The 144179-nt window shown below is 45.7% G+C and overlaps 1 protein-coding gene across 2 annotated transcripts; it reads left to right on the top strand.

The window, feature by feature from the left end:
- Positions 1 to 28012: 28012 nt before the first annotated feature.
- LY86 (lymphocyte antigen 86) lies at positions 28013 to 93812 on the top strand. Of its 2 annotated transcripts, XM_080654798.1 has the most exons (5): positions 28013 to 28182; positions 64601 to 64687; positions 65906 to 66034; positions 88740 to 88792; positions 92659 to 93812. In XM_080654798.1, the coding sequence occupies exons 1-5, from the start codon at positions 28056 to 28058 to the stop codon at positions 92740 to 92742; spliced, it is 480 nt and encodes a 159-aa protein (XP_080510924.1). In that variant the 5' UTR covers positions 28013 to 28055; the 3' UTR covers positions 92743 to 93812. The 2 variants fall into 2 exon arrangements, with proteins under 2 accessions (XP_080510924.1, XP_080510925.1); XM_080654799.1 differs by lacking the exon at positions 64601 to 64687 and having other exon boundaries at positions 28039 to 28182; positions 92659 to 93087.
- The last annotated feature ends 50367 nt before the right edge of the window (positions 93813 to 144179 follow it).

Raw genomic sequence — 144179 nt, 5'->3', positions numbered from 1 at the left:
TTTAACTAAAAGCAGTTATGGTGGGCAATTACGTCCTAGGCCGGTATCTTCACTGACAAGGTCAACCTTTACCTTAACTGAATCTATGTGTCTTTTTGCATCTATAATAACATACCCTTGAAGTGTCTGGGTAACTTGTAACTTCCCTTTTTCTGGAGCCCCTGGGGCACAACCAAATGTGCTGAATGCCAGGACAGATACCACAAATTTCTTCATTATCATGTTAAGTACGTGTTTACTTTTTATCCAATCCCAGGGGTTTCCCCACTTTGCTTTCTCCCGCCTCCCTAGTCTATCACCAATGGATTTCATGTAACCCACCTACATCCCTTCCTTTGATTGCAATGTATAAATATAGATGTAACCTGCATTCTCCAGAGCATTATCTCAATTAGTTGAGGTTCTGCTTCCCAGCATATATCGACAGTTTGGCTCAAATAAATTCACAAAAACTCTTTACAGGTTTCAATGTGTTGTTTTTTGTTGTGTGTGTTTTTGTTTTTTTAATGTTAACACTGCTATTATACTATTTCATCATTTGCAAATAGGGGAACTGAGACTCAGGGAGGTCCATTAATAGCTTCTAAGAGGTAGAGCTGGACTTTGAAGCCAGGTCTTCCTGCCCCTAGAATGAAAGCGTCTTCCAATACACTTTCCCATGAATGGGTCTAGACCTCTGTCTTTGAATTCAGGAGGACACATGTCCTAGAAATAGAGCTAAATTGGCCTTGCTTCTCACTCTCAATATTTTCTCCCTTGTTGAGACTTGGTAGCAGTGAAGCATCTGGGCTAAACCCAGGGAAGGTGCTTGACCAAAGACCCCACACATGAGAAAACTTTAAAAAAGCAGAGATGAGGCAACGTACCTGACCAGTATTGCCCAGCGTTCTCTCCTCTCACCCTGCCCATCACAGCCTCATCTCTTTAGAGGCACATATTGGGCCCCGTCTGAACATGGCATGTGATTATCCTCACTGCCCCCCTGCCAGTCTTGCCCACCCTTAGTGAGGCTTCCTCACCTTTGGCACAAGCAAACGTGATTGAAATTGGAAGAAAGCTAGATGGGGTGGTGTTGCCATGATGATATGGCTACATTGGTGTAAATACAGCCTGGTGGGGAAGAAAAAGATTATTTGTTTTATTCCTCATAGTTAAACACTGAAAAAGGCTGAGATGCAATGTGACAAATTCTCCTCCATCTTCATCTCCACTAAACCTAAACTGAGACATTTATTAGAACTGAATTTTAATTTTTTTTTAAAAATCTCGTCCTTTCTAGAGGAAAAACATTGTGTGTAGATGGTGCATTCTGTAATAATGGCTAAAATTAATCTGTTGAAGGTCTGTGCAATTTGAAATGCAATAGACAGGAACTCCGGCTGCTCCTAGGCTTTGCAGCCTTTGGCTTCAGAACAAAGACTTCAGGTTGGAAGGTGATGATACAGCATAAAACCCAAGAGCCACCTTTTGTCAGATCCACTGTAAAAACTTTATCTGCAATGTCTTGTGGATATCAACTTTTAGGGAAATGTTATGTTTTAAAAATCAACTCTCCCAAGTTTAGCTATAAATCCTATGGTAATTAAAGATGAAAAAAAACAACAACATTTCTTTTTCATTGATCTCATTTGTCTAATAAATGCCTTAGGGACTGACAGCTCAATCAATGCTTCCAATCTCCTGAAATTAAATTATCTTTCTTTCATGAGCTAGATAAAAATGATTAAACTAGGTGGAATAATTTGGCTATCTTAGTGTTATTAACTGGATGGCATTATCATCAATGTTTGTTCCCTCCTGTGTTATTTATTTTAAGATCAACCTGGGATTGCTGTAAAAAATTAATTTTATTTCAGTAAAGATTATGTTTATAGAGGTTGCTCCCATTTACCCTTTGAATAATAGTGTAAATGTGAGGCCAGTGGCCTTCCTCAACTGAAAAGTAGATTTGGTCTTCTTCAAATCAGAGCATTCATAATACATTTAAAGCATTCTTACATAAGATAAGCACAAAAATTATAATTACAGAAGAAACATAGAAAATGTCTTGGTGGTTTAATAAGAATCATTTTTGTTGGCATTTTTTCACTTGTTGTTTATTATATAAACACTAGAGGCCCGGTGCACAAAATTCGTGCACAGGTATGGTCCCTAGGCCTGGCTGGCTATTGAATCATGAGTGTATGGCATGGAAGGGCAGGTCCCAGCTGACCTTTGGGCCCTGGGCAGTACCTGGGCCCCTGCACCCCCACTTGTCCCCCTCTGCCTGAGTCACAGTGCCTAAGTCCCTACACTGAGATGTGGTAAGTGTGGCTAGACACCGTGGGCCAGGGTGCAGCATGGGCCTCAGGGTTGCCCAGCTGCACTGAATGGAAGCCAGGCAGGCAGCACCCTCTCTCCCAGCCAGCCTTGGCAGACCAGCTCCTGCGCGAACCCATGGTGAGCCCAACCAGCCCCTGCGGTCTCAGAAGCCCATTGGGGCCAGCAGCACCTCCACTGCCATCCACTGCCAGTGCCTCATCGCCCATACCCACCATGTTCTGTGCCACCCCCTGGTGGTCAGTGCATGTCATAGCAAGTGGTCAAACTCCTGGTCAAGGGGACAATATGCATATTAGTCTTTTATTATATACTAGAGGCCCGGTGCATGAAATCCGTGCACGGGGGGGGGGGGGGGGAGGGGCGTGTCTCTCAGCCCAGCCTGCATCCTCTCCAATCTGGGATCCCTCTCACAATCCAAGACTGCTGGTTCCCAACTGCTCAACTGCCTGCTTCCTGATTGCCCCTAATGGCTTCTGCCTGCCAGCCTGATAACCCCCTAACCACTCCCCTGCCAGCCTGATTGCCCCCAACTGCCCTCTCCTGCAGGCCTGGTCCCCCCCCCCCCAACTGCTCTCTTCTGCAGGCCTGGGTCCCCCCCAACATCCCTTCCCTGCAGGCCCGGTCGCCTCCAACTTCCCTCCTCTGCCGGCTTCATCACCCGTAACTACCCTCCCCTGCAGGCTTGATTGCCCCCAACTGCCCTACCTTGCAGGCCTGGTCCCTCCCAACTGCCCTCTTCTGTTTGCCTGATCACTCACAACTGCCCTCCCCTGCTGGCCATCTTGTGGTGGCCATCTTGTGTCCACATGGGGGCAGCCATCTTTGACCACATGGGGGCAGCCATCTTGTGTGTTGGAGTGATGGTCAATTTGCATATTACTCTTTTATTAGATAGGAGGATATCTTGCATTAATTTCAGAGAGGAAAGAAGAGGGAGAGAGAGAAACATCAATGATGAGAGAGAATCATGGATTGGCTGCCTACTGCATGCCCCCACACTGGGGATCAAAACCACAACTTGGGCATGTGCCCTGAAAGGGAGTCAAACCTTGACCTCCTGAGTCATAGGATTAAGTTCAACCATTTATCCATGCCCGCTGGGCTCTTGTTCTTATTCTAAAGGGGAGAGAATTAACACTCCAGAGGTCCACTTGCCCAAAACAGCCAAGTTTTGCAGTGACAGAGTCAGAGGGAGGGAGGGGAACTGCACTCATGAGACACTGTCTCTGGCTCTTTAAGCAGCACTTCTTTGAGGCCCTCCAATTTCTCGCATGACACCCCACCCTCCCTACCTCCTATCAGAACTGAAGAGGGTGGGGGATGGGAAGGGCCATCTGTGGTTCACCTGGGTGGGGCGTGGGAGAGGGAGGGAGGGGCAGAGCTGGGAGCACCACAGACCCCGGGTGGGAGTTAGAGGCAGTGATCTGCATGCTGATCGCCCAGTGCCAGTGTCTCAGGAGCGTTTCTCTCTCCGGAAGCACCGCAAGCATTGCCTTTGGCCACGGGACTTGCGGCTGGTCTCCGCTATTCTGTTCTGTGGTGCGGGATCCTCTCTGTTCTGGAAACTGGAGTCGGGGATCGGAGTCAGACCACCTGGGCAAGCCCTTTGCATTGGACCCTGAGACCTTTTGTGTCACCCGTGACCCGTTCTGGGCACAGCTGATCTGTGTGTCCACAAGGGGGCTTCATTTTCCTAGTTTTCAACGTTTGCTTTCCATAATACTGTACATTCTGTTTTGTTGGTTTTTGTACAAAACTAAAACGATTTGCTTGTTTCCAATAAGTACTTGTCATCACTGAAGAAAGCTAGGGGGCGGGGCGTGGAGGGATTAGGGCAGCCAGCCGGGAATGACCCGCCTCCTGGACCTCAGGGTGGGAGGCTGGTCCTGAACATTCCACGTCCCTTGTGTGGAGCTCAAACTAAGGTCTGGGGTTTACAGTCAAACCCTCAAAACAGACGGCCCCCTGCCAGCAGCTGCCGGAGACCCTGCCTTCCCAGGGGCTGAGCAGAGCATGAGGCCTCCTCCCCCCTACCCCCACATCATTCCTCACACTCTGGCTCCCCTCCAGCACACCCCAAAGCCGCCACCTCAGCTGCCAGTTTCCACTGTCTCGCATCGCCCTCGGGGAGGGTGCTGTCACCTCCTGCTGTCTCCCTGCTTCCTCTTCCCCCTCCTCTGCTCCTGACACAGAAGCCAGCGGGTCCTCACCTACAGCCCCGGTGCCTCCCCTGCACTCAGGGGACGCCAGGTTCTCACGGGCCCTCGATCCCTGCAGGATGTGCCCCCTGACCCAGCCTTGACCCCCTTCCATTCGGCCTCTTGCTCGTCCTGCTGCCCCTCCATAGGCTGTCCCCTCTGCCCCTCCATAGGCTGTCCCCTCTGCCCGATGCCCTTCTCTAGGCATCCGCCTGGCTCTCCTCCATCAGTCCAGTTTCCCCCAGGGAGCCTCCCTTTCCCCCTCCCTCGCGGAGCCCCTATGTGGCTTCATTCCCATGTTTTCCTCGTGCCCGTGCCCCCTGACAGCTGCACCTCATGTCTGTCCGAGGCTGTTTCCTCCCCGAACCCCTGTCCTCTCCTGGCGGAACGCATGATCTGTAGGACAGGGTGGCTGGCTCCCCGCTGCTCTGCAAGAACCCGGGGATCTGCTAGGGCACAGAGGCTAGGAAATGGAGACAACGACAGGATTTGGACCACAGGAGCCACCATATCCGCCTGTCATCTCTCAGCCTCTCTCCGCCCCTCTGGAGAAGGCGGGGCCAGAGGCTTCCAGCAGCACCTTGCTTTGGAATAGGCCAAGGTTTGCAGCGCTAGCTCTTTGGACACCGGAAGTGCTGCAGTCTCTCCCTCTCTCAAGCCGCTGTCGCCCGGGAGGTTATAGGGCTGCCCTGAAAGTTCTCTGCATGCCTCTCATCCTCGGCAAACATGGCACTGGACTCGGTGATGGAATTATGACTCTGCTTCTCCTCTGTGGGACATGGAGGCCAGGACATTTCTCTGTGTTATCTTAGGCTCCTGTGTCTTGGTTGAGTTGGCTGTTCTTCTTGCTTTGCTCCCCTGCCCCCTTACCCCTGTCAACTTTGGGCCTTGAAAATAACTTGGTTCTCAGGTTTAGCTCAGGTGGTGTTTGGGAGGGTCTCAGACTGCCTATGTTTGATAGCAGTTCCGGAGACAGAGCAGGTCACGATGGCTTCCTGATTCCTAAATCCCTCCTCCCAGGTCCTTTTTCTAACGGGAGTTAGGTTGCCCAGATGTGACACTCATTCGGTTTAGGATTCACCCATAAGGACATGACATTATTTGCATGGAACGGCTTTTGCGTGGAGGATACCTGCGAGGAGGGGAATCAGCAGTGAAAGGAACCAATGGCGGATTTGGAACCCCCAGACAGGGAACCTTGCTCACTCCCCACCTCTCCCCACTGCACTCCCTGCATGTCTCCCTCAGTGGCTGGCCTGGGCGTGCAGGAGGCTTGGCTTCCTTCTCGCAAGCCTCCCGCCCGCTCCACTGGCTCCGGTGGATGCTGCCATCTTTGTGGCTATGGGCGCCGCCATTTTTGTCGCAGAGTGATGGTTAATTTGCATATTGCACTTTCATTAGACAGGATTTGTTAAACTATCATTACATACTAGATTCAATGCCAGGCTCTGTGGATAGAAAGATGAATAGCACAGACACCTGGAGTTCGTGCACTTTATAGATGGAGAAGTAGACACAAATAAATAATGCTGATATACATAATGTGTGCAAATGCTATAGATGAGATAGATAACTGGACCCTAAGTGTGCAGGAACTGGGGATAGGGGGGGATCTAAATGACATATATTCTAAAGCAGTGCTCTCCAATATGATAGCCACTGGCATCATGTAGCTATTGAGTACTAAAAATTTTCAGGTTTATTTCATTTTAATTAATTTGAGTAGCCAAATGTAGCCAGTGGCTACCATAGTGGATAGCAGCATTCTAAAACAATAGTTCTCAAGCATTTAGTCTTCATCAGAACCACCTAAAGACCTTCTGTGTTCTGATTCAATAGATCTGAGGTAGGGCCCAAGAATCTGCATCTTTACAAGCCTGGGTGACTCTCATGCTGCTAGGCCATGGATCTCACTCTGAGAGGCACTGTTCTCTAAAGGAATCCTGTCCTTGGAAGTCACCATAGGGCTAACAGCCGTCCTTTGCCATGTAGACTTACTATGGAGTGAATGCAGTTGGCTCCAGAGCCCGCACTTCTATGGCCCCTTTGGAGACTCAGGAGGGTCTTCAGCAATGTGTTCACACAGGTCATAATTTATAAAATTGGTAAAACCCGAGATGGGTTAAGACCACCATCTGACAAACTCTCCATCACACTCCCTCTCCCATTGGCTGATGTGGAGAGGCTAATGGCATTTTGAGAATGGTGCTAAGGGGAGATTGATTGGCTTCCATTTAGCTGCCTAGTGGGTATATTTTTGTGGTTTCCAGTCACATGAATGTATAGAACTACTGCAGCTGGTTTTGGTGTAAGAATTGCATCAAGACTGCTCCTATCAACCACTCTGCTGACCTGCTGGCACTGAGGTGAAGGTTCATTGCTTTACAGACTCTCCATACCACCAAACAGAAGTATGTGGATTGTAGGGGAGAAACAAGGTTTGAAATGGAATCTGTGGGATGTTTTCAATCATTAAACATTTATAATTGTAAGTGGAAGATTCAGTTCCTTGTAGACACCTAGTCAAAATGGAAACTTGTTCTTATAGAAATGTGCTTGATTCAGCTAATACAATATAAACAAACCATTTTCTTTTTTTTTTGTTGTTGTTTTTTAAAAAGAGATAGATATTTTGAGAAAGCTGTTTTCCCTAATACTGTTTCACTTGCAATTTGGCAAGAGATTTTGGAATGTATATTTTAAAAAGTGAAAAATTACAGAGTTCTAACTTAGATATTTATTTTGATCATCATTAAATTTATTGAATCCAGCTAAAAATAAATGGAATCTAAAACAAAAGTCATAGAGATGAGAAGTGTAATTAGTAGAAATTATTCTGATATTGAGAAGTAAGTAGTGGAAAGTTTTGCCTTTATGTTAAACCTAAAGTAGTAGCTCTCTACAAGGAAGTAATACACGTTGAATGAAAGTAAAGAATAGGCTCTTTGGGTTGTTTGATATTCCAATTAATGAAGAGAAGTAAGTCCTATAGCAAAATAGGAAAACATTGAACTCTTATTGATTTGTCACAAACCACTAGTAACAATAAAAACCTAAAACTCATAAGAAGCCATGAAATGAAGGCCTGGTGACAAGATGGTTTATAAGTGTTTCTAACTCAAACACTTTTTTAGAAATTAATATACCAAAAAAGTTGAAAAGTCCTCAGTGCAAGTTATTGTAAGGAAAAAACTCAGTTGATATTTTCCCAAATTTGACAATAATCTTAAAATTTTACCAGAAACAAATTGGGAAACTAGTCATTTTTTGTAAACTATCAATAATTAAAAAAAAAAAACACTTCAATCAATGATGCTAGAAGAGGCTCCTCGCTTCACTGTCCCACTGTCTGGCTTCTGAAGACTCACAACCTGTGGACCCACTACCGCACTACTCACAAATCTGCCAGCTCTCGTATATACAATCTGGTTCTACCAGCACCACCTCTATGAAGACAGTGATTCAACAGCTCCGGCTGGAGGCTGGGCTCAACTGTGTGAAGATTTCCCAAGCAGCTGCAGATTTGAAACAATTCTGTCTGCAGAATGCTCAATATGACCCTCTGCTGATGTGAGTACCTTCAAGTACCAATCCCTTTGGACCCCAGAAAGTCTGTTCTTTTTTGTAGTGAAATAAATCTTTGGAGGTATTCTAAACCACTTTTCATGAACCAGTGAATATTCAAAGAGAGCTATATTTGAAGCCTGTACAAAAAGCTTGCCCTATAACATGTGCCATACTACAGAAACTTCTGCTTTTGTCATTCCTTAACATCTTTCTCTCTAAATTTCATGAATTTCTATTTCACAAAGATGATTATTTTATACTAGAGACCCAGTGCACGAAATTCGTGCACAAGGGGGTGGAGGTGGGGGGTTCCTCAACCTGGCCTGTACCCTCTTCGCAATCCAGGACCCCTCGGGGGATCAGGCCTAAACTGGCAGACAGACATCCCTCTCGCAGTCCGGGACCCCTTGCTCCTTACCACCCACCTGCTCGCTGCTCCTTAGCGCTTTCATGGAGGCAGGAGAGGCTCCCACCACTGCCACTGCACTCGCCAGCCATGAGCCCAGCTTCTGGCTGAGCAATGCTCCCCCTGTGGGAGCGCACTGACTACCAGGGAGCAGCTCCTGTGTTAAGAGTCTGCCCCTGGTGGTCAGTGTGCATCATAGTGGCTGGTCATTCTGGTCGTTCTGCTGTAACAGTCGCTTAGGCTTTTATCATCTAGATACACTGGCAGCAGCATACAAATAAAATACTAGGTATAAACAACAACAAAAAATAATGCTAGAGGAAAGATGAATTTATCTTCCTAAAATTGTCATCTGAAGAGTGAATTTAAAAACAACAATAAACAAAACACTAGGTGAAAGAGTAGTTAGAGAGGATAACCAGAGAATTAATTAATTAAAATGTTATTTTTATAGATTTTGTGATGCTTGTGGTGTCAACATTTTTAACTTAATGGTTTAAAATTGAATGATATATAATTTATCTTACTAGAGGCCCAGTGCATGAAAATTCATGCTCTGGAGGGGGGTCCCTCAGCCTGGCCTGCCCCCTCTCACAGTCCGGGAACCCTCAGGGGCAGGAGACGACCCCACGATCAGGGGAAGTCGATGCCCCATCACACCTCTGCTGCTGCCACTGCCGGCAGCGCAAGCGTCGGCCAGCCCTGGTTACCTGAGGCTTGGGCGGCCCTGGGCAGCTGGGCAGCCACCATCCAAGGCTTGCCTGTGCCTCAGGCTGGCCCTGGGAAGCTGGGCAGCTGCCATCCGAGGCTTGCCTGTGCCTTGGGCTGGCCCTGGGCAGCCGACATCTGAGGCTTGCCTGCACCTCAAGCTGGCCCTGGGCAGCTGGGTAGCTGCCATCTGAGTCTTGCCTGTACCTCAGGCCGGCCCTGGGTGGCTGGGCGGCCGCCATCCGAGGCTTACCTGTGCCTTGGGCTGGCCTTGGGCGGCTGGGGGTCTGAGGGGACTGGGGACTCCAGAGGCAGGCATGCGGAGCAGCCAGACCTGCCTGGGGGCGGGCCAGGTCATGCCACGCACCTGCCACCACAGCAGGGCTGAGAGGACTGGGTGCTGCCATCTTGGGGCTGTGGGCACTGCCATATTTGAAGGCGGGGCACTCAATTAGCATATTCCCTCCTTATTGGCTGTGGGTGCTGCCATCTTTGAGGGTGGGGCAGTCAATTAGCATATTCCCCCCTTATTGGCTGTGGGCACCACCATCTTTGTGACAGTGTGAGGGTCAATTAGCATATTCCTTCTTTATTAGATAGGATCATTTGAAATATTAATTTGTGTTTGCAAATTTTTTTTTTTTTTTGAGAGGGCCCACAAATCATGGAAGTATTAGGCTCTACAAAACCTGATTTTGCCCCTGGCCTTCTCTTAGTACTTATGAAGTGAATTGAAATAAAGTTTCTATAAGCAAATGGACTTAGGAAATGCTTTCTCCACTATGGCACCCACAGTGCCTAGTTCATAGTAGGTGCTTAATAAAAAGTTGTTAAAGAGTAAATGAAGAGTAAAGCCCAGGAGTGAATAATGGTGAGCAATTATGAGACAGAGCTACATGTGTAGGGTGAGGGGCTAGGAGACAGGTCAGGAGGAACCTTCTTTTTACACACCCTATTTTGCTTCTCCTCAGTTACTCAGATTTATTGGTCATGTGAAGCACACTCTGCTAGATTCTAGAGGTCTAAAGGTTTACATGACAGCCCCTCAAGGGGCTCTAAGTCCAGATGAAGGTACAAACTTATATAAAACTAAAGGCCTGGTGCACGAAATTCATGCACGGGGGGGTGGTGTCCCTCAGCCCAGCCTGCACCCTCTCCAATCTGGGACCCCTTGAGGGATGTTTGACTGCCCGTTTAGGCCTGATCCCAGTAGGATCGGACCTAAACGGGCAGTCGGACATCCCTCTCACAATCCAGGACTGCTGGCTCCCAACTGCTTGCCTGCCTGCCTTCCTGATTGCCCCTAACCACTTCTGCCTGCCAGCCTGATCACCCCCTAACCACTCCCCTGCCAGCCTGATTGATGCCTAACTGCTCCCCTGCCAGCCTGTTTGCCCCTAACTGCCCTTCCCTGCAGGCCTGGTCACTCCTAACTGCCCTTTCCTGCAGGCCTGGTCACTCCTAACTGCCCTCCCATGCAAGCCTGGTCCCCCCCAACTGCTCTCCCCTGCAGGCCTGGGTCCCTCCCAACTGCCCTTTCCTGCAGGCCCAGTCACCCACAACTTCCCTCCTCTGCCAGCCTGGTCACCCCTAACTGCGCTCCCCTGCAGGCCTGGTCACCCCTAACTGCCCTCCCCTGCAGGCCTGGTCACCCCCAACTGCCCTCCCTTTCAGGCCTGGTCCCTCCCAACTGCCTTCCCCTGCTGGCCATTTTGTGGTGGCCATCTTGTGTCCACATGGGGGCAGCCATCTTTGATCACATGGGGGCAGCCATCCTGTGTGTTGGAGTGATGGTCAATTTACATATTACTCTTTTATTAGAAAGGATAGAGGCTTGGTCCACAGGTGGTGGCCAGCTGGTGTGCCCTGAAGGGTGTCCTGAATCAGGGTGGGGGTTCCCTTAGGGCGTGGGGTGGCCTGGGCGAGGGGCCTGTGGTGGTTTGCAGGCTGGCCACGCCCCCAGAGACCCAAGCAGAGGCCCTGGTATCTGGGATTTATTTATCTTCTATAATTGAAAATTTGTAGCCTTGAGTGGAGGCCAGGGCCAGCTAGGGCAGGGCGGGGATCTTGGCTTCCTCCATCGCCGGGAACAACCCAAGCCTCCTGCTCTCTCCATGGCTGCAGCCATCTTGGTTGGGTTAATTTGCATACTTGCTCCTGATTGGCTGGTGGGCGTGGCTGGTGGGCATATCGGAGGTACAGTCCATTTGCATGTTTCTCTTTTATTAGTGTAGATAGTGCCACTGGGATGGTGAGGTAGCCTGGGGACATCAGAGGAGAGAGACCACCCTGGGCCAATGTAATTGGGACAAGTTCATGGAAAAGTAGCTCTGAAACAGAAGAAAGGAGAAGTGGGAGAAGAGTGGGATGGGCAAGGGATGGAGGTGGGAACTCACATGGCTTACTTGAAATGGGTCAAAAGGCAAACCAGTTGGTGTAAATAGAAAAGTCCTGAAGGGAAAGCTTGGAGCTTCTTTGGGAAAATCAACTATAAAGGCCAAGAATACCAAACCAAGGGGCTTGGCACCATCCTAAGAATAGAGAAGAACATGCAGAGGGTTGAGTATGGGAGATGAGTGTCCAGTGGGGTGCAGAACACCTTGTCCCCACAACACAGAGGAAGGCTTGGAAGAAGAGACTCCAGGCTGGGAGACCAGACCAGAGGCTACTCCACCAGCTTAGGAGCAAAGGAACATAGGTCAGGGCTGAGGATGTGGGATCAATAGCAAAGGAGGATGGCACTGAGGCACAATATAAAAGAGAGGGACTTGGAGTTTTGCTTTGTTCTATTTTAACATTCATTGAATGCCTAGTGTGCAACAGATGCTTTTTCATGAGCTACTTCATTTAATCCTCACACTGAAACTGGAACCAAGGATTGTCTGCCTGTTGCCAAAAAAAAAAAAAAAAAAAAAAAAAAAAAAAGCCAAACTTGTGAAATGGGTACTAGTGAAAAGGGAAAGAAGTTTATTCAAGTGCTGGTCACCTGAAAGATGGGGGACTGTAGGGAGTGGCTATAGGGTTAAGGCTCAGACTGACCTGTTGGCAAAGCCACAAACAAGTACCAGCTTAGAGGAAACAGCCCTCTTAGCATAATTAAGCTTGACCTTATGACCTCCCTAGATCCTTCCTGGGTAGCTAATGGGCTGTGGGAGGTGCAGCAAGTGCTGCCAAAACAAGTGAAACTCACAAGAACATTGTAACTATGGTGACCACTACCTTGTTTACCTCTGGCTATAAATAAAGGCTCAGCTTGCCATCTGGATCTCTCTCTGTGGCCTTATCCAGGCACAGGAGATCCACCTAGACCAGTGGTCAGCAAACTGTGGCTTGCAAGCCACATGCAGCTTGTGAGCCGCAGTTTGCCACTCTGTTGTCTAATGAGTTTGCCAACCACTGGGATAGGGGCTTAATCACAAGGAACAACAGCCTATAATTATTGGAATCGAGAGTCTAGGTCAGTGGTCGGCAAATTCATTAGTCAACAGAGCGGCAAACCACAGCTCGCGAACCACATGTGGCTCGCGAGCCGCAGTTTGCCGACCACTGACCTAGACCCAGCTTATTCTCTTTGTCTGTCTTTTCTTCAATCCTTCACCACCCCCTCTCAGGCTCACCAAACTCTTGGCTGTGCTGGAATGGCATATGTGGTGCCCAACAGAGGGCCTGAGTTTGGGGGAACTGCAGTTGTCAGGTGAAAGGACGCTCCAGTGAAGCATGTGCAGAAAGCAAAAAGGAAGGTAAGGAGTGAAGTTTAGTAATAACTAGGTATAAAACATGGGAAATTCAGGACCACAGGAAAAGAATTTATACATACCTATGCTTAAGGCTATGCTCCAAGCACATGGCTGTTATGTGAGGTATCAACAGCTTTTTGATTTATTGGATTTTGTAAGTAAAACCTGGCCATGGTTTCCTGAGGAAGGAAAGGTAAATGTAGAGGCATGGGAGAAGGTAGGAAAACAACTTAGATATCGTTATATAGCTGAAGGTCCAGGGATAATTCCTCCTCTACTTTCAGTCTTTGGTCCCTAATTCAGGACTGCCTAGAGCCAATTCCTGAAAGGGAATGGATGAATGTGGCAGGGGAACTAAGACGGATAGTGGAAGGTTACCAGAGGCTTAATATTGTTGCAAATAATGTTGTCTCTCACCTGGAGACTACTTATTATGGAAGTATTTTATTCGTGTTTGTGCTGACATTGGACCAGCTTACGTTCAGGGAATGGTATTACCTGCCACATTAAAGGAGATGTTACTTGCTGGTCAGCAGAAAAGGAAAGGGGGCTGCTTTAACTGTGGTAAACTAGGGCATTTTGCTAAAGACTGCAATGCTAGAAATGAAAGTCAAGGGGCTACAGGGAGTGGAAACAAGCAGCCTTGGACTATGTCCAAGATGCTGGAGAGGAAACCATTGGGCAAATGAACGCCACTCCAAGACTGATGTTGATGATAATTCAATACCCCCTAGGCAGGGAAACTTCAAGCAGGGCCAGCCCCGGTCCCATCAGACAGTAGGGTCCTTATCCTTGACCCCACCGCAGCCTTTAGAGCTGGCTCAGTAAAACTTTATCATGCCACCCCAGGAAGCGCAGGATTGGCAAGCTCTCCCCGGGGTGATAGATCAGGACTCAGGCAATAGCTGAAAGAGCCAATTCTACTCTTAAAAAGCAACTATAAAGACACAAAAAGGGGGAGAAGGATGTTATGTGTTACATTTTTTGAATTACAATGCAAAGAGTTGTACAGTGGCCAAAAGGCATTGGGCCTCGTATACAATAGCCTCTGCTGGGTTAGCCCAGTGGAAGGATGCACAAACCAGATAAGAGTTTTACCAGATTCAGTAATGATGTGGGGAAGAGGTTGTGTTTTGTATCTTTCCAGAAAGAGCAGAGCAGCCAATTTGGGTGCCAGCGCATTACATGTGTCACCACAATGGACCCAGAGAAGCTCCTTGTCCCATCGTTCAAAAGACTGAGAGTTGCCTGCAGCAATATGGCAGAGGAAGATGATGAAGGCTCCACAAGGGATCGAGGTGCCAACATGGGTCAGCTGAAGAACTTAACGACTGAGGCCCAGCAGATGGGAGAAAAGCAAGAAGTGGAAGCTACTCCCTCAACCATGTTTCTGGCCATACTAGCATTGGTTAGCTGCCAGTCTTCTGTAAAGTCTTGCGCAGCAAGTCAGAGGACTCTGAGTAAATCAGCAAAAGAAACTTCAATTTAGTAGAAAAATGTTACTGTAGTTTGATTTCTCTCTTATTGCTGGGTTGCATTGGCATTGTTTTGTTAATAGCATGTCTGGGTTTTGCATTGGCACTGTTTTGTTATTGTTTTAATAGCCAGAGTTTTGTCCTTGATGTTCAAGTTTTAAAATGTTAACACATCTGTAGTTTGGGTTTTGCATTGGCATTGTCTTAATAGTGAGAGCTTTGTCCTTGATGCTTAAGTTTTACTTTCATTATAGTAGCTTAAAAATAAAAGAAGGGTGAGATGTAGGGAGTGGCTATAGGGTTAAGCCTCAGACTGACCTGTTGGCAAAGCCACAAACAAGTACCAGCTTAGAGGAAACAGCCCTCTTAGCATAATTAAGCTTGACCTTATGAGGCTCCCTAGATCCTTCCTGGGTAGCTAATGGGCTATGGGAGGTGCAGCAAGTGCTGCCAAAACAAGTGAAACTCACAAGAACATTGTAACTATGGTGACCACTACCTTGTTTATCTCTGGCTATAAAATGAAGGCTCAGCTTGCCATCTGGATCTCTCTCTGTGGCCTTACCCAGGCACAGGAGACCCACCTAGACCTAGCTTATTCTCTTTGTCTGTCTTTTCTTCAATCCTTCACCACCCCCACCCCCAGGCTCACTGAACCCTTGGCTGTGCTGGCACAGCACAGGGGACTCTTGTTCCAAAGTCCATCTTAGCATCTTAATGCAGGAAGTGGTTTTTTAGGGAGATAGTGGAAAAAAGAGAACTAAGTAATTCTGTCAATGTCCAGTTTCACATTCCAGTCTTGAGTGGTTTCACTGTTCTCTTTTGTGTGTGTCAGTGTCTGGTGTTTTCTTTCTCTGTGGGTTTCATTGCTGATATCCGGGCACAAGATGTTGAAGGCCTGGTCAGTCATGAGCTTCTGCTACACCTCTATGGTCGAGGCCAGCAAAAAGAGGAACTGGAACTGCTGCTGCCTGCAACATGCTTACATATGAAACTATTAATATTTTAAACTATACGTTTTTTTAATATATTTTATTGATTTTTTACAGAGAGGAAGGGAGAGGAATAGAGAGTTAGAAACATCAGTGAGAGAGAAACATCAATCAGCTGTCTCCTGCACACCCCCTACTGGGGATGTGCCCACAACCAAGGTATATGCCCTTGACTGGAATCAAACCTGGGACCCTTCAGTCCACAGGCTGAGGCATTATCCACTGAGCCAAACCAGTCAGTGCTAGACTATAAGTTTTATTAGTATATTCTTATTTTTAACTCTTGATTAGTTAGTTAATTACATGTGAGGTTTTTTATACCCTACTAGAGGCCCAGTGCATGAAATTTGTGCACTCAGAGTGGGGAGTCACTCAGCCCAGACTGCACCCTCTTGCAGTCCAGGAGCCTTCAGGAGATGTCCAACTCATGGCTTAGGACCGCTCCCTATGGGATCAGTCGGACATCCTTAGCACTGCCACGGAGGCGGGAGAGGCTCCCACCACCGCTGCTGCACTAGCCAGCCATGAGCCTGACTTCTGGCTGAGTGGCTCTCCCCTTGTAGGAGCACACTGACCACAAGGGGACAGCTCCTGCATTGAGCATCTGCCCCTGGTGGTCAGTGCGTGTCATAGAGACCGGTCGTTCTACTGTTTGGTCAATTTGCATATTAGCCTTTTATTATATAGGACTAGAGGCCTGGTGCACAAAATTCATGCATGGGGGTGTGTGTCCCTCAGCCCAGCCTGCACCCTTTCCAATCTGGGACCCCTCAAGGGATGTCCGACTGCCCATTTTGGCCCAATCCTGCCAGGCAGTCAGACATCCCTCTCACAATCCAGGACTGCTGGCTCCCAACTGCTCGCCTGCCTGCCTTCCTGATTGCCCCTACCTGCTTCTGCCTGCCAGCCTCATTACCCCCTAACCACTCCCCTGCCAGCCTGATTGATGCCTAACTGCTCCCCTGCCAGCCTGTTTGTCCCTAACTGCCCTCCCCTGCAAGCCTGGGTCCCCCCCAACTGCTCTTCCCTGCAGGCCTGGTTGCTCCCAACTTCCTTCCTCTGCCAGCCTGGTCACCCCTAATTGCCCTCCCCTGCAGGCTTGATCACCCCCAACTGCCCTCCCTTGCAGGCCTGGTCCCTCCCAACTGCCCTCCCCTGCTGGCCATCTTGTGGTGGCCATCTTGTGTCCACATGGGGGCAGCAATCTTGTGTGTTGGAGTGACAGGCAATTCTCATATTACTCTTTTAGTAGATAGAATAGAGGCCTGGTGCTTGGGTGGGGGCTAGCTGGTTTGCCCTGAAGGGTGTCCCGGATCAGGGTGGGGGTTCCCTTGGGGCGTGGGGCGGCCTGGTCGAGGGGCCTGTGGTGGTTTGCAGGCTGGCCATGCCCCCCGGCGACCCAAGCGGAGGCCCTGGTATCTGGGATTTATTTATCTTCTATAATTGAAACTTTGTAGCCTTGAGCGGAGCCAAGCCCCCTGCTCACTCCATAGCTGCAGCTACTTTTGTTGGGATTTATTTATCTTCTATAATTGAAACTTTGTAGTCTTGAGCAGAGGCCAAGGCAAGCCAGGGCTGCCGAAGCTTGGCTTCCGCCATCACCGGGGGAAACTCAAGCCTCCTGCTCTCTCCAGCTCCATGGCTGCTGCCATTTTTGTTGGGATTTATTTATCTTCTATAATTGAAACTTTGTAGCCTTGAGTGGAGGCCTGGGCCTGCCAGGCTGTGTGGAAAGCTTAGCTTCCTCCATTGTCGGGGAAACCCAAGCCCCTGCTCGCTCTGTGGCCACAGCCATCTTGGTTGGGGTTAATTTGCATACTTGCTCCTGATTGGCTGGTGAGCGTGGCTTGTGGGTGCAGCAGAGTGATGGTTAATTTGCATATTATTCTTTTATTTGATAGGATAAGGTCATATTATGGGCAAGGACTCTAATTCAATTTTTTTTAGGTAGTTAAAGGTAGGGGCAGAATTTTCACTTGAGCCTGAAGCTAAAATTGCCCTTAGCTCAAAAATCTGCATACCACTGAGACACACCTTGGTGAGGCTTATTCTGAACCCCCACACTGTTCTATTATGTGTATAAGTATTGGGAACCATCTTATCTCTTTAGTGAAAGGAACCTTTTGTTATGTTACAATGACTAACTTTATCTCATGAGTTGTGTTTTGGCTTCAAGCCTATATCCAGTATTCATGCAGCAACTTCAGCTCTTCTATTCAATATTTACCTGGCATATTTTTTATTTTATTTTCTCTAAATTTTTCTAGATTTTTATGTATTAGATAGGAATAGCCCATGGACACAAACAATAGTCTGGCGAAGGCCTAGAAGGGATGGGTGCAGGGTGGAGGAGATTAATGGGGGCAAAAAAACTAAAACAAAGGGACATCTGTAATACTTTCAACAATAAAGATACATTTTAAATAAAGGAAAATATCTTAGTTAAAAAAAAGTTTTATGTGAAATAATATAAGTAATTGCTCTACACTGTACTTTATATTCTCAACTCCTCTCAAAGAGATATTAACTGAGCCTATGTTCACGTAATATTAATTGAGCCTATGTTCATTGACTGCAGGACTGACTTCCACCACGCCGACCCAGCACTGACTGCCACAGGGGCTGCGATCAGACCCTGCTTTTCTCTCCTGGCCTCTGTCTGGGTCTGATCGCAGCCCAGGCAGTCAGTGCTAGGTCACTGAGGCGCCCGCAGCATGGCAGTCAGTGCTGGGTCTCCAGGACTGACTTCCACCACACTGACCCAGCACTGACTGCCACAGGGGATGCAATCAGACCCTGCTTTTCTCTCCGGGCCTGATCACAGACCCCTTGGCAGTCAGTGCTGGGTTGCTAAGGCGCCCACAGCACTGACTGCAGGACTGACTTCCAGTGTTTGGTCAAGCCTTCGGTCATTTTGGATGTTATGGACCCTGGCTCTTTATATATATAGACACCCTGTTACAAAACTGCCTGGGAAAATGGAGGCCATCATCCCCATGACACATGTAAGGAATGTGGGACTCAGTGAAGTAAACATTTGCCAAGCAGGCAGGATTCTGGGGGTTCCCCATGAACACATTTTTTCAGCTCATGCTCTTTCAACTCATGGCACAGCCCTGGGAGGGGAGACAGTGGAGCAGTGTGCAGCATGGAAACTGAGAAAGGCCTGCCAGAGAGCCATGGGGGGAAGGAGAGGAGTGGCTGATTTTAACTGGGGTCTTTTGCAGGAATTGATTTCTATTTGAACAGCTGGAGGACAGCTTCTTTCTCCTTGATTTCCCTGCCTGACAAGTATTTTGAGCCCTGAGACCAAGATAGAATCACCCTGCAGCTGTCCCTGACATTTTTAAATCTGTTCCCAGTTTGAATTAAGTGGTGTCTTCATTCTTGGATATGAAAGCTATTGCCAAAAAGGTTGTAGAAAGCAGTTTATTTCAGCTTTTTCTCCATATTGCAACTGACCTTCTAAATAAAAAATGTGCAATATAAATAGGCCTTCCTGTCTCCAGTGAAGGAAAGTCTAGGACAGTGGTCGGCAAACTCATTAGTCAACAGAGCAGCAAACCATGGCTCACGAGCCGCATGTGGCTCATGAGCCGCAGTTTGCCGACCACTGGTCTAGGAGATAAAATCCAGGGCCAGCCAAAGTTCCATGGCCACATAACATATCTAACTCCAGAAGAGGGGTTCGCTCTGCCTTTCTGCCCCTAGAGCTAGGCCACGGTCACACTTGAGGTTAAGCTAATACAGTGTGATCATAATACTGCTTCCACATGCGTGTTCTTTGTTTCCTCCAACTATCTGAAGCTCAGTCCTTGGAGGAAATACAATCACGGGGGTATGCTCAGGGGAGAGTATTTCTCCTGTTCAATAGGGAAAGAAATACTTATGTATTTCCACAATTTACAGTTTAACAAAGACATGTTCATTTATTTAACTATTTCTTGACAAGTCAGTTTTAACATCATATATTAAGACAATTCACTACAGCTGCAAAACATCCCCCCTCTTACAAAAACAAAAATTGCTGATTAATCACTTTAAATTTTCCTCTTCTATGGAAAGTGTGAACATTAAAGAAATACACAAATGGTACTCCTACAACAGGAAACTGATTTTAAAGACGCTGTAGGCATTCTTTAAGGTTTGAGGAAATGAAATAAGAACTTATATGCATATATGCATAATCCATGGACACAGACAATAAGGTGGTGAAGGCCTGGGGTGGGGCAGGAACTGTGTGGAGGGGGACAATGGGGACATTTGTAATACTCTCAACAATAAAGATCAATTAAAAAAAGAAAGTAACAATCTCTACTTGCACCATCTAGCTGGATACTTTTTAAATCTTCTTTTTAAGTTGCACAAGTGCTATGTGGTCACTGTAAAAGCGACAAATGTCAAAAATATAATTCAAAATATCCCTTCCTTTATTGTCTCTCACAGATTATTATACTGATGTGAAAATTACATATAAATAATCTGCATAAAATTTATAGTGCATACTCCAGGGATAACGTAAAATTAGACAGTGATGCACTGGATCACTCATGACTCTGCCACTATAAAATGGCCCTGGTGTCATCACGTCAGCTCAAAAAGCCTTTTTTGAGGTGATGAGCAGTGGTTCTGAAGTGCCTGCCCACAGACATGAGGAGGTACATGAATCATTTTTACCAGGCCCCAACAAAATAAACAAAATAAGAATAATATTCATTTCAATGTGATGCTGCCAACTGTCTTGATTGTAAAGAACTTTGTTTTAATATAAGAATGTGTCTTTCTTTCATTTTTGACTCCATGGTGAGTAATCTCTAATCTTGGAGTTCAAAAGCATGAACAAAGGGAAGACCAGTTTTTTGAGAAAGAAGTGAACTCTGGGCCATGGCTTTTTAACACAATTGAATTCCAGGTGAGCAAGGCCACGGCCATGGAAAGCACGGTTTGCCTGGAAAGCACAAAGTGGGGTTTTTCCTGCTTTATTCATCAATAACCTTGTGACTGCAGCTGACATATCCAAGCTTTAAAGGAAAAGTGAAGAACTCTGCTTCTGAATGCTAAGCGGCTTGCAGTGAAATCACCTGAGCCTTTGTTTCGGCAGTGTCCGGGGCATAGGAAAGGTGCTTCGTTAGACTCCTTTGGGGCCACTCCCATGGCCTCGCTCCCAAACTGTCACTTCATAGTTCTAATGGGAATATATTTCTCCCATAAGACTATATTTATGTGCCACATAAGCTCATCCATTTAGTCACCTTTCCATGGGGTGGAGGGCCTGGCTTTGGCTAAAGAGCAAAGCATGCAAACTAGATTCCTGAGAAACTCTCCAGCCTCTCCCAGGATCTGGTTTCCTTTAAATATCTATTTATTTCCTTTAATATAAATAAATATGATTAAAAATAGTAATAAAATCATGTACAATTTATTGATTATTATTGATTTTTGCAAAGGTAAAAAAACTTACAGTCAGAGACATTATGTGACATTCCAATACCACACAATAGAGGCAAGATTTTTGCCCAAGCCAGCTGACTACAAAACCCATTCCATGTGCACTGTCCCTATTTGCCCCAGCACCCAACTTGCCGTTGCGGCAGTTCTCTGACAGAGATGCCTACTCCTTAAAGCTACAAAGGCCAGTCCCATCAGTTTCCAAATGGTGGGAATAATTTGCTTTGACCTCACAAGAGAGGAGGATAAGCAAACTTAAAGGCACAGTAGTAAAGAGGCTGTTTTTTCTGGGGTCAGGAACCTTGGATTCTGGAGTCTGTCTGACTTTCAACTTGGCTTTACCAAATGTGTGATCTTGGACTAGTTACTAACTGTGCCTCAGTTTCCTCATTTTGATAATGAGGATCATCACAGAACAAGACCAGTAACCTTTCACTGGAATATTTAGTACAGATCTATTTAAAACTCAGAATTTCTTGATTTTAAAAAGGTAATAGGGTTTATATTTTATAACACCCCAAGTGGGGTCTGGTGCAGGGTCCATTGCTCACTAATCAATCACATTAATACTTTTGCAGTGAAACAAATTAATATTCAGTTAATATAATAAAACTAGAGGCCTGGTGCACAAAATTCGTGCACAGGGAAGGGGGTGTGTGTCCCTCAGCCCAGCCTGCACCCTCTCCAATCTAGGACCCCTCGAGGAATGTCCAACTGCACGTTTAGGCCTGATCCCACTGGGCAGTCAGATGTCCCTCTCACAATCCAGGACTGCTGGCTCCCAACTGCTCACCTGCCTGCCTTCCTGATTGCCCCTAACCGCTTCTGCCTGCCAGCCTGACCACCCCCTATTCACTCCCCTGCCAGCCTGATTGATGCCTAACTGCTCCCCTGCCAGCCTGGTCACCACTAATTGCCCTCCCTTGCCAAATTGGTCACCCCCAACTGCCCACCCCTGCAGTTCTGGTACCCCCCAACTGCCCTCCCCTGCAGGCCTGGTTGCCCCCAACTGCCCTCCCCTGCAGGCCTGGATCCCCCCCAACTGCCCTCCCCTGCTGGCCTGATTGCCCACAACTACCCTCCCCTGCCAGCCATCTTGTGGTGGCCATCTTGTGTCCACATGGGGGTGGCCATCTTTGACCACATGGGGGCAGCCATCTTGTGTGTTGGAGTGATGGCCAATTTGCATATTACCTCTTTATTATATAGGATAAGTCTCTAAATAATGACTATTAAACTGATGAGACTATATAGTTTAGATCAGATTTTTCCACCAAAAGAATGTTTAAAAACTCCTTTTCCAAGACTTTGGGATTTCAAAGTTGTAGTAGCGAAATGATGGTACTGCACCTATATGCAAGGCTGTTTTGAGGATTAAATGAGTGAGGGAATACATATTGAGAGCTTAGAAGAGTGCCTGGCACACAACAGTGGTCCAGCACATTTGGCTATTCTTGTTTATTCCAGGGAAGAAATAAACACGGGCTATTTCAAATATTATTATTTATATGTCAAAATTACCGCTGAGTAAGCTTACTACTTCAGGGAGAAGTCTAGATGGATCCCATAGACAATACCAGCAGAGAGAAGTCAAGAAAATGTTCTGAGGTCTGATGCAAACAATTGGCAAGCTATTTCATTCCAACTACCACCTGCCAGTCCAGCAAAATATGCTCTCCAACAACATGGCTCAAATATGACTCATGTAAGCCCCATAATGAACAGCTGGAAATCTGGGACCAACCAGAGTGGGAGGTACATACTGAAGCCAGAGCCAAGGCACAAGCTATAACTGCAAATTAGGACCCCTCCTCATAGCACGTAAAAGAACTCTCCTCATTCTTACCCACACTCTTGGTTTCCTCCCTAATGCTTTTCCTTCAGCTTATCAAAATCACTTCAATATTAACAGAATGAAGTCTTGAGAACATCTGAATCTGGAGAGAGTTTTAGCACCAAGTTGCTATTTTGTCCCAGGCTGCAGAGAAATTTTAGACAGTGTACATGAGTCCTTTCAGACTAGACCTACCCTCTCTGAATCTCAGAGCAGTTTCTTGTGCCTTAATCATTGGGAAATTTGTGGCCTTTTCCATTATTGGGAAATAGATCAGACTAATCTATAAAGCCCACTTCTTTCTTGGCCCAGTATACCTGTTCCCCAAACAAACAAACAAACAAAAAAATCATTTCTTTTTTTTTTTTAATATATTTTATTGCTTTTTTACAGAGAAGAAGGAAGAGGGATAGAGAGTTAGAAACATCGATGAGAGAGAAACATCGATCAGCTGCCTCCTGCACACCCCCTACTGGGGATGTGCCCGCAACCAAGGTACATGCCCTTGACCAGAATCGAACCTGGGACCTTTCAGTCCGCAGGCAGACACTCTATCCACTGAGCCAAACCAGTTAGGGCCAAAAAAATCATTTCTGTTTGTAGTTTGTCATAGAATTTATGGCCCTGTACTTTGCATATTATGTCCCCAGGATAAATAAACAGGAATGTTAATAAATGGAGCAATAATAAGGAAGTTGGAAGAGGCAGTAGCTCAGAAAGACATGCTAGAGTTTGTCTATTAGAACAGTTACTAGAAACTCTGATGAACTACCAGTCTGGGGCAAATTAAAAGCGAGGGGAAGTTAGTGTATACAGACATACAACAGGAAGCTGAAAGTACCAGTATTTTAGAAACCTCTGTTCAATTTTTTATGGGAAAACCAAGCAATATTTCAAGAAGTGAAGTCTCTTTTCTTTTACTAAATACGTTTACTCAACAAATGTGTTGATTGTCTTCTCCCACTAGAAAGTTAGCTCTGGGAATAGGCTCCTTGCTTTGCTGGACTCCTGGTGCCTGGAATTGTACCTGGAATGTTGGAATGCTTAATAAATATCTGCCAAATAAATGAGTGAATTAATCTGAAGCAGGAAAGAGGTGAAATTTTTCTTCTTTTTTGTAGAAAGCAGACTGTTTCTACACTTTTCTCTTTTCTTTGCCTTGCTCTCTGCAGCAAAGTCTAGTCCATCCAGCTTCCTCATGTAGAGCAGCTTCCCCCTTACCCTTTTATGTAGTTGGACTCTTGCCCTCAGAATCTCACTTTTTATTCATAAAGTCTCTTCTTAAACATGAGTTTTCCTCTTAAGAAGATTTTTAGTGACAACCATCCTGATAATAACGTTTTTACCTTTCAAGAAAATATAGACACCATACCCAAGCAAAACTCGATGAAAGGAGAGCAACTTGAGACATAGAGGAAGAGGATTATTAAAAGAAGTAGAAGTCTGAACGAGACCAGAACAGCCCAGCTTCTGTAAGGTCCTGGAAGTCAGGCTCAGAGACTGAAAGTATATTCGGTTGTCATTTACATGTATAAGATCATTTTCAAAAATAAATATCATGAACTCATTCTAATTTTATTCTATGGTTAGGGAGCAGGACATTATCAATAAACTCTTTTGAACTCTACGACACTTCTAGTTGAAGCACTCCTCAAGCCGGTATGGATTGATGGAACTAGTGAGCCATACTGATGATTTCTGTCAAATCCTGCTTTTCAGGATGCCAAACTCCTTCCAGAAAGTTGCTCACTCATTACTCTTGGGTGTGTTATGTGTTTTACAAAATGTTGTGCATCATATAGCAAAAGAACATCCTATCTAATAAAAGAGAAACGTGCAAATTGACCATACCTCTGCTACACCCACAAGCCACACCCACAAGCCAATCAGGAGCGAGTATGCAAATTAACCCAACCAAGATGGCAGTTAATTTGCATATCCAGGCACAGAGCGAAGACTGAAGACAGTGTAGAAGGAAGCCAAGCGCTGTGGAGAAGCAAGCAAGCGGGGCGGGGGAGAAGGGAGGGAAGCAGGCGGGGCGGGGGAGAAGGGAGGGAAGCAGACCACCACAGGAAGCCCTATTGCAGGAATCTTCCTGCAACGGGCCTCTAGTCCTATCTAACAAAAGAGTAATATGCAAATTGACCATCACACCAACACACAAGATGGCTGCCCCCATGTGGTCAAAGATGACTGCCCTCATGTGGACACAAGATGGCTGCCACAAGATGGCCTGCAGGGGAGGGCAGTTGTGGGAAGTTAGGGGTGACCAGGCCAGCAGAAGAGGGCAGTTGGGGGAGATCAGGGCAGCAAGGGAGGGCAGTTGGGGGGGATCCAGGCCTACAGGGGAGGGCAGTTGGGGGGGACCCAGGCCTGCAGGGGAGAGCAGTTGGGGGGACCAGGCCTGCAGGGGAGGGCAGTTGGGGGAGACCAAGTCAGCAGGGGAGGGCAGTTGGGGGGGACCATGACTGCAGGGGAGGGTAGTTGGGGGGGGCAAGGCCTGCAGGGGAGGAGAGTTGTGGGCAACCAGGCCTGCAGGGGAGGGCAGTTGGGGGGAGCAGGCTTGCAGGGGAGAGCAGTTCGGGGGGACCAGGCTTGCAGTGGAGGGCAGTTGGGGGGGGGGAACCAGGCCTGCAGTGGAGGACAGTTGGGGGAGACCCAGGCCTGCAGGGGAAGGCTGTTTGGTGGGGGGACCAGGCCTGCAGGGGAGGGCAGTTGGTGGGGAGCAGGCCGGCAGGGGAGAGCAGTTGTAGGCAATCAGACAAGCTGGGAGGGCAGTTAGGGGTGACCAGGCTGGCAGAGGAGGGCAGTTGGGGGGGACCAGGACTGCAGGGGAGAGCAGTTGGGGGTACCAGGCCTGCAGGGGAGGGCAGTTGTGGGTGATCAGGCCAGCAGGGAGGACAGTTAGGGGTGACCGGGCCAGCAGAGGAGGGCAGTTGGGGGAGACCAGGCCAGCAGAGGAGGGTTGTTGCGGGGGACAAGGCCTGCAGGGGAGGACAGTTCGGGGGGACCCAGACCTGCAGGGGAGGGCAGTTGGGAGCCAGCAGTCCTGGATTGTGAGAGGGATGTCCAACCGCCCGTTTAGGCCTGATCCCACTGGGCGGTTGGACATCCCTCAAGGGGTCCCAGATTGGAGAGGGTGCAGGCTGGGCTGAGGGACACCACCCCTGCCCCCGTGTACAAATTTCATGCACCAGGCCTCTAGTGTTGTTAACAAGAGGATTTTTAAAATTGTACACTCTTCAAGAGAACAAATTCCATAATCTAGGGCAAAATTCTCGAACTGTGGCCCTAGCCCAGCAGCATCAGCAGCATCTAGGAACTTGTTAGAAATGCAGGTTATTGGGCCCCACCCCAGACCTCTAAGTGGGGCCCACACTCTGTGTGTTAATAAGCCATCCAGCTGATGCTGATTCCCACTCGCCCCACCCCCTGGTCTGAGAACCACATCTGTAGCATCACCACGCCTCCAGAGCCTCTCAATGGATGGTCCCTTTTGAACATTGCTGTATGCCAATGCTATCTCTGAATCATGATTCTTTTCATTGCCAGGTCCTTTGATTCACAAAATATCTGTGGTCCGGTCCTCAGATGCCCTGATCTCCTTACTAGTAGCTGCTCACAGCTCTCTGCCAGCCTGCGTGCTCCCTGCTCTGCACCCCTAGGCCAGTCTGCTGGTGTATTGGTCGTGCCGTGCTCTGCAGGGTGGAAGGGCTTCACCTTGATTGCTCTCCTCACTCACTGCCTTTAGAGACCTCAAAGGTCCCCAGGGAAAGCTGCCATGGCCTTGTCCTGGAACTACCAGAGCTTAAACACTCCCCTGGGCCCACAACTCTAAACATTGAGCTTCTGGCTCTCACCTGAGCTCTTGTTCACAGCACAGCTGACCTCTGTTCACACAGACAACGCGGTGCTAATTTGCCTCCTCTTAGAGCAACTCACCCTCCTCTTCTTCGGGCCTCAACTTTCACCCTGAGTTTTTATGCGTCAGAGAGCTTATTACAACACAGAGTGCTGGCTGGGCCCCACCCAGAGGTTCTGATTCAGTTGGTCTTGCATGTAGCCCAAGAATTTTCATTTGTAATAAGCTCATGGTTTAAGTTGACGCTATTGCCCAGGAACCATACTTTGAGAACCACTTTTGAAAGCAAATACTACTGTACTTATTTGCAGATGATACCTTAAAAAAAAAAATCAATCCAGACCTGCCCCAAATGACTAGTCTCTGATGTCTCCCCCAAAAATGTAAAGGATTCATCAACTAGGTCAATTTATTTGTCTTTATTGGCAAACATTGCACTTCAAAAAAAAAGTTTTGAGGTGACTTTAATTCTTATTTAGCCGTCGGCAGAAATTGTCAGTTTCACCTACTGTGCTTAGTGAAATGCTTTTTCTCCCAGGGGAAATAGTGTTCTCTGTTGCTCCTAAAATCTTCTGGCATTGGCTGTTGGCTCTGACTCCAGTTCTCTCCAGTGAAGGTACAGTTGGGTGGGGGTGGGAATCAGTGTTCAGAAACCTTGCTGTCTGGAATCAGGGCAACAGTGCTGGGATAGGGAGACAGAATCTTGGCTTTGAAAAGAAAGTGAGACATGACTTTAACAATCCCGCCAATGACCAAAATAGTTAGACTCCCACTCTTAAAAGGGAGGCCCTCACTTCCCCATCTTCCCCTACCCCATCCACCAAGCTGAACCAGAAGTAGCCCACAGCTCACTTCTCAGGGCGACTCCCTCCCCATCGTGTTCAGAGACCACATTTGCAGCTCCCAGAAAAAGGCTCCGTGCTAGCAGCTGCACAAATCGCTGCTGACATCCTCATCCAGAGAGTGGAGCTGAAACCAGAGAGAAAAATGCCAGTAGGGCAAAAGCCTCATTCCAGATCCCCAATGTCCGATGCTGCCTGCCAGTGCCAGCCAGGTCCAGGGTCCACAGCCCGCATGGGATGCCTGCAGGGACCTAGGGGCCTGCTGATGGAAAGCACAAGGTGGCCTGTGGCTTACCTTTCCTGAGTTCACAGCTCCACCTGGGGTGGGGACTCTTAGGAGGGATGTTTTGCGGAGACCTGAGGCATAAGGCCACACATCACTTCCTAGTTTCTCTCGGTGAAAGCAGAAAGTCAACATCCAACCTACCCCCCACCCAGACTAGCTTCACTCTGATTCAAGTGCCAGAGGTCCTGGGGGAACAGTATTCAAATGCCTCTGCTAACGGCCTGTGCTTCTCACAGTGGTTCCCCAGGAGCATAAAATATGAGAAGTGAAACTGAACATGTCACCCTTTTAATGAGGGGAGAGGAAGAACCACCCCGAAGGCCCTTCTTATTGGGCCTGTTATTTTTCTGTTGGTCACACACAGGCCTTGCCTGCACCATGAAGGGTTTCACTGCTGCCTTCCTCATCTGGACCCTGATTTCTCCCAGTGGTGGTGGCACCCCAACCTGGCCCACACACACAGCCTGCAAGGACTCGAGCTTGGAAGTGCTCTACCAGAGTTGTGGTAAGGTCTTTAACTATCCATTTGTGGCTCAGTGGTTGAGTATCCACCCATGAACCAAGAGGTCACAGTCTGCTTCCTGGTCAGGGCCCATGCCTGGGTTGTGGGCTCAGTCCTCAGTGTGGGGCATGTAGGAGGCACCAGTGTGGGGCATGCAGGAGGCAACATAGAGATATTTCTATTTCTCTATCTCTCTCCCTTTCTCTCTAAAATTAATAAAACTATATTTAAGATAAATAAATAAATATCCATTTGTGTTTTAGGCAAAATTAAGGCCCACAAAAGTGGGCTGCTGTAGCACTTAGTTGGGGTGGGTAAAGAGTGAGAGAATTAGTGGCCGAACACTTTCTCCACTTGCAGCAGGTCTGCAAGGGCCGTTTGGAGTCCTTAGGAGAAGGAAGGGTGGGGGTAGGAAAGAGCCTGAATAGAGTGACAAAGAGAACAAGAAAAAGACACCGAGAATCTAAGTATAGAATCCACTAATCCCACAGAGCCTGAAAAGGAACCCAATGACCAATGAGTGTACAAGTCATGAAACCTCGCCTCTTCAAAATTAGAAAAAGATGCTTCCAATCCCCCGCCCCTCCCTCAAATTGTACCCTTGGATAGTTTGTTTAGTTTGCAAGTTGAGTGAAAAGATCACTTAGGCTAAAAAGGAGAGTTCTGTCCTTCTCGTAACACTTCCAGAGCTCCTGCTGCAGTAGCATCACTCATTAATTAGGCAAAAACTTACCTTGCAGTATTAATGCCTGGGTTTTCTTTAGTGCTGCACATGGTAGAAGTGAATGAACCCTGGTGGTTACCCCAACAGGGCAAACAGATAAACCAACAGAGATTGCAATTAATGAACAGAATGCAGGAAATGGCAATAATCAGTGTCTGAGTCAACCCTTTGGGGTTTACATTAGTCTATTAGGGCTGTCATAACAGAACACCCTGGATGTGGTGGCTGAAACAAAAAAAATTGTTTGGTTCCTCCTGCGGCCTCTCTCCTGGGCTTGTAGAGGCTATCTTCTCCCTGTGTCTTCGCCTGGCCTTTCCTTTATGCCCACACAGTCCTAGTGTCTCTCCCTTCTTATAAGGACACCAGTCCTATTGGATTAGGGTCCACTCATATAAGCTCATTTAAGCTTAACCACCTCTTTAAAGGTCCTGTCTCCAAATGCAATCTTATTCTAAAGTACTGATAGCTAGGCTTCAAGGTATGAATTGGGGGAGGGACACAATTCAGTCCATTCAGGGGGCCTGAGTGGGGAGAAATGAGCCTGGCCTCAGGATCATATCTTGAATGAAGATTAGAGGGATGGGCTCATGAAAGGGCATGACATATGAAATATGACACTTTGGAGAGAGACTGTGGGCAAACTGTTGTTTGGATTGAAGGAGGGGGAAGGAGATCTTGCTAAGCATCTAAGTTGGCTGTACTATACGCTGGGGAGTAGCGGAGATGTTATGAGCAGATAGCCTATCCCTGTAGCTGCCACCCAAGGAGATAACTGTCTAGACCTCTCTGAGGCAGCGCCGACTTAACTTTATTCCTTTAAAAGAAGGAACATGGAACATTAAAGTGTAAAAATTTTTTTTAATGTAAGAGAGAATGAAATGCTGATGCTGGTGTATTGATCTCATTACTCTTGCTCTTCCCGTGGGAATGGGATGCTTTCTGCTGGCATCTATTCATTTTAGGTGCAGGATGACAAGAAAGACTTGAAATGAATGGACTGCTCAGGACTCATTTTCCCAATTCATCCTCCCATAAAAGTTGCCATGGCTGGTCCAGCTCCCTGACCAGCCTTCAGCTTACAGCTAAGCTTGGTACAGCCTTTCAAGTTGTTGCCAGGAGAGGCAAGAGGGGCAGATGAATCAGGGAAAGAACAGGAGCATAGCATTTGCCCACCTGGGGATAATGCCTCCCTCTGCTCCAGGGATCAGTGAATGTGGACACAAGCCCTGATCTGGGCACTCAGAAAAAAAGAAATGGAGGAGATGCTATTCTTGTACAAGAATAGTGGGGGTCAAACAATTAAATAACAGAGTAAGTGTTCTGTATTAAGGGTTGGAATAGATGCACGTGTCGCGCACCAGAGGACATGGTAGTTGGAGAGGTGATGTTGGGGAATCTCTGGGGCAGGGTCACCAAGCTTGAATTCAACCTTAAAGAAAGATACAAATAGTAACTGTAGCATCTCATGTTCATGAAAGATTTATATGTGCCAGGCATCAGGCCAAGTGCTTCCTATGTGTTATTTTACAGAAGTGCTAACTGAGGGTTAGAGATGTCAGGTAATTGTCCAAGGTCATGCAAACAACAATATCAGAATTATATCCCTGGTGGCATGGAGAAAGTGTTGAGTAAATATTTATGCAATTAATCAGTTGATCTGAGGCCTTTCTGACTCCATAGCCTTTGCTCTTAATGTCCTGCTGTCTATTGTTCTGTCTGACACCAAATGGAATAGAGGTAGGGAAGGAGGGAATGGCATGTGTGAAGGACAGACATGTGACCAGGCACAGAGTTCAGAACTCTGAGGAAGGGCTGGAACAAGAGGGGATGAGAGATGAGGTGGGCAATGGGGTCAGAACCTGAGTATGATGGTTAATTTTATGCGTCAACTTGTTGGGCAAGGAAATGCCCAGATAGGTGGCTAAACATTATTTCTAGGGGTGTCTGTGATGGTGTTTCCAGAAGATATTAGCATTAAAATAAGTGGACTGAGTAAAGCAGGTCACCCTCATCAGTGAGGATGGGTATCTTCCAACCTGTTGAGGGCCTGGGTAGAACAAAAAGGCAGAAGAAGGGAGAACTCACTCCACCTGACTGCTGAGCTGGGCTGTACCTCCTGCTTGCAGCTCCCCTGGTTCACAGGCCTTCACACTACACCACCAGCTCTCTTGGGTCTCCAGCTCCCAGCCAGCAGATCATGGGACTTCTCAGCCTCCATAGTCATGGGAGCCGGTACCTCATAATAAATCTCCTTCTGGAATACATATGTATTATATATAATATACCTCATATATAACATGTATACATTACAGATGTAATTCCATCGGTAATGTTTCTCTGGAGAACCCTGACAAATACACCAGGAGATCCAGACAAAGTTGGGCTGCATCCCTCTGGCAATGAGGAGAATGCATTTTGGAAAGATCCCTCAGGTAATAGGTAGGAGCATGGGAATTAGATTGAAAGTTGTTTAGGGCTAGATGCAGAGTTTGTAGCCTAAAGAATCAATAATTTAGGAAAGAAACTATAGGAGTTTGAACCAGCATCATTTTAAGAGCTTTAATGTCAGAGGGAATCTTTGATTCACTTGGTGTCAACAGAAAGGGAAGCAGAGTCCTGGGAGCTTCTCAAGAGACGGGCCCTGCTTCATGTCTCCATAGCCATTGAGCTGTCAGAGACCAACGGGCTGCACACCCCTTCCCAGATAGAGACGGTTTCCTTTCAGATTCTGGATTCACAGTGGGGCAGACGCCCACCCTCCCCCCAGCCTCCATCCCCAAGGCCTTCACATGGATAACACAGCGCAAAGGCTACATGTGTGATGCCCTGCCCAGCCCTGGTGTTTAGGGGCTTTAAGAATTCTAATATGTATGTGAATGTGGGAGGGTCAGCTGACAAAACAAAGGATCCATTGTTTTCTGGGTTTACTGTTTCATTCTTTCCATTCTCTTTTTATTTTATAATTTTAGTGGGAATGGGAAATCTTAGGCTACAAACTGTTTTGAATAATACAAAAATCCTTGAGAAGAAAGAACCTCATAAGCACTCACTGGACTCTGAACACTGAGCAGGAAATGAGCAAACCTATCTGAAAAAACAAAAGTCCTGCTCTATCCAACTGTTAGCGCTACGGTAAAGAAAAGAGCAACAGTCTTTACGAAAGCAAAGGGGGAACAAAAGCTGTCAGGAGCCTTTCTCTGGTTAAATCATAAGACAATTTGCAGGCCTAGAAAAAGCCCACGCACATGCCACAAATGTCCACCAGTGTGTTTATACACTGCCTCTATCACACATGCAGTAGATTACAAAAGTACAAGATGGGAAGATGAACTGCCAGTGAGAGAAGCAGGATAAGGAGAGAGAAAACAAAGTAAATAATAATGCCAAGGTGGTTAGGATAGGCACAACAGATGAGGCAGTATAAGGGATAAGATCTTGGGGTCTGGAGTCAGCAAATCTCATTCCAACCCTTAGGCAATATTCTTTAAGTCACCTGTTCTTGAATGTACAAAAGGTGTATGAGTTTCCTGTAGCTGCTGTAACAATGGTGACTTAAAATGACATACATTTTATTCTTTTAGAATTCTGGAGGTCAGAAGTCCAAAGTCAGTTTCCCTCGGTCAAGGCCACACTGTCTTTGGGAGAATGTCTTTCCTTGTCTTTTCCAGCTTCCTTAACTGCGTGCTTTGCATTTCTTGGCTCACAGCCTCTTCTTCCATCTTCAAAGCCAACAAAATAGCATCTCTCTTCAGCTATCACATTGCTTTCTTCTGTGTCAAATCTCCCTCTGCCTCCCTCTTATGAGGGCACTTGTGATTAGGATAATCTCACTCCCTGAGGATCCTTAGTTTAATCATAATTGCTAACTCTCTTTTGCCAGATAAGGTAACATTCAAGGGAGAACATGGATGTCTTTGGAAGCCATTCATCATCCCTCTACAAAAGGGATAATAAATTAATCTACCTCTCAGGGCTGTGGGAGGATTAAGTGCAAAGGACTGCATGAAAAAGTGCTTAGCATATACTGCATGCTCAGTAAATCTTTGCTGCTCATGACTTATAAGATACTTTATAGTCACCAGAGGTATTTGACTATAAGCTCTCTTGAAACCAAATCAAACAAGGACATTGCAATATTTGCAAGGTAAAGCCAGTTTTTAAGGAGATGTCCAGCTTTTTCTGCTACCTGGATGTGTTATGAGACAAAGTTCTCCTTGGAGAGATGGCATCCTGGACAGCATCTCAATTAGAGGCGCCACAGTGACTCACATTTATTGTTCCTTGCGGTGTCCCTCAGTGTGGACCAAGGGCTCATTACTAAAACGCAACTCAGGACCGATTTTGCAATGGGCCACAGTGGAGCCTCGCACATACGCAGCACTTGCAGGTCTGGGTTACTCAAAGAAACAGCCTGTAGGACTAGCTGAGCTGCATGTGCCCCAGGCAAATCAGCCATAAATACCATTATTGCTGTCATTGTTGTTGCTGTTGTAGGAAGTGGGTCTGTGATCCAGCTCCAGCATAGTCAACTTTCAATGGAAACAGTTACTGAATTTCCCCAGGGCAAACAGAATGTAAGGAGGAGGGAAGAGTAAGAACAAAGAACTGTGTAAGTGAACCAGCATCATGGTGGAAACCCAGGAGCCTCAACTAGACAGGGGGAGGTGGACACAACTAGAAAAGGCCTCAGGCCATTGTTTTAAATGGCCTATTGGGAGACAATAAGACCTAGGCAACGTATGAGGAAATTATTAACCCCATGGTACTTAGCCAATGAGGAACTGGAGGAGGGACTCTCACACTTTGGGGATAAATAGGCTGTGATTGCTACTCCATGTGTGCCTGTGCAACTGGACACCCACTCTGGAGAACGTATTAAAAGTCTCATTTTCGCCATACTTCTGTCTCTGAGTTTGTTATTTGAATTCAGACAGGTGAGCATTTCTCACACTGTTATGTGATTCTTGATAAGGATTGGAGAGTAGAGATCTAGGTGGCATTTTCTGTAAGAGCCTTGAGTGTAGATCTCAATGTTGTCATTTAACATGCTTTGACATCAACCAGGCAGAGTGAGGGGTCATAAAAAGTAAGGGACCTGTGACACATGTCTAAATGACTTCCTGTCCTCCCTTTAATCTCTCTGACACTCACAGTAACCTGGCCTTTTAAGAGGCTCCTGGGAGTTGTGTAGGGCATGTGTCAGCAAATGAAGCCCTCAGGCCAAATCCCAACTACTGCCTGTTTTTGTTTGGCCCAAATGGTTTTCTACAAATGGTTTTCACATTTTGAAATAGCTAAATATTTCAAAAAAGAAATAGTCTTTGTAGCATGTGAAAACTATATGAAATTCAAATGTCTGTGTCCATAAACATGTCACACTCATTCATTCATGGATTGTCTTTGACTGCCATTGTGCTACAATGGCATAGTTGAGAAGTGTGACTATTCCTTGGTCAAGATTAGGAAGAAATCTCTCAAGCTCTTCACCAGATCTGAGTCTCAAGTTCTAGGTCTCCTGGATGAGTCTAGCCATAGAGAGGCTGCATGGTCAAGGTAACTTGACATCTAAATCACCAGGATTGCAAGGAATTTATAGGATGCCCTTGAAAGGATCATCATTGCCATAAAAATCTCCTGCTTCTGCATAACATTTTCCAGTTTACAAAGTTCTTCCATTTATAAAGTGCCATTCTATCCTTATTAACAGCCCCAAGAGGTATGTAGGATGTTTATCTCCATTTCCCAGGTAGAGAAGCTGAAGCACATACTATTAACCACCTTAATTAAGTAACATACCTGAGCCATGATACAAACCTGAGGGTCTAATCCATGCCCAGTGCCTTAAAGCTGGATTGTGGAATTAGAATAGTGAACAACTCATGCCATTTGATCCCAGAAACACAGGATGGGGACAGAGAGAAGGCACAGCTCAAAAACTAAGTATTTGGGTGAAGAGATAAAACACAAGTATTTTGTGGACTAGAAAAGGAAGGAGGAGGAAAAGGAGAAGGAGAAGGAGGAAGAGAGGAGGGGAAGAGAAGATTTATCCTCTGATTTAAGGATTGCCCCATCCCCTCCAGCCTCCCCTCTCTGCACACACTCAGAACTTGGCCATTTTGGCTCTTCCCAGCATGCATCAGGCCTACAGCAGCCACAGAGGAGAAGCACTCACATCTATATTTTTCAGCCATGTGTACCAAGTCCCCTTTTGCTGCAACGGTGTCTGGAAATAACATCTCCCAAATTAAAATGACATCTACCATTTTCTTATCAGTAACAGCATATTTTTCAATCAGAGCCCTCCTGTGTATGCTTATTCCACAGGAAGCCCTATGTCCCCCACACCTGACAGCAGTTTCCTCTGTGGAGAGGTTGGTGAATGGGGAGGGGAGCACAGCAGGAGCCCTATCTCTGGCAGTAAGTTGAGGTCTGTGGGTGGTTCCTAGGGGGCCTGGCCAGCCACCTGGGAGATTCTAGGGTCAGGAAACCATGGTATCCGGTCACATGTTTCAACTTTGTAACAAACACCCACTCTCCTCTCCTTGAAGGTAAACAGTCTTGTCCATATCTGCCTGAATAGGTTTTGTGCATTGCAGAAGTTCGCTGCAGGGCAGGTACTTTCTTTGACCTCCAGAAAGTCCTTAATTACAAAGTCAAAGTCAGGTCATGTGCACCTGGATAACCCCTCAAGAGAGTCAAACAGGACAATTAATCAGACTTTAAGAGTGCAAAGCAATGCTGGCAACATTTCCTCCAAAATAAAGGGTAAGCGGCAAATGGCCTAGCTGCATAGCAGAATGAACAGGCATGTTGATAAAATGTTCATAGGAAAATTTCTTCAAAGCTGCCCTGGGAGGAAAAGGAGAGAGAAAAAAAACACCTGTTTTTCTCAAACCTAATAATTCCTAAGTAAATGAGCATAAGACAAACCCAAAAGAAGCAACAACATTGAAAAATAGTAGTAATAATGGAAAACATCACTGGCCAAGTAGTCCTTTAGCAGTACTTTAAAATATTGCACACAGAAAGCATTTCTCTCTTAGTTTATTTTTCAAGACTAATAGGGATATAAATAAAGTACAATGAAAGGCAAGTAGACAGATAGTCAAAGAAACAAAGATGCAATCCCAAAGGGTTAACCTTGGGTGGGTGTGCAGTATTAAACAATGCGCTGCTTTGAGCAGACTGAGGCCTTTTGGCCCACATGTAAAGACAGGAAGTTGACATGCAAATATGTGTGTGTGTGTGTGTGTGTGTGTGTGTTGTGTGTGCATTTTAACATTGAGATGCAGATTTTTATAAATGGGAACAGGAAAATGTTCAGGCGGAACAGAAGTTGGAAGAGAACAAAGCTTGTAGGTATGTTTCTGCTACCAAGCCACTGGGTTCCTCCCTGCTAATTCTCCATCTTTAAAAAGAGATGCTGGGTAACTTATGAATAGGGACCTAAAGAGGATTAAAAGCTGAGAGTCTGGTATTCTAAGAGGCCTCTTCTGTGCAGACAGAAAATGTCTCCCCAGGTCTTTCCATCCTCAGTCCAAATTCCGATGGACAACTTTGCTCCTGTTTTGGAGGAGGATCTTTGGAGAGGAGGAAATGGGGGAGGGCTGTCCTCCAGCTCTGCAGCTATTTTTGTAGAAACTATGACACAGAAAACACATTTCCAAAGCAGCTGCCAGTGTGAAGACCTGGGCGTGGCTTTGCACTCAGGCAGCAGAAGGGGAAGAGTGGGGGGAGCAAAGCAAATTTTTTTCTTCATGCCAGGAAAGGCACAGGTGAGAGCCCTTCCCAGCCCCAGATGTGCAGCTGGAGCACCTGGCAGAGCCTGCAAGCACCAGGCTCCAGGTGACAAAGGGTGACTTGCCCAGGAACTCTGTGCCATCTGGGTTGGTGTTTGGTCCTTTTCTTTGATTCCTTGTAAAGTGCTATCCCAGGCCCCTGACCCAGTAGCTTTGTTCTGGGATCCCAGAGAAGCCACGTGGGCATCAGAAGATGTACTCTGGGCTTACCTGGGAACAACTATGTGCATATCTATCTGGGTGCAGCCAACAGGGGATTCATGTGCAGTGGGCAATGCAGGGTCAGCTTCCTTGTGTGGGATCCAGGAAGGCATCAGCGTCCCTTTCTGAGAGTCCATGCCAGTGCCCTTCTAGTGTCTCTCTGCCTTCAGGACAGGGTGAGTGGAAACCACCCAATGGCTAGGAGGAGAAACAAAAGGTTCCTAGTCCAGAAAGGGCTGCCTTCAAGCACAGTTTGTACTTGAAGATTCCTTCTCACAGGCTGCCTGTTTAGCCAAAGTGCTGCCAGTGGGCTCCCTTATTTGAAGCCTCACATCTCCCCTTGATGGCCTGGTAGGAACTGCACCAGCTCCATCAAGAAATCTAGAACCTGGTGTCCAGGTTCCCACTGCCCGTCAGCCAGCAGGCTCCTTCCCCATAGCTGGGAACTTGTTTATTCAAAGGGCTCCTGTATATGGTCAATGTAGTCTTCCTCTACTGTATTAAAAATGTGCCTTCGTGCCCTTAACGGTTTGGCTCAGTGGATAGAGTGTTGGCCTGTGGACTGAAGGGTCCCGGGTTCAATTCCGGTTAAGGGCATGTACCTGGGTTGCAGGCACATCCCCAGTGGGAGGTGTGCAGGAGGCAGCTGATCGATGTTTCTCTCTCATCGATGTTTCTAACTATCTATCCTCTCCCTTTCCTCTCTGTAAGAAATCAATAAAATATATTTTTTAAAAAAATGTGCCTTCACACAATTAAACTACTTGCATAATTAATAAATGAAAACTGTAAATTAAATTTATTGCCAACATACATACATTGGTCACGAATTTATTAACACAATTTTAAGCCTTTAATCTAATACAGCAGATTGCCTTAAATGCTTAAAAGCAGGCAAAGCACGCACAAATTATCACAATGATTATTCTGTTTATTACTTGTTTCTTAAACTTAGTTTCTAAATATTAATAACATGGGTTTACATTTACTTCTTTATCATCTTTACATTGATATTTGTTTTTTCCTGTATTCTAATGTTCCTGGGGTTATAGTAACACTTAGTTCTGTATTTCCTAGGTGTCTCGTGTGCTCTAGACCAGTGGTAAAGACTGTCACCTCAGACCAGCTGAGGGCCCAGGTTTTGCCTGACCAATCAATTGATTCTGGGCTTGGTTAGTCAGCAAGCTCTCTTTACATAAACTAGACCTTTTACACCTTGAAGACCTTGTAAGTCCCTTCCTTTCAAAAGTTCCCTGTAACATGGTGCTTTTTCTTCAAATGATTGCATTTTGCTGGGTCACTGTGAGGTTCCTCATTGTCCTGGCATTATTACCCATCAACTTGGTCTGTCAGCAGGAAACTTATGTCTGCCATGGTAAAGTCCAAGGTATAATTAGAGGAGTTATTTAGAGGAGTTGATAAACTTTGCCTGCACAGTTGAGATCGATCTATACAACATTTAGCTGACTCATCATCTTAGGACACTCTTTCTACTTGTATATCCTATGTCAGTGGTCGGCAAACAGAGGCTCACGAGCCACATGCGGCTCTTTGGCCCCTTGAGTGTGGCTCTTCCACAAAATACCACGTGCAAGCGCACACGTACAGTGCAATTGAAACTTCCTGGCCCATGCACAGAAGTCGGTTTTCAGCTCTCAAAAGAAATTTCAATCATTGTACTGTTGATATTTGGCTCTGTTGACTAATGAGTTTGCCGACCACTGTCCTATGTGATCACTGGTGCTGATTTGACTCTTGTCCAGCATTTTATCCAATTTTTATGTGAGACCACCTGAGCTGATCAGTCCTTCTGGTCTAGTTTTTTCTGGCTCATTCACAACTCTTTGTACTCACTCCTTCCTACTTACAAAGTTAGAGAAAACCACGTAGTTCTCTCTGGTCTCTCCATAGGAGTGGAAAACTCTAAATCTCCAAATAACTAAGCACAAGGCCTCATGCTCCTCTAGTGCTTAGGATGTGACCCAACTTCCTTCCTGTCATTGTTCAGGCTGATTACCCAGAAACACTTGCTAAATAATTATTAAAAACAGAACCGGAGAGATGAGATCTTCAAGAGCCCCAAACAACAGTGTGGCTTTCTTCCTATTCCCAGCCACTGCCTGGCATGGCTAATGCCATCTGCTCCAAGCAAAAGGAGAGGGAAGTCCCCAGTGGTCTCTCCCGCCCTCCCCGCTCTGACCCAGAGATAAGCATAACAGGCTACACTAGCACTGGCTTGCAGTCTTTTTACAAAGCTGTGGCCAGTGTAGACAGTCACAGTTCACGTGGCTGAGTAGCTGCACATGGAGGAGACGGGGAAATGTTCCAGGGCAGGGCGAGGTTGCTGGAGCCACTCTTGGGAACAACCTTATGCTTTGTAAGACTAAAAGATCAGTTTCTGACAGTCAGTCTGTGGCCACCTATTGTGGTAATGGATGCTATTTGGTTCCGGGGTAGGGGCTATTACATAACCATCTATTTCTTTACAATCCTAGCATTTGCAGACACGTAGGGAGAGTCAACATCCTGCCAGTCCCAGCCCATAGTTTCAGGGCAGACGGAGGACCTCTTATAGAATTGGGAAATGTTCTTGCCAAATAGAACCTCAGGGCTCCAATCCAGGCATCTCCTTGTTCAGAAGAAACTGAGCCACCAGGCTAGATGGCACAGAACTTGATAGGACCCTCCCAGCAGCTCTGCTTCCTCTCTCAGCACAAAGGCCATGAAGTGAGCTCACCAGTTTCAGGTTAAAGATACCATGTCCACCAGAACCAGGCCTCTTCCCCACACCCACATCCCCCAAGTGCACAGGATCCTCTTTCTATGCAGCCCTTCTCTTAAGGCGATCTGCCCACATCCCTTCTTGCCCAGACCCTATGAAACAAGAGCCTTTGTATATGCAGAAGCTCTGTGAGGGCTCATTGATAACATTGAGATGACCATGCCAAAACCGGTTTGGCTCAATGGATAGAGCATCAGCCTGCGGACTGAATGGTCCCAGGTTCGATTCCGGTCAAGGGCACGTAACTAGGTTGCGGGCACATCCCCAGTAAGAGGTGTGCAAGAGGCAGCTGGTCGATGTTTCTCTCTCATCGATGTTTCTAACTCTCTATCCCTCTTCCTTCCTCTCTGTAAAAAATCAATAAAATATATTTTTTTAAAAAATTGAGATGACCAACAGTTCCATAAATGTACCATCATTGTAGATTTTACATAGAAATGACAGTTTCATAGAGTAGTAAATACAAGAGCTTGTTTGGATAAGAGCTGCTTTCTTCTGTGGTATGAGCCTCAGTTAGGATTCTAACAATGTTTAGAAAACTAATAACCATGACAGACAACAGCTGGCGAAAGTATGACAGGTGACTCGGGCCCCTAAAACCCCAAAGATTGATGCCAGCAACCTGCTTCTCCTGGTCTTTTCTCCATGTGTAAAAAAAGCTTGTTCAGGACAACCAACTTGAGCCATCAGGCAAATGCCCAAATCCTTCCACCCTCTCCTCCCCCTGCACTGGGGTCAGCTGGCTGGGTCTGGGCTCTAGATGGAGGCTATTCCAAAGGTAAGTACTAGGAGCCTCAACTCTCCAGAAACCCGAGTTCAGTGTGACCTACATGAGCTGCTTGAAATCCAAGTGGAGTGGAAAGTCAGCACTAAGATTATTTTTCCAGAACAATAGCTTTTCTACCTCATACTTGCTTTGGTTTTAACTAAATTAAAGTGCAATTCTTGTGTGTGTACATTAAAAAAATAAAAACAACCTGAGGAGAAACTTGCCCATGGCTCTTGGTTTATTTGAACCAGTGGTGAAGCAGAGCACAGGCTTGCTTGTTGGTATCAAGTGTCCTAACAAAAATGTGTCTGAGGTTTTAGAGCAGTGATTCCCAACATAGGGCACAATTTGATTTTTAAGGGGGACAATTTGAGAATGAGTTATTAACAGTGAATTTTTTTGCATTTCTTATGGGTCTAGGGGCCTCATATACAGTATATAAATATATATTGTGACTTATTTATGCATTTCAGTTCTCTATTATATGTTTTGAAACTTTATTTGTTATTTTTTCATGTCACTTCATATTATTATTTTTTAAACAATTTCTTAGTGATTTCTTCCTCAGTACTTCAACTGTCCTTTCGTTCTTTTATTTTTCCCTTTCATTGATGCTATGTTCTTTAGAAGCTTGTTTAGACCAAGTTGATGGCCTTTGAGGCTTCCTGGACATGAATAGGGGTTTACTGTTTGAATAATAAGAATTATATGTCACGGGGAGGCCATCAGGATTTTAGAGATGCTTAGGTGGGGCATGGCCAAAAAAAGTTGGGAACCGCTGTTTTAGAGCGAATAACCAAAATCATGAGCAGCAGGCTCCCATGCAAACACTGCCTGCTCTCAGGGACTCAGCAGTGCTGCCTTTTTGGAGTGTGGACCTTCAGAGTTCTAGAAAGCAGGACAGGAGGACAAGCAAGAGAGAGAAGTCCTCAGTTACTTCCTGCAAAACTTGTCATCTCCCTACATCTCATCCATTCTGGAAGATGCAGAGCGGGGGTAAAAAACAAAACAAAACTCAAATGCTACCTTGGCTGATGTGGCTTAAGTGGTTGAACATTTTAAGCTACCCAGAGGTCACCAGTTTAATTCCTAGTCAGGGCACATGCCCAAGTTGCAGGCTCAATCCCTAGTATGGGGCATGCAGGAGGTAGCCGATTGGTGTTTCTTTCTCTCTTTCTCTCTCCTTTCCTCTCTCTTTAAAATCAATAAAAACATATGTATATTTTTTAAACCCTCAAATACCCTCCTGGAAAAGGCAAATTATGAATGAAGTGAATCAGTTGTAATATACAATAGAAAGTGAGAGAGACAACAGCACTTGCCTCATCTCAGGAAGAAACTGTTCTTCATCCCCATCTGATATTCATGAGAACTCGTGGGACCTTTGATGTCTAATCTTCTAATTTTTTAAAAATGAAACTAGAGTTTCTAATCCAGACACACAACTTCCTAATTTATAAATATGGCAACAAGTCTAAGTATTATTAAAGATTATGAAGGCTAGCAAAATATATCTGAAAGCTAAAAGCATCCCATAGGCTAGCAGTTTGCAGCCTTTTTCACCACTCAAAGCATCTCTAAGAAACCACGTTACGTTTCAGTTTTACCATCACTATCCTCTGTATCAAAGTGATGTCCCCACATGAATCCCCAAGCATGCCAAATTATAATATTTAGGTATCCACTTATTCAATGTAGAATATCCTTACTGGCCCAACAATCAAATACTCAGGTATGTTCACTCCATGCTATTTCCATCTCACCCAAACACCTGAAATTGCTAATTAGATTTTGTGCCAATTTTGACCAAACTTATTGGAGGGCTTTTTGCCACTTACAAATACCATTAAAATGTACATTTCTAAAAGATATCAAGAAAGCAGGAAGCCTAGAGTATAAATACTCAAGATGAAACTATTTCTTAGAATTTAAGATGATTCTACATTTAACACCATATAGTCAATACCCACTATAAATTAGAGGAATTTGGTTTAAATATTAAGTTTAGAGTTTCTTCAGAAATGGTCCCTGACACGAGAATTGAATATAAATGTATTTGAGAAAGGATCCTAAGAAACATTAACATGGAGTGAAGAAGTGAGACAAGGAAGTAAAGGAAACCAATCCAGGTAACCAATATGGGCAACTGGGGTTTGGTCCTTCTGGGGACCTCTGGGAGAACCCGTGAAACATAAGTTAGAGTGGTCAAGTTCTGAAGGGAGAAGAAACTGGAGTATTGTTCTACCAACTCTTATTGGTTGTAGTTGTTCCTAGAGAGGCTAACTCCTAGCACTTTGGCTTGACTGTGATGGAGGTAAGCTCTCTTCCACACCCAGAGAAAGCCCTCAGGCAGCCATAGGTGTTCGAAAGAAGAAGGCTTTGAAGAGAATGAATGGCTTTCTGCAGTGTCCTTGTGCATTTGAATCTCTGATATACACTAAAGCTCCCTTAAATAGGATACTGACAAAAGACAGACCAAGATAGCCCACCAAAAATGGTCTATGCTTCAATTGAAGATGTATGGAGTGGGCAATCTCCTGGTCTACATGTGAAAACTGTCTTGCTATGAGATATCTGAAAAGAATGGGTAAAGTGTGACACAAATCTTTTAAAATGCTTAGCTGAGCTTGCAAGAAAGGATGGTTTCCCGGAGCCAAAACAAAGTGAAAGCCCAAAACAGAGGAAAGCCAGCACTGAAACTGTTGTGTGCCCGCAGTAAAGGTGTGTCTTCGTGAACCATGACTTAGGCTTCAGTGGCTGTGTGGGAGCCTGGCAAAGGTGTCTTATGCTGTGCAAGATGGGAAATGGATTCCTCCATGAACCTCAGACCTTCAAAGAGCTACATCTACAATAAAAACAAATGAATAAGAAAAATATATACTATTCCAAAAAGTAGAAGATAAGAACACTTATTTAACTCTACCTGGCCTCTAGAGAAAATAAATCTTCCCTGAGAACTAGTAACTCCAGATCTGATATCACATAGGTTTGGAATCCAAATGTATATTGCCTTCACGATCCGGAAAAGTCCAACCCTAAGAATTAGGTTAAAGTGGGTTTTGATTAGGAACACCTGGGGAATATTGGCATAAGGAAATATGTCATCTGAAGGGCACACACTCTCAATTCACAGGATTTCTGAAGATTGAGCTGCTAATCCAAAATTTAAAAATATAAGGAAATAAACTGTCAGGACGAAGAGTCAGAAGAAAAAATAAACCAAAATCATATCCCTATATATTTAAGATTTAGAAAATATAACATTCAGAATATAAAATAAAAAAAAAGTATATTTGGCCCTGGCTGAGTGGTTCAGTCAGTTGTACTGTCCTCCTGGACATCAGAAGGTTTGATTCCCAGTCAGGGGCACATAGGGGAGGCAACCAATCAATGTTTCTCTCTCTCTCTTCTCTCTCTCTTTCACTCTCTCTCTTTTCTCTCTTTCTAAAAACAAACAAACAAAAAAACATATCCTTAGATGAGGATTTAAAAAATTATCATTTGTTTAAAGAAATAAAAGAGGGACTCTGTAACATAAACAAGGAAAAATGTGTCAAAAATATCAGAAAAGATTGACAAAAGAATAATATAGAAGCCTTAAAATAAAATATTAGCCCTAGCTGGTTTGGCTCAGTGGATAGAGCATTGCCTGAGAACTGAAAGGTCCCAGGTTCAATTTCAGTCAAGGGCACATGCCTGGGTTGGGGCTCAATCCCAATGGGGGACTTGCAGGAGACAGCCGATCCATGATTCTCTCTCATGATGGATGTTTCTATTTCTCTCTCCCTCTTCCTTCCTCTCTGAAATCAATAAAAATATATTTAAAAATAAAATAAAATCTTTAATTGTTGAAATAAAAAATTAATTGTTAGTTTAAAACACAGATTTTAAAATAGCTGAAGAGAGAACTAATGAACTAGATGAAAGGTCTAGATACTCAAAATGTATCACATAAAAATAAAGAGACAGAAAATATGTTCTATAGCTTAAGAACATAATAGATAAAATGGAAAGTAATATATATATATATATATATATATATATATATGAAAAACAAAACAAGAAAAAAACCCCACACACAACTGGTATAAGTGGCAAGAAAAATTACCTACTATGAAAGTATATTTTGACTAATAGCAGATTTCCAAATAGCAATAGCAGAGAAAATAACAATTAACCTAGACTTCTATATATAGCTAATTGTTATTCAGTAACAAAAACAAAGAATTTTTTGAACAAACAAAATCTATAGTTTGCCACCAAAAGACTCCCAGAAAAGAAACTTTCTAAGGGATATCTCAGAAAGAACAAAATGATCCCAGAAGTTAGTTCTGAGATGCACGATAGAATGGTGAGCAAAGAATCAGGAAATTTTAATAAGGAGTGAATGTTAGGATGTGAATAATGTCTAATCTGAAACAGGAATATTTTGTCTTCTATTGTTGCACAACAAATTACTCTAATGCCCAGCAGCTTAACACAGAAAACATTATTATCTCACGGTTTTTCTCTGGGCAGGAATTTGGGCATGGCTTAATTGGATCCCTGTGCTATAGGGTCTCTCACTTGCCAATCACTGTGTTGTCTGGACTACCACCCTCTCAAGGCTTGACTGGGAGAAGATCTGCTTCCAAACTCATGTGTGTATGTGGCCATAGGCAGGCCCCGGAAGGTCCACTCCAAGCTCCCTCATATGGCTGTTAGCAGGGTTCAAGTCCTCAGTGGCTATTGGCTAGAGACATCAGTTTTTTGCCACCTGGGCCTCTCCATGGTGCTATTCACAACATACCATCCCTGCTTCTCCAGAGTGAGGGCTCTGAAAAGAGTAAGAGAGGGCCAGAAAGACAGAGGACACCAATTGTTGTAGCCTAATCTCAGAAGCAACATCACAACACATTTGCCATGTTCTACTACTGCTTAGAAGCAAGTCACTGGGTAACTCAAGGGGAAAGATGTGCACAACACTGTGAATTAGGAGGAGGGGTCATTGGGGGCCCAATTGGAGGCGGCCCACCAGAGGTCACAACACAGCACAAAACCATCTCTATTATAAAAACCCCTTGGTCGTGATGCTGTCGGGCTGTAACGACCAAGGACTGGTCACCAGGAGGCTGAGTGCGCAGGCACTGGCAGGGACTTGATGCCGGCACGGGTGGGTGGGGCCACACGATTTTGTGCGCTGGGCTTCTAGTAGGGTAATAATAGCAATGCAAGAGGGTGGTGATGGAGTAAAAAGCATTCTGATGTCCTTGTATTTTTCAGGGAGAGAGTAAGATAATATTCTGTTTTACAAGATGAAAAGTTCTAGAGGTCTGTTGCACAGCAATGTGAATATACATAACACTACTGCACCGCACACTTAAAAGTGATTAAGGTGATAGATTTAATGTCATGTGCTTTTTACCACAATAAAAAAAAATAAATGCCAAGAAAAAAGTTTTTTAAAAAGATAATGTTTAACTTTAAGCTTTGTTAAGTAAAACATGCATGTTAAAATTTCAAGGGTAACTATTAAAAACTAGTAAATAGTATATAACTTTCAAACTAGTAAAAAAGAAAAATTTAAAAACACTCCAATCAATCCCAAAGAATGCTGGAAAGGAGAGAGAAAGAAACATAGAAAAATCTGGCATAAAAGAAAGAAAACTCAAATATATATGAAAAATAATTACAAATATATTAGAAGTCCTAATAAATATAAATTGATTGAAGTAATCTGATTAAAAACGAATGCCAGATTGAATTCTAAAAATACGTTCTCTGTGCTCTTTACAGAAATGCTCCTAAAATATACATCTACATTGACCATCACATTTATTGGTGATCACTAAAAGCAATCCCTTTAAAACTAAGAATGAGACAAGAATGTCCATCATCACCCGTCTATTCAACATTGTACCAAAGACCCTAGCCAGCATAGTAAGTCAAGAAAAATTAAATGCTTAAGAATTTGAAAGGAGAAAACAAAAACATTATTATATGCATACAGTATGATTGTCTATACAGAAAGACCTAATCTAAAAATTATTTGAATTAATGAGAGAGTTGCATTAACAACTTATTTTGGGACCAATTTATGACATTATTTCAGGAGATAGCACAAGTAGCTTTGGTTAATTTGGTTTCATGGTTATAGAGTATACTAGAGGCCCGGTGCATGAAAATTCATGCACTGGAGGGGGGGGGGGTCCCTCAGCCCAGCCTGCCCCCTCTCACAGTCCAGGAGCACTCAGGGGCCAGAGGCGACCTGGAGATCAGGGGAAGGCGACGCCCCCATCACACCTCTGTTGCTGCCACTGCCAACAGCGCAAGCCTTGGCCAGGCCTGGTTACCTGAGCCTCGGGCGGCCCTGGGCAGCTGGGCAGCCGCCATCTGAGGCTTGCCTGTGCCTCAGGCTGGCCCTGGGTGGCTGGGCAGCCACCATTGGTGGCTTGACTGTGACTTGGGCCAGCCCTGGGTGGCTGGGCGGCTGAGCAGCTGCCATCTGAGGCTTGCCTGCACCTCGGGCTGGCCCAGGGTGGCTGGGAGGCTGAGGGGACTGGGGGACTCTGGAGGCAGTTGTGTGGAGCAGCCGGGCCCACCTGGGGGCAGGCTCAGACTTGCTGCACGCCTGCCTCCCTGGTGGGGCTGAGGGGACTGGGCGCCGCCATATTGTGGCTGTGGGTGCTGCCATCTTTGTGGGCGTGGCAGTCAATTAGCATATTCCCTCCTTATTGGTTGTGGGCACTTCCATCTTTGTGAGGGCATGATGGTCAATTAGCATATTCCCTCTTTATTAGATAGGATAATTATGTGTATAGATGACAATTGTATCTATTCTCCTTTTGATGAATATTTAGGTTGCTTCCAATTTTTTATAGTTACAAACTGTTGTGAACATTTATTACTTATGTTTCCGTATCAAAAAACAAATTCTCAGCTCAGGACTTTTCTTTCCAGTTTTCTGAAGCTTAAGCCCAGGTAAAGGTATTTTGGATAACCGTTCTGAGTTTCACCAGTTTTGTCTAGAAATGTTTCCACACAAGGATAGTTTTTAAATGTTATGTTCTGAAAACACAAACAGATGGCAAGAAAAGGTGACAGTGATGGTGTGAAGGAGAAGGGTGAAGGGTTGAGTTGGGGTCTACTTGAAATTCTGCTGTGATCAACTCATGCGTTATTTTAAACTTGTGTGTGGGATTCATTGGGGAAGGGAAGCTGTGGTTAATTGGCAGTTTACACTCTTCTCATTTACTGATCTGAAGTCAGGTCTCTCGTCTTATTTTTCATGTCAGTTTGCTATCTTCCTATATAATTTTTTATATTTTTAGCAAAAGTATTTTTAATCTATAATCAGGAGAAAAACACTAGAAATTGTGTTGATTCAGAAAACAGAGAAATGAGTCCTTTACTTAGGAATTTGTTTTGCTGGAAGAGAGGAATTTTGCCAGCAGAAGGCAAAGGAATCTTGTCTCTCCATCATCAACCAGTAAGGGCTGTAGTCCTGTCTTACTTGTGCTGTGGGAGTCTAGTCCCAGGTGGTTTGTGTTAGATCCGTGACAACATGCAAAGGAGAAGCATGGAGGTTCCCTGGAGGCACCTCTCTCCTTCCCGTCAGGGAGAGCTCCCTGCAGAACTCTGGCTCCATGTCACCATGTGAGAGGTGCAGGAAGAAATGGTGGCCTGCCTTTAGGAATAAGGAATTCTGCTTCCCTGATTTCAGTGCAAGACATCCTATAGTAGAAGCTCATGATGGACCCTATAGGTAGAGCCCCTGATAGGATTACTGTCCTTCTAAGAGGAAGAGAGCAGCTCTGTCCCTTTCATGTGAGCACACATGGAGAAGTCACCATCTACAAAGCAGGATCAGGGCCCTCACCAGCAACTGAACCTTCTAGCATGTTGACCATGTACTTCCCAGTCTCCAGAGCTGTGAGAAATTAATGTCTATTGTTCAAGCCACCTCGACTGTGATATTTTGTTATGGCAGCCTGATAGACAACACGTCAGCTCCGTCAGTGGGCTTGCTTCCTAGGAAAAGTGTAAATTGATTTTTTTCTCTTGTGAGTCTGATGGGGGATTGGAAGCAGCAGTGGACAGTTCATTATCATGTGCAGGACAGCAGTACTCAAGGAGGAAGAAAAATATATGAAGTTGATCTCTTACTAGAAAGCACTGGGAAACAAATCTCAAGAATTAACACTTGTTCTGCAGGCCTCTGTATGGCCAAGAGTGGCCACAATTGCATTGGGGGCTCTGAGTGCAGCATTGAAAGGAAGGGTGGTGGCTAAGTAAGGAACCCCCATCACAGTCATCCAAGTCTCCCTCTCCCCTGTATAGGCATCAAGGACAATTAGCTATGGCTGTTTGTGCACTTCATGGCTCCTAGCATTTGCATCACTTCTGGAAAAATCCTTCTCATGTCACAGGGGAAGTTAGCTAGAACCTCCAAGGCTGATGGGTATAAAAGTTGTCAACCCCACATTGGACTACAAGCCACTCTCCTGATTTATCCCTGGGGAACAAGCTTCTATGACAAGAGCTTCTCTCTGAAAGGACCTGCCTGCATTACTGGAGGGAATGTAATCACAGCCACTCAGGAAAACAGTTGTGCCTTTTCTTATAAAACTAAACACATACCATATAACCTAGCAATCCAAATCCTGAGTATTCATCCCAGAGCAATGGAAAATGCTCATACAAAAAGCTGTAAGTGAAAAATCATGACAGCTTTATTTGTAACTAGAGGCCTGGTGCATGAAATTTGTACATGGGAGGGGGGGCCCCTTAGCCCGGCCTGCAACCTCTCACAATCCAGGACTCCTTGGGGGATGTCTGACTGTGGGTTTAGGCCCGATCCCTGTGGTCAGACATCCCTCTCGCAATCCTGGACCACTGGCTCCTAACCACTAGCCTGCCTGCCTGCCTGATCACCCCTAACCACTGTAGCATTGTCTGGAAGGACGTCTGGAATGATGTCCAGAAGGTTGTTTGGCTGTCTGGTCTAATTAGCATATTATGCTTTTATTATTACTGATAGGCCCATGCTGGCCAAATGTCTCTCAACAGGTGAATGGTTCGACAAATTGCAATGCATTCACACTGTGAATACTACTCAGCAATAAAAATGAATGAACTATTGATACACAAAACCTGCAAGGATCTCTCAAGGGCATTATGACAAATTAAAAAGTTTAGTCTCAAAAGGTTGCATACTGCATGGTTCTACTGATGTAACAACACTCAAGATGGGAAGGGGTGATGGGTAGGGAGTGACTAACAAAGGGCAGCATGAGAAAAACCCTTTGTACCTGTATCTTGATTGTGCTGGTGGTTACCAGGTACATGTGAGAAAATTGCATAGAACTACATGTGAGCATGTGCACATGCATGCACCCCCCGCCCCCCATACACAGAGGACACAAAAAAACTGGTGAAATCTGAAGGTGGTTTTTAGACTTCACCAGTGTCGGTGTCCTGGCTTTGAAACCCGGTTATGGAAGATGTTACTATGAGGGGAGGGGAGTAAAGGAGATTTTGCAATTTCCTGGAAGTCTATTATTATTTAAAAATAAAAAGTTAATTATAAAATGAAGTCCTGGCCTGTAGCTTTGAGCCTAACACCCTGCATCTCACTTGCAAGGGTACTGCCCACAGTGCAGATCCCTGCCCCCCCCAAGTTCAGGCTCCACAGCCCTGGCCTCTAGAGCATCTGAGAAGCTGGCACCAGAACAAGTGTAAAGCTTAAGGCGGTGCTAGGATCCTCCTTTTACAGGTGAGGACATGGCAGCTCAGTGAGGCCAGGTGATGGCCAGCTGTCATCCTAATTTACATTCTGAGTTAAGTGGAAGCAGTTGTTCCTAGAACCACTCCAACAATGAGTGCTCCAACATGGTCAGCCTTACAGGCCAAAGTGAGCTGGGGTTGTTGTATTTCTGAAGTGTGTGTGTGTGTTTATTTAAAGACTTCAACGGATAAACTATAGGCATCAATGGGACAGTAATTTAATTCCGCATGATGGGCAGATGATCAGCAAAGTCAAGAAAAGGGTGAGAAGGCCAGAGCTTACCTGTAAAACGCAGGCCAATGATGATGCTGGAAACTGTTTCACCAAAGTGTCTCCTTCTCTGGAAGTCATGGGAAGAAAGCGGAGACCTACCTTTCTGGTGCCACTTTAGCAGTAGGGGAAAGAACATTACATTCTTCCCAGCATCCTTCCAGATGGGACTTCAGGATCTTTAAGGTCCACCCATGTCCCTGCAAACACCTGCCACCTCTGACCTCACGTCTTCAAAGAAAACCCTCAACTGGCTGCATTTACGATGCTTACAGTGAACAGCACAAATGTAGGACTGGCTTGATTTCACCAGGGGCTTTTGTCGGCAGCTGTGGAGGTCCCAGAAATCACAGGCTCTTTAGAACTCGCTTCTGTGTGCATGCTGTTCTCTGCCCGAAGGCTCACAGGGAAGAGTTGCTGTAGACTCAGGAGACAGACGCCCCATCTGGGTCCATGCTCCAGCCCTCCCAGAGGGCTGACTGTGCACACTTTCTTTAAACCTTCTTTGCTTCAGTTGCCTTGACTCTTAAAATGAAGGGAATTATAGTATTTCTCTCTTAAGGCTTTAGTGAGGATCTGAGTTAATATCCATATAGTGCTTAGAACAGCACCTGCATGTGGGCAGGACTATAAAAGTGACCTCTCCTGTCACCCTCCCTGACTCCCCTACAGCTTGAAGACTGGGCTCTGGTGTCACTGTCACCTCCTGCAGTCCCTGACCACCCACGATGGGTCTGAGTGCCTCCCTTGGGCTCTGTGGCATCTTGTGGCAACTGTGTTTACCTTCTCTTTCTCCTTCTACACTCTAGGTTCTGAAAAATCAGGGGCTATGCCTAAAATGGAATCATCTCTTTGTATCCCCACATGTAGTTCAGTGTTCAGCACATAATAGGCTCTGGAAACAGGTCTGTGATTGGATCAATAAACAACAGGTATCAGGTTTCTTGTCTCTCCTGTCGAAGTTGCATCTCCCACTCTATTTTCTCAGCTTTTACCAAAAATAGAGAAATTTAATTGCTGGCATGCTCAGATAGCTGCTCTGACTTCAAACATGTGTCCCAAACACAATCTAATTGGAAGAATATTTACTCCCAAGTCTGAGGATTGAGAACTAGGAAGGGAAAGTAATCCTTATTTCATGTATACCAAGAGAAGGCAAACTAAGGGTATTTTAGGGTTAATTGACTTAATAAACAAGGAAATGTGTTAGCAAAACATTTGAGGAGATAAGCAGGCAGGCCTTTTTCAAAGTCAGCTCCATTACTGCAAAGGAGATCTGTTCCCTCACTTTCCCCGTCTGATTATTGATTAACGTACCTTCATTCGCTCAGCAAACATTTCTCCCCCACCTATCACAGTGCAATGAGCCCAACAGGTGTTGTCAGAGTGGGGAATTCAGAAATAGTAAAAGGACTGTGTTGTTTTTGGTTTCTCATTCTCAAACTCTTAAAGGAGTTATTGTTCAGAGAATTCTCAGTTTAAACCCTGCTACCTTTCTCAAAAGAAGTAAGTTATTCTCTCTGTATAGCCCGTATTTGTGCCTGTGTCCAGGACCAGAGGCAGCCTCAGGAAGTGAAATGGTGTCAGGAAGAAGGAGGTGGATGAGTTGCTATTCTGTTCCCAAAGGTCCTGGAGGTTTGTGGAGAGACACTGGACACACAACACAACACAACACAACATAACACAACACAACACACTCCGCCCAAGTCCCCACCACGGGAAGAGGGTGCCCAAATTCCCAGACTGCAGAGTTGGCCACCTCTTTGAACACAGAGGGCAGAGAAAGACAAAGCTGACCAGGCTATAAAGATGCTGCTGTCTCCTTAATTAAGGCTGAAAGTCTTTCATTTACAACCACGGGCTGTTTTATTTTAATTTGATTTCAGGGACTGCTCTGATCCCATCCACAAATGATGCTCTGCACCCCAGCACAGAGGCCTGACCGAGTCCCTGCAGGTGGCCACCACTCCCGCACAGGCCCCAAAGCTCCCACTCACATCTGCCAAAACCCTGCTGTGTTTCCCCAGAAGTTCTCTCCTACCTTTGGAGTTTGTTATGGACACGCCATGTTTCATGTCCCCATTCCACAACAGCTCTCACTGTCCATCATTTAGCTTTACCCTCTTCATCCCATCTCAAACCTTTCTGTGTCTAGGTTAGTGTTAGGCTCAGAGTCAATAATCCTGAAATGAAATAGAAAAAAAAAAATCTCTTAGGGGCTGTTACAAGAATTTTAACTAGCAGAGCCCTGCTTTTTTTTTGAAAGAATTCCTTAAGGAGTCACTGGGGTAGCTGCTGAGGCCCAGGGGCCTGGTGTGGTTTCTTCCCCGACACTGAGACAGAAATACTTCGTTGTTTCTCTAGAGACAAAAGTTGGAGAGATGATGAAATACTGCCATTTGTGACAACATGGATGGATCTTGAGAATATTATGCTAAGTGAAATAAGTCAGTCAGAAAAAGCTAAGAACCATATGACTTCACTCATATGCGGGATGTAAAATTGAAACTTATGGATACAAACAGCAGTGTGGCGGTTGCCAGAAGGGAGGGGTGCTGGAGGGGGCAGGGGGCCTAATATATGGTGACAGAAAATGATTTGACTTTGAGTGGTGGGCACACAATGCAATATATAGATCATGTGTCATTGAAATGTACACTTGAAACTTATATGATCCTATTAACCAATGTTATCCCAATCAATTTAATAAAATAAATAAATATTTTTTTAAAAAGAGAGGGAGGGAGGCAGAAATACGGTGACAGGTAGCTTATGGGGAGGGGCATGCCTTCCTGAAATCCCCAATCTTCATAATTTCTATTAAACTTATGGGCAGGTTTGTAAGATTTCTGAAGAAATCTTTGAAGGGGTGAGACTTTAGCCTGGAGGGATGCATTGGCAATCTGGGAGCCCACCCACAAGCGCATGCACCAGGACCCAGTGCAGAACTTGATGTGGCTTACTAACAGTAGTTTCCAATGAGGCTGAGCTGTGGCATCAGCTGGGAGCAATGAAAAATCTCGATGCCCAGGCAGCACCCAGCCTCCTGGGGTGGGGCCCAGGCCTGGGTGTTTTTAGAGACACCCAGGTGATTCCAATGTACAGTCAAGTTTGAGAACCAGTGGTGGCAAGCATCCGGACCACAAATTGTGTTCAATGCAATCCTATTTATAGCCCAAGGGCTGGAAGGCCCTCACTGACATCTAGGTTTTGTTCCAGAAATATCTACTGAACTTGACTAAATTATTTTAAACCTAGAGTGCTCTGGCATTAAAAAGAAAATTTCTAAAAGAAGTTGGTTTCTACAGCTGCATTGAAAATAGTCAGCAGCGCCTTTCTATTGAGACTCTGCTATTTGCCTGGGACTGACCTAGATGCTCTACAAACTTCACTTTTCTTGATTCCTACAAAAACCTTCCGATGCCTCTGCTTTTTACTCTGTGCCATGCCAGTGTCTTTTGGGTAGAGAAGCACGAGTCCTTTTGCAGGGCAGCAGTGACCTACCTGACCCCAGCCAGCAAGCGTAGCATAATTGGGAAGCTGTTTTTTTGTTCCTTCCTGTGATCAGCCCGCAGCGTAAGAGGAGCAAGGTCTTGGCGCATGTGTTTGGACTCATTTTGCCTCTGTCCAAAGCTCTGCTTCTTTCTTTTCCTTAGTGCCTTTTGTGTCTCCCACGTGGCAGCAGGAGGGCCAAGCCACAGGAGCAGCACTGAGAGCACTGGAGGCTGAGTCCGCAGACAAGACAGTCCCTTCCCTGCCCTAGATCTCAGCCTCTTCATCACATGGTGGGGATACTAATACCGGTGTCCTGGCCACTCACAACATTGGGAGAGAATGGATGATTCAAGTACTAGTACACCTGGGAACTCCCAGTACTCTGGGCTCATGTGCAGTTCTGTAAATGAGCAAGGCCAGCACTGCCCTCGGCTGTTACCTCCCAGCCAGCTTACCAGTTTCTGTCACTCATGCATCATGTTCCACAGCACCAGACGCCAAGGACAAACACCTTAGCTCTTTTTAAAAAAACCATACCCAATTCACAACTTCCAGAAGTTGGAGGGGATTTCTTCCCAGCATTAACCGAAAAAACCCAGCACTCACCCTCAGGACCCAGCTCTGATCCCCTGTTAGAGATGAACAGATTTGTGGGAAATGCAGAAATGAAATATGACAGGTGTATCCAGTGGTGTCTTGATGTCACCAAATACTGCCATGGGTCCCACTGTTCCTCAGCCCAGGACTCGTGAAGTCACCAAGGATCCCCCCTGGGAAGGGGGTTCTGCTTGCTTGTGAAACCCGAACCCCCACCCTCCAAGTGCAGTGGAGACATGCTCTGAATTCTACTCTCCCATTAAAAACAAAACAAAACAAAAAAGCAGAACAAGCTAGCTTTACTCATTTTTCCTATCCCAGGGGAACTGATTCCAGATTAGTTACAGAAAGTTAAACAATTATCAGTACCAAACAGAATAGACAAGTTCCCCGATGCTTCTAGACTGGAGGAGCCCTGGCAGTTTCATCACTGCTTAACCAGTCCTGGGGCTCTGGGTATCTGGCCTGGTCAAGAGCCTCCTGCCCCGCTTGGTCTAGCTAGCAGTGTCTGGTGCGTATGACACAGTTAATAAATATGATTGAAAGAGTGGATAGCAACATTGTCATTAAGATTAAAAAGGGGCCAAAACAGACAGAATGAAGTGCGTCCATAGAAGACGTACCTTGCACAGAGAAGACCATAAAACATTGACTCTATGTTGACTATAAATGAGAGAGTGAAGTATACATGTATCTTTTAATGAGTCTATCATTCAGTTGTATGGCATTGTAATTAGATGATGGAAGTGTTGCAATCCAGATGAGAGCAGATGCATTTTCTGATTTGACTTTGTATACCCAAGGCCTGGTGCTCTTCCTGCCAAATGTCAGATACTCAGTGAAATGAATGAGAAGCTACATTAGAATTCCCATTCTCAAGCTACTATCTGTCACCTATAGGACAGGTTCTAGTTTTCTCTCATCCTCATGTTAAGATTCTGTGCTATGTGGCACCATGGTGCCCTCTTGGTAACACACAATACAACTATGCATTTAGTGTTCATTGTTGATCTACTCCTAAGACCCAAAAGATCAAGCATATCAGCCTCTAATGGGTCCTTATTTTTCTTAAGACATTTGACGAGGTATTTTGGATAAAAGCTTATCTTCATTGCCATTTATCTCTTTATGGTCTCTAATGTTTACATTATGATACAAAAACCATCTCATCCTAAGCTGATGGAAGCCAATCTCAGGTTATTCTGGGAAAGTGGAATTCAGAAGCCTAGGGGGCCATGCAGGTAAATACCCCTTTCCATCAATAATGAATTCCATTGAATTCCATTTCTTTTACAGTTAGAAGCAGACAAGTTGAGGGATCTAGAATTTTGAATTTGGTAGCACCAAACATACCTTTATACTCAATAATGCATTCACTAAGCTTACCAGACAGCCTGCAGATGTCGGAACCCTCTCACATTACAAACAATAGGTAATCCACTGTGACGATGTCCATTCCATTTTTGTTGTAGTCAATATCAAGAACATATTTAAGCATTTTGATTACACAAGAAGCCAAGTCATATCTCAGACTTTAAATGTGTGTGTGTGTTTCCAATGAAATGCTGACCAAAAAGACTTGAATGGGGATGGAACTACTCTTATTTGAAATAGAGGCCCATCAGTGGTCCTTGCTGTGCCATTCTATAGTGATAAGATTTGACAGGTGTAAAAAAAGAAGAGATCAGGAAATGACAGAACAACATAAATTAGAATATATTTGCCACTTTGTATGTCATGTCTTTCTCTTCCAAGTCAGGGAAGGAGTGAGGGAAGAGTGGAAGGAGCACACCACAGTGGCATCAAGGACAGACAAAATGAAGGCTAATTTAGTGTTGTTATGATAATGAATTTCCAGCAATGGCATCTCACTGAAGCCTTACTCATCATACTCCTTTTAGCAATTCACAGTGACCCTTTAATGTTTTCTTATGAATCACACAGGAAAATTAAAACACCCCAATCAAAATATAGCTACACAAGAAGGCAAATTTTCAGATTCATGCATAACTAGACCTGTATTGTAAACAGAGTATAAGCTTGTAGAATTGGTAATCATCCAACCTAAAGGAAGATGTCAAGAGCAAATTCTGCTCATTTTGTTTTATTTGGAAAAGAATTCTGAAAGATGACAGGAATATCTGCTACCATTTGGACTGGGACTGGGTTTTCAGCTACACTCAGAAACTCTATCCTAAGTGCCAAAGCAAATTCCCACTATTACAATGACGAAGCTAATGCACTAGCACCTTCTCAGAAAGCCTTCTGAGTGTGAGGAGAGATCAATATTAGTGACCTCACAACTTAGCCTTTCCAAGTAATCGCTGGTGCCCAGCAAACCTGCAAGTACAAGCTCAACTTCCCTTCTGCTATCATCAAAGTATCTGACTTTCTTTCCTTTCCATCTATTTATCCAACCAAGTGACATTCCTGGACACATCTACTAGAATAGACTCTGGTTATCTAATAGTTCCTACTCTAGTATAATCTATGAGAGGTGCAAACTAGCAATACTTAGCACATTCATGATGATAAAGGTATGAAAAGATATACACAGCCTGCAGTGCGAGACCAGAGGAAGAACAGATGATGAAAGGGAAGATAGCATCCTGGAGAGGCATGCAGGAACAAAGGCCCCAGAGAAGCAATCAAATTTTTCCTAAACCTCTCACAAGACATTTATTGGAAATTGTTCAAATTGATTTTTGCACTGCAGATAGAGGTAAATATGTCTTCTGAAAGTAGAGAATTAAAGCAAGAGCCATTTATCCAGCAAATAGTGAGTTAGCACCTGCCATTGCAGGTGCATATCAGACACAATGAGAAGGGGAGGGTAATCAAAGACATAAGAGGATATAATATAACTAGAGGCCCAGTGCATGAAATTCATGCATGGATAGGGTCTCTAGGGCTGGCCAGTGATCAGGGCCTATCAGGGTCTTCCAGCTGCTGGCCGGGGCCTTCCTTCCCTAGCTGCCAGCTGCCAGCCAGGGCCTTCCCTCGTTCCATGCCACCCCCTCGTGGTCAGCACACATCATAGTGAGCGATCGAACTCCCGGTCTCCTGGTCAAACTCCTGAGGGGGCACTTTGCATATTAGCCTTTTATATATATAGATAAGATATAACAGAAAAGTCCTGCCCTGGAGGATCAGACATCCATTGGGGAGGCAAGGCATTATCACATAACATATTGAGTAAGTACACAATGCAGTCTGTTACATGCTAAATAACTGGCATAAATCATAAGTTCATAGGAATGGAGAGAAAGAAGCTTATGGGATGAGGTAACATTTCCCATAGAGGTCAGGATTTGGATAGAAAGGCAATGAAATCACAGATCAGATCATGTCACCCACTCCCCCTAAAATTATCATTGGCTCCCAGGAAGTTATTGGCTCACTCTTGGTGCTTCCACAGGACCAGGACATCCCTATTCGTAATACTCCTGAAACTGAGATGGCTTTTTCTAACCTCTGTATCCCAAACACTCCACATATTTCCTGCCACTGGTAGGGGCTCCAAAACTTCATCCCACAAAGGTACAGAGCCATTTAGAGGCATTTAAATCTTGAGCTAACTAGTGACCATAGCAGGAAGGGCTGTGAATGCTCAACTGGAAGAGCTGTTGAGGATTCGGACAGCGTGACACAAAAGGCCCCTGTGGTGGGGAACTCTATGTCTCAACTTGTTAGGCTCTGGCACCAGCTGTTTGGTGAGGATGTTGCTGTGGGTGTGATTAACATTTACAGCAAGAAGACTTTGAGTAAAGCAAACTGTCCTCCACACTGTGTGGGGGTCTGGTCCAATCAGCTGAGGACCTTGGGAGAAAGGACTGAGGTTTCCCGAGGAAGACGCAGTCCACTCTCAAGACTGTGACATGTAATCTCAAATTTCTGGCCTGCTGGCCTGTCAGCTGTGTCTACCAACCCAAACTATGTGAGGCAGTCCCTTATAATAAATCTCTCAGGTAGATAAATAGATGATAGATAAATAGATTAGATATACTACATGTATTTACTATATACACTGAGTGGCCAGATTATTATGATCTCTGAACGCATAATAATCTGGCCACTCAGTGTATATAGATATATATTAGAGGCCTGGTGCATGAATTCGTGCATGGGTGGGGTCCAGCCATCCTGGCCAGGGGGAGGGGACATGGGCAGTTGGCCTGCCTGCCTGCTGCTCGAACTCCTGGTCAAGGGGACAATTTGCATATTAGCCTTTTATTATATAGGATATACACTGAGTGGCCAGATTATTATGCATTCAGAGATCATAATAATTTGGCCACTCAGTGTATATTATCTATGTAATACATATACAGGATGTAATTACAAAGGCAGTGTTTATTAAAATACATGTCATTTTCATTTAACAGCTATCAGCTTTTAAAGTGTGTATACATTTTTGGGATACCCTGTATATTATACATATACAATAGCATATGTATATTCTCTAGAGAACCCTAATATACCCCTTTTATTAAATAACAAGAAGCTACCTGGTGCTATTTTATTAAGCAACCAGAAGCAAACCAGCTTCACTCGCAATCTCTTTGCCCAAGTGTTTCTCCTCTCCATAAACTGTTAGAGTTGATCTCGCCAGTACAGCTAAGCTGTGTGTTAATGGTAAAGCCTTCCCCTTCTCTATTGTCCTTCCCTCCCCTCCCCAAGCTGTGCCTCTATTGAAAGCATGCTATGAAATATGCTTTGTAATTTCTAACTCCTGTATTACTTTCTAACTCCTGTAATACTTTCTGTATTCTGCTCACAGAACATGTAGGAAGCAACACCAGCTCCTAAAGTAATGGGGTTACAGGGGTGAACCAGAAAGTTAAGGTATAGTATTAGAAGAAAAGTCAGTGTTCTGGGTCTCAGATGTCATCCATCTAAGTACTGGGTGGGTGCAAGGACAAAAAGAGAGAGGGAAAGGGGGAGGGAGGGAGAAAATGAGAGAGAGAGAGAGAGAGAGAGCGAGTGCCTGGAAGGAGGGGGAGAGAGGTACGGGAGGAGAAGAAGAGAGAGTGGGAAGAGAGCAGAAGAGAGGAGGGCAGCAGGAAGAGGGAGAGGGAAAGAGAAGAGAGACAAACTTCATGCAGCAGGAAGGACATGGACAAGCGTGGGGATGGACTTGGATATGAACCTGGGAGGCGAGCGGAGGTGAGGCTGGAGCAGCACCAGCTCCTTTTCAGGGTGGCGCTGCTGTAAGAACTCCACCTCCCATGGGGCAGGGGAGCCAGTGTTCACCCACCTTGCATCAGGTTTTAAAACCTAAGCAATAGAACTGTAAGCCATGTATGTGCACACAGCACACAGATGCACACACAAGCTCATGTAGAACCGGTAAAATCTGAATAAGTGCTGTGGATTATATCTATGTTAGTTTCCTAGTTTTCATACTGTGTTATATTTTATGTCAGATGTTACCATGGGGTGGGGGGGGGGGTGGGCGGGGAGCTGGGTAAAGGGTACCTAAAACCTAAAACCTCTCTTTATCTCTTTGCAACTTTCTGTGAGAATATAATTATGTCCAAATATGAAGTCAAACAAAACCCCTCAAGCAGACCTATGAAATATAAAAATGGCATGAGCAGCATGAGAGTTGGCTCCTCCTCTATACCTCAAACCACCCAACCAGCGACCAGGCTGCAGGGCGCCCAGCGATGCCCTGACTCAGGACTTAATGACGTGGAGCCTGGGACGACACTGCCTGGCCCAGCGGCCTGCACTGCCCAGGGCCCACCAGGCTCGCAGCCTCCCGGTCCTTGGTGGGGAATGCCCCTCCCAAGGCTGTGCCAGTGGGTTTTGTTTCCTTCCCCTGGGTCCAGCTGAGACCCGAACACTGGTTAGAAAATTCCCAGGTGAGCTTGTCGTCTCTTGGACCCGTAGTTGGCAAACTGCGGCTCGCGAGCCAAATGCGGCTCTTTGGCCCCTTGAGTGTGGCTCTTCCACAAAATACCATGGCCTGGGCGAGTCTATTTTGAAGAAGTGGCATTAGAAGAAGTTTAAGTTTAAAAAATTTGGCTCTCAAAAGAAATTTCAATCGTTGTACTGTTGTTATTTGGCTCTGTTGACTAATGAGTTTGCCGACCACTGTCCTGGATGACCGCCCGGTCCCAGCCCGGCCCCAGAGAGCACAGGCCACCTTCAGAACTTCAGGCACAAGAATGTTTCCGGAGCTGAGATATGTTAGACCCTGCACAGGCTAAGCCCTCCTGTTTACCTAGGTCTGTTCCACTCCGTGGGTGATCCCGAAGCAGTTCCAGGACACGCTGACTGCTGCTGCCCTTGTCAAGCTAGGCAGATGCTGTGCTGCTTTCCCGGAGCCGCTTCTCAGTCCCAGCGGACTGGCTCTCAGCTGTTTGGGGGGTAGAGTGGAGGGATGGGAAGAGAGGCTGCTTCCACCACCCTTGTCCCAGGGGGCAGCAGGGTGATTTGGGGCACGCTGGGCTCACTCACTCTAAGTACCATCTTCCATTGGGTGGAAGCCATACATGTCAACAAGGAACTTAGAGGCTAAGGAAAAATACTTTACATGAGCAGATTATATATTTTACCATGAAGCTTTGCTTCTTTGCTCAGTTTGTTTGCTGCTCTCTATACAATGACGAGTCTGGAGGAAACATTCTCTCTGCCCTGAAAGCCTGAGAACACCAACTCTCACTAACTTTCCAATTTACTCTTTCACAATATCCAAGTTCAGGTAATCCAATGTGTATGTATCACAAATCACCTGAGCAAGTGCCCAAGGGCAAGTCTCTGCCTCGCCCCCATCAGTTCAAATTCTTTATAAAGAGAATGACTTTAAAAATGCAATCCACCAACTTTTATTTTGGCAGGTGATTCTGAGACAGTTGGTAATCTGGTAACTGACAAAGCAATTCTTTAAAGCAGTGGTTCTCCACAGGGTGAGTTTGTCCCCCAGGGGATATTTGTCCATGTCTAAAGACGTTTTTTTGGTCCTCACAGCTGGAGTTGGGGGCAGGCGTGCTGCTGGTATCTAGTGGGGAGACGCTAAAGATGCCTCCTACGATGCACAACGCTACAAAAAAATGTGCATGTAACTCTTATTATTAATTCAGCAAACAATTATGTGGAACCTGTATAATCTTAAGGCATGCGGGCTCTGAGGCTGGGGAGCCCGCGTGGCAGCATCTAGTGGAGGAATGTCAGAGGTCTACAGACAATATAGTGAAATGCAGGGCATGCTGAGTGCCTGAGTGCAAACACAAACCAATAGGGGGAGGATATGAGATTGGGAGGACGGACTTGGGGAATGGGAGGAACTGATATCATGTCCCCCAAGATGACTGTAAGCTGCATATTCACTCTCAAGTGTAAAACTGAAATAACTGATAGGAAAGATCGCCAAACCCAAGGCACTTTTCCAGCAATCTAATTTTCTGTTTTTATAAACACATCTTCAGAAAGAAGTAGCCTACTGCTTTCTTTGTGACTTTGTTCCTCATTACGATTATTTTCCTAACAATATTTTTCCAGTATCAAAGACATATTTTATTTCCTTCTTTGTCCTTAGTTTATTCTATCTGTATCTTTAAATATTGATAAACATACAGTATAATTCTGTAACTGCTAAGTAGCTAAGCATTACACACTTGGCCTCTCATTTTTCCTCAGAGAGCAACCTAAATTATTTCACAATTTTCAGATATACTTTTCTAAAGATCTATTAGTTGGACTCTCTTTTTCAATACCAAGTGCCAAGTATGTAACAGAAACAATTGCATTTTTACCCCCTGCTCCTACTTTCCAAGCTGAAGAAAGCCCTTGGACAGCACAGAGATGTTTCTGAAGTAAAATGAGCAGAAGAGAAAATGGCTTTCCCCCCAGAAAAGTTAGTGGCCAGATTAAAGGTCACTAGATTCGGTTTGCAAGGCTGAAATTGCCTAGCGATCATTTCCACAGCAAAAGCCACAGACAATTATGCATCCTCCAGGTCAGCAATGTGGGTGATGAAACTGTCTGGCACACTATCACTGACAAATGTGAGCTCATAGCTCAGCTGAAATTGAAACCGGTTATGAAAGAGAACTAGCAGATGCCACAGGCCTGCACACAAATATTCCAGGCCATCTTGCAAATCAAATAATTAACATGTATCTTTGAGGCTCTGCTTTGTGAATGCCTCTGCACAACACTAAGAGGCAATTAATTATGTATTTGTTTGTTTTTAATTCTGGTTTTAATCTTGACCCTGCTAGTTAATAGCACCTCTCAGAGTCTATATTTTTTTTATCTATGAAATGGGGAAAATCATACCTATCTCTCAAGATCATTATTTGTTGTAGCAGTCTGGACCTGGTCAGGAAAACAGGACCACGTCAGTTATTTTAACATAGAGAATTTAATCAGGGAATTGCCTAAGCAGTTCTTAGAGAACCAAAGAAGCAAAAAGGGGACACTGAAGATGCAGTTACCACCCCAAAGGCTGTGAGAGCAGAGGGCAGAGGTTGGAGCTATTAGAACCTAGAAGCTTGAAAGAAGAGCCCTATGGGGCTGAGACACCCACTTCGGGGGGAAGGGGTAACAGCTTCTGAGGTACCGTCATCACAGGAGCTTTGGGCCGCAAAGCTGAGCCTCTGCTGATACCGGGAAGGTGCAAAGGAGAGCTGAACATGAACCAGTTGCCACTGACAGGGTGACACGCCCTCACCAGGTGACACTCTGAAGTACCAGCAAGTACACAGGAAGGAGCAAGTCTCTCCTCCCGCTCAGCCTCAGTTTCCCTCTGGCACCTCTAGCAGAGAAGAAATGTGATTTCGAAGAGCCCCAGCTTCACAAAGCAAGAGTTGGGAGGCTGGGTTTGGAGCTGAGAGACAGTGGCTTATTACATGGCCCTTTCATCCATTCATTATGTGATTTATCCAGTGCTTGCTATGTGTCCGATCATGAGGCTCTCTGCCAGATGCTGGGAATCTGAAGAATTCAATGGAAAACTCTTATAAATAAAGTGCACAGCTCAGGGACTAGTGCAATGTAGACCCAGCTCTCCTCTCTCAGGCCCAGTGAGAAACACAAAGGAAAAAGGAATGGAAAACAAAACAGCAGCTCCTGCCTTTTAGGAGTTCTGCGTTATGGGGTAAATCAAAGAGCAAAGTATAAAATCATACATGTTTGTACACTTTAAAAAGTATTTCAGACATAACTGTTTTAAGAATTCAGGAGCAAACAAATATTTTGGTGACTATCAGGAAAGCCTTCACAAAGACGAGGGGAATGAGCAACACCTTAGTACTTAGACAATGTCCCAAAGGGGTGAGATGATTATAAATGGGAGGAAGCATGTGCGTAACTCAAGCATGGTGGGAACTTCTGGGTGCTTACATTGCAGCCCCGACCTCAGGGAATGGAGGATGGCTTTGTGACATGAAGGGTGGAAGATGGGGCCAGTAGAACATCTGACACTCTTCTAGGGGATATAGGTGAACCACTGGAGATTTTTGAATAAGTAGAAGTTATGTGTAAAAAAGTGACCTTTGTAGTCCTTATCAGATCTAATATGATACCTTACATATAGTGAAATATTTGGGGAAAAAATCATTACATTGAATAGGATGGGATGGAATGGGATGGAATTTTTAAGGCAGGTCTTAATTTTGAAAATCTGCATATAGATTCTTCTGTTTTAATTATAATAACAAATGCTTTGTGAAGTGTTTTGTGCAATCAATGAGCAATTTTAAGCCTAAGTTCAGGAAATAAAAAGATTCAAGCAATGATAAAAATTTAACAAGTGAAGATGTAACCCACCAAAGACACGGTGCTCCTTTCTCAGACTGAATGTGACACTGAGCAGCGTTGCCTCCACAGAGACTGTGAGGGGTTGCTGAAAGTATCAGGGACCTATGCAAGGAATGTATTGGGCAGTGTGTTTCTGAATCAATTTTAGTGACTCATATAGAAAAAATAATAAAACTGGTGTGAATTTTGAATATGAGTCTACAGAGTATATGGTGTATTCACACCTAATCTGCTGTTTTTCTCTTGGCAGATCCATTACAAGATTTTGGCTTTTCTATTGACCAGTGTTCCCAACATTTAAAATCAAATATCAACATTAGATTTGGAATCATTCTGAGTAAGTAAAACTATTGACATGAAATAAAACAGCCTCTTACTGGCTCACACACCCAATTACTTGTATTAACTGGAGTGGCTGGCTCAGCCCTTGCTCCCCAGCACTCTGTGGAATTAACTCTATTTCCATTTTCCTCTTCAGTTCTCTCTCTGGGTAACATCCAGATAGAGTAAAACTCTCATTTAATGTTGTGATTTTTGTACTGAAAAGACTCTAGGCACTCATTTGGGTGATATAAGCACCTGGGATCAGTATATGTGGCAGAGAAAGAAAATATTTTGAGCCTAAGTACTGATGTTTGCTCAGGAGAGAGTTTTTGTTTAGTTATTTCAGCAACAAACAAGTCTACTACCAGCAACATGGCTAGTCTTTGTGTTATTTCATTTCCCAGACAGCTCATATAAGTTCTTCAACCTTGACTCAGTTAAAGGCATGCAATATCTTCTCACTCCACCCCAATCAATGAGCTCAAATGCTTTCTGATTGTTTATATTTGTATGGTCATGCCATCACAATTAATCATCATATTGCTATAGTTACTTTCTAAAAGAGCAGAGGATTTAATAAACTTAGCATGGGGAGTCAGTCCACAGAGATGGAGGGAACATTCCCAGAGTCCAAGAACTCTCATGCATCCTTGTATTTCTCAAACCTCACACAACATCTGGACTCTATAGCCTCAGCTCAATAAATGCTATGAGAGACAGAGAAATGCAGAATGAAAGTAGAATGGAGCAGAACATAAAAAGAGGAATGGAAGAAAGTTTCAGAAAGAATTGGAAGCCAGCACTGCAGGGCACCCTGAAGCTTCCTGTGTAACTATGCTACAACATCTGCCCAGCAACAGTGTGGGTGTGCAGGCTTGCCCTCACCCCAACGCTATCAGGGAGGTATCTAATACTATGGGGCTGAAAAGTGATAGAAGCCAAACCTGCAGCTACCACATTAAGGGGCCATGGCATCAGGGCAGGGGAGCGCAGCAGATAAACTATCTCCTCCAAGCAGATCAAGTTTGTGAAAGCACCTCATCTCATACTCAGGGCTGGCACCACAATCCCCTGCACCACTGCCTGCATGCTGTTTTACCAAGAAAACGGTTCCCTATGCAGCACAGACTGCTGGAAATGCAGGTTTGGGGGGATCATATGTGTATAAATTTTGAATGCTTTGATATGCAGCAAAACCCACACTAGGTAAAACCCATCTCTTTTCCTTCAGGAGAGGACATCAAAGGGTTGTTTCTTGATGCAAGTCTCCTGACGGGAGGAGTGTCCGTTTTGAATTACTCCTATCCCATCTGTGAAGAGGATTTTCCCAAGTTTTCTTTCTGTGGAAGAAGGAAAGGGGGTAAGTTGTCTGTCTTTCTCACTGATTGCTGAGGCCCAGGAACAAGATCTCTGCTGTGGTCAGGACACCTGGCAGGGATCTGGACCCTGCCCCTCACCTGTGGACAAGTTTCACCTCACATGTCAGCATCTAAGTGCTGTGTCATATGCTGTTACATAAAAATAACCATAAGGCTCGTCCTCAGGGCCTACCTGACAAGGTGGGTGTGAAAATCAAATTAAACAACCATATATAAGGTACTTTATAAACACAACATGTGTTAATTGTGACACTTTATTTATAAAAATAAAAAAAGGAGAGTTGGCAACAGAAAGAATCAGTAGCTTCCCCAAATCCATTGCTGTTCAAAGTGTTTCCAAGTTTCTCCTCAGCAATCTCTTTACTGGCAGGGTCTCCTCAATATAGCAATGGACTCTGAAAAAGAAAAAAAAAGGGGGCGGGGGAAGCTTTCTGACTGTCAGCATTTTACTGTAGTCTTTCTCATTTGAGTCATTGACTGATGGGGCAGTAGGTGGCTACATTCAAAGTTCAGATGTGTAAAACCCATTGTATTATTGCTCTTTCTCCACCCACTAGGATGCCAACTCTGCCATCCATACCTCAGTAGTGCCCAGGAGCCCCCCTTCAGCCTGTTCCCACCTCGCCTCTCCGCCTAGCCCTCACCCAGCATCTTCACCAAGACCCTGAGATGCCTCTGTTTATTTAACCAAAAGTTGGGTCTGCTCTGTGACTTTCCTTCCCCAGAAATTGTTTCTTTCCTCTTCCCAGGGTCTTCTTACCATTCCATTTGGCCAAGGGGGAACATGCCCCTAATCCCACACCCTTGATATACTCATTCATCTATTTCCTCATTCAAGGAAGCTGGAGGGAAATCACCTAATTATGCTTCTAAACAAAGGCTCTAAAGAAACTGGGATCCCCTTCCCATAGTGAAGATGCAAACTTGGGTGCATCCATGTATTTCCTCAACACAGAGAGCTGTTCAGTAGCTGGTCCCTATTGAACTTTTTCTACCTGCCCTCAGCCATTCCTGTCTAAGACTTCTCACCCCACCATCAGCCACTTTTTCTTTCCTTCCTTCCCTTCTTCCTCATTCACTTCTTCCTTCCTCCCTTCCTTCAATACTAAGTCTCTACTGTGTGCAAAGCACTTTGGGGAGCCTGAAGATGAACCAAGGATGGTTTCTGCCTTCAAGGACATTGATGATGGCCTAGAGGAGATTAGAGATCCACAAAACTCTGTGTAGTGTGTGCATTAAAGAGGCACAAACAAAATGCCAAGGAAACGTGAGAGGTATAGTTCATTCCCAACAGGTTGACCTGTTGGAATATGGAAAGTCTGAAAATTTTAATATAGAATTATTTTCCTGTTTGCCTTAAAGTTATTTGAAATTCTGTTACAGGCTTTTCAGCATTCATAATTCTAATATATAAAAACCCAGAGTCCATATCATCCACAACGACTGGAGGCTTGACCAACCAGAAGTCAGTGCTGGGGTTACCATGGCGACCCAGCACTGACTGCTGAGAGGGCTGTGGATCAGGCCCAGAGAGAGGCCTGGGGAGAGAGAAGCAGGATCTGATCCATAGCCTCCGTGGCAGCTGTAGATCAGCACTTGCCTCTCTCTTTCGCTCCAGGCCTGGCCAACAGCCAGGCCTCTCTTTCTCTCTGGCCTTTGCTGGGGATGCTGATCAGCCCCTCCTCTCTGATCAGGCCTGTTGATAGGCCCAGAGACGCTGACTGGCATAGAAACCAACCAATCAGAACCAAATCTGGGTGAAGTTGAGGAGCCAATGGCTTCCTAGGAGGCAGAGCTTTTGATGCTGACTGGCATAGAAACCGACCAATCAGCACCTAATCTGGGTGAACTGCAAAGGCAGAACCTAAGGTGGGGGGCTGAGGAGGGGTTTTAAGGGCAACAGCTGTTTGGTGTAAGGTGTAAGAAAGTGGTTCAAGTTTTTCATGACCAGTTTGGCAGTATAGTGCATATAGCTGGCTATCAGTCCAGATATAGGGATTGTGTATTTTTGTCTGCCAAGAGCATCTACTCCTGATGAAAAAGGCTCCCCCGCCCCATTTAACCAATCCTATCCCATATAATCTATCTATACTAATAAAAGGGTAATATGCTTATTAGACCAGGTCGACTGGCGTTCGACTTCCTTCTGGACAAAGCCATGGTGGTGGGGGCCGAGGCATAGCCATTAGGGGCAATCAGGCTGGCAGGGGAGGGAAGTTAGGGGCAATCAGGCAGGCAGAGGCAGTTAGGGGCAATCAGGCTGGCAGGAGAGAGCAGTTAAGGGCGAGATCAGGCCAGCAGGGGAGGGCAGCTGGGAGCAACCAGGCCAGCAGGGGAGGGCAGTTGGGGGTAAGATCAGTCCGGCAGGAGAGGGCAGTTGGGGGTGATCAGGCAGGCAGGCAGAGGCAGTTAGGGGCAATCAGGCAGACAGGGTTAGAGGGGTTAGGGGTAATCAGGAAGGCAGGCAGAGGGGTTAGGGGCAATAAGGCAGGAAGGCAGAGGCAGTTAGGGGTAACCAGGCAGGCAGGCAGGTGAGTGGTTAGGAGCCAGCAGTCCCAGATTGTGAGAGGGATGTTTGACCACCGGTTTGGGCCTAAACTGGTGGTTGGACATCCCCCAAGGGGTCCCCGATTGGAGAGGGTGCAGGCTGGGCTGAGAGGACCCCCCCCCATGCATGAATTTCATGCACTGAGCTTCTAGTATATATGTATATCTCCTATCTAATAAAAGAGTAATATGCAAATTGACTGTCACTCCAACACACAAGATGGCTGCCCCATGTGGTCAAATATGGCTGCTCCCATGTGGACATAAGATGGCTGCCACAAGATGGCCAGCAAGGGAGGTCAGTTGGGAGGGACCAGGCCTGCAAGGGAGGGCAGTTGTGGGCAATCAGGCCAGCAGGGAGGGCAGTTGGGAGGGATCAGGCCTGCAAGGGAGGGCAGTTGGGAGTGATCAAGCCTTCAGGGAAGGGCAGTTGTGGGGGACCAGGCCTGAGGGGGAGGGCAGTTGGGGGGGACCAGGCCTGCAGGACAGTGCAGTTAGGGGTGAAAAGGCCTGTAGGGGAGGGCAGTTGGGGGGACCAGGCCTGCAGGGGAGGGAAGTTTGGGGGGACCCAGGCCTGCAGGGGAGAGCAGTTGGGAGGGGACCAGACCAGCAAGGGAGAGCAGTTAGGGGCAATGAGACTGACAGGGGAGGGCAGTTAGGGGTGACCGGGTAGGCAGGGGAGGACAGTTAGGGGCAACCAAGCTGGCAGGGGAGGGCAGTTAGGGGCCATCAGGCTGGCGGGGGTGGGGGGGGGCAACTAGGCATCAATTAGGCTGGCAGGGGAGTGGTTAGGGGGTGATCAGGCTGGCAGGCAGAAGTGGTTAGGGGCAATCAGGAAGGCAGGAAGGTGAGCAGTTGGGAGCCAGCAGTCCTGGATTGTGAGAGGGATGTCCGACTACACGTTTAGGCCCGATCCTACTGGGATTGGGCCTAGACGGTAGTCGGACATCCCTCCAGGAGTCCCAGATTGGAGAGGGTGCAGGCTGGGCTGAGGGACACACCCCTCATGCACAAATTTCGTGCACCGGGCCTCTAATATCTATATCTATATATCTATATCTATATCTATATCTATATCTATATATCTATATCTATATCTATATCTATATCTATCTCCTGGGAATTGGGCCTAAATCGGCGGTTGGACATTCCTCTCGCAAGGGACCGCTGGCTCCTAACTGCTTGCCCACTGCCTGCCTGGTCACCCCTAACTGCCCCCCACTGCTGGCCAGATCACCCCAACTGCCCCTCCCCCCGCTGGCCTGATTGCCCCTAACCGCCTCTGCGTGTCAGCCTGGTCACCCCTAACTGCCCCCCACTGCCAGCCTGGTCACCTCCAACTGCCCCCCTTGCCTGCCTGGTTGCCCCACACAGCCTGCTTGTTCAGTCGTTTGGTCATCCCTCACTAATCATCCCCCCTCCCCTTCCGGCCTGGTCGTAGGCAGCCATCTTGTGAGGGAATGAGGGTCAATTTACATATTACCTCTTTATTGTATAGGATAGTTTGTGCACAGCATAATAATGCTGATAGTCTATAAGCATTCCTGATTTTATAAAATGTTTTGAGGAATTCAAAGCATCTTGAGCTGATAATTAAATAATAACCCCTGAGAAGACTGACAACTCAGTAGGCTGCCACCTAGAGTCAGCATCTATAGTCCTATCTCCCATGTTTGTTTATTTTTCCAATTTTCCCCCAAAATAATTATTTTTGAACCCAAATGTGGAAACAGGTATGCTTGGACGTACTACTAGCTTAGTAAGAAAGAACCCATACTGGGCTGTCCTTTTGTTCCTGCTTTCCTACTCCCTTCTATTCCCCAGATCAAATCTCCCCACCTCCTTCCTAGAAGATGGAAATGACTTCCAACCTGATTTTCCTACTTCCTTACTGCTGCTGGGGGGAGGGGTAGTCTTCCCAAATCAGTGTTGATCATGTCACCCCCCTTCCCAAAAGATTTCAGGGGTTCCCATTTCTATAGAACAAAGACTAAGTTCTTAAGTGAGCAAGTTTCATCACAGATTGCACTCTAATCAGCTTCTCCTGCCACATCTTGGCCCACATGCACCTTCAGCTACAGCTTCATCAAATTATTTGCCACTTTCTGACCACACCCTGTGTTTTGACACACGGGATGCTGTTCTGATGCTTCCCTTTGCCTCCATTGCCTATTCCCCATTTCTCTTCTATCCAGACATCACTCAAGTACCACCTCCTCTCAGAAACCTTCCTCCTACCCAACCCAGTTAGTTGTTCCCTCTGGATGTCCCTGGTGTATCACATTCCCACTTATCTCAGCCATCATTGTATTTTGTATTCTAGTTATGTGTGTGCATGTATACTACTAGTATGTGTGTCCCTTGAAAGCAGACACTTCAAACTTTGAACTCTTTGAAGGCAGGAGTATTTCTTGCTCCTCTATGTCTCTGTAGACTTTGCAGACAAAGAGAGACTGGCACAGAGTTAAGATGAAATAAATTCTTGTTTTATTGAATTTGCATGTGACGAAATGAATGCAAGTATCCCACCTCCTAAGTGACTATCTAATGATGCTTATGCATGCCACAAAGACACAGGCACATTCAATCCCAGCAACCAGTAAATTACCTTGATCTTCCACATTTAAGAAAACCTGTTTTTCCTCAGTGAGTGGTTTCAATCCTATATAATAAAAGGGTAATATGCAAATTGACTGAATGGTGGAACGACTGGAACACCAGCGGCCCTTCAAGCTGGCAAGCTCCACCCCTGAGCAAGCCCCTGAAACCCAATCAGGGGCAGAGCCAACTGGCAAACTGCCCGCAGTCCCTTGCCCCAGCCAGCCCACCCCCGATGGAGGCAGGCCGGCTGGACCCCACTAGTGCATGAATTCATGCACTGGCCTCTAATAGAATTAATAAAACAGACGAGATATTGTCCCCCAAATTAAAGTGTTCAATTCCATTTGGCAGCTCAAAAAGCTGGTTTTGCCTTATTCAAATGCTGGGCAGCCCTTCAGACATTTATTTGCTTTGTTGTCATGGAGTTGATAGCTGCATAGTCAGGCTGAGAAGCCAGAACTCAGGAAATTGCCAAGAAATTTCATATAGTATAAAATGATCAGAAAAGTAATATACAAATGCTACATGAACAAATAATTATGTAAACTACTAAACCAGAGAAACTAAAACCTTAAATTCAGAGGCTTCTTGAGTTATTACATTTTTTTAACCCACCCAGCAACCTAGTGCAGGAATGATGCTGTTGAAAAGAAGTGATGACTTCTAAGACCAGAATTAAGAGAAAAACATGCACCGAGGCAGACCTAAGGCAATACAAACCCAAGCACAAGCTGCTGCTGACATTTTAAACAGAAGCAAAGTCCCTCTGGGGTTCACAGGTCCTTCTTAGCAGAGCAATGAGAAAACTTGGCGTCCACTGTGGGCAGCCCATTATGGTGTCAGTTGCAGCTGAATTGTTTGATACTTCCATGGCATTACAGTGCACCCCTCTGCAAACTGCACCTCTCTGGCTGTAATCTGAGTCAGATAAAAACACAAAATGGGTCAGGTTTAATGGGACTGTGTGGACAAAATGTTCTCTTTTCTTCTGAATATTCCCCAGCTAGCTAAGACAAGAGCACATTGGATTTGAAAACCAAGTGATAGTCTTTTGGCATTGGTAATTTGGGGACAATAGCTTGTAAATCCAATCATAGGGGATTGACTAAGTAGACTATTGTCAGGCCAAACTAAGGTATTTAAATGACTTTGTAGGAGATTATTAAATTACATAAAAATAAACATATAAGGCTATCGTTAAGTGACAAAGAAGCTTGCTATAAAAGAGTAGTCACTATTGCATCCAGTTTTTATTTAAGGGTATACAAATGTATACACCAAAAAAAGCTTTAAAATAGCATACACTTAGGTGCTCAGTAGTGGTTATCTCTAAGTGATGGAACTGCAGATCTTCATATTTTCTTTGAAATCTCTTTTGATTTTATAATAAACTAGAGGCCCGGTGCACGAAATTCGTGCACGGGAGTGTGTGTCCCTCAGCCCAGCCTGCACCCTCTCTAATCTGGGACCCCTCTAGGGATGTCCAACTGCCCGTTTAAGCCCAATCCCACCTAAACGGGCAGTCAGACATCCCTCTCACAATCCAGGACTGCTGGCTCCCAACTGCTCATCTGCCTGCCTTCCTGATTGCCCCTAATCGCTTCTGCCTGTCAGCCTGATCACCCCCTAACCACTCCCCTGCCAGCCTGATTGATGCTTAACTGCTCCCCTGCCAGCCTGTTTGCCCCCAACTGCCCTCCCCCTGGCTGGCCGCAGGAAGTTGGCTGACCACCAGGGAGCATATCCTGCATTGAGTGTCTGCCCCTGGTGGTCAGTGTGCATCATAGCTACTGGCTGGTCAGCAGGTCGTAATGGTCACTTAGGCTTTTATATATATAGACTAGAAGCCCAGTGCATAAAATTCGTGCACTGGGGGGTCTCCCTCAGCCCAGTCTGCACCCTCTCCAATCTCGGACCCCTCAAGGGATGTCTGACTGCAGGTTTAGACTCTCAGGGATCTGGTCTAAACCTGCAGTCGGACACCCCTCTCACAATCCGGGACTGCTGGCTCCTAACCACTCGCCTGCCTGCCTGCCTAATTGCCCCTAACCACTCCCCTGCCAGCCTGATTGACACCTAACTGCTCCCCTGCTGGCCTGATTGCCCCCAACTGCCCTCCCCTGCTGGCCCGATCACCCCCAACTGCCCTCCCCTATAGGCCTGGTTGCCCCAACTGCCCTCCCATGCAGGCCTGGTCACCCCCAATTTCCCTCCCCTGCCAGCCTGGTCTCCCCCAACTGCCCTCCACTGCCAGCCTGGTTGCCCCCAACTGCCCTCCCCTGCTGACCTGATCTCACCCCCAATTGCCCTCCCCTGCCGGCCTGGTCACCCCAAACTGCCCTCCCCTGCTGGCCTGGTTGCCCCAACTGCCCTTCCCTCCAGGCTTGGTTGCCCTTAACTGCCCTCCCTTGCAGGCCTGGTCCCCCCCAACTGCCCTCCCCTACAGGCCTGGTCTCCCCCAACTGCCCTCCCCTACTGGCCTGGTCGCCCACAACTGCCCTCCCCTGCTGGCCTTATTGCCCACAACTGCCCTCTTCTGCCAGCCATTTTGTGGTGGCCATCTTGTGATGACGTGGGGCGGCCATCTTGTGATGACGTGAGGGTGTGAGGGTGCAAGGGCGTGAGAGCCACCTAGGCTTTTATTAGTATAGGTTAGGCAATGAGCATCATAATCTCCCTTTGCAATTTTCAAGATTCCCAGATCAATTAAATCAGAATATCTGGGGGTAAGAACCAAGTCAGGTGATTTCAATGTTCAGCCAAAGCTGAGGAAGGAGGAGGACCTTAGCCCCAGGTAGGCATTGCACAATATGTGCCAGGGACCTTTCCAGACAATAACTACTTTACTGTTTGCACCAACCTTATAACATATAGAAACTACTGCTATTAGCCTCATCCTATATAATAAAGATGTAATATGCAAATGGTCATTACGCCGTGAAGTGTAACGACTGACTGTGTAACGACCGGATCACAGATCAGCAGGAGGGTGGGGCAGCAAGCTACAAGTGGGCGGTAGAGAGCTACAGGAGGGGGCAGGGCAGCAAGTTATGAGGGGGGGTGGGGGGAAGGGGGGTGGGAGGAACTACAGGAGGGCAGGGCAGTGAGCAGAGAGCTACTGGAGGGTGGCAGCGAGCTACTTTCAAGCTACTGGCACACAAATTCATGCACAGGACTACTAGTGTTAACATATGAGGAAACTGAGACCCAGAGAGGTAAGTAACTTACCCTAACTCACAAAGCCAGCAGGCAGTGGAGCTGGGTTTCTCACCAAAAAGTTGGGCTCTTATCCTGTCTGCTATCTATCCTCTTGGAACATAAATGAAACTGCTGGAGAAGTATACCTCATTTTAGCCCTCCACTAAGACTGAGAAGTGATCAAAAAACATGACCAAATTATAGAAATCAAATCATCATTTTGGGGCATAATCAGTCATTATACAAGGCAGTATTTCTCCAAGTGTGGTCCCCAAACTAGCAACATCAGCATCATCCAAGAAATTTTAATAATGCAAATTTTTACTTTCTAGCCAGACTTACTAAATTAGCAACTCTGGATTTAGGGTTTACAATTCTGTACTTTATCAGTACCTTTAGGTCACCAGTCAGCAAACTTTTTCTGTAAAGGACAAAATAGCAGACATTTTAGGCCTTGCAGATTATATTTTCTCTACTCAACGCTGCTGTTATAGTGTGAAAGGGGCTACAGACAATATGGAAATGAATTGTGCTGTTTTGTTTTCTCACCTCTATCTAAGGTTAGCCCCTAAAGTTCTCATTTTCTGACCTAGGCTTGATTTCCTTTCAGAATGAGTGCCCATGGAAATGCCCACTCTCTTCAGGGAAACCTGACATTTAGCCATGGAGGTGTGACCCATTCCCACAGCCCCAACAAGCTTATCCCACAATCGTCTGACTTCTCCCAAAGTCTGGGTTTGTCAGCACAAAGCAACACCACAAACAATGCACCCACTGCCTGTCTAGCTTGGAAATGAGTTGAGTTCACCCCTGTCTCTTTTATTCTCTTCTGATTTATCAAGAGTTCAACACACCTTGATGTCCATTTTCAACAAAATGGGGTTCATTTTGTTCAACAAGTTTTCTAGAATATCCCATCTTAGGAAGATGAGAGTAAAACAATAAGTGAAATAGAGCAAAAAATTGATTGTAGAATTTATAATCTGGGAAGTATGAATAAGTGCCTCTAAGACCCGCTCACCCTTCCCCCCCACCCTAAAAAACCAAACAAAAAAAACATGTAGAGTGAAAATTACTCAAAGAAATAGGATGGCTCATGTTTTGGTGGTCTAGAATATATTGTGTAGGGCTATGTAAAAAGTAGACTCTCAACTGGACATGAACCTGGAGATCTGGGCAAAGACCCAGATCAGTGGACAGCAAACTCATTAGTCAACGGAGCAGCGAACCGTGGCTCGCGAGCCGCAGTTTGCCGACCACTGACCCAGATTAAGGCCACAGAGTAAATAGAATGAAGACAGGATTTTCACTCTTGATGACAAAAGACACATCAACTGTTAAGCTTGTTTCAGCCCAAGCCTCTGGGAGTTCTAGCCAGGTTAGGTCAACCCAGGCAAAAGGCATTGGTTTCACAGTACTAAGTAGTAATTGGCTTTCAAAAATGATTTGTTTATTGTTTTATGGATTGACTTGTGACTATCAATTGTACCTACCCCTTTGCCAAAACCAGCGTGTGTGTGTGTGTGTGTGTGTGTGTGTGTGTATGTGTGTGTGTGTGTGTGTATACACTGGGTACATACTATGATTATAAACTAGGAGACTGTGATTGACATGGTTGAAACACAGTGAAAACTCAGGTGGACTTGATCTTACATGTGTGACAGATCCCAGAGAGATGCCGAAGACAGCAGGCCCCACAAGAACTGCTGGTGCGGCATGCACCACCCCTGTACATGAGCACTAAGCACTTTCAGTAGGAGCAAAATCGATTATGAAATACATGTACCAAGTATTAATACACTTCACTTCATGCAGTATGTAAGCTATAGAAAAAAATTGGTTGTGGATTTAATTTTCAATGCATCTGGAAAGCTTGCAATTAAATATTGCTGTGACACCTTTTGTAGGCTGAAGAATCCTTTAGTTGAAAAAATAATTGCTTCCTGATGTATCTTTTGTGTAAATCTGAACTTTCCTACTTTCACTGTTTGTCCAAAGTGGGGAATACATCATAATTAGATGAATGTCAATGTACAACAGAGTAGATCCCATGAGAAATGTATTTAAAGTCTGGCATGACATTGTCCACAGGGCAGATATTTTCTCTGATAGCAGCTACGAGATTCTGCAATAATACTGATTTTACATGTACAGATAAGACAAAGATAAAAGCATAGCAGGTACTCACGTTGGCTCCCTGTCCTTCCTCACTTGTATTAGTTAGAGCATTTCTCATCTGTCCCAGTTCATACTGAACACATGTGTCAAGCCATCCTTGAAACATCTTTAATTGCTGAGCCTTCTCAATCTTTGTAACTATTCAAAATTCAGTCCTAATAGCAATTCAGATTTCATTGGCTAGGTTTCTATTGCCTTAGCTATCTCTATGTCTATGTGCTCCTTTTCACAGGTTTATATAATGGAGGACATTTGGAAATTGCCTTAACTTGGAAAAATTCCTATAAATGCTCTCTGCAAAATGCCTTACACATTGCACTTCTCTAGTAAAAGATGGGCAAAAGCCACCTTCCAGGCAAGTGCTACCTGGAAGAAGCTCCACCATTAATCTATGCCGATGACCTAACACCTCCATAAACCACACCCACAGCCACGCACCCTACAGTGGGCCTTGCTTCTCATCTGTTTAACAGCTGCTGCACCGGCATTAACAAACGCACGTGCCAGGAGTGCAGTCATTGGTTTGTGCTATAGAAGGAGAAGGCCTCAATTATAAAGCATGTCTTTACCGGGATAGCACTTCTGTCCTACCTGTTTGTTCACCTTCATTTTCTGGGCCATTAGACCATCTGCTCTATAAGCTCATTTGCTTCAGGCTTTCTGCTCTGCTGGTCCCCACACTTGATTCTCAGTCTCTCCCAACCGCAGCTTCTGGTTCCATCTTTCATCAATTATTGCTAATAGCCCCGATGACAGGGTGGCTTAGGTGGGAACTCGTGGTTTCACTTCCCAGGGATGAATCAATAGATCTGCAGGGCGAATGATGTTCTCTGCCACCTGGGAAATGACAGTTTCTCCCTCCATCATCATTTGCACTGTCATTTTGTAGTTGCAGGCAGCATGCTACCAAAACCAATATTATTCTGAAAGAGTGTTCTGTTGCCTGCCGCATCACACTTGCTGCATCGGGAGCAGGGCCCCGCCCAGTCCAGTGATTCTCCAGCCTGAGCATTAGCATCACCTGGCAGACTTGTTCCACCACAGACTGTTGGTCCCACCCCCAGTTTGCAATTCAGTACACCTGGAGAGAAGCTGGGAAATCTGCATTTCTCCCAAGTCCCCGGTAAGGCTGGTGCTGCTGACCCAAGGACCACGCAGCCTAGCACGTAATAAGCAGAGGGTTTGAAGCTAGACGCACAGAGCTGGACCTCTACTGCTACTTATTGTTATGTGACTGCAAGCAAGTTCATCTCTCTGAGCCTCAGTTTCTTCATCTTGTATGATGAGGAAAATACGAGTAACCTTACAGGACTGTTATAAAGACAAAATGGGATCATCTGTGTGAAGACGTTAGAACAGAAAGCCATTTGGCACAGGGTAGAGCTCCATAAGTGATAAATGCTCGCCACTTCCTGCAGCTGATTAGGGATTTCTCAAGCAAGGGCCCTGAGCCCTGAAGTCATCCATCTCCGAGTGCAAGTCTGCGTTTTAACAAGGCCTGGAGAGGCAGTACAGCTTTCGAGGCTTAGAATTTAAGGCCTTTTCCCTCAGAGGTAGCAGAAACTTGACTTTGGTCCAAGTTGTGTGTCCTCTAGTGGCTGACAAAGTGGGGGCTGCAGGCCTGCTTGCACCCCTGGGGAGAGAGCCCCATTTGCACTTCTCAGCGAACTGGAGATTGGCAGCACCATCTCCTCAGCCTTCGGCCTTTCTTCTCTTCATGTTGTATTCTTTGCATACTTCAAAATGTTTCAGGCAGCTGTGGATTCCTTCTTGTGAGTACAGGGCAGCAGCAGCTGCTACAAATTCATAGAGAATCAACAAAAACAGCAGTTTAGTATTGAATTAACAGAAACTTCCCACTCTTACGCTGTAAAAAAAAATAGAGCTAGAAACAACAGTTACCATAGAAAGGGCACCAGCAATGACCAAGCCTAAGAGGACTTTTTCTTTCTAAGAAAAAATAAAAACCAAACAAACAAAAGGAAACGCATTGCCTCTTATGAAGTCCTACAGCCTGGGAGCTTCGCCTCCTTCCTCAAATTCAAGCCTCTTAGTAAGAGCTAATAAACGGGGGAACTCTCGCGAGACATCAGCGGGGTCTCTGCTTTAGTTGAGCTCATCACATTGACACTAGTGATGACCTAGGGCCAGAAGCATTTTCAATTTTCTACACAATACAAGCTCCTTTACAAACCCGGGGCCTCCTATGGAATTTCATAAGTCTGCTCAATGACTCAAACACTCACCTTCGTGCAGTCATCATTAGGAAGCTAATTAAGGAGGCTGACTGCCAGCTCCCCATATCACATCAAAGCTCTGATCCCAGGGATCAGTGGATTTGCATTTTAACAAGCATCCTGAGAGCTCTGATGTGTGTGGACCCAAGAGGCCCTCAATCTGCAAACCGCTGCCCCCCCTCCCCCTTCCCATGATGTCTATTTCATTATTTCCAATCACATTGCTCTTTCCTGTCGCTGCCCCAGGTTTCTGGAGATCAACTCCATTTCTTCTCCTCTCTTCTCTCCCATCACCATCTTCTTCATTTCCATTTCTGGGAATCCAATCAACCCACCAATTCGCAAGTTGTATTTTGAGAATTAAGTGTTTATCCACAGAAATCCAGAAATAGGTTGATAGAGAAAATAGCTGAAATTCTCTTTCCCTCCTAACTGCCAGAGTTATGTATCTCCTGGAGGGAACTGGGGCAGTAAAGACAGAAAGGTCTTGAAGGAGGAATACAGTGGGAACAAATCATTTCACTTTTTGAGCCTCGGTTCCTCCTCAATGACTTCATAATTGACACTTTCTCTAGAACAAAGCCACGAGCCACCTGTGGCCACAGAGCGCCAGAAATGTGGCCCGTCCACAGTGAGATGTGCTCTAAATGTAGAATACACACTGAATTTTAAAGATTTGTGCAAAAAAAAAAAAAGGTATAAAGATAATTTTAAACATCTTTAATATTTTTATATTGGTTACCTGTTGAAATTATAATATTTTTAATATTTGGGTTAAAATACATATATTATTAAATTAATTTTACTTGTTTCTCTTTCCTATTTTTCAAATGTGGCTACCAGGAAATCTTCAATTACATAAGTAGCTCACATTATATTTCTATTGGACAGTGCCAACCTAAAACTGCTCTGTCCAGGTTGGCAGCCACTAGTCACATGTGGCAATTTAAATAATTCTCATTTGAATTAAATTTAAAAGTCAGTTCATCAGTCACATTAGCCACATTTCAAGTTCTTAATAGCCACATGTGGCCAGTGGTCACCAGATTTGAGGTTGCAAGCATAGCCGAGCCCCATCTCTGCAGAATGCTCTGTTAGACAGCACTCACCTAGTACCTTCTATGTTGCTCTAAGTGTTTTTTAACAGTCTGTCCTGAACGCATTCGGATTAGTTTATGTTAGCAATTTTACTCTCTAGCTCAGCTGTAGGCCCAAGCACCTTCCATTTTGTCCAAATCCCAGATCATGATGGAGAGGTGAAAGCAGCAAGTCCCTGAGTGAATAGCCCTGGAAGGAGTCTCATTTGATAGTTTCAAATGGCCCATTGCAAGCACACAGTGAATGCTTAAATAACATTAAGTTTCTCCAGTAGTGAAAGACCACAAAGAGGATCTCCCCAGCCTGTTTGAATGTTAAGATAATTCATGTAGTAAGCCAAACTCTAATTAAATACTTATGAGCTCCCAAGTATAGTCATGATTCTGAAAAGGACCAAAGCAATGATGCCCAGAACACACTGACCCTATGTATAGCTAAAGGGGCCAAATAACATGGAAATAATATTGGAAATAAAATTGAGGTCCCCTTAGCAATAGAAATATTCCTACCAATAGAGGGTCACCTGACAGGGCCAGAATCCCAGAGTTTGCAAATGTGGTTTCTCAGAGTGCACTTTTAATGCAGGTCCACTCTTCAGTGACAGTAAAACGCCATCCAACTGAATTGCCAGGGGTCTTGTCCAGCATCTAGAAGGGTTCAGGAATCTGGAAAAGGGGCTGCTGTATATTAATCAAGAGTCCAGAGACGAAACATAATTTTGGAATAAATTTTGGGGAGCCAGAGAAGACTTAGCTAAAGAAACCAAGTTCTCTTGTCTCTCTGGACCCCTTGCTTTTTATTAATACAATTTGTCCTAAGGCAAAGTAGATATACATCAAAGGCAAGGTTTGGTATACAGAATCCATTGTCAGATTGGGGTAACTTGTTCATGTGTATTGCCAGTAGGAGGCAATAACATGTAGGTTGGAATGCCCTCAGCTGTCTGGCAGCAAGCAATCATCTATGCAAATCTTTAGGTATGGGGAAATGCCCTTAGCCATTTCCAGCAGGCAATCCTCAAGGTTCCATCAACGTTTTGTTGAAACTTGTTGCATTTATGACATGCTGTAATTAAAATTGAAGTCCTCTTAGCAATAAAAATAATCCTACCAAGAGAGGGTCATCTGACAGGGCCAGAATCCCAGAGTTTGCAAATGCAGTTTCTCAGAGTGCACTTTTATTGCAGGCCCACTATTCAGTGACGGTAAAATGCCATCCAACTGAATGAAGAAAACAGTAACTGGGGCTAGCTGTGCACTTCTCCTCTCCTCTCTCTGCTGTTTCTTTCTTCTCAAACTTGCTTGCTCCCTCACAGCCACGCATCCGCTCCTGTTCATCCTCTTCTGGGCAGAGCTGTGGTCTTCATCTCCTTTTCCTTCTCTCAGCCCCTGTCTTCTCCCAAAGTGTGAGGCTCAGAGCCCCACAGGGACAGTCCAGGGCATTCATTCTCCTTGCTGCTCTTTGGAACAAAAGTCATAGAACAGGGTATAGGGTGTTCAGATTTTGCTTCTTGGCTGGGTGGCTCTGTCATCAGAAATAGTTTTCTGGAACTCCCCATAGCTCATATGGGCCCTCATATGAATTAAAAGAAGATGCGCTTTCCAGCAGGAAGCGTTCTTAGTTTGGGGTCCTCCCAGCAAAGTCAGAAACAAAGACCTGGGGGTGAATAGTTTATTGGAATGTGAGACCAGGAAGCAAGAATAGGAGAGGAGCAAGAGGGACTCAGTGCAAGAGGAAGGGCCAAGAAGTGAGGTGTCAAAGAGCTGATGACCAGTGTGGGGAACTTGGGAAACTATAATGTGTGTTTCAGAATTGTCCCTCTGAAGGTTAGGAATCAATGGCATTTATCCCTGATTCCAAGTCTTCTAAGTTGAGGATTTCCCCAGGGAACAGAGTCCCTGAACTTCCCCCCATGGGCTGCTTTGCAGCAGGCTAGTGTAGAAGGGTAAGCACTTGACCTGGGATATGGCAGAAGTGCAGCTGATGCTCACGATGGCTGGCATGACGTCAGGTTGGGCAAGGGGATGTGCACAGGATGCCAGAAGTATCTGTGGGTGGAAGCCAGCCTAGCCCCAGGCTGCACAGTCCAGCTCAGTGGGACAGGAGCTAGATTTCTGCTCCCACTACCCCCTCGGCCGGGCCCGGTCTGTGCAGCTGTATGTGGTGTGGCTGCAGGACCACCTCTGAGATGGTACAGGCAGTCCTATGTAGTGTAGGACAGACAAAAAGGACTGCAGATGCTCTAGAGAATAACAGGAAAAAAGGCTGGGAGATGAAGAAACTGACAATTAGGACTAAAAAATGTTATAAAATATAAACACTGGACCTGGGCCTATCCTAGAGCCCAGAGGGTAATCTCCTGCTCTCTCCCATATCAACACTGCCTGGAATCCACTGAAAACCTTGAAACCTCAAGGTACTCTGGCCCCACAGGGATTCTGGCACAGGCACGTTCACCCTGGAGGCAAAGTCCCCAGCCCCAGGCAAGCTCATTATTAATTTAAATGATGTCTAACCAAGAACTGGCTCTGCACCCTGTGGGACCAGAAATGCAACAGCCTCCAGGCCAGAGACAGAAAAAAGCAGAACTCATGGCGCAGGCAGCGAGGAGGTGAGGAGCAGGGGACCTGGCCCCTCCACCTGCCAAATCTGGGGTCTCTTTAAGGAAATACCCACGGCAGGGAGAGGAAGCAGACTATGTTTAGAGCTCACCAAAATGACCTAGTACACTCGCTCCCTCTCACTCCAAAGAGGTCTCGAGACTCTTGGTCTGCCTGCAACATTCTCCCCTCCTCCCTCCTCACCGTGGAACAAGTGGAGGGAGCTGCTGCAATGGGCCTTCCCAGACCCTGAGGTCCCCACTCATAGGAGGACAGGGTGAGGGCTGTGTTCCTCCAGGGCATCGCTGTCTCCCAGCCTCCGCTGCACTGGGCAGGTAGGAAAGGGGCTCAAATGCTGAATAAATAAATAAATAAGTGATAATTTTTAAAAATTTGTTCTGAGTATACTAATCGACCTATAAACTGAACTCTATATTATCCTGTCAAGCACCCGCATAATATTTATAAATTGGACATTTTTGTAATAAATTTGGAAAATGAGGGAATTTCAATAGCAAGGACTAGGAAATGGCAGGAAGGCCATGCATTGGACCAGGCCACATCCTGGTTACTGAGAACAAAGGGCCGGGCCACAGCCCAGAGTCTCATGTCAGTCTAACCCAAAACCCTCTGTGACGTTTCATCTTCAAATTTTCAAGTCAATTTCCTGTCTAAAAGACTCTATGTGCCAACCACACAATGATCTGGGTCAAAAGTTCTATTCACAGAAATGATTTCAGGTCTTCAGAGCCAGAGGGTGAACTTCTTTAATTCACTGTACTTTTAAACTGATAATAATTTTAAATGAAGGAAAGAAAGAAGTGGTAGAGATATACTGGGGCTCTTTTTATAGTACGGGGGTGTGAAAATGTTAATTAAAGGAATCTCAGAATCAGAGAGAATCTGAGAAAGGAAGGAGCAGGAATTTAATTTTAGGTGTTGTTTCATCAGGTTAAAAAAAAAAAAAGACAGTTTCATGCTTTGCTTGCAGCAATTCTCATGACTTCATGGGCCCCCAGAACTGCTCCTGTTGAAATGGTAAAGTGTTTGATTTAATAACTCCCTCTCACCCCAGTAAAGAGCCCATTAATAGTGAAGAGCACAAATTAGTAAATTACCAAATCTTTGAACATTAAATGAGCAAAAGGTTTGATATCATTCCCATGGTATTCTTCAAAGAGCCATGCGCAGCCTTTTTACTTAAGCAGAAATTAAAAAAGAAAAGAAAGGGCAGCAACAGGTCTTAGTTGTGTACATTGGCTTGGCAAAAAGTTCCCAAACCTAGTCTTGCTTTGTTCCTCAGCAGCCGCCAAGTGAGCCCTCAGACGTCATATTCAGGAACAACAATATAACAAATGATTACTATTTCTACCCTTACAGGGGACCCCACTTTGCTCAGCGAGTTTGCATACAAGTTCTTAAGTCCTCTTAACGCCCTGCAGGAGAGGGACCCTATTTATATTCTGCAATTAGGAAGCTGAGTCACAGGATGGCTAAGCAAATTAACCACCAACACTTAGTTAGTGACTCGGAGAGGTGGATCCTGATCCCAAGTGTGTGCCTCCTAGGTCAGGTCATCTGCACGATGCCACTTTAGAACAATAAATAGAAACATAAGTAGGTATAGCACATGCCCAAGAGCATCCAGTCGGACCAGACATGGACGGGAATACTCAGTCCCCATTCTTGGACTCTGCTCTTGAGCCACACTGTGACCCATATCCTGATGTCCAGTATGAGTGGTTTTTATTGGTTCATGCCCTCAGCAGTCAAAGTCCCTGAGTTGCAAAAGGTATAAACCTATTCTAGTCAATGAAAGCAAAGACATTTTCTCAAAAGGAGTCACAGAATCAGTGAGAAGGCTGCTATGCCAGGCAGTTCTAGAGACTGGTGAGTTGAAATGAAACAAACCATCTCTTGCCAGGAGAGATTGGTCCTGGGTCTCTCTGTCCCTCTCTCAGAGTGTCCTGGCTCGGGTGAGAGAGTACCCAGTGGGAAAGAGATATTTTCCTAAAATGAAATCATGGACTGTAGCTGGGGCACTGTGTCACCCAATTCCAGGGGCACCATGGAGTCTAATGTGAGTGGTCTGCCCTCGGGCTGCAACACACCAGCAGTACAAATGAATCCCAGCCCGCCCCTCTGACCCTCTGCACCTGTGATGTACACTGCCCCCACACACCACTGGCTCCTCACAGTTAATGTCGGTATAGCTTAATTATTTCTTCTCCAGGTGCACTGGAAGATTCTTAAGGACAAGATCCAGAACGTTAACATCTCTGTTTCAAATACCACATAATATAGAGTAGCAATTTCCAATAAAACTCGCCATACCCACACCCAAATATATACTTCCTTTTAAACATAACTGGACCAGTACACATAGTGCCATAAAATGGGGGCGTCGGCCATCTGGCACACACTGCGTTTGCATGTGATCCTTAAGGAAGGACAGATATGCTGAGGACATGGGCATTTAACAGAAGCCAAAGTCTGTACTAAGAACCATCTCCTGGTAGAAGTTCAGCCTCAGATTGCCCTGGGGAGGCCTTTTTAAAGGAAAATTATCCTCACCCTCCTGGTATTGTTCCACATGGACAGCTGCTCTTGCCCCAGCCATGCTGCCCCTGGCCCAAAGCCCCTTTTAATGTGGAGAGTTTGATCTTTCTGCAAATATTTACTGAACAGGTCCTGTGTGAAGCAGGAAGTCTCTGTGTCATTAAAAGAGCTCAGTAGCTAACAGCAAAAAGCATGTATTCACCTCCATCCTCCTTCACCATCCCTTCTCCCTCACACCAGGCCAGTTGTTCTGAGTGACTCATTCCCTAATCCAGCCTCTTGTGTCAGCACATCCCAGGCCCAGACACTTCCAAAGGGATACAATAGCAAGAGGAAGAATGAAGTTGGTTGGCAAACCCATGTCCTGACTCTGGATCTGCTCATTCAGTAACCTCATTCAATAACCATATATGGCACCTAGATATGTGTCAGATTCTGTGCAATGTGCTCAGAACCATGCAAACAAGAAGGCACAGAAGCCCAATCTAGTGAGTAAAGCAGCCCTGTAAACAAATGATTACAATTCTGGGTGGTCACTGATTCAAATGGTTCACATAATATTCTTGTCTACTATCATATCCAGCACCTTGAATAATACCTGGTTTATATCAGATGGACCCCAGTCATGTGGATTGGTGGATGAATATATTAAAGGCTAGCACTATAATTGCTTACCATTTGCCAGGTGCTGTTATAAGAGTTTTACATGTATTAACTCATTTGATGTTCACAAGAACCCTGTGAGATGGATGTTCTTATCACCCGCATTTCCTAATAGGGAAACTGAGACACAGAAAGGTTGGATGACTTGCCCAGTTAGTAGGAAGAAGAGCCAAGATTCGAACCCAGCCAGGATAGTCTGGCCCCAGAGTCTCTGCTCTTAGCTTCTGCTTATAATATGCTACGTGCACAGTGCAGGGAGGCAGTCACCATCTGAGGAACTAGACAAGGTTCTATCCTTTCTCCTGACTTAATATCGACATGGATGGCCCACCCAGCACCACGATACCTCAATTCCTCAACTTCCTTACTTCTAATAAGCATTTCCATCATTCCACCTCAACTGCTCTCTCCCATATCAACTCTGCATCCTGCTATCACCAGTAAATGCTCTACTTCTGAAATCTGAGTCAAGCCTTCTGACCTCTGGCTTCACCATATCCGTCCAGCTTACCTATTCTATGACCTTAATTGCAATACTGGAAACACCATTCAACTGACTCGACCACTGTTTTGCTATTAACCAACTCCTCCTGCCTTCATTTTTTCCCTTAGCCTCCTTAGATTCCATGCTGTTATTATAAGCTTCTCCCTGTGTCTATTCCTAGTAGCCTTGCCTTTCTCTCCTTGTCATTTTTGTCCAGTAAAACTCTTATCCAACCATCTACCCTCTCTATTTTTTCATCAGAGCTACTGAATGTTGCTGAGAAAATATAAATCTGAGCCAACCAGAGAATCTTTAAATTCATAGCCACAAGCCTCAAAAAAAGCACTCAACAATGCTGCCTAGTAGTCCTACTGTGTTTTTCAAGTAAATTTCTTCTTCACTGTTCATAACTATTGTATGCCATCTTCTTGCTTCTCAATGGACCAGAGTCATCACCCTCAGGTTTTCCTTACATCTCATGACCATCGTTGAAAACAAAAACACAGAAGTAATCAGTCTGGAGCCCTGTCATTGGTCCATCGGCCAATCTACAAATCTATCTACATCTGAACCTGTTCTGCTGTCTTTTCAATCTCATAACCATGGGAGCAATCTTTGTGCTTCCCTCAAAGGCAAATCCCTCCCCTCTCATCTTCTTAAATACTTCATTCCTTCAGTTATTTCTTCTCTTCTGCATCTTCAACCCCTCTCTTTCTACAAGATAATTCCCTTCAAATGACAAACATGGAGCAATATCTCCTGTCTTAAAGAAATAAGCCACTCAACCCTACACCCTCCTCTAGTTGTTGTTCGTTTCTTTTCTGCTTCTCTCTATAGAAAAACTTTTTTACTTTCTTACCTCTATATCACTCTTCAACCCACCCTATTTGGGCATTTGTTCTCATTCTCCAATGATCTTGTCAAGATCACTAAATGATGTCCATATTGCCAAATCTACTGCAAATTTTTGTCCTTAAACAAATTTTTGATATCATTCAACACAGTTGATAATACCTTCCTTTTTAACTGATTAGAGAGAGAAAGTGAAACATTGACGTGAGAGTGAAACATCGATCGGTTGTTTCCGGAATATGCCCCAACCAGGGATCAAACCCACAACCTGGGTATGTGCCCTGACCAGGAATCAAGCCTGCCACCTTTTGGTGTATGGGATGATGCTCCAACCAACTGAGCCACACCCTCCTCTTTGGAAGAATCTGGCTTCTTTGATCCACTTCTGGTTGCCCTCCTCTCCACATCTGTTCCTTCTTGATTGTCTTGGCTGGCTTCTCCTTCTCTGTCCCTCTCCTGGACTTTAGAGGGCTTCAGGAGTGGTTCTGGCCCTTCTCCCTTTTCTACCTATTAATTTTATTTTCCTGGGAATTGGGGGGTGGGTGCTCTCATACTGTCCTGTGCCCTTATCACCATGTACATGTTAATGACTCCAATATTCATACTCTACCCCTAACCTCTTTCAAAAATTCCAGATTCATGTATCCAACTGCTCTCAAGGTCCCTTAGTAATCGCCCCAAAGATAGAGCTCTTTAATCACTGTCCCCACACAAACTTCTTCCTCCCCAGGCTCTCCTTCTCAGTAAATGGCACCCTTATCTACCCAGGTGCTCAAGCCTAAACTATGCTTTGCCCTCACTCCACATGCAACTCATCAGTAAGTCCTGTCTCCCAGTGTAGTCATGATTTTATTCATTTTTCTTCATCACCACCATCATGCTTCACTAATCCATCACTCTCCTTAGCCACTGAATGGCCTCCCTTCTAGGCCTCTTCTCACATTTGTCATTTGATTTTTTACCACTTTTTTACATGGGCCCTTTTGTTCACTATACTTCAGCACACTCATCTCCCTTTGTCCTTCCTTCCCAAACTCTTGTCCATATCAGGGCCTTGGTCCTCTTTCTGGTGCCCTGGGGTTCTCTTCTCCAAGATCTTTAAATCATCACCTCACTCTCCTCCCTCAGGGCTTAGCTCCAATGTCATCTCCTTACAGATATCTTCCCTGACCAGCCATCCTATCAAACATGGTGTCTCCCAGTACATACCTTTGGAAACATTTATTGAGTGCTTCCCAGACATTGGTGCTTTACATTGATTAATTCTTTTATTTTTCACAGCTTGATGAAGTGAGCACTGTTATTGTCATTATTATATTCATCTTAAAAACAAGGAAACTGAGCCTAAGGAGGTAATAACTGTCCAAGGTCAAACTGTCTTCAGAGATGGTTTCCGGATTTAACCCTGCACAGCCCAGCCCCAGCCTGGCCTCTTAACCATCACACCACCTGCCTCGCTCGCCTTACCTGATGTCTCCTCTAGCCCTTTTTACAATCTAGCTACTGTTTATGTGCTGTCAGTGTCCTCATTAGAATATCAGCAGTGTTTGGACAAAGATCTTTTTCTTCACCACTGGATCCCCAGAGCACAGTGAGCACAGAAAATATGAGAAATCATTTTTGTTTTAAATGGTTGAATAACACTATGCATGTTTTGTATATTTTTCAGAGCAGATTTATTATGCTGGCCCTGCCAATAATCTTGGATTTGATATTCCCAAGGTAAGGTTTTGTTTTTCCATTTTGTTTTGTTACTTAATTATTATATTGAGCAGTTTCTCCAAGAACAGAATAATGGGGGGGGGGGTGGAGGAGGAAGAGGAGGGGGAGGAGGAGGAATAGGGAATTAAACAGTTAAACCTTCATAGGCCACCAGTAAGAAAACCCTCTTTCAGCAAAGCTGATACCTCATAGTGAGCAATTTCAAATGTTTGACACACTGGTTTTGTCATTTTGGTATTTGACATTTTACGTCATGTCGAACCTTTGGGGATCCTCTAGGTCAACACCTCCCATGTAGAGGGATGTGTCCCTTCAGGACTGCCCTGCCTGTGGGGACTCCATGTAACTGCAGCTGCTGGGGTGTGGAAGGCAGGCACAGGCTGGCTATCTTTAGCGCTCAGTAAGGCTGGCCTTTCAGAGAAAGGACTAAACACAACCACGAGGGCTTACAAGTGCCCCAGTTAACATCCTTACACTGCTCTTCAGGGACTGCCACTGAGTAAATAAAGTGTCCACATCCTGAGTGTTCACGGGAGAGCCTCACAGTTAAAAGTAAAATTTTCCACTAATTCCATTTTTCTCAAAACAATGTGACTTTATTAGATGGCTGCATGCAAGCAGCTCTGACATAAGCCATACATTTTCAATATGCTACTCCTCAGAGAACCTTATGGAACAACATAAAAATAATCAGAAAAATGTAATAATCTTATTTTTTGTTTGTTTTTAACATCATCGTTTTTGTCCTCCAAAAGGGTCTCCTTCTTCATAAAAAATTTGTTTAATTTCATTTCATTTCTCTTGTGTTTCTTTTCTATCCTAGCCTCTGGTTCTTAAGGTCAAAGCTGTGGTGTCTGTAGGCCATCTGGGACCTTCACCATCATTGCTCGAGCATCTGGGAACTTCCTTCCCCCCTCTGGGGTTCTTCTTCTCCAGAGCTTTCTCTGCAAGCCTTTCAGTATAATATGAGTTTTGCAAATTCTCTTCATTTCTAAAATGTGGGGTCTAAATTCTCCAGATAGATTTTTCTATAAATCTTTGTTATTTGAATTATTTTTCCTTATTCATTTTCTTTCTGATCCCCCACCCCCACCCCATTCTCACACACACACACACACACACACACACACACACACACACACACACTGGAGATTGACTTAAAATTTGCAAACAATTGACTTTCATCTTGCATTATTGGCCTTTTTTTTTTAATAATCAGTTTCTGTTAGAAATAGAAGGGGGAAGAACTCATGGAATTTCTCTGAAATAAAATTTACCAGAGCTGTACAAAGCTTTGTTGCCAGGAAAGATGCCCAATGAGATTATTGCCCAACATGAGGGCAAACATTCAGTCAGGTCTCCTGGCCCTAGGTCTGGGTGTTTAAGCATCTACAGACTGTCTTTGCCTGGTCCTCTTGCCTCCTCCTCTTCTGAGGCCTCAGCCTGGGAAGCAGAAACCTGGCCATCCCTGTTCCCCCAACCCCCACCCCGCAGGCTGCTGACACCGTGCCAGACCCAGCAGGGGAAATAACCCAAGTGGGACACATGTGGCCTGTCACATAAGCAGCAGAGGCAGCTGGAGGCCTTAATCCCCACGTGGGCTCCCATGTTGGCTGAGGACCAGCTGCGGTCAGCTCAGGGTACCTGGCTGACAGCCAGCCTACAAGGCTCAAAGACTTCCCTTCCTAATATGGGACAGAGACAGTGCGAAGCCTTTTAGTTTGAAAAAAATCCCCTCCTCCCACCAAATCCCCTGGAGATGGGCTCTGTGCTAATTCTGTACCTGCTTAGATGAAAACTTCCACTGAGCAGTCAATTTTTACTTTTCATAAGCAGTACCTGGGCCCAGATGGAGGCCCGCTGGTGCCCTGCATCTCTCTGTGACTGCTCCTTTCTGGATTAGAGCTCAAGATCCTTGGGCCTCCAAAGCACATGGACAACTTGTAGGTACAGCCTGAACTGCATAAGTGCCAAGGACTGCACGTTCCTAACTCACATATTTGGAGCTCATCTCCACAGCAGAAAGGCCACGGCTCTCTGTCCCTTGTCCCTACACTGCCCCCTGTCTTCTAGCACATCCGTTCACCTGCCTACAGTCAGGCACAGTTACCTAAATACTATTGCCTCTTAAGCCAGAGTATCTATAGCTTGTAGTTCATAATCTAGAAACCCTTCCTTCAAATTCTACATCTGACATTAGGCTTATAAAGCAATAATAAAAACTTTATTTTGTTTTCAATAATTTTATAGGGTATGGACATAAATGCACATGGGCAGTTAAAAGAAATATAGATGGTGATAATTAAACATAATCAGATGCAAAGTTGAGCTGGTTTTTACTCATAATTAATTCTCTTTTACACTGCTTTGGTTAAACTCCTAACACTGCTCCTGCAACCACAGCTGCTCCATATTTGAGCAGTCAGACCTATACAGCACAGAAGCCTTAAGCTGAAGGGTGCCTGGGGTGTTCTAATCAAGCCCCAAGCCCAAGACACCATCCCGAGTGGAACCTGGGTATCTCGAACACAGTTTTCAGTCGGGGGGGAACCCGCTTGTTCCTGGACCTCTGCTAATTGCTAGGAAGTTGTTCTCTTATAACAAAAACTGCCTTTCATGCAACTTCTACCCAGCAATCTGATTAATCTCTTCCCTCTGGCTTACACAGATTAGACCCCTTTCCTTCCTCCCGTGACAGGAGCGGCAAAGATGTGCCAGGAGTCTCCTGCATCCTTCCCTCTTGGGCCCTTGCCCTGCTTAGCGTGGCCGCTGCCCACCCCAAGCTTTTCCTCTCCAGACTGCTGAGTCTACAGACACTTACCACGTGGACCTGTGGGGGCTGGGCAGGCCTTCTGCTGGGAGCAAAGCAGATGTGGTTAACCCCTGGGTTCTTTCTGCAGCTCCACATAGGCCTGTGCGCAGCCACTAACACACACAAAAGGATTCCTCTGCAGAGTGTTGTTGCCAGAAAGGAACCCTAAAAGACAGCGATACTTTTTCTGACCGAGCATGTTGATTTCATACAGTTGACTTTTGCTCCCCCACAGGTCTTCCCTGTCTCAGCAAATGACACTTTATCCTTCTGCTTGCTCAGGCCAGAATCCTTGGAGTCACCCTTAACCCCTCTCTCCCACCCACATGGGTTTCCTTAGTAAATCGTATCAACTCTTCTTACAAAATCTATCCAGAATCCAACCCCCACTCCCTTCCCACCATCTGCTCCAAGTCAGCATCTCTCACCAGGCTTGTTGAGTTGCCTCCCAACTGCTCTTCCTGCTGCCCCCTCTCTCCCGGCAGCCACAGGGACCTGTCAACATGCACCAGATCAGACCACTCCCTCGGGGAAAACACTCTCATGACCTGCGTCCCTTTCAGGCCTGAAGGCAGTATTCCCATGGCCCGTGAGGCCTCCCTGACCTCACCTCCTCTCCCTGCCCCTGGGGTTCCCTCTCTGCAGATTTCACTGGTCCTTAAGCATGGGAGCCTAGCCCCAAGCAGCATGGCGTGCTCCTGCACCTTCTCCACGGGTCTGCCTCGACCATCCTACTTAAAATTGCAAGCCAGCACTAGCCCCATCCCACCCTGCCCTGCCCTGCCCTGCCCCGCACCCCCACCACCCCTTCCCTGCCGACTTCTTTGTGTAATGTCAGCATGTGACACACCACATACACAGCTGGTGATCACATGTGCTGTCTGCCTCTCCAGCGAGCCACAGGCTTCACAGGGCGAGGTTTGGTTTGTCTGCTTCCACTTTATCCCCAGGGTCCAGAGCAGTGCCTCACATGGAAGGTGCTCGATGACTCTTTATTGAATGGTCGATTGCTCTACGGCTCACACACCTCATGCTTTCCTTGTGTCCTTTTCAGGGAGACTACCAGGTTTTGCTGAAACTGTATAATGAAAACCATTCCATGGTGGCCTGTGCCAATGCTACCATCATTTGCTCCTGAGCAACTCAAAAGCACAGCAGCCTTGTCATGTGGAAATTCCAGGCATCTCCAACTGAACCTACCGTGTATGCAGAACCTCTACGAGAAGGCTTGCTGAAGGCACAGGCGCTGACTTAGCCCAGCACCAGGGGCCCCAGTCTCCACACGTGGAATGAACCTCCCGAAATCACCTGCTTCTAAGAAGCCTCCTGGTAGTCACTAAGCAGTCCTGAGGGCCCATCTTTCTGTAAGTGGGCACCTCACACCAGACACCCTGCTTTGCAGCTCCCTAGGAGTACTTCCTAGGTACCAGAATAAAGAAAGCTGGCCCACAGTCGATCATGGTTCTTCAAAGAATCTGAGTACAGTCCTGTAGTTAAGTTATTTCCTGCAGACACAGCGCCGGGACCTGGCGCAGCATGGGTGGGAGGTTCCGGAGAATGGTGGCCCTGCCTAAGTTAGCACGCTGGGGAAACCTGCCTATCCTTCTGCTGGGAAAGCCCCGGCCCCTGGACCTCGAGGGCAGAGAAGCTGATGAAACCTCGTAAAGAGTGACATCGAAGTCTTATTTGATGGATAGCTGCAGAGCTATGTACCAGGCCCTGCGCTCAGCCTGGTACTCCAGGGAGCAAAGCAGGCACTGTCCCGGCCTTCACGGAGCTTGCAGTCCCCTGCAATAGTACAAAGCCACGTGTCGGCCAGTGGACACATTTATTCACACACAGAAGCACCTTAATGTCCTCTGTTATGAGCAGGTTGCCCTCCTGCTGTCAAAGCCACCTTGGCAGTCCCGTCTTCTCCTGTCCCAGTACCTTCAGAACCGATTGGTGGGCCCACAGCCCCTTTGCTATCCCGTGTCCTCCCCAACCCCCCTTCCCGTGTCCCTGGGCCCAACGCCTGTCTGGCCCTGTTGTCCTGCAAAGGGGCTGGAGTCAGGTGACTGGGTTGACTTTAGCATTTGCAGGTCTTTTCTATCCATTACAGTGCCACTATATTAGAGATTAAAGAGGAAAAAACACCATAGTTTTAAAAAGTTCATTGCTATCAATTACTGTCTGTATATAATTAAACTACCTGGAATAGCAATCCTTAAATACCTGGTGAATCCAAACTTTAAAACCAGAATCTGAGGCTCTTGGAGATTATAGAGAGACAAAATTACAGTGTGGCCTCACCTGTAACCCTAAATGCTCAGAAGGAAAGACCAGCTGTGGCCTGGCGGCTCAGGAGACAACCTCTGATCACACACAGGGTGGTACTGCTATGCACACAAAAAGCAAGCTGAGTTTCTGACTCTTCACGGCTGACTCTCCCCTGCACCCTCTTCAGTAAGCATCCCTATTCTAGCGAAGGCCCGGGGTAGATTCTGGGTACCCACATGTGCCAGCCGCTCAGTCAGCTGTCAGCCTTCCAACGACGGGCTGAGGAATACAGACAGCTCACTTTTTATTGTTCTACAGCTCAGCTGTTGCCTTTCCTATGCTTTGCCCTCTTCTTAAAAATTCAACAGTATGTGTATGTGTGTGTGTGTGTGTGATTGAGAGTTTCAGGTGCTATAGGTGTGGGTTAAACAAGGACTTTCACATGCGGAGCTAACCTTGGCCATGACTGTATGCACAGCAGTTGCACTAATGGTGTTGTGATTTGAGAGATAAGGAAAGTGTTTCTCTGGCCCAAAATATGTCTGTCCTTAGTGTCCTGCCATCGGCCTTAAATTTCACTTTGAGTTTCACTCTTGCAAACTGAGAAAATTACCCACTGTCTACAAGTCTCCTTTTAAAATAAAAAGTCCTGGTAGGAGAAACGCCCAACATCATGATCACTCTTTAACTCTCTGGCAGAACAGAGTGACTGGGACGAAGTTGGGAGCTGCCCTCTGGAAGCAGGAGGTATTGAGGCGCTGGCAGTGCCAGACAAGCTCTCGTAGGCCAGTGGTCGGCAACCTGCAGCTCGCGAGCCGCGGTTTGCCGCTCTGTTGACTAATGAGTTTGCCGACACTGCGTAAGGCATTACCCTTACCCAGAAGTTTTGACTTCAGGTTAAAGACATTAGTACATTATTAAAATGTTTTTTAAGTGTTTTTCCCTAAGGCAGTGGTCGGCAAACTCATTAGTCAACAGAGCGGCAAACCGCGGCTTGCGAGCTGCATGTGGCTCGCAAGCCGCAGCTTGCCGACCACTGTTAGGCGAACCGTCTATGTATGCACCTGGGGTGGGGGCGAGTGTGCACCATCTATGTGTGCATCTGGGGGCGGGGGCGAGTGTGCATAAACAGAGAACTTATTTTACTTGTCATTTTCTCATAAACAAAGTTTGCTACTGTTTCAAAAACATCATCAAGAATTCCAAAGTTTCTCCTCAATAAACTTCCCTAAAAACAGTAAGTTGGTTCAAGATTATGCTATGCCCCCGGAACCAAAGGACACTGCAGAAACCAGCCAGCCCGTCACCATGGTGCCACAGACCTCCCTTATATTTTAAGGGAAATTGTAACTCTGTGTTTACTTTTTTTTTTTTTTTTTTTTTAAGGAAATGCCAGTGCCCAAGGGAAGCTTCGCCAGGCTAGGGTTCAGCAGAATGCTGAAGATTCACTTGGGACAGTGTGATCACATCTCTCAACCTGTTTGGTCTCTAAGAAACAGACTCCTTTCAATCTGACTTGCACACATGGCGACCTCTGGGCCCCTGTGACTGCCCAGCCGCAGGGTTCCGCCTCAGCCACGTTTGCTGCAGTTTCACACTGTCCTCAGCACTTTAACCCCATTTCTCTACAGTTCCTTCACCTCTCAACTCCCTAGATATTGGTTTCACCCTCAAACAGTCTTTCCTATAACTGCAAATAATTGCACATGTCCAAAGTACAAAAAACTGAGATACAACTTTATCCAAAACTCTGTCATTCATTCTGAGTGCAAGGTCTAGAGTCACATGACTACTCCTGGCCAGTCACTTTGGCCTGGCACTGATTGGCTTAGCCTAAGTCAACCCCAACTGGACTGATGTTAGTCCCCCTGGAACCAATTTTGCTAAGTGGAAACTGGGGCGAGAGAGGAGTGAAAGAGGTAAACAAAAAAGAAGGGAGGGATACTAGAGTCCAGAATACAACTAGAATTAGGCCAGTTTCTATTCTAACTTCCCTAGCTATTAACTCAGCAATTGACTTAAATTCTCTGAGCCTTAGCTTCTTCATCTATAAGTCTGAACAATAATAATACCTACCTTACAATGAAAATCAAATGAGAAAATGCGTGTAAAGTGCTTGGAACAATGCCTGCATGTAACTTGAAGTGAGTGACTGTTATAAGCTGGTGCCTAATCTCTTAAAGCTGCTATAATAAAAATACCATAAGCCGGTAACTTTATTTAAATAACAGAAATTTATTTCTCACAGTTCTGGCGACTGGGAAGTCCCAGGTCAAGGTGCAGGGCGATTTGGTGTCTGGTGAGGGCCTGCTCCCTGGTGTATAGGCAGCTGTTTTCTCACTGGGTCTTTAGCTGGTGGGAGGGGTGAGTGAGCTCACGGGCGGGGGGGCAGGGAGGGACACCCTTCTAGAAGGGCACTAATCCCCTAATCGTTTCTAAATACCATCACCCTGGGAGTTAGGGTTTCAACAAATGGACTGGCGGGTCCCTAAGGGGAAGGTGTTCCCCCCCCCCCCCCCCCCCCCCACTGCAGAGCTGAAGCCTGGCCTAACTCCCCTCTCCTAGTTACTGGGCGGATCCAGTCACAGCCCACAGTCCTTCCCAAGGCCTGGATGGCTCCTTGGCGCCTTGATTTCTTCTAAATGTAGCTAGTTTATTAGACCTGGGGTGGAGTCTTATTTGCTGAGCTGTGTGCTTTGACCATTAACTTGGAAAATAATTTAAGGGAAACATTCGAGTATAAATTTTCCCCCAAACAGAATATAACTGGGTCAAAAGAGCCTAGGAAAGAAAATGTGTGTAATTTTTTAATTAAACTTGTTTTAAAAAGAAAAGAAAAAAGATATATGTCCAAGATTCGAAGAACTAAATGTAACATCTGCAACTTTAACAATTACGCCTGCCTTCAAAAAAATAACCCAAAATAGCTAGTGAGAGAACGGAAAGGGCCACGTCCTGATTTCAGGGCACCCGGTGGGGAGAGGGAGCTCATGGAGCCGGCAGTGAAACTTCAGACTTGCACCAGCTGCATGGCTCCCAGTCAGCAAACACGCTCCTGCCTAATTTCCCGACCCTTTTATCTGGCCGAGGTGGCTCCAGAGGAGGGGGAAAGAGCTATTTACTTCTAGTTAGTAAATAACTTCAGTTGTTCCTTTTGGAACGGAAGCCTGCAGCTGCCTTCAAATGGACCAGCCTGATTTTTTTTCTCTCCTCTAAACCAGCTTTTCTTTAAAATGTATGACAAGACGGAATTCTCTCCTTCAGCCTCTTGGTCTCCTTATTGCTGAGGAAAAGAATGTATACGTCAATGTTACTTTAGCTGAAAACAGTAAGTTCTTCCCCGAGCGGATATTTTTATGGATTCCCTGAAACACAACTAACAACAGAGGAAAACACATCCATGCACATGAACCGTGTCGCTGTCTCATGGCTTTCTCCTTCTCTTCCACTCAGAGGTGGTGGGGGGACATTTGAAAAGGGGCCAGCGAATATCATTGAAATGATCAAAGGGATACAACAAGGTTTCCACATAAAGGTAGACTAAAAAGGTTAAGATGTGTGAGTTGTAGAAAGACAACATCTGAGAAGGCAGAACAGCAGCAATAACAGCAACAACTTTTTAAAAGCTACCAATGATTCGAGCATTTGCTATGTGCTGGGCACCGTGTGAGGTGTTTTACTGCATTCAATACTTAATCTCAATAACAGCTCTACAAATTAGGAATTAAAATCAACACAACTGTGGAAGGAAATCAAATCTCATGTTAGCAAAGCCCACGTGTCACCTCTTCTGGATATTCGGGTGGAATTGATGAGGGTGGCATCACCTTGTGGGTGAGCTCCTGGGGGCAGAGGGAGAGGAGAAAGGAGGACCTGGTGTCTTGGGGCCAGCCACTCAGATGCGAGACAGAGTCACGAGGAGAGAGAAGCTGCAGCCAGAAGTCAAGCCAGGAGCTGACTTCACAAGGGTTTCTGAGAAACTCCAGGACACCAGTGGCATTTTGTGGGGCGTCCATGGCCATGTGGTACAGGGTCAAGAGGGTTTAGCACAGCGTGGCCTGTTCCATGAACCTAGGGAAGGAGGGGAGGGAGCACAAAGAGGGGAGTGAGAACCAGGCCTAGGCGTGTGCTTCCCCACCCCCAAACAGCAGTGGCAGCAATGGTCTGCCTCCAAGTGGCCTTAAGAGCTTGGACACCAGCCCCGGGAGAAGGGTGCTAAAGAATGAAATAGGAAAGCACTGCTCTTGAGCTGACTTGAGAGTCCAGAAATAACCAGCAGAGAGTGTGAGAAGAGTGCGAGGGGATTCTGTAATATGCAAGTGAAGTGATGAGTCGGTGATACCTTATCATTGTTAGAGTGTCTTCCTAGGAAGCCACAGGCTGACTTATAAGAAATTCCAGTTTTGCAGCTGAGCAGGGTTTCCCTGCCGATGACACCTTTATGCAAAGCAAAGGGGAATTGGTCCTCTGGGCAGGCCTGGGCCAGGCCCAGCACGCTGCTTGGTAAGTGAGTACATGCTGGATTTCAGTCCCCTATCTCCCCTTGTGCAGTCCACAGCTTAGACTGCCTTACCCAGGGGCCTAGGTCAAGCTTTGGAATCTTGTCCCTCCATATAGAGCATGTTGAAGAAAGAGCCAACTAAGGGGACTATCCCGCCTCAGGAAGACATTGGCCTCTGCCTGTTGACTGATGTACCCTGATCCCATTATCACCCTACCCTACCTCAAGCCCCATGCACCATTACCAACCCACCAACCTTCATGAGGAGGCACCTAGCTAAAGTTACTCTGGAGTCAAAACTGCTAAGTGAACCAAACACATAGGCTTCTCTCTAATCATGCTTATCCCCTGTCATTTTGCACATCAGCTTGGAACTGAGCTTCTTCCATTATAACAACAAAGTCATTAGCAACCTGGCTCCAGGACAGCCTTGCTTTTGTCAGAAATACTACTCCATCATGTGTGGAATATCACTCCCCACAAGAAACCGTCCATCTCTGATGCCCAGGCTGGGTTAAAGGCGGCCCGTGGGGGCTCCCCTGGCACCCTGCAATTGCCTTGACTGAAGCATGACACTGTCGCATTCAATTGCAAATGCTTGTGTACTTTTTGTCTGCCCTACTGGGACATAAGCATCTTGAGAGAAGAAACAAGGCCTTGTTCTCCTTTGAACAAATCTCCAGTGCCTGATTTAAGATTTTTGTTGAATTAATGGTCTAAGGAGAGGAGAAAAACATTGATTGTGTACTGTATTCATTTGCTAGGCCTGCTGTAACAAAAAAGTATCACAGATCCGTGGCTTAGAACAATAGAAATGTATTGTCTCTCCGTTCTGGAGGCCAGAGATCCAAAATCACGGTAGCGATGGGCCATGCTCTCTCTGAAGGCGCCAGGGAAGGAAAGAGTTATTCTGTGCCACTTCAGCTTCTGCTGTCCCCAGACATCCCTCAGCTGTGGATGCATCATTCCCATCCTCCACCTTCTCGTGGCCTCTCCCTGCTGTCTTCACATCATCTTCCCTTGGTGCAGGTCTGTTTATGTCTTCAAAGTTCCCCTTTCATAGGGACATCAGTCATATTGAATTAGGGGCCACTTTAATGATCTCATTTTAATTTGATTATCTCTGGAAAGACCCTATTTCCAAATAAGATCACATTCTTAGGTTCTGGGAGTTAGGACTTCAACACATCTTTTGGGGGAGGGATATAATTCAACCCATATCATGCACCTACAATGTAGTCAACATTTTCACATGGATTATTTTAGTTAATCCTCATAGCAATCCAGTGAAGTAAGTAGGCCAATTCCCATTATTCATAATATTATAGAACTGAGACTTAATAAGAGAGCACAGGGCAGTAAGTAGTGGAGCCAAGTTCAGTACCTATGTGAATGTGACTTCAACACTAGGTTTCAGAACGTCATGGTGGGAACAAGCATGGACTTGGAGTTCAGGTGGGCCTCCGCTGAGGCCTGCTCCTGCCACCTCTTGGCCCTGTGACCTCCATCCCCTAGTCTGTTAAATAGCAACAATAACAGAATCTAAGTCTTCATGTCATTTGGAGATACAATGCAAGTAAAACAATTACCATGTAATATCTATTACAAAGATTTGACAAAAATTAGTTAATATCATATCATAATATGACTCTACATTTTCCTAAGAAGTCCCAGGAACAGTACCAGAATTGAGTAAGACATTAGGCATACGTTTCCAGTTCATCTCTGTAGAGGATGAGACTTCCCTTGCAAAGTCCACCCATCTTTGTATGAATGAAGAAGCCATATGCTTCCTCTCAGCACTCGCCTCCTCCAGCTCAGATATAATATTCCAAGCAAAACAGGGACGTCTGGGAGCAACGGCCCTGTCCAGACATCCACCTCTCTGCCATATTCCATTGCCACTCGCGCTCTATATCTGTCCCTCATCTTTGTCCCTAGTGTCACTATTTCACAAAGAGAGGTAACAATGGAGCTACTTTAATGCAAACACAAATCATAGAAATCCTTTAGAGGTCCTTTCAGTCCCAGGATATGTGCGGCAAGAAAAGAGTTGACTATTAGTTCTTAAAATTTTCCAACGAAACAAAACCCATGCTTTGCTGGAAGTGTCTTTCAGTAGCTAACAATCTAACAGTCCTAAAGTTCACATTTCACCCAGTCCCTTCCTCCTCCTTTCCTTTGTGCTAAAATAGGTTTATACAATGCTTTGCTAAAAAATTTAGTCAACGCTTTGCAAAATACTTAGATTTTTGGAAGGGTGTGTCAAGTATTAAACGTTCATGGTTCCATTTTCTTTTCTTTGCCCACTAAGGAGATAGTTTCAGAATTAACTCCTTTTTATTTTTTAAAAAATGTTTGTGGAGCTGCATAATATGAGAATATGGTTCCATTGAAAAACTGACAGGGGTTGAGTCTCAGCTCCATCACTTCCTAGCTATGTGACCTTGGGCAAGCTGCTTAATTCTTCTTTGCCTCAGGTTCCTTATCTGTAAAATGGGATAATAGTTTCTGCTTCCCAAACTGTTGTGTGAAATATGTAACACATTGGGAGTGGTGGCACTAAATAAATATTTCCTCTTCCCTTCTTCCTTTGAGTCATTTTTAGCTACTTGTATTCAAACAACTATGTGGTATTTATATAGAACATTAGAGTTCTGGATACTAGTACAGTCAAAAGGAAAATGTGGGCTCTAAATTCCCTGATGCAACTTGCATCTGAAAAAACACAAAGTTGAATTTGGGATGATGACACAGTCTGGAGATGGACAGTGGAGATGGTTACACAAGTGAATGCACTTAGTGCCACTGAAAGCTTCAAAGTGGTTTAAGAAGTAAATTTTATGTTACATATAGTTGACCAAACATTTTTTAAAAATAAAAAGTTCATTCTGAAACTATTTTTCTTAGTGGGCAAGGAAAAGAAAATGGAACCATGAATGTTTAATACTTGACACACCCTTCCAATAATCTTAGTTTTTTGCAAAGCATTCACTAAATTTTTTGCAAAGAATTCTTTGATCTTAAAATTTTGGCAGATATTGACACTATAATAAAACTGTGTTCAAAGACATTGTTTAAAAATTGTTCTCAAAAATCTTTGTTCTTTGTGAGGGTAGCAGTCTCTTTAACTGAGGCTGGGAACAGATTCAAACTCTCTTCATGGGACAGGAAAATACCTCTTATCAGAGAAATGCAGACAGCGAAGCTCTGGGCCCGCTTGAGATTCATAACCCTGAGAAGGTTCCCTCCACCCACCCCTCTCGCCCTCTTCCCCTTTTACTGAAGAAAAGAAGGAAACTGGAGGCTCAGATGCATGGCAAGCAAACAAATTTGTTCAAATACCCCAGAAAGAGTGAAAGCAGAAGAGAACGCTTCACTGAGAATCGGTGACCTAGAGTGCCTCGGCTCTGCATTTCACCGGAAATGGTGTTTTTAGTCCTTAGTGCTTATGATGGGATTTCTTTTAAGGGCGACGTACTAGGCACTTTTTCATAAATTAGGTAATTTAAAAGTCACTGCTACTCTGGGAGGTAATACTACCCCCACTTAAAAGTTTTTTTTAAAAAATAAGGTTCAGAGGTTAAATGAATTACCCATTTACTGTGACTGAAACCAGTATGAGCAATTTAAGTAGAGCCATTCTTAGCAGAACCACGCTTTGATAAAGTCTGGAGGCCAGAAGTTTGCGTGGGCAGCGCGTCAGTCCAAGCTCCTGAAGCTACTAAAAGGCCCAGCCTCACTGCCGTCCTGCTTTGGGGCCACTTGGTGCCCCACCCCAGCCTGACCTGGCCTTTCTCCCCTTGGTGCTGACACACCCTGCAAACCAGTCTCGTGTTTCTTCAGTGCATGGTGGTCATGCCCCACCCGGAGGCCTTGCGCTGGAGACCAGGGCTCTGTGAACAGGCGGCACTGTGTTTGCTTTCAGGTCAGTAGAAACAGGAAAAGCGCAAATGTGAACTCTGACCCTCTGGGACCACCCGTATTAGTTTCCTACCACTGTTCTACTAAATAACCCCCAACTTAGTGGTCTGCTCGACACAATTTTATTATCTTTCAGTTCAGGAGGTCAGAAATCTGAACTGGATCTCACTGGGCTAAAACCACGGTGGAGGTGAGAGTCTGTTCTTCTGCAGACCCTGGAGAAGAATCCGTTTCCTTGCCCTTGAGCCGCCCACATTCCTTGGCTCATCGCCTTTTCCTCCATTGCTTCCCTCTCTGTCTTTCTTCCATAGTCACATCTTCCTTGGAGTCTCTCCTGCCTCCTGTGTATACCTTGAAGGACCTTTGGATTACATTGGACCCACCTGGATAATCCAGGGTCATCTGCACACCTCAAGGTCCCAATCACACCTGCAAAGTCCCTTTTACCAGGTAAGGTAGCAGGTTCTGGGGATTAACACAGGGACATCTTTGGGGCCCCTATTCTTTCTTCCTCACTAAACAGGATTGGGGACATGGGCCGGGCTCCCAAAGGAGAGGCTGATTTAGTGAGACTATTTTCACATTTTAAAAAAATAATAAAATGTATCCTTTGTTAAGTTGAAATATTCCAACCCAGCCCTGGCCCACATGGCTCAGTTGGTTGGGTGTCATCCCGTGCACTGAAAAGTTTGCTAGTTAGATTCGCAGTCAGGGCACCTGTCCAGGTTGTGATATTTTGCTCTTGCATTGATGTTTCTCTCCCTCTCCCTCTCCCTTCCTCTCTCTCTAAAAAAAAGTAATTTAAAAAAAAATTCTAACCCAGTGCTACCAAGTAACAAAATATCTGATAATCTTGAATCATTTATAGTTAGTTATAGAGAGGTAATAGGTTTGTCTGAGTAGCCAGAGTTAGTGTAAAAGTATTTGTGCATGGTATGGCATTTCCTGAAAAAAATTAAACACAGAACTACCACATGGCCCAGCAATTCCCTGTATGGGTACATACCCAAAAGAACTGAGAGCAGAGACTTGAGCAGATATTTGCACACCCGAATTTATAGCAGCATTATTTATGATAACCAAAGATGAAAACAACCGAGTGTCCATCTGGGGGTGAATGGATAAACAAAATGTGGCCTACACATACATTGGAAAATTACACAGCCTTAAAAAAGGTAGAAAATTCTACATGCTACAAATGGATGAACCTTGAGGACACATGCCCAGTGAAATAAGTCATACAAAAAGGACAAATATTGTTTAATTCTACAGGGTGTCCCAAAAAATGTATACACATTTTAACAGCTGATAGCTCAATTTTGAAAATGAAATGTATTTTAGTAAACACTGCCTTTATAATTATTTAAATTGTGTATATACATTTTTGCTCACCCTATATTTATATGAGGTATTTAGATAAGTCAAATTCATGGAGACAGAAAGTAGAATGGTGGGTGCCAGGGTCTGGGGAGGGGAAATGAGGAGAGGGTGTTTAATGGGGACAGAGTTTCAGTTTGAGATGATGAAGAAGTTCTGGAGATGGAAGGTGGTGATGGTTGCACAACAATATGAAGGTATTCAATGCCACTGAACAAGTGCTTAAAATGGTAAATTTATGTTATGTATATTTTACCACAATAAGAAAGGTCTTTGTGGATTTCTTTTAATTTCAATTACTGATTAGAAAATGAAACAGAAATACTACAGAAGCTCTTAGTCAATTCCTAGTGTGTTGTTATCAGCTCTTCTATTGGTCTAAATGGCCGGACCAGGTAGAGACAGCAAAAAAGGCCAGGAGCCTGTCCCCAACATGCTATCTTCTGCCTTGAAGTCTAAGCCAGGTTTTCTTTACTTTTTTCCTTGTCACTTCCCTCCTCTCCTTCCCTCTCCCCCTACACACACATACCTCTGCCCCAGCCTCCTGTTTCCATCAGCTTCTAGGAGCTCTGTGGCTACTCAGCTACCCCAGGGCACCTATAGCTTCTCCGCTTCCAGCCTGGTCCTCAGGGCTCCTGGCAGCTCACAGTGACTCACCTGCCATTTTTATCTTATGAAGGCACCCACAGAGCTCCAGATCCTAAGGTATAGACCAAGCATGTCAAACTCGTGGCCCACAATGAATATTTTTGCAGCCCAGCCAATATAACAGTATGTAAAAATGTTTTAATAAAAGTTTTGTTACTTAATTTTTACAATATCCTGTTACACATACTAGTAATCTATATATATATATAAGGCTAAGTGAACATCAGACCATTCCACTGGCCAGTAGTTATGATGCGCACTGACCACCAAGGGGCAGATGCTCAACACAGGAGCTGCTGAGCTGCGGTGACTTGGCAGTGGTGGTTCTCAGGTGACTCACCACAGAACCAGAGAGGAGGGAGCCCGATTCTGGGGTGCATCACCTGAGAACTGCCCTATAGCAATCCTGGATCCCTCGGGGGATGTCAGAGAGCCAGTTTTGGCCTGATCCCCACAGGCCTGGCAAAGGGACCCCACCTGCCAGAGGGACCCCACCTGCTCACTCCACAGACACCCTTGGAGCCACGGTGCCAGCCCAGGTGTGGCCGGCCAAGGAGGTACTGCTGGAGGTTGACTCCAGGGCGTGTCCAGCCCATCTCGCCCAGTCCTGCCCTGCCGGCCACCTTCTAATTAATTTCCTTTCAATGTGCATGAATCCATGCACCAGGGCACTAGTTATTAATAACAAACTACAATGTTCGCTAATGACTGATTATTATAATCGTGTTGCATTCATTGCCCTTAAGCACCTTACACACAGGCACACCATTTCTCTCCACTAATGCTAGCAGTGAATATTTTAGCAGCTGATGGCCATGTCGTTAGTCTTGGACTTACTTGTTTGGTGTGTGCAACAGGAAATATTTTGCTCGGAGAACAAGAAAAATAGGTTTATTTGCATTACGCTTATTAATTTGTGCAGTTATTCAGTGTCTTGTAAGTTAATGTTCAAAAAAATATTAATTTTTATTAAAATGTTCTATTATTTTATGTTAATGATGACTCAGTAATTTCAGCCCTTAGTATTCAGCATGTCTCTATCGAGACCTACGTTTCCATGAATAAACCTACGTTTCTATGAAAATTGAAGCTTTGGTTTTTTGTGGCCCACATAGTAGTAAACTTAAACCTTGTTTATTTGGCCCATGCTAGCCTTTGAGTTTGACATGCTTGGTGTACACCACGAATCCAGATCACTGACACACACTTTTCGTATTGTGTTTGTATCTCTGGAAAATTCAATATCTCTTAAACATTTCCAATTTTCAGTCAGTGCCTCTATTTATTCTCTGAAGCAGCTCTGCAGCCAACACTGAGATTTGAATCCATGTCAAAAGAAAGTGTGAACTTGGCAGAGCCTGCGTGGGCCCCAAGAACTCCCCAGCCCTCAAAGCCCTTCCACACACACAGGCCTTTGGGGTCAGAGCTGAGAGAGGAGAAAGGACACTGAGGTGGGGATGGCACTCAGCTCCACAGCTCACAGAGGCCACAGCTGTGGGGAAGGCCACGTTCCGAGGTGGAAATAGCAGACCCTTAGCGAGGATTTGTAAGTCTGTCAATAGAGATAAAGGGGGTAAAGTGCTCAACGCAACAGGACAGAGCAAATGCTCGATAATGGAAGCTGTCATCATTTGTTATAATCACAAGTGACTTGGGACATACTGAAATCCAATCAAGAATGTGCTCTGGGTTTAGCACTTAACTCAGAATAATATGCCCTAACTAAACATTTCATGGCCCCAGGATCTTCTTCACGGAATTTAGGAAAAGAGAGCTAAGTCCGGTGTGAGCCTCTGGACAGTTGGCTACTCCCTTGTTTATTCCGTGGGCGCTAAGTAACCTTCTCACTGTGACTTGGTTTCTCACATAGACTCTTCTTGCAACAGCAGAGACTGGCTCAGTCCTAGCGTCCTTATAAATCATGGTGGGGTCACCATGGGAAGCTATCTAACTATGAGTGAGTTTTCACCTCTTCGGGGTCAGTGTCCTGGACTAAATTATCTCAGATTTTCTTTTACCCTAACATCTTGTGTCTTCAAGCTTCTCAGTCCACTGCAGTTATAGTTACCTTTTCACAGCAACTAAATGAACTCAGTATTCTTTTTTTAAAATATACATTTTTATTGATTTCAAAGGGGAGAGGGAGAGAGAGATAGAAACATCAATGATGAGAGAGACTCACTGATCGGCTGCCTCCTGCACGCCCCATACTGGGGTTGGAGCCTGCAACCTGGGCCTGTGCCCTGACTGGGAACTGAACCATCACCTCCTAGTTCATAGGTCGATGCTCAACCACTGGGCCATGCCGTCTGGGCAAACTCAGTATTCTTTATGGGTTCGCCTCTCCCGAGTTGAAGATGAGCCACTTCCTCTGATCCTGGTTATTTCAGGGAGAAATAATAAATATTAGTTTCTGGATTTACCAGCCTGAGGGCAAAACCCCACCTCATGGAGAGGCACCCAAGTTCATCATTGTGTCTTCAACTCCCTCAAGTGCAGTGGCTCCAGCATCTTTTCCATCTGCAAAGTACAGACGAAGTGTACTGAGGAAGACTAAGCTTTTAAAAGATTCATGAATTATACATATGCATAAGCACAAATTGTGCTATTTGTTTATTTTCCAAGTGTCATTGGGTGGCAAATTTACACTGCCAGTCAGGAAGGAAAGAAAATGTCTCTTAGTTTGGGTCTGTACCTGACCAGGTTTCCTCTTGCGCCCACCTGTCAGGTGGCAGAAGAAAGACCATTGATGTAGAGGCTGATTTTTAACCTTAGATGCAGTAACTTATGCAGCCCCTTGGGTATTCATTCTTGGGGGCTTATGTCTCGGTCTTCTGTTTCCATGCCTACCCTTCCAAGATGGATCTGATGTCTGAGGGAGGAGGGCTTCTACGACCTCACGGTGCGGAGTGAGGAGTTGGGGGATCCAGGATCTGTCCTCAGCCATGCTCCCCTCGGCCAATCTGGCACTACGGTGTAGCTGGCCTGCCCTTGTCTGTTAGATCTGTCAGTCTGCTGACGACATTGTGCCTCATGAACCTGTGACCCATTCTCTCCTAGTGGGTCCTCCCGCTGGTTCAGCCTTCCTCAGCTCTCACTGCTGAGTCTGAGCTGCCTGTTAGGCTCTGTGGTGGGCCCCTCACCTTACCACGATGGGCTCCAAGTCTGACTCAGTGGCTTTCAACTCAGTATTTATGCCACGTGAGAAACTAGGTAGGGTTGAGAGTGTTAACCAGACTCACTCTCTGTCCAACCATGTCACCTGCCATGCTGGATCACCCATGCTGGCACATGTCCCCACATAGCACTTTCCTCCTGTCTTTCAAATAGTGCAGAGGGAAAGCAGGCCCCACCCTCTGCCCACTCTCATTTCTCCTTGGTCCATCTGTCCCCAGAAATGTGCAAGTTAAACAACAGGCTTTCGAGGATTTTAAGTATTTACAAACATTCCCACCAGATCCAATTTCAAGCTGCCAGCTATGTAACAATCAGCCTATAAATTCCTGAAATTTTAATAATCAGCCCTCAAGAGTTGGTACAAGCCAGCTTCAACACATCTGGACAGTGTGACACTCAACCCTCTCCAGCATAAAGATAGAAAATTGCAACGAACTTCCAACCAGCCACCTCTCCTGCCTCTTTCTCACTATTTTTTCTCTCATCAGCTCCCAGTTTAAGAAGGGGTGGATTTTCCCTCTTTCCTCTACCCAGAGCAGTAGGCCACATAACCAAGGCAGGCCCTTCTCTGTACTATGGAAAGACCTCTAACATCTGAGCCCCCAGGCTTGGTCCTTAAGTTGCTAAACAAGATCTAAAAGTATCAGAAAATGCTCTTTTTACCAAAGCTTATGGTAAAAATCAGGTTTGAATGTCAGAGCTGAACATTCTGTTATTCATACTGGGTCATTTCTATTGCTCCGTCTTCAAGCTCACTGACTCTTTCCTCTGTCACCTCCATTGAGACCATTTAGTTTTTAAAATGTTGGTTACCATATTTTTCATTCTAAAATTCCCATTCGATTCTCTCTTCTACTTAGTATTTCCTATATTTGCTGAGACTTTCTATTTTCCCACTGACTTGGAGAGGAGTTGCTCTTATTTCTTGGAACATCGTTATAATTGCTGCCTTAAAGTCTTTGTCAGATGATCCCACCATGCGTGACATCTTGGTTTTGGCCTCTGTTGGTTCTTTCCCCTGCAAGTTAAACTGCTCCTGGTTCTTTGTATACTAACTAATGCTGGGTTATTTCCTGGATATTGGATATTATGTTCTAAGACACTATGTGTTTTGTTCATTTGTTTTGTTAATCCTCACCTGAGGATTTTTTTTTTTTTTTTTTTTTTTTTTAGGGAGTGGAAATGCAAATTCACCGCCAACTTAGAGGCCCTTCAGATGCTGGCCCTCCTCCCCAGTCCACTTGCTATTATTTACCTTCCAGAGTCCTCAAATAGTAGCCCACACATTCAGTCCTGATTTTATAGATGACTTCAGTAGGAGAGGCAGGGAGGAGCGTGTTTAATTCATGTTATGCAGAGCCAGACCCCCCACAGTGTAATCAAAGAGATCTTTCTAAAGCACAAAACTGGCTTGTCACTCCTCTGTTTAAAACTCTTTAAAGCTCCCCCCTCCCCCGACCTTGTCCCCTCACTGTCTGGCATCTACTCCTTTCTCCAGCTTCCAGCCATCCCCACCTTTCACATTGCTCTGAAGCAACACTGAGCCTCTTGCAGCTCCTGGAGCCATAGCACTCTCCTGATCCCTGGGCCTTTGCACATGCTGCTCCCTTACCCTAAATGAGAGTCTCCCTCTTTCCTGGCTACTTTCCCACACATCTTAGTTGAGATGCTGCTTTCTCCGGGGCACTGCTCCCTATCCACAGAATGGACTCACTTCTCTGCAATGAGCTCCCACTGCCTCCTAGCACAGCATGTTACCACTCCGTGTTGTAGCTCTCTGTCTGCCTGTCCTCCACCGTCTGCCCCACAAGACTGTGAGTACCGTGCAGGCAGGCAGTGTTTTCTCCAGTTTCTAACAGAGGGTGTGGAACATAGTAACTTCCAATCATTATCTGCAGAAATGAATTGTGTCAGTACCAACAGTGGCCCTGGGAAGTAGATTCCTAACCCCATGTCACTGCCCCCTTGGTTGAGGCCCCTGGTAATGCCCTGCCATTTGGTTCTCTGTCAACAATATGCTCCACCCTGGACCCTGGTTTGCACCCCTCCAGAATGACGCTGTTATCTGGACCCCCAGATTGTCAGCCTGTCTTTAGACTCCCGTGACTGAGTGCTGCTTCCCCAGGTGCCCACCCCTTGAACTCAGTCAATATCTGTGGAACTAAATTGCATCAGTATCCAGTGTCCCCGGAAGTAGATTTCCTCCCCCGAGCCTCTGCCTCCATTGTCCACACCCCTGATAACCACCAGATACTGCTCACATGGACCTCAAGCTCCTGCTTCACTTTACCACTCACCCCATCTATCTGCCCGGGCCCAGGCTGTGTTGAAACCTGAGGTCAGCCACATATGAAATTTAAAATAATCTAGTAGCCACACTTAAAACGAAGAAAATAAAAAACGGTGAAATTAATTTTAACAGTATAATTTATTTAACACAATATATAACACATTTTATCATTTCAACATGTAATCAATATTTTTAAAAATTACATTCTTGTTTCCATACGAAGTCTTCAAAATCTAGTCTGTATTTTATACTTACAGCATGTCTCAGTTTGGACAAGCCTCATGTCGAGTGCTGAATGGCCACACGTGACCAGTGGACACCATACTGGATGGCACATGACTGGAGATGGGGTTTTAATATTGACAGTAGTAGCTAATGTTTACCAGGTATCCACAACATGCCCAGCACTGTTCGGAGCCTCTGAGACTCTTTATGCATTATTAAACTTAATCCTCACAGCAAGCCCTTAGACTAGGGGCTGTTTTAACTCTCTGTTACAAATGAGTCTCACAGATTAAGCACTTGCCCAGAATAACCCACGCAGTTCAGTGGCAAAGCCAAGGCCAGACGAGGCTGGTGCATTTCCAGGCTGAGGTGTTGGCCCACTGTCCATCTGCCTCCCAACCTATGGGACACTCGTAAATATGAAACTTGCTAACCCTCAGATGCCTCACATTGATAACACACATGAAGACAAAAAATGCTATAGATAATACGGCAACAAGTTTTGATGAGTAAATTCATGGTTTGAAAGTCATCAGAGAAGATTCCATATACTTCCGGAAAATACCCGCCCCTGGGCCATGGCCAAAGAATGGTTTTGGGTTGAATCAAAGACAAGTCTGACAAAGAGTAGCATTTTTACATTCTCAATCTTGGAAAGCTTCAGAAATAATTAGTTTAGAGCAAGTTAATTTTCAACAGATTTGACAGCAATTCAAATCAACTGGTTTCCTTCTTAGTCTCTTCCTTCAACAAACTCTGTTAGCCTCTGAGGCCCACATTCTTAGCCTGGCACACAGTAGGAGGGTTTTAGCTGCTTTCTTACATTCTGTTTTCAGAGACTTCTCCATGATAAATGTGAGTGGCTCCCTTCTCTTGTTCTTGCCAAGAAGGGCACCCTCCTCACAATAGGAAGGTGAGCTCTATCTGCTACCACCCTCACCATCCTATATAATAAAAACCTAATATGCTAAGTGTCCGGTCGTCCAGTTGGCTATTCAACCAATCAAAGCGTAATATGCTAATGATATGCTAAGGCTGCTTAACTGCTTACTATGAGTGCACTGACCACCAGGGGGAAGACAGTCAACCAATCAACCAGTCACTATGACATACAGTGACCACAAGGGGGTAGGTAGATGCTCTGACCAGTAGGTTAGCTTGCTGCTGGGGTCCGGCCTATCAGGATTGAGTGAGATGAGTTGGACATGCCCTGGAGCCCTCCCTCAGTCCCTCCCCGACTGGCCAACCTCCCACATCCCTCCCCAGCCCTGATGGGGTCCCTCAGCCTGCCCTGTGCCCTCTCACAATCCAGGACCCCTCGGGGGATGTCCAAGAGCTGATTTTGGCCCAATCCTTCAGGCCAGGCTAAGGGACCCCACTGGTGCATGAATTCGTGCACCGGGCCTCTAGTCCTATATAATAAAAGGCTAATATGCAAATCAACCGAACAGCAGAACAACTGGTTGCTATGATGTGCACTGACCACTGGGGGCAGATGCTCAATGCAGGAGCTGCCCCCTGGTGGGCAGTGCACTCCCACAGAGGGAGTGATGCTCAGCCAGAAGCCCTGAGCCAGGCTCATGGCTAGCGAGCACAGCGGCGGTGGCGAGAGCCTCTCCTGCCTGAGCAGCAGTTGGACATCCCCCAAGGGCTCCTAGACTGCGAGAGGGCGCAGTCTAGGCTGAGAGACACCCCTCGCCCCAAGTGCATAAATTTCATGCACTGGGCCTCTAGTATGGAATAAACATGACTTAGTACCATAATAGTCCCAGGTAATTAAACTTTTCTCCATGCCATGACTTATCCTCTGGGAAATAGCTACTATTTTAACCATCAGACTTTACATAGAAAATGTAAATATTTTAAAAATTAGAATTAAGTTCTGTTTTAAGTTCTTTTTAAAGGGCCCTTCCCAAAAGTTGTACACAGTATATGGCTTGCACATATGCCACATTGATCAGAACTCAATCACAGTGCCATCCAAGCTTCAAGGGAGGATGGGAAACGTAATCTTTGTTCTGAGTGTCTTTGGCAGCAATGAGAATGCGCCGCTCAGATCTCTGCGTGAGGAAGTGTAACTGTGAAATCCACCACCACATTTGCATTGAGATCATGCTTCCTGCAGGCTCCTTCCAGCCAGCCATGGATGGAGAGCATCAGGAATACTAAAGTGGCTTCGTTTCTAGGAGTCTGTGAGCCCTCACTGATGGGCAACATTGACTGGAGAACTGTATTAATTATCTGTTGCTATGTAGCAAATTACACCAGAATTTAGTGGCTTAAGCAACACAGTTTGGGTTGTTTCACAGTTTCTGTGGGTCAGGAATTCAGGTGCAGTTTATCTGGGTCCTCTGCTTCAAGAACGCTCATAAGGCCGAAGTTCAAGTGTCAGCCAGGGCTATGTTTCATCTGAGGCCTGCCAGGGAAGGATCTGCTTTCCAGCTCCTGGTGGTCAGCATCAGGATTCAGCATCTCATGGGCTGTTGACTGAGGGCCTCTCTCTTTCCTGGCTGTTGGCTGGAGGCCGCCCTCAGTCCCTTGTTACATGGGACCTTCCCATGGCAGTTGACTTCACCAAAATTAGCAAGAGAGTCCAGTAAGCTGGAAGTCTCAGTCCTTTGTACAACATCATGGAAGTGACATCCCACCACTTTTGCCATTTTTTATTCATTCAAAGCTAGTCACTAGGTCCTGTCACCCTCAAAGGGGAGGGATTACACAAGGGCATGGGTACCAGGAGGCAGAGGTCACAGGGGGTTATCTCACAGGGGCCTGTCACAGGGATTGCTGCGAGCTTTGCAGAACTTTCCTTAGAACCACACTGGAGTTTAAGATCCTTCCTTCCTTCCTTCTTTCCTTCCTTCCTTCTCTCCTGCACTTGGGGTCAGACCTGCACAGAGGCCTGGTGGCCCTGCCAGTCGTCCTTAGCTTCCTCCCATCTTCTCTAACAGATGGTCCCCCTAATAAGATCCTTGCATCCTTAATTCCTTCTTAGCATCTGTTTCTCATAACACCCAGACTAACACAGTGGCCCTGGGCCAGCTGAGAATCTGCAGTTTCTGTTGTTGAGGAAGAAGGGGACTAAGGATTCTGAGCAGTTTCTGCCCATATCCTCAATACAGTTTGGAAACGGCCTGCCTGTGATTTCAGCACATTTGATATAAACGTAAAATGCAACCTCCCCCCAAAAATGTAACTTAAATAACTGGAAAAACTTAGCTCTACGTCTGTCAATATATGTGTACTAGAGGTCTGGTGCATGAAATTCGTGCATGGGGGGGGCGGTGTCCCTCAGCCCAGTCTGCGCTCTCTATCAACCTGGGACCCCATGGGTAGGATCCCTGGGCCTGGCCAGCGATCAGGGCCTATCAGGGCTTTCCTTCCCCTGGCTGCCAGCAGCTGGCCCCGCCCCCGCCACTGCCACTGCTTGCCATCTGTGTGGTGCTGCCCCTCCTCCCCCCGACCGGTCACCTCCCTCTGTGGGCGACAGGTGTGGGGTGCAATCCCTTGGCTGACCTGGGCCTTCCTCTGTGGGGTGATTGACCATGGGGCCCTCAGACTGATCGCCCTGCAGAGGTTGGCCCCACCCACCCACTGCAGCACTGCCAGCCAGGTAGCCTGGGCCTCCCTCTTTGGGGCGATTGTGGGGCAATGGTCCCTCAACCCCCACAACCAATTGCATCGCACCTGCTTTGGCTGGCCTGGTGCCAGTGCATGTCATAGTATGGTCATCCAGAAGGGTGTCTGGACAGTCGTTCTGCTGTTCAATCGTTCGGTCAATTTGCATATTATGCTTCTATTATTATAGATTGAAAGTGTGTTATAGCCTTAGCTGGTTTTCTTAGTGGTTAGAGTGTCGGCTGGCAAACTGAAGGGTCTTGGGTTGCATTCCCGGTCAAGGACATGTACCTCGGCTGCAGGTTCCCCGGTTGGGTTAGGGTGCATGTGGGAGGCAATTAATCAATGTGTCTCTCTCACACCAATGTTTCTCTCTCTCTCCCCCTCTTCCCTCCCTTCCACTCTTTCTCAAAAAAAAAAAAAATCAATGGAAAAAATATCCTCAAGTGAGGATAAATAAAGTGTGCTACAATAAACCTTTTTCTAAATTAGAATTTAAATTTCTAGAGAGTAAGACCCTAAGAATAAAACCAATATGAAATGATGATGAGGACTAATACCAAATCTAATATTTTGTTGCATAATTTAAAGACATGCTTTAGAGCAAATAATTTTTATGTTGTAATTCTACTGAAGTCCTTAATTTTACACTCATTTTCCAAAATGATTGGTAAAATTCCGTAAAATTGCTAAGATGGCAACTTTAGAGAGTGGGAAGGAGGTTTAAGAAACTCATATAAGGGCTGAACACTTACTTTGGACAAAGGTAAGTCAGAAGGTGTAATAAATTGCTCGGATGAATTATTTTCCTCATTGTCTCAAATGAGAATAGCCCCCTGTTTTTATTAATCATTCTTGTCTCTGACTTACATTGTTCTAATATAAAATTAGCAATAAATACTCTATCTAAATATTTTTTCTCTCTGTCTCTCTCTTTTTTTTTTCCTTTTGTACCACACTGAGCTTGTAAATACAGGGAAAATGGGGTATGTGATCCTAAGTTTTCCCAGGAAGTCCATACTATGTAGTAAACAGCATCAGCCAGGAGGTGGCAGTAGTGACCAATGAGAAATCCTGATGCTCTGCCTCTATCAGCTTTCACTGCCCTGTGGATGCTTCCTGGATCTAATCTGATGCTTATGAAAGCTATTTCCTTCTTACAAAAACACCAGGCCCAAACAGAAACTAACCTCATCCTGCCGGTAAAGAATGTTTGTGCCTCACAAGTTGTCAAGCTATCCCAGCTATAGCTAGATCTTCAATAAACAATTCCCAGCAGCAAAATGAAGCTGCGCATTTTACACAGCGGAAGTGGGCACCCTCGTCTGCAGGGAAGCCCAGGACCACCAGGTGGGCCCTCAGCATGGTGGGAAGGCTGCGAGACTGGCCTTGGCTCAGGAAGGCTGAGCACGCTGAAGGATTCTCAGGAAATAACTGTTCTGAGTCACTCAGACCAAGTGCTTTCCCATCAGCAACACCCAAGTGTCTTCCTCATGCAAACACAGGTCTGATAGTGCTTCCTGTGAGAGGTTTAACTGAAATGGTATCATTGCTATCTTTGCGAAGGATTCTGGAGGATTTGGGAAGGCGCGTTAGGAGTTGAGACTTGTTCCTGTGGGCAGTGGGTGTCATTCAAAGGCTTTGAGCAGGGGAGTAAGGTGGCTAACTGCAGTTAGAAAGGGCAATGAAAAGAAGACAGGAGGAAGGGCACAAGTTAAATGGGTTTTCTAGCCCTAGATGTTTTCAGCATCCAGACATTTTTATTCTATTTCTAATACAGTAAAACCTTGATATAACAGACTAATTTGGCCGAGGGGATGTCTGTTAAAGATGAAAGTCCATTATATAATAAAGTAGGTTTTCTACGTGCGTACATTAAAAAATGGAAAATTGGTTAATTTACCTATATATTTATGTAGACATGTTTGTGTAATTAAAATCGAGAGTGTATGAAAAGTTTAATTCCACAGAAAAGTTTTCTATATGTATTACTGTAATTTTACCTTTATACTGAATAGGTCTAGTACAGTGGTCGGCAAACTGCGGCTCGCGAGCCGCGGTTTGCCGCTCTGTTGACTAATGAGTTTGCCGACCACTGACCTAGACTCTCGATTCCAATGATTACAGGCTGTTGTTGTTCCTTGTGATTAAGCCCCTAGTAAATGCATACATTCACCAGTCACCGGAGTAAACAGATGCACGCAGCTGGGCCGAGGCTTAGCGCACGTGGGAACGTTGGCCTGTGTGCATTAAAACTGCTGCAGAAGGTCACGCCTCCAACCACAGAACCAACTACCACATAGGATGCGGTGTGATCACGAGCTAGTCATTCCCCGGGCATTGTCTATGAGCGCTGACTCTTGGATTTAAATATGTAGGCGGTAGTTGTAGATATGTAATATTTATTTATGCAGGCGAAATTACTACAGTTTTTCCAACATATAGCCTATTCACTAAAATTTATTTAAAATAACAGTATAAGCAAATCTTGGTTAAAAGCATTTTAAAATTGATGGGGTGTTCATTCTCACATATGACATATGGACCGGGGATTTTGTCTGTTGAATCCGAAGTCCGTTAAATCAAGGTCCACTAAATGGAGGTTTACTGTAACATATTTGGATGCATGCTGAGGAAAATTCTGGCAATGTGCTCTGGGTTTCCTTTCTCTCCTGCAGCTTTGGCAGGGAAGCAGCCCCCATTTCCATATAGTCCCCAGGAAAACAAATGAGAGCGAATACTCTGCTGGAGCTCAGAAGGACCTGGCTTGGGGATTTGGAAAAGCAGCGTAATCTCCCACCGGTTTCCTCGTGCGCCACATGGGAAACACCATGGTGCGGGGATTGATGTGAGGGCTAAAGGAGTCACACGCATAAGTCCTTGGGACAAAGCTGAGCTATGTCCGCGCTCAATAAACAGCAGTTATCACAGACGGAGACCTGACCTGAAAATGGTCACAAAATAGTTAAGCCAGCCCCGGGGCCGGTCATACCCGCCAAGCTATAAAGACCCGCGCCTGCGCACACGCAGAGTCCCTCTCCACTGAACACACCCACTGGGTCTGCTTGGGCACGCCTTCGCTTCGGCCAAGATGCTCTTGAGATTCACCCTTTCCATCCATGATCTGCTTCCAGAGAGCCCACCCGAGGTCCCGCCCCTCAGATGCTGCCCCCTAGCATGACCCTGACTCTGGCCCCCCAACCCAGGGCTTACCTCAACAGGCTTCTGCTTTCCCTGTGGCCAGAGAAAAGTCACCTGCTGACTCCATAAGAGGAACTAGAAATGTTTGCTTCTATGGCATCAGGGACCTGGGGGCGCAGCCAAGGCTCTGACACCTGTTTGAACTACAGGGAAGGGAAGGTGTCCTGCCAAGGTCAGAAAGAAGGTGGGTACTCAGAGGCCACACAATGAAAAGCACTGCTTGTAAATGCCAATTTCACACCTATTCACCCGGAGCAGGAGCCTGCACTGGCCCCAGCTGTCTTTTGAGGAGAGTGGGTATGGCAGTTACCATTGCTTCAGGGCCTGGTGCTGGCTGGCTGGCTAGTGGCCCCTGAAAACTTGCACTCTTGGAGTTCAGCATTTGCCCAGATCTATTGCCAAACAAGGCAGGCACACAATGGGTCACACTTCCGTGTGGGAATTCCAAAGCTCTTAAAAGGGGTCCTACAGGAGGAGGGGGTTAGCTGCCAGGCCCAAAGTCCTCTGATGTAACTGGATTTGTTTAACAAAATCTGCACAGGCCCCAGCTTACAGCTGCAAGTGTGGGTTTGAAGTTGGTTTGAAATGTGTTTTCCCATCAAAACAATGAGGTTTGGGGCGGTGCATTTGCAGGACTCTCTAAAAGCCATTCGAGCCCACGTGAGGCCTTGTGCAGAGACTAGGGAGCCAGGGCATGTTGACAAGTCTGGGGGGACTGAACCATGTGCAGAAGCAGTGATGCAGGGGCCAGGGGACAGAGTACAGGGCAGGAGATGCACAGATGCTGAAGGAGATCATGAGGATTTTGGAAGCCAAGTTAGGACTTTGGACCTTACCCTGAGGGCAGTGGGGCATCATGTGAAGTTTTTAAGCAGAGAAGCCACCTTCTCCCTCTTTAGGTATTGGGATACTGGGAGCAAACTCTGGCCCCAACCCGGATCCCCAGAGGCTCCAGGCCAGCAGGGAGGAGAGTGCCTGTGGAAGGAAGAGCCTGGGTTCCCCGCCATGGTGGGCAGAGAGGGGGGCCCTGAGGACCTTAGCTTCAGTGTTGGGGAGGGAGAGGAGTTGTTTGTTTGAAAGGCCCACAGGGCACCAGATCCCAGATCGGGGAGCTGGGTGTAGGAGGGAGCAGTGTTTAATGCATGTGCACAACAATTGGGGATTCTGCATCCTGCTTTCTTGGAAAGACAGTTTCCTCCCAGCCTAGAAGCTGCTATCAGCCAAACATAATGGCTGCATGGCCCTGCAAAGAATGGTGCAAAGAGGAAAGAATGGGCCTGTTTTATGGGACATTTGTTATCTCTAAATGTGTGGCAAAACCAAAGTCCATTGGCCTTCAAGCTAGACTAATATATTGATTTTTCTTTATGCCCAGATATGAACTGCATGGAACTTGAGGTGGGTAGGAAGTAATTTAAGGTTGAAATATTTTTATGATATTAGTATTTTTCTAAAAGCACCAATGGTAAAGTTAAAGTTTCTATTTAAATACATTAGTAAATAAACCCATGAGACATGACCAAGGGAACTCAAGGACACCCCTCCTGGCGAGTTCGTTAATGCAGGAGCAAAGAGGCGAGGCTTTGAAGTGAAGTGCTTTTGTCAAAGCTACATTCACTTTGCACAGCTGAGCTGTTATTCTCTGGATGGCACAATTTATGATGCAAGCATTTTGTTCTTCTTTCATTTAAATAATAATAATAATTATTATTATTATTATTATTATTATTATTATGCTTTAGACAAATGCCACGATTAACAAAAACCTACCGAAAAATACACCCAGAAATGTAGCCTTACAATATTGGAACTTCCCTTCCCAAGAGCAAGAGAGTTTCAGAGCTCAATTTAAAACCATTGGCAGGCTTCCATGAGATTTTGAAAATAGTTTAATGGCAAGATGGCTCACATACTTCTCCAGGAATACATTAGAAACAGATTGGTGACTATTGAAACATAAAACATGAATCCTACCACATTTCATGGAACCTAAAACTTCACTTGTGTCAGACACACCGCTCTTTCATGGAACACTAAACAAATGTCACAATGCTTTCTTAGCACTTAGAATTTTTATCTTAACTGTATTAAAAGAGCTCTTTTAGACCTATTTGGACACAGAATTTTTAAACCATATGTCACTCACTCTCCTGCTTACACAGAAAGGAAATGTAGGCTAACAACTTGGTTAAGGTGTGACTAAAACTGCGTCACATCCAGGATTCACCTTTCTGGAGTCACTCTTGGATGTAGGGCTTGGAAATCCATGTTTTTCCAGACACCATCGTCCTGTGAGTCACCAAGCACTTTCAGGAGAGTTCTGGTAAAGCCGTAGGCCATGTTTCTTTTAAAAGTGTTCCACAATTGTCTTCCCGGAGCTTTGATGCTCAGTCAGTGGCAATGACAACTATGACATGAGCTGCTTAGTTGACAGCGAGTGTAGACACAGAGATTATAGATGGTTAAGGCATGAGAAAATGTTCCTTCTAGAACCAACAAGATGGGTGCAATGGACTGAATGTTTGTGTTGCTCACAAAATTAATACCTTGAAACCCAACCCCCAGTATCAGGAGGTGGGGCCTTTGGGTGATTGGGTCATGAGGGTGGAGTGTTCATGAATGGTATTGCACCCTTATGAGAGGGCCCAGGGAGCTCTCTCACCTGCCTTCTTCCACAACAAAACATCTGAGACCCTCTGAAAGAGGGCCCTCACCTAACCTTGCTGGCACCCTGACCTCACTCCCAGCCTCCAACCTGTGAGAACTAAGTTTCTGTTGTTTATAAGCCACCCAGGCTATGGTAATTTGTTATTGTAGCCTAACTATGCATACAGTCACTCGGATTTATCATGTACTTCTGCTGTCTCCTGAATCCACTTCCTCCCACCCAGGTGTGTGTGTGTGTGTGTGTGTGTGTGGTGTGTGTGTGTGTGTGTATGTGGTGTGTGTGTGTGAAGATTTTGAGGAAGGAGGAAAAGCTGACATCTATCAGGTGTACCAGTTAATAATGCAAATTTTTTAATCAATGAAAATACCATAATTTCAAGAGAAACATCAAAAGTGCTTTATTCAAAGTAATGTCCATCGCTAGCTACACATTTCCCCCATCTTTCAGGTAATTTGTGGATACCGTCCCAATAGAAATTTTCTTGTTTTGAGGCAAACCATTCAGAGACCCAATTTTCTACTTCTTCGTATATTTTGAAGTGCTGCTCAAAAAGTGCGTGTGCCATCGATCAGAACAAGTGGTAATCTGAAGAAGCAAAGTCTGGTGAATACAGTGGGTAGGTTAATACTTCCCAGGCAAGATCTTTTAACGTGTCTTTAACTGGTTTTGAAGTGTGTGATGGTGCGTTATCATGAAGCAAAATTACTTTGCCATGTCTTCTGGCCCATTCTGGTTGTTTCTCAATCAAAGCATGGTTCAAAGTGATTATTTGTTGTTGGTAGCAATGAGTATTAACAGTTTCACCTGGTTTTAGAAGCTCATAATACACCACACCTTCCTGATCCCACCAAATGCAGAGCATTGTCTTCTTTCCGAAGTTATTTGGCCTTGCAGTCGATGTTGATGGTTGACCTGGATCAACCCATGAATTTGTGCGTTGGGATTCTCAAAACAAATCCACTTTTCATCGCCAGTCACAATTCGATGCAAAAAAGACTTTCTTTCGTGCCGTTGAAGCAACATTTTACTGATGACTTTTTGGTTTTCCATTTGTCTTTCGTTCAGTTGATGTGGCGCCCATTTTCCTTCCTTTAAAATCTTTCCCATTGCTTGTAAACAATAGGAAATTGTTTGCTGAGCAACGTTTAATCTTTCTGCAAATTGTTTTTGAGTTTGACACGCATTTTCATCCAATAATGCTTGTAATTGTTGGTCTTCAAACTTTTTCGGTTGGCCTGGACCTCTTTGTCTTTCACATCAAAATCATCACTTTTAAAGCATTTAAACTAGCGTTCATAAGTATCTTGAAATGGAGCATGTTCATCATAAGCTTCCTGAAGTATACAATACCTTTAGGCCGCACTTTTCTTCAAAATAAAGTAATGAATTAAAACTTCCCGCAATGGCTCTTTTTTTTGGCACAAAATTCGACATTTTTAAGCATAAAAATATCTATGATGTTAACACCTTCAGAAAATTTGACATATGAAGTTTTGAAGCTTGCTGTCAATACAACAAAATAGCATACATATCAAATTGCATATTTATCAACATATGTGTAACTCCATCTATTGGGGAAAATCTGCATTATTAACGGGTACACCTGGTATAATAAAAACTAGGAAAAAATGCATTTGAAAAAAACATGACAAGTCCATGATTTCATGATTGGGATTCTTGTTACCTCAGCCCCGAAGAAGGTCTGCTGCATGTCCGCTGTGTGGGTCAACAGTGCAGTGCGGGAAGCGGGAAGCCAGACCAGGTACAATTAGGAAGCCTGGAGGCACAGCAAGGCAGAGCAGCACTGGCTTGGGGGTCAGGCACAGCCAGGCTGGGGGGCTGGTTTTCTATCAACTTGCCCAGCGCTGCTCATGTGACAGATCCTCTCTAAGCTCCAGGTTGCTCATGTACATGGTCCACAGGGTTCCATGGGAGCAAAGAAAGTAACCTATGTAACTGCCATTAACAAATGCCAAACACAGTTTGGTCCCCTATTGATTCTCCTTAAATATACAGCCCAGGACTGAAAGCAAACCAAAACCACCATCAGAAAAAACAGCAAAAGCCACCGAAACCTGTTTTGGTCTGTATTTCACAGAGATTTCTGAGTGGAGACAATTCCTCCTGAAAATCATGCTTTTCACCAACGCATAAAAAAATAATAGCTAATGAGTGGTCATTTTCTTTTGCATTTTGATTTTTATTTTAAGAATAGTATGTTAGCACGACTCAAATCTGAAGAGAAATGAGCTCTGTTCTGTCCTCTGGTGTCCATGGACAGAGTCAAAGAGACTTCTCCGGTGGCAAGTCCTGGCATGGGACCCAGTGAGCGATGATGCGGCCCATCCCAAGCCTGGCTCACTCAGAGTGGTTTCTCTCCCCTCCCTTTCCTTAGGCACACCAACTGCAGCCCTATCCTGGCTGCACCCAGATAGAGGCCCCGCACGGGGCATGCAGGAGCAAACCTCTGCCTTCCAGGAAACCAGCGAACTTCTTCCCTGGGGTTGGTTCCAGTAAAAGGTGGGGCTCAACTGCCTGGGCAGGACACCCACATGTAATCCCAGACTCAGCAGTGACTTTCTTTTCTGGGGAGCTCAATTATTCACTTTGCCTTGGTTTTCCATCTTTATCATGAAAATAATAGTCTTACCTCTTCTATAAGTGTGTTCTGGGGACTAAAAATTTGGGAGACGTGGCTGTCTTGTATCCTAATGGGTGGAACACAAAAGGAATGTTAAATACCACGTTGGCATTACTGTGGGTGAACCTCCAGCCTGACCACTCAGTAAAGCATGTTCCTAGGAGTCTGGTTCCCACCACTGCTCACAGCCATTATGTGTAGTGGATAATCCTCCTCATTCTTGCTCCCTCCTGATTTGGGCCTGTGCAGCTGTTTCCACTCTGCTTCTGTCAACAGCCCTCCTTTCCACTGGGCATCCAGCCTTCCCCACTCTAACCATAGCACCTCATCCTACCCCACTCCCATTGGGGACCCCAGGCAAAGCCTACAACTTGGGCCTGGACAGTTATGAGAGCCCATCTGCCTTAGCCTGGGTTTCTCCAAAAGCAGAGAGTTATAGGCAGTAGTTTATTTGGGAAGAGGGACCAGGGAGTGGGGTGAGGGAAGCAGGAAAAGTCAATACAAAGAGGTGTTATCAAATTGGCCACCAAGGCAGATGCCTGGAGAAAGATCTTGCTGGTGTATTTAGAGTACATCTCAGAATCATCTGCCTGAGGGATGAGTGACAGGAGCATTTATGTGTTGGCCCCTGCCCCCACCCCATTGGCCCGGAGTTCCAGGTTGAGCATAACTGAGTGGCAGGGGAGGTCCTGCAGATGTCCCTCACTAGGGTTTAGGAGAACTGCATTGGGAAGCTAGGGGCATCCCAAGTTGGGAGGAGGCACATGTGCAAATCAAAGAATCCTGACTGGTGAAAGTGGATTTAGCACTAAGGAGGCCCACAGAGTAAGTAAGGATCATGAAAGGAAGGGATCACACCTGTTGGAGAAAAACATTCTGTAAGTGACAACAGTAAAGGAGCCCTTAAATTTGTACTTGAATACCAAGAGTTTATGCCTCTGATGATTGCGGTAACTTTTCTAGGAACATATTTAGACACCAGGAGCTCCCAAACCAATCTTATTTTAGTAGATACATTTCTCTATATTTTATAAAAATGAGGGAGTTATTTCTTACTGCCTATTTAACAGCCATCTCAACATTTTATATTAAGTATGATCCAAAGAATACCAATTAATGAGATAATTGATGAAAAAAAAGTGTGCCAGAGTCAAATATTGATAAATAGTGTATGCTAGGACATTTCCTTGATTCTATCAATCATTTTTTTCTAGTTCTTTTAAATTTCTAAAATCGGAATTCATGTTTCCTTACTTCCTCTTATGGGCTGAATTATGTCCCTTTCTCTCAATTCATATGTTAAACCCTAATACTTCAGAGTGTGGTGCATTTGGAGGGAAGGCCTTGAAAGAGCTTATTCAGTTAAGAGGAGACTGTTAGTGTGGGCCCTGTATACAATCTGACTTGTGTCTTCAAAAGAAGACACTGGCACTAAGAAATGTGCATACAAAGGGAAGACCAGGTGAGGACACAGAGAGAAGGTGACCGTCTTCAAGCCAAGGACAGAGGCCTCAGGAGAAACCAACCTGCTTGCACCTTAACTTGCTTCCAGCCTCCAGAAATGTGAGAAAATAAACCTCTGCTGCTTAGCCTCCCAGCCTGTGGGGTTTTGTTATGGCAGCTCTAGCAGACTAAGGTATTTCCCATAAAGCTGTTATTAACCAATGACACTTTTAAAATGATAACAGTTCAGAATCCGGGAAACATAATGTATCTCGGGAGCATCATGATGCACATGAACATACTGAATTTTCTGGGAAAGCCTGCAGCCTCTTTAACTCTAAACCTTGCTCCCATGCTCAGTCACCATCCAGAAACCCACTCTGAGTAGCACAGCACAGACACGTCTATAGAAAGCCTCAGGGAAACAAATTGCCCTCAGATGCCTTTTGAGCAATGGATTTGAATAGGAGGGTTGAAAATGCCATTTCTTGGAGGCGTAAAGCTCATTCATGCATGGTGCCACCAACAAGAACTTCTATAACTTGAAGGTCAAGAATAACAGAAAAGCTCATTTTTACTGTTCCATCAGGCACACATCACATGATGGAATATACAGGCAGTCCCCCCTCACACATTTCCCAGATGCACGAATTTCAGTTACTCCATGGTAACGGGAGTTAAATAACACCAGCCCCCAACAACATGGTTCCAATATCAGTTACTACAGTACCTTAACTCTACATAATTCATCAAGTACAACACTGCTGCTTGTTCCCCAGGCCACAGGTCACTACGTAAATTACAGACATGCGTCATGACCAGGGACCAATCTTGTCACTTCCTTCAGAGTCCGTGGGCGACTGGTCACTGTGCATCTGTTATCAGTTCACACACAGGCAGCAAAGCATGTAGCTGTGTGGCCTCTTGTCTCCCGGTGATAAACCCACGTGACATTTTACAGAAATGGATAATCAGAAGAGAGAAACAAAAAAAAGTGATAAGGCTGGAAGTGGAAGTTTAATCAGACGTAAACAGAGTTGTAGAGAAATACCCGCTGATGCTGCTGTTGTTTAAGAGATTCTACATATACAGCCGGAAAAACTTAGTGCACCTATTGAAATAAGTGAGGAAAGTGGTTGTGACAAAAAGGATGAAGATGTTGCAAAAACAGTCCATATTAAAGGAACTCTTGGAGATATTTCATGGCACTGAAAGTGTATAAATTGAATGTTCGAAGCTGACCCAGATTTAGAACGGAGTATGACAATTCACCAAGGCATAGAAGAGGTGCTTGGTCCATACTATAAGCTTTATAATAAAAAAGCACTGTTTAAAACTCTGGAAATTTTTAACAAATAAATAAAACATTGTTTCTCAGTATTTCTAATGTTTTATAGTATGCTAAGTTAATATTCATTTTGCTATTTTACAATTTTCCTTATATATTTATAACCAATGATAAGAGAGTTCTTAATGTTTTGACCAAAATTTGAAATTCAGGAAAGAATCTTATTGATCATTGATCATTATTATTGAGATTGCTTCGCACAGTTTCAGCTTGGCCAGTCCCACACTACCATGCAAAGCAAACATTACTTTGTAACACTATGATGTTAAAAAGAAAATTCCTGTTGTCCTACTCTTAATGATTTTACAAACATTTTTGAAGCTACCATGATTAAGTTGTATAGGGGACCCAAATACCTAAGTTAAAATAGCTTAAGTAAGAAGGATGGCAAGTACAATATGCATTAATAATGGTCAATGCTATTTTTGACTGATGCTTTCCATGTGCTGGGCACATTGCTAAATGCTTTTCTTGCAGTGCATGGCCTCCTAATAACCTCAGCACGGGTGGACCTTTCCAGGGACCATGGAGGAGCTCTGGTGGCTTAGAGCAAGCATGTCAAACTCAAAGGCAAACACGGGCCAAATAAACAAGGTTTAAGTTTATGTGGGCCACAAAAAAAAAAAAGCTTCAATTTTCATAAACATAGGTTTATTTCAATAGAGACATGCTGAATACAAAGGGCTGAAATTAATGAGTAATTGTTAACATAAAATAATAGAACATTTTAATAAAAATTAATATTTTTTCTTGAATATTAACTTACCAGACGCTGAATAACTGCACAAATTGATAAGTGTAACACAAATAAACCTATTTTTCTTGTTCTCTGAAATCAAAATATTTTCTGTTGTGCACACCAAACAAGTCAGTCCAAGACTAATGATGTGGCAATCGGCTGCTAAAATATTCGCTGCTAGTATTAGTGGAGAGAAATGGTGCGCCTGCGGTTAAGGCACTTAAGGGCAGTGAATGCAACATGATTATAGTAATCAATCATTAGCGAACGTTGTAGTTCGTTATTAATAACTAGAGGCCCGATGCACGAAATTTGTGCAAGAGTAGGCCTTCCTTCCCCTGGCTGCCAGCACTGACTTCCTTCTGGCATCCGGGACCTGGGCTGCCAGGAGGCACCCAGGACCAGGGCTTCCCTCGCAGCCCCGGCTTCGTCCAGAAGATTGTCTGGAAGGATGTCTGGTCTTATTAGCATATTAAGCTTTTATTATTATAGATTATGTGTAACAGGATATTATAAAAATTGTTACAAAATTTTTATTAAAACATTTCTTACATACCTTTATATTGGCTGGGCCACAAAACTATTCGTTGTGGGCTGAATGCAGCCCCGGGGGCTGTGAGTTTGACATGCGTGGCTTAGATGAAGGGAGGTTCAGCAAGCCTTTTGGGAACCACAGAGATGTCACCCTTATGAGCTCAGGCTCTGCTTATACCCAGTGCCCTGTGCTTGTGGCTCAAGATAGGCCTGGCCTGTAACACAGCACCCATTTTTCCTTTCCACACTTACAAGCCCCAAGGCAGGGGCCGAGGAGGATGCAAATCATAAGACAGGTGGTGCTTATACGGGCCCAGGACACAGCAGTCTCCAAACATCAGGAAGATGGCAGATCTTTGCATCAACCACTGCTTTTTCATGGTCCCACAAGATGCAAATGTCTGGGGAGTTTTCGAACTGTATATTAGGCAGGTGTACTCCCCATCTTTTCCCTACTGATCTAATTTCATGAGAACACATTCATGCAGTGAGTTGCTGCACAGGAAGGAATATCTACCATGCTTTCTAATCTGTTCATTAGGCCTTAGAAAACTCCTTTGGCATAAAAAATATAAAAGGATCACCTACTTTTGCTGCATATTCAAAAATGATCAGTGCTAATATGATACCTTTGTTAGACCTCCTGCCTCGAGGCAGCTCCTCTGAGCCTGTGCTATTTAGCCTCTTTTTCAACTATAAGGTTAGGTATTTTTTGTTTAGTTGTAGGCAAAAACATGTTCTAATGTATAGAAGTCAAATATCAAGGTGTCAGCAGGGTTGGTTCCTTCTAAAGCTTCCCTCCTGGGCTTGTAGTCGGCTGTCTTCTCCTTGAGTCTTCACCAGGTCGTCCTCTGTGTGTATCTGTGTGTGTTTCTTTATTTGTCCAAATTTCTTAGTCACCCCTATTTTCTTATACAGCCACATTCTGAGGTAGTGGGGGTTAGGACTTTAAAATATGAATTTGGGGCACACAATTCAGCCCATAACATATATAACTATATATCTATCGAGATGATAGATGATAGATAGATAGATAGATAGATAGATAGATAGATAGATAGATAGATGACAGATGGATCCTAAAAATGTCAACATGGATTTTAGAGATCCAAAGTTTCTCATTAATCATGATCCCTCAGGGTCTCATCTCCTCTCAATCTTCCCCTCCATGCAGATGAGTGTACATCTTGGCTCCTTTCCTGTAGGTCTGACCCACATGTGCCGTGTCACACTGGATGTTTCCTCCCAAGCCTTCTGCTGGCACCATCAGCTCTACCTATGTAAAACAAAATCATCCCACCCACACGACATCTCTTCTTTCTTCTGATCTTCCTGCTCCCCTGAAGGCCCTGTCACCTTTCAGATGTACCCTCCTCACTCTGGAGGCTCTGTCTCTGTCTCCCCCATCTTCCTTGACTCCTCTCCAAGCAGTGGCTGTGTATAGACCTCTGAAGTGTTCCTCTCCTACTGCCCCATCACAGTTCAAGTCTTTCTCCCTCTGCCTGGGGAATTCCAACAGCACCTATGCATCTCCCCCACATCTGGGCCAGCCTGCACATGGCACTCTCTGGCATGTGTAGCTTTGATTGCTTTTCACTCTTCATTAAGTGCAAACATCTCACCCTGTGATTCAGAGTCTTCTAGAATTGGGCCACCCAGCTCTCCACATAGCCAAGCAGCCACACCTTTAGAGAATACAGAGCTCTGCTTTAGAAAATCCTTCCTGGGTTCCTTCTTTGGTGACACTGGCCGATGTTGCTGGCCCCGTAGGAATTGTGCCATATTTGCGTCCCTATATTTGCTTTCCTGTCCTCCTTTCTTTCTTCATTTCCCTTCTCAACACAAACATACAAGCACGCACGTGCGCACACACACACACACACACACACACACACAATTACCGCTTTAAACAGAGAAGTATTCAGAAATATTCAGCAAAAATCAAGATGTGCCAATGTCATACAATGAGCAAGAGAAAAAAGAAGCATACAGAAAGTATAGAAATCCCAAATTTTAACCAGTAACCTCTTGGCCTCTTATAGATTGCACTAAGAGAGGCCTACACAAACAGATTCTTCCTTGGAAGGATGAAGTAGGGCTAGGAAAAGAGATTTCCCTGAGGCTGTCCAGAAGCAAGTATGATGGTCTTTCAAGATCAACAGGCATTAAAGACAAGTTTATATGCCAGAAAATAATGAGAATTTTGTTCCTTGACACCAAGTAAACAGAAAAGTATAAATGTAGACAGCTATTAGGGGAAAGGAGGAAGAGAAGAGAATGTGACTCATTTCCTCCATCAGTTAAAAAGAAAAAAAAAGATTCAATAAAAAAATGAAAAGATGGTGTCACTACCAGACATTGTGTTTGTGTGTCAGAGTTTTGCTGACCCAGGAAATACTTCCAGCGTCTTTGCATTGTCTCTTGTATGAACACTGCCGAAAACATTGGTTGTGGTGGTGGTGATGTGGTGTGTGTGTCTGTGTGTCTCAATAGGACCTAAGGCTGTTTTGAGAAGAATCTATTTCCATTCCATTCAGAGCTGCCCAAGCCAGTCTGATTAGTTGGGAGAGTGAAAGAGAAAGAAGCTCAGAAGAAAGTTTTCCCTTTCCCTTCATCTTTACTCTACTAAACACAGAAGATTTTGGGGTTGAATATCATCCTATCTAATAAAAGAGTAATATGTAAATTGACCATCACTCCAACACACAAGATGGCTGCCCCCAAGTGGTCAAAGATGGCCACCACAAGATGGCCAGCAGGGGAGGGCAGTTGGGAGAAACCAGGCCTGCAAGGGAGGGCAGTTGTGGGCGATCAGGCCAGCAGGGGAGGGCAGTTGGGAGGAACCAGGCCTGCAGGGGAGGGCAGTTAGGGGCAATCAGGCTGGCAGGGGAGGGAAGTTGGTGGCAACTGGGCCTGCAGGGAAGGGAAGTTTGGGGGGACCCAGGCCTGCAGGGGAGAGCAGTTGGGGGGGACCAGGCCTGCAGGGGAGGGCAGTTAGGGGCAAACAGGCTGGCAGGGGAGTGGTTAGGGGGCGATCAGGCTGGCAGGCAGAAGCGGTTAGGGGCAATCAGGAAGGCAGGCAGGTGAGCAGTTGGGAGCCAGCAGTCCTGGGTTGTGAGAGGGGTGTCTGACTGCCCATTTAGGCCTGATCCTAAAAGGGCAGTTGGACATCCCTCGAGGGGTCCTAGATTGGAGAGGGTGGAGGCTGGGCTGAGGGACACACACCCCCGTGCATGAATTTTGTGCACAGGGCCTCTAGTCTATATTAATAAAAGGGTAATATGCTAATTAGACCGGATAGACCCGACGTCTTCCAGACATCCTTCTGGACAAAGCCACAGTGGCTGCGAGGGCCGAGGGCCGGTGGTGTGGGAGAGGTGGTGTCACGGGAGAGGTGGCAGTGTGGAAGAGGTGATGGCACAGGCCGGTCCAACACCGTGGCCCCTTCTGCAGAAGCAGCCACAGATACCTTGGTGTGGACCCAGTCCTGGCGCCACACTTCCGCAGAGGCTGGACAAGGTGCAATCTGCTGTACCTCAACCTCCCACAGCCCCTCCCACAGCCAACCTGGCCCCAGATCACCCACCAGTGGGCGAGGGGGGCGGGGCCAGTGCTAAGAAGTGAAGCCAGATTGCGGTTTAGGCCTGCACCCCCTGGGGAGAGGGCCTAAGCCATCAGTAGGACATCCCCTGAGGGCTCCTGGACTCTGCAAGGGGGAAGGCTGGGCTGAGGGACCCCCCCACCCTGTGCACTGGGCCTCTCGAACAACCAGCCGCTATAACGTGTGCTGACCACCAGGGGCATGCATAGAACATGGCGGGCGTCAGCAGCAGGCGGCAGAGTGGGGAACATGGCAAGTGTCGGCCGCAGTGGGATGGTGGAGCGGGTGAGCAGGGGCACCAGACCAAGGCAGGGTGCCGGGTGCTGTCATTGGGACAAGCCTCTGGTGGTTACTGAAAATTCTTTGCTCCCATGCACTGTGGTCCCATCCGGAGCTTGCATCTGCTGTCAGTGCCAGCCCCACTTGTACCCGCTGGTGGTGCCCAGCACTGACCCCAATCAATCTGCGCCATCAACATATGTGAGCAGCAGCTGCTGGCCCCAATCACCCCTCAGGGCTTCTCCACCTCCCCCTGCTCCTGAGGGGCGATCGGGGCCAGCAGCCACCTCTTGCACCCGCTGCCAGTGACAGCCCCGCTAGCACCCACTGCTGGCACCGGCCCCGCTTTCACCCACAGCCAGCACTGGAGCCACCGCTCATACCCACTGACAGTGCCCAGCAACGGTCCTGATCGCTCAGCGCCATCAGCAGGTGCAAGTGGTGGCTGCTGGCCTGATTTCCCCTGAGGGCTTCTCCACCTCCCCCTGCTCCTGAGGGGCAATTGGGACAGCAGCCGCCACTCGCACCCACTGACGGCACCAGCCCTGCTAGTACCCACTGCTGGAGCCGACCTCAATCACTCCATGCCATCAATGGGTGTGAGTGGGGCTGGTGCCGTCAGTGTGTGAGAGTGGTGGCAGCAGGAGCGGGGCTGCTGGCAGACAGGGGCCTGGGGGCCACAGCAGGAGGGACTGGGTTGGGGCGTGGAGGATGGGCCAAGACATGCCCTTGTGCCCTCTGCAGCCTTGCAGCCCACAGTTCCTTTCAAGGTGCACAAATTGTGCACTGGGCTCCTAGTCTTCTATAATAATAAAAGCATAATATGCAAATCGACCAAATGACTGAACAACAGAACAACCGTCCGGATGACCTTCCAGACGACCACATTATGACACGCACTGATGCCAGGCCAGCCAAGGCGGGTGTGATGCAATTGGTGAGGGGGCCCCGCCATCGCCCTAAAATTGCCCCACAGAGGGAGGCCCAGGCCAGCCAAGCGATCGCACTCCACGCCTGTTTCCCACAGAAGGAGGCAACTGGTGACGGGGGAGGGAGGGCAGCACCACACATATGGCAAGCAGAGGCAGTAGCGGGGGCGGGGCCAGCTGCTGGCAGCCAGGAGAAGGAAAGCCATGATAGGCCCTGATTGCCAGCCAGGCCTAGGGACCCTACCCAAGGGGTCCCAGATTGCAAGAGGGCGCAGGCTGGGCTGAAGGACAACAACCCCCCCCCCCCCCCGCCCTCCCGGTCATGCACTAATATTGAGTACCGGGCCTCTAGTAACACAACATTTCTAAACCTTTGCTCAGTTAAAACAGGCCTGTGTCCCTGTGGGAACCCTCAGAGAAGCACATACCTCCCTGTCACCATATAGAGAAACAGACCCTTTACAACCCCATCCACAGCCCGACCCACTCTATTTCTGTGTGTGCATGTGTGTGTGCACACACACATACACACAACTGTCCTCCCTCCTCTCTACACCATGGTTACCAGAGCCCACACCCGCAACTTCCCTACATCAAAAATGGGCAAAGAACTCAAGGAAATGAATGTCCTCCCCACGAACCAAAGGTTTGCTGTGCACTGTTTGGATAACAGTATTCTAACAGAATACCTGGAAGTTACAGAATATACTCATAGAGACCAGTTTAATAAGCCCTTGAAATGTCTTGGGACTCCCAACAAAGAGGTTTTTTTTGGGATAGAGAGAGGCCGGTGCCTAGATCCTATTTGGTAATAATATTTTATTTCAGAGACTACTTGCTACTTTATATTGAGAATGTTTCAGGGGCTGAATCAAGCCTTCCTGTGAAAAATGCTATCATGAATTTGGGACATCTGCCTTGGATGTGAAAAGGAAAGTGGTACATTTTGTCACCCTCAATAGGGTTCATTCTCAGGCACTGTCTCATTCAATCCTCACAGCTTCCTGTGTAATAAGTATCAGTCTCATTTTGCTAACCAGGACCTGGGTGTCTTGCACTCAGAAGGGAGGGATGCCTTGTGTCTAGAAGACATGGACTCCTTTAACGAAGGACTCTGGCTTTGTGACTCCCCACCAGCCTCGTGGAAACTTTCTTAGACCTGCACCACAGGTGCTCTTCCTCTCTTCTCTCCCACTGGGTGACACCTGCATCTCATTTGAGTGTCTTCCTAGTCTTCCTTACAAGGTAGCTAGTGCCCCTCAGGAACTCCCCACCTCTTTGTTCCACTCCTAAGTGATAACTACAGTCAAGTCCCACATAACCTGTTTGGGGCTGTGCTATGCCTGATAAGGAAGGAAAGAAATTACCTACCAAAGTTGCCTCGAGATTAAGTCATATCTACTGGCAGGAGCTAGGGAAGCATTCCTGGCACTGGTTTTTGAAGGGACTTGATCAAAAGAGCCAGGATACAAGACTGGAGAAAGCAGAAATTCATTGACTCAATGGCAATTCCCTAGAGTCAGAATATAATATCTTGGCAAGGACTCCAGGGGATGAACAAATGCTCTGCTGAATAAACTAGTGGGCAATGCTGGGTGAAGTAGAAGTTTCCAAGCTGCCCTGGCAAGTGGCCAAGGAAGGGATGAAGGGACTGAGGGCATGCTGGAATGGGCACACTGGGTGAGGCAGAAGATTGACCAGTGGATGATTCCCCACAGGAGGCCAGAAAACATACCTTCACCAAGGCATTAGGAATGCACTCATGAGGGGGCACCAGCATCATCATGATGCTCAGTGGTGGCTCTGCTCTGCAACCCAACGCTGACCATAGGAAGGGTGGCCCAGAGCTTCACGTAGATACCCATGGTTAGAATGAGGGCCCTGAAACACTAGCAGCCAGGAGTCTGTGCTTGACCACCAGAAGCCACGAGGCTGCAACCACCCTACCTACTGATGAGGTCACAGAGGCAGCTGAAGAGACATGACCATCAGGGAGTTGTGGACATGATTAACAGAGCCTGGTGTCCTCAAGGGCAAAAAGCAGGCTTCCAAGGAGGGTCCTGCTTAATATCTGCAACAACAACAACAGAGGTAAAAATAGAGTAGCAGAAGGCTGCAGAGGCTGTCCCAGTAAAATATCATAATCCCTTATGTAGTTTCTAGATCTGAGCCAATCTGCAGAGTTGAAATCCATTGACTAAAAAGGTAGAACTCGCAACACCATGGCAAGCTGTACTGTGACAATAGTTGTATTAGTTTCCTAGGGCTACCGTAACAAGTACCACAATTAGGTGGTTGACAATAACAAAAATTATTCTCTCTCAGTCTGAAGGCTAGAAGTCTGAAGTAAAGTTGTTGGCAGGGCCGTGCTCCCTCTAAATCCTGGAGGAGAATTCTTCCTTGTTTTTTGCTAGTTTCTGGTGGTTTTCCAGCAATCTTTGCCATTCCTTGGTGTAGCACTCCAATCCTCCATCTTCACATTAATTTTTCCATGTCTTCACACCATCTTCCCTCTGTGAATGTCTGTCTCTGTGTCCAATTTTCCCCTTGTTATAAGGACTCGAGTCATACTGGATTAGGGCCCACCCTGATGAACTGAACCCTCTCAGCCTGGTTAAATCTGCAAAGATCCTATTCACATTCACAGGACTTCAAAATATCTTCTTTGAGAAGACACAGTTCAACCCATGATAATAATTCCTCCCCAAAGGTATTTCACTAGTGAGTAATCACTGGGGAAAAGGGAAGACCGAGACAATTCAAGGTATATTGGACACATAGGGTCTGTGTTGACATTGACACTTGGAGATCCCTGTTAGTGTGGAAGTCTACAGGGCCAGGCAATAAATGGAGTCCTGGTTAATGTACAGCTCACCGTGGTCCTGCTGAGTCCACTGACATTCCTGTGGTCATTTCCTTGATCCCTAAGTGTAAAATAGTAATTGACATTCCCAGTAGTTGGATTAGCTTCAACATTGGGTCCCTAGTTCTAGGGTAAGACCTATCATAGTGAATAATGCCAAATATAAAACTCTGAAAATACCCCTGTCACCCAAGGTGGTAAATCAAAAATAATATTGTATTCTGAGGTGGCTGACAGAACTTTGTACCATCATTAAAGACCTCAAGTGTACAAAGTGGTGGTACCAATCATATTTCTATTTAATTCACCAGTCTGGCCCCTGCAGAAACTGAATAGATCCGAGGGAATGACTGTAATCTACAACAAATTAAATAAATAGTAGCCCTGATCACAGGTGCTATGCTGGTCATAGTTCATGGCATTAACTCATTAACCTGGTAGTGTTTGCACAACATCTCTTCAATTTCAGTCAAGAAAGAGAATTAGAGCCCTGCCTGAATGGCTCAGTGGTTGAACATCGTTCTATGAACCAGGAGATCACGTTTCAATTCCCAGTCAGGGCACATGCCTGGGTTGTGGGCTCAATCCCCAGTGAGGGGCATGCAGGAGGCAGCCAATCAATAATTCTCTCATCATTGATGTTTCTATTTCTCTCTCCCTCTCCCTTTATCTCTGAAATCAATAAAAATAAAATAAATTAAAAATAAAAAGAAAGAGTAATAGAGAACCAAGATGATGGCATAGGTAAATGCCAGTACTCACCACCACCCACAACCACATCAAAATTACAAATAAAATACAGAACAAACATCATTCAGAATTGCCTGAAATCTGGCTGAATGGAAGTTCTACAACTAGTGAAGTAAAGAAGAAAGTACAATGAGACTGGTAGGAGAGCTGAGGCGTAGAATGGGCTGGTCCTACACCCATGTTTGTTTAATCAGGAGGGATATTTTGACTGCAAAGGCCTCCCAGGAGGAACAAGGAGTCCCAGCTCTATACCACACCCCTAGCCCAGGGTTCCAGAGCTTGGAAAAGAAGCCACTATAACTTTGGGCTATAAAAACCAGCAGGTTTGTGGTTGAGTGGCACGGAGGCTACTGGAGACCCAGGAAGTTTCTTTTAGAGGGCAAGCACATGATCTAAAATGGTCCTGCTCCCTCTAAGCTCCAGTACTGGGGCAGTGGCTTGGGAGGATCCAGGAACATACAGAGAGGAACTGGATTGGCTGGCATCGGAATAAGAACTCGGGAGCAAGAACTTAGGGGCAACTTTCTCCCAGACAGGGGTGTTCACAGGGGTTGTTTTTCCTATGCTGAGACCTCCCCACATCACAGAGCTGACTGGCAGCCATATCTGAGTTTTCAATCGCCCTGCTCACACTGCTCCCTCCATCCTGGTGATTCCCTGAGACCCTGTCCCTCTGATTTTTAGCCCTACCTAAGCTGTTTGCAGCAGCTTTTCCATATGAATGGCCTGGCCTGGCTCAGGCCTCAGATCTCTCAAACAAGCAGCAGCTGGCATCAGCAAGACTAGGTACTAGCAGCAGTCTGACTTGCTTCACAGATTGACCTCACCTGGGCACTTCCAAGCCCAATACAAGTATCATCCATGTGAAGATTGCTCTGTAGCTCCTGCCAGTAGTTAACTTTGCACCTCCCAGGAGGCCCCAGAGCCAGTGCACAACTTCAGACCATACTAGATTACAACTCTACACATCCACAAGTGACACACACAAGGGGCAGATTCAGTGAGCACCAAAACCTCACTAAAGCAAGTCCTTCTCTATAGGAGTATCTCCTGCACAGCAGCTGTCCCACTATAGTCACAGCTATAGACAAATGACCTGGATGTCAACTCTTCCCAGTGATACCAACAGCAATCAAGGCTGAACTACAACAAGACTGTGTACACAGCCCACACAGTTCAGGTGACTGGGGAGGCTGAGCCACTGGGCCCTACAGGACACTGACTACACAACACCACTCTACCAATTCCAGGAGACATAACAGCTCTACTTAATATAAAGAAACAAACACAGGGAAGCATCCAAAATGCAGAGACAAAGAAACTGTCACAAATGAAAGAACAGAAGAAATATCCAGAAAAAGAACTAAATGCATGGGCCCACCTGCATGGACTCATTTACCAAGGTTGCTCCAGAATCTTAATGAGAGCTTCAAGGGACTTAGTGAGACTTTCAAGGATCCTAATGAGACTTTCAAGAACCTTAGTGAGAACATCAAAGACATGAAAAAGGACCAGTCAGAAATTAAGTATACACTAACTGAAATAAAGAATATTTTATAGGGATTCAAGAGTAGAGTAGAGATTCTGCTAATCAAATCAACAAATTGGAATATGAGGAAGAAAAAAACACCCAATCAGAAAAAAGAATAAAAAAAATATGAAGATAGTGTAAGGAGTCTCTGGGACAACTTCAAGCATACCAACATTCACATTTTGGGTGGCCAGAAGGAGAAGAGAGAGCAAGATATTGAAAACATATTTGAAGAAATAATGACAGAAAACTTCCCCTACCTGGTGAAAGAAATAGACTTACAAGTGCAGGAAGCACAGAGAGTCCCAAGCAAGAGGAACCCAAAGAGGCCCACACCAAGACACATCATAATTAAAATGCCAAGTGCTAAAGACAAAGAGAGAATCTTAAAAACAGCAAGAGAAAAGCAGTTAAAGTTAGTTACCTACAAGAGAGTGCCCATAAAACTGTCAGCTGATTTCTCAACAGAAGCTTTGCATGTCAGAAGGGAGCAGCAAGAAATATTCAGTGATGAATAGCAAGGACCTACAATGAAGATTACTCTACCCAGGAAAGCTATCATTTAGAATTGAAGGTCAGATAAAGAGCTTCACAGACAAGAAAAAGCTTAAGGAGTTCATCACCACCAACCCAGTATTACATGAAATGTTGAAGGGTATCCTTTAAGAAGAGGAGGAGGAGGAGGAAGAAGAAGAAGAAAAAGAAGGAGGAGGAGGAGGAGGAGGAGGAGGAGAGATAAAAATCTGAATAAAATGGCAGTGAATACATATCTATTGACAATTTAATATAAAATCAAAATAAATGAACAAGGAATCTAATGAACAAAATAAACTGATGAATAAAATAAACCAGAGGCATGGAAACATGGAACAGACTAATGAATCTCAGAGGGGAGGGGGAGGGGCAGTAGGACGGAGAGATTAACCAAAGAATTTGCATGCATATATGCATTACCTATGGACACAGACAATAGGGTGGTGAAGGCTTGGGGCAGGAACCAGATGGAGGGGGACAAAGAGGGAGGAAAAGGAGGACATCTGTAATACAATCAACAATAAATATTTTTAAAACACAAGAAAGTATTAAAGCCTGGCCATTGTGGCTCAATGGTTGAGCATGGACCCATGAACCAGGAGGTCACGGTTTGATTCCCAGTTAGGGTATATGCTTTGATTACCAGTTCAATCCCCAGTAAGAAGTGTGCAGGAGGCAAACGATCAATGATTCTCTCATCATTGATATTTCTATGTCTCTTTCTGTCTTCCTGAAATCAATAAAAACATATTTTAAAAAATAAAAATACAATAGTCTGAAGATATACAGACCACCTGAAAAGCCCACAGAACATAATATCATGGTGACTGTAGAGAAGAAATAATAGGTGGCTAGTTCACTGAAGTCATGGGGTTCTCCTGGGTTTTCCTTTGGTTTTTGGGAAGAGTCAGCTGGGAGTCTCCACAAATATGAGATTTCCAGCTCATCAGTCATCCTACAAGCTCCACAGGTGTCTCATCATCAGGCAAAATGTGAGAATACCGAGCTGCAGAGCTGTCTGAGGACACACAGGACCAGGGAGCAACACCGAGAAAGAATTGTCTATTGTTTCATTTATATGAGATACTTAGAGAAGTCAAATTCATTGAGACAGAAAGTAGATGGTGGGTGTGGGGACTAGGGGAGAGGATGGGGAGTTAGTGTTTAATGAGGACAGTCTCAGCTTTACAAGATCAAAGAGTTCTGGAAGTGGGTGGTGCTGCTGCTTACACGACACTCTGATGTATTTAATTTATAAGCACTCAACAGTACACTTAAAATAGTTTAGAAGATAACTTTTATGTTATATGTACTTTATCACAATGAAAACATTTGGAAAAAAAGAATGAAATATATACTCATACATGCTGTAGCAAGGGTGAACCTCGAAAACGTGCTAAAGTGAGGGAAGCCAGGCACAAAGGTCACAGAGTATGTGATTCCATTTATATGAGAAATCCAGAATAGATAAATCGTAGGGATGGAAAGCCGATTGGTGGTTGTCCAGCCAGGGGAAGGGGGGATGGGGGGATACCCTGCTTAACCACAGTTTGCTTCTGGGGTGAGGAAAACTTAGAACAGGAATGGGATGCTTGTACAACATCGTGAATGTACTAAATGCCACTAAATGATTACTTTAAAATGGTTAAGTTTATGTTATGTGAATTTCCCCTCAATAATTTATTTTTTCAAAGTACAAAAAAAATATATGCCAGTCAGGCTGGTGGGTGTGAGTGAGAATAAAAATAATCAGGCCGGGGAGGCTGGGCCTGGTCTGGAGGTGGAATTTGCCCAGATCCTCCCAGTTCCTGAGGGTCTTCTCTGGGGGCCTACCCACAATCTGTGCACAGACTCACCTGCGGGCACCAGCCACTCTGTCCTCCAGAACCACGCATGGCAGCCACTCTTCTCATCCTCCCTGGGCTCCTGCACTTATTCCTACAAAGACAGGCCTATTTGCAGAGAGACACCAAGCATGTAGCCTGGGTCAAGCGGCAGTGTCAGGGAAAACAAAACCTGTGTGGCTGCTCCACCGAGGGCCAGCCAGGCGTCCTCGCTTTCTGACCGTGACCTCCACTTGGCAATGCCACAGTGGGCCCCTGGGGCATCACAGAGCCTCAGATCGCTGCTCATGTCGCTGGGCCAGTGAGGGCAAAGGGGAAAGCACAGCCGCTGCCGGGAGGGACGATGAGGCCTGTTGGTGGGGAAGTGACGAGAGGGCAGGGAGAGGGTGGCAGCCTGAGGAAGAAGCTACTTTACCATAAGATGTTTGTTTTTTAGAGAGAAGACAAACAGCTGAAATAATTTTTAAAAAATCCTTTGGTGAGGGAAACACTGACTGCACATGAAGGGGTAGAGAAAGGCAGTGTGCCAGGGAGATGGGGTGGCAGAGGGGGGTGTGTCCAGATCCAGGGAGAAAAGTCAGCCAGGGAGTTGGGGGAAAGCTGGTGTGTGGGGAGGGAGTGTTTGAAGGTGGAGGGTGGGAAATTCCAGGAAACACAGAGCAGATGCCTTAATCTTCTAAGTGGGAAAGGAGGCAACATCAAAACTGACAGGGTGTTTCAGGGGTTGAGGCAGGGCTGAGAGGGGAGGCTAGGTAAATCCCTGGTGGCCACAGAGGGCCTAGAATAGGACATCCTGGCTGAGTAACAGCAGCATTTGCCAAGCTTGCCTCATACGAAGAATTGAAGAATCACTGGCGAGGAGTATCATAATGCACATTCCCCAGCTCCTCCCCTGGGGATGGAGTCAGTACACAGGATGGATAGGACCAAAATCTGCATGATGAGGACAGCCTGAGTACGTACTTAACACCAGGCAAGTTTAAAGGAACGGTGAGTTAAAGAACTGTTGAGCAGATGGGAGAGGCTGGATAACAGGAAATTGAGGGGAATAATTCAGTATCCTTCTCACAGCAAAACTCTGCTGCCCAACGCCCATTTGGAGAAAACCAGTGGTGGGGTTTAGCCATAATACTGGGGTCTCTGCAAGAGAATGGAATCTACCCAGGAGGGTGAGGCCTATCCACTAGGCAGGGGTCTTTAGGGAGAGTGTGGTGGGAGGTCCAGGGCATGCGGGGTGGGGCGGTACCTGTGAGCAGTCCAAATGCTTGACCTTGGACCCACACTTGGCAGAGACCAGAGTGAAGGCAAGAGAGAACTGACAGACTATGAGAACAGGAAAAGTGGAGGGAGCAGGGTCAAGATCCTGAGGTCAGTGAGGGTGAGGAAACGGGAGAGGCTTGCATAGGAGATGGGAATTTCAAAGTTAAACATCAGGGAGTTTGTGTGTATGCATCACTGCTCAGCTGGGAGAGGCATATTCCCAGGTCACCGATTAGACCAAGCACATCTTCCTGAGGCAGCATTTTACACATATATTTGGGGAGGAAATTATTTTTATATTATAATAAACACATTCCATTGATTCACATGAAATCGTAAGATTTTTTCCAAAAAAGACTTCAAAGACTTTTCTCTTGGCTGCTATGGGCTGCACGCCCGGGTTCATGTTCCTCTGTGGTTAGCGGAACGTGAAAGGAGACGTTTGAGCAGCGTAGCTGAGGAATCTGCCCAGTAAAGCAGAGACGCCAGGCCCGGCACTTAGAGCGGGACCTCTCAGCAGGGCCAGCTTTGACCCCATGATTATTGGAACTTTATGACATTGCCAATAATTACATAGCCATTTATATAAGTAAAAATGGTTACTTGATGTGACCAAACCTAAATCTCAGATTCACTTTGGAGGTCTCTGCCTCACCACCGCCGCCACCATATGGCCTCCAGGGGGCACTGCTCCTCCTTCTAAACTCTGTCCCAAAGGCAAAGGCCACTTCTTGGCTTCCTAAAGCACCACTAAGTCAGGCTGAGAACAAAAAGACTTTTAAGAAGTAACCATAGAAAGACACATGAATCTGGGCAGTATAGCCCCTTGTCCCCTAAAAGGTGGCCCCAGACCAGCAGTATTAAAATCACCTAGGAGCTTGAGGCTTCCCTGGCCCCAACCAGTCCTATTGAATCAGAATTGGCATTTTAACAAGATTGCCCCAGGTGATCTGAGTGCATACGATAATTAAGAAGCTCCAGTCTAGTGGGCAAGATTCTGCTTATTGAGCATCTGCCTTCCTAACCTCAGCAAGCTGGGACTGCCTGAGTAACATCCTCCCCGGAACGCCCTTAGACCCTCCACTCCTCAAAAATAGACAGAAGGCTTGGCCCTCCCAGTAATACCTCCCTGCCTATGGGTCCCCTTTTACTCTCAGGGTGTATTAGCTATCTACTGCTGTGTGACAAATGACCCCCAAACTTAATTGAAAACAACAAACTTTATTATCTCACAGTTTCTCTGGGCTAGAAGCCTGGGCATGGCATAGCTGGGAAACTCTGACACAGGGTCTTCTCACCAGGCTGCAGTGTCAGAGCAGAGACAGGCTCTACTGCGGCATTTCACTCTCGAGCTCACTCCTGTTGGGAAATCAGCCAGCCTCAGGTCCCAGCTGGCTACTGGTCAGAAACATTAAGCCTCTGTCACGTGGTTCTCTCCGCAGCATTAATCACAGCATAATAGCTTGCTTCCTTCAGCGCACGAGCTCTGGAAGGGGAGAGGGCACAGTAGAGAGAGATTGACAGGGCAAGCAAGACAGAAGTCACAGTCTTTTGTAACCAAACCTTGGAAGTGACATTCCATCACTTTTTTTCCCGTGCTATTAGTTAGAAGCAAGTCACTAGGTCCAGCCCAGGCTGACGGCAGCGGATTACATAGGGTGTAAATACCAGGGATCACTGGTATTGACAGTGGGGATCACTGGGAACATTTAGCCGCCTCCCTCGGGTAATGATCTCACATCTAAGGGGCATGCCCCAACAGGGCAACATATCAGAATACAAGACAGTAACCTCCACCGTCATACGTTAAGAATGAGAGACATCCAGTAATAGCAGGTTTATCCCCTTTTAATAGTAGCTTTCAGAGTGATTCCACAATAACATCACTTGGGGAACATTAAAAATACTAATGGGGGGGGGGAGATAAAAACACCAGTGCAGGTCAATTGAATCAGAACCTCCAGGCATTGTTTTTGTTTTGTTTTAGTTTTGTCTTTAATTTCTGGGCTGATTTCATTAAAGAGCCGAGGTTGAGAATTACTGCCTCAGATGAACAATTTCAAATGCTATAATGCCAGGGCTGGGGTGGAGGTCATTGGGATAAAAGAAGGTGTGGGCTGGCAGCTTGGAATTTTGATGGGTGACCTGCTGTGGAATATGGACAAGAAAAGTCAGCAGGGGATATAGGCCTTAAGGAGTTTGTGCTCATCTGAGAGGTGAGGAGATAAGACAGACAAAAGAGAAATGGCTTTTACAATTGCTACCTTAACAAACTGCCTTCCAGAGGTTAGGCTGAATGACTCTTGCAACAGTTAGGAAAAAAGGAAGGAAAAGAGGAGGGAGACATGGGGCGAAGGTAGAAAAAGAAACCTGTCCATTTTAAAAACTTGTCCTCAACTCCAGCTGATGGCTTCAAGGAAATGAAAATAGAAAATGAAGAAGACTGAACCAATAAAAGTGCCTTATAATCTTTTATCCTATGTCTATAGACGTACAGAAAGTCAGAACTGGAGAGGCCCTGTAGAGTACCTGGCCACCTTCCTTAGATGAATGAAGAAAACGAGACACAGAGGGTCATGGGAAGGGGCATGGCATTTCTGGGATTAGAACTCACACCCTTGAACCTGAGCCCAGAGCTCAAATCGCAGGCTTCGCACATGCACCACATCTCTGGGCAGGGTGGGTTTCACTCCTCCCCTTCACACCAGCGTGAGAACGAGACTTACTGAAGAATGGGCGGAGGGAGATAACATGCCTTCTCTTATTGGGCACCATGTCGTTGGAGAGTGTCTTTCACAGAAATATTTCACAGGGGTGAGCCCACAGGAGGTGGGTGGTTCTCCGTTAATTTACTGTGTTTGATGGGAACAGTCACGGGGTGATGACGGTCTCGAGGTCTAACAAGCTCCCTGCTTATTGGAGGGGAGGAGACTAAGTCTGAGCCACAATCCGAGTCTGAGACGGGCCTTAACCGCTGCTCTGCCCGCGGCTTTGTCCACAGTAAGACGGCCCTGCTCCAGGCAGGCCCAACCTTTACCTCTCCTCCCCCGCCTCTCCCGCCTAATCCGAATCTTGCCCGCTGTTCTCATCCTCAGGGACAGTCACTCCCCTCCTGTTGCTATGGCCACCAGCCTCACCCAGAGCATACCAGCCATGCTGTTCCCAGCCTCTGGCTGCCATCCAGGCAGATGCAGAGCAGTTGAGAAGAAAACAGCCTCCTCGGAAGCCGGTCCAAGGCTGCTTGGTGGGACTCTCCGCTGTCAGCTGAGTCTTCCTCTTCTGTCCTTTTGGCTGCGGCTGTGACTGGGCGGTGATTGTTCATGTCTCTCCCTGCACCGGCTTCTGGGAGCCTCTGACCCAAATCTCCTAGAGCTAAATAAGGCTGTTCCCAGGGCTCGGGAGCCTGGCTGGGTACCAAACACTGAAAACGGTACCAGTTGCCACCAGTTTCACATCTCTGAAGTCTTCAAAGAGTGGAGAGAAATGCAGCCCAAGAGCTCTCCTGGAAAGAAAGGAGTCCATGGCAGAGAAGCCAAAGAAGCACCGGAGGAATAGAGATGGACTTCTTTTAAAAACAAACAGAGACAAACCCGCCGCGTGTACCCTGGCCTCAACAACAGCCATCCCGGGGTGTATGCTGGCCCAGGCTTGCTTCACTGCCATTGCCGCAGCGAGGCCAAGGGAGGACCCTGCAGTGCATGCCAACACTGCCAAGTGGCAGCTGTCTCTCGGGGTGGACGACCTGCTTTATCCGGGTCCAGATTCTACCCAGCACCCTCCAACGAGAAGAGGCAAGGCAGAGCGCAGCACAGAAATGTAGAATGTTATTTTCACTGTGCATCCCCTCTGCTCCTCCACTGGTGCTCACAAATCAGGACCTGCTGGTCCCTGCCCCAGTGTCCAGTATGTGTCCACAGAGTTCCAGAGCCTGGCCTGGGGGCGGGGAGGTGGGGAGGGGTGTGTTCACAGATGTGACAAGGGATGGGGACAGGAGAGTAGCAGCTACTTCTGCTGGCCAAACCACAGCAGTTCCAACCACCTTCTGCTGTCCAGGGCCACGGACCCCCCCCTCCAGGTCTCACTTTTGGCATTGGTATCCTGCCCAGAGGGATTTTGTTAAAGGTCAGATGTTTTTGCTAAAAAATTGCTAAATAAAATTTAAAAAAATAGAGCTGAGCTGCTTGGGGGAAGAAGGTGCTTTATTCTTTTGTAGAAGTAATTTAGGCCTGCCCAGTGTGGCTCAGTGGTTGAGCGTTGACCTATGAACCAGAAGGTCATGGTTCAATTCCCGGTCAGGGTACATGCCTAGGTTTCGGGCTCGATCCCCAGTGTGGGGCATGCAGGAGGCAGCTGATCAATGATTCTCTCTCATCATTGATGTTTCTCTCTCT

This window comes from Plecotus auritus (genome assembly GCF_963455305.1).
Source record: "Plecotus auritus genome assembly, chromosome: 2".
NCBI classification, from domain to species: Eukaryota; Metazoa; Chordata; class Mammalia; order Chiroptera; family Vespertilionidae; genus Plecotus; species Plecotus auritus.
This window is presented reverse-complemented; position numbering and strand designations above follow the sequence as displayed.

Excerpts from the sequence above, each read along its gene's own strand:
- LY86 (XM_080654798.1), top strand. The coding sequence starts at position 28,056 with ATGAAGGGTTTCACTGCTGCCTTCCTCATCTGGACCCTGATTTCTCCC. Across the intron at positions 66,035-88,739 it reads CTGTGGAAGAAGGAAAGGGG|AGCAGATTTATTATGCTGGC; the intron begins GTAAGTTGTCTG and ends TATATTTTTCAG. Across the intron at positions 88,793-92,658 it reads TTGGATTTGATATTCCCAAG|GGAGACTACCAGGTTTTGCT; the intron begins GTAAGGTTTTGT and ends TGTCCTTTTCAG.